Source organism: Aotus nancymaae, unplaced genomic scaffold (genome assembly GCF_030222135.1).
Source record: "Aotus nancymaae isolate 86718 unplaced genomic scaffold, 86718_ANA_hifiasm-v0.15.2.pri h1tg000011l, whole genome shotgun sequence".
Taxonomy (NCBI): domain Eukaryota; kingdom Metazoa; phylum Chordata; class Mammalia; order Primates; family Aotidae; genus Aotus; species Aotus nancymaae.
Genome location: NW_026988422.1, coordinates 10,219,200 through 10,358,647, shown reverse-complemented (window position 1 = coordinate 10,358,647; position 139,448 = coordinate 10,219,200). Strand labels below are relative to the sequence as shown.

General features: G+C 44.4%; 1 protein-coding gene, 2 long non-coding RNA genes and 2 pseudogenes across 4 annotated transcripts; 2 read left to right on the top strand and 3 right to left on the bottom strand.

The window, feature by feature from the left end:
- Nucleotides 1-74,919: 74,919 nt before the first annotated feature.
- Nucleotides 74,920-75,016, bottom strand: LOC135274498 (small nucleolar RNA U13; annotated as a pseudogene).
- Nucleotides 75,017-76,908: 1,892 nt separating this feature from the next.
- Nucleotides 76,909-92,903, bottom strand: LOC135274158 (uncharacterized). The gene is made up of 3 exons (XR_010341940.1): nt 92,620-92,903; nt 77,507-77,620; nt 76,909-77,384 (listed from the first exon to the last, which is right to left on the bottom strand). It is a non-coding gene; the product is annotated as an uncharacterized LOC135274158 (long non-coding RNA).
- Nucleotides 92,904-93,925: 1,022 nt separating this feature from the next.
- LOC105706860 (HUWE1-associated protein modifying stress responses 1-like) lies at nt 93,926-96,949 on the top strand. Its single transcript, XM_064374439.1, has one exon. It carries the CDS (start codon nt 93,926-93,928, stop codon nt 94,520-94,522), a length of 597 nt encoding a protein of 198 aa, XP_064230509.1. The 3' UTR covers nt 94,523-96,949.
- Nucleotides 96,950-100,422: 3,473 nt separating this feature from the next.
- Nucleotides 100,423-117,505, bottom strand: LOC105723048 (uncharacterized). Of its 2 annotated transcripts, XR_010341939.1 has the most exons (6): nt 117,370-117,505; nt 111,926-112,041; nt 110,049-110,169; nt 105,894-105,988; nt 101,169-101,258; nt 100,423-100,532 (listed from the first exon to the last, which is right to left on the bottom strand). It is a non-coding gene; the product is annotated as an uncharacterized LOC105723048 (long non-coding RNA). The 2 variants fall into 2 exon arrangements; XR_010341938.1 differs by lacking the exon at nt 117,370-117,505 and having other exon boundaries at nt 111,926-112,261.
- Nucleotides 117,506-139,026: 21,521 nt separating this feature from the next.
- Nucleotides 139,027-139,123, top strand: LOC135274497 (small nucleolar RNA U13; annotated as a pseudogene).
- The last annotated feature ends 325 nt before the right edge of the window (nt 139,124-139,448 follow it).

Genomic DNA, 139,448 nt, shown 5'->3' with positions numbered 1-139,448 from the left:
TGCATATATGTTTGTCAGAGATACTGGCTTGTAGTTTTCTCTTTTTGTGTGTCTTTGTTTGGTCTTGTATCAGGATAATGTTTGCCACATAGAATAAATTTGGAAGTAATCCTTCTCTTCAGTTTTTGGAATATTTTGAGTGGAATTGGTATTAGTTCTTTTTCAACTGGTTGGTGGAACTTAACACTGAAGCTGTCGGTGTCTGGGCTTTTCTTTGATGGAAGACTTTTGAGTGCTGTTTCAATCATGTTACTTGTTATTGGTTTGATATGTTTTGAATCCTTGTCCCCTCCCAAAACTCATGTCGAATTGTAATCTCTGATGTTGGAGGTAGGGCCTGGTGGGAGGTGATTGGATCATGGAGGCAGTTTCTCATGAATGACTTAGCCCTATCCAGTGTCTGGGTTCTGTCATTTCACCTCAGCACTTGTGGGCCTAAGGAAATTCTCTGTGAATAGTGTTATGTTGGCTGGGGAAGAAGGTGACAGTGTGAAATGACCATTTCTCTTACCAGTCATTGGGTCTTTTGATTTTGTGGGCTCAAGGGGTTCCTCCACTTCCCTCCTGAGTACTCAGGATAATGCATACTCAGGGTAATATTGTTGTCTTTGAAGTTTCTAGGTAAAGTTTTATGGGGAAAGTGATGCTGGGAGATTTTCTATTTTGCCGTCTTGCTGACATCACTCTGACTAAGAGATTTCAAAAGATAACAAGATTTTATTCTGAGGTTTTCCCCCAGCCTACTATCCACTCATCCAAAATTACTGCCTCAAGGACTAAGCAAGAATGCTGCTATTAACCCCTGGACTAAAACAGTCAACACTGGTCTTACAAGGTCCATTGGAAACTACTCTGTATAACAGCTAAGCATGTTTAGATAGATGTATAAAGCTAAGCATGTTTAGATAGAGTTGACTGAAGTATTCCACAAGGAGGGATAAAGTAGCGGTGGTTTTTCTAGTGATTGTGACTCTGGTCAGCTATGGAGGGAGGAGCATTTTGGGATAGAAGTGTTTTGGAGCGTGGTGATATTGGCCTTGGATGTAGCTCTGTAATGGAAGGCATTAGACAATACAATCACTGGGTATTTTGTGGAGTTAGACAACATACCATCGGAGAGCTAAGGATAGGGCTTCATAAATAGCAAAGGCATGATTGTGTGTTAGTCTGTTTTGTGTTACTATAAAGAAATACCTGAGGCTGGGTAATTTTTAAAGAAAAGAGATTTATTTTGGCCTCATGGTTCTGCAGGCTGTACAGGAAGAATAGCACTGCCACCTGCTGTGGGTGAGGGCCCCAGGAAGCTTCCAATCATGGCAAAAGGTGAAGGGAGAGAAGGCATCTCATGGCGAGAAAGGGAGCAAGAGAGAGAGGAGGAGGTGCGAGGCTCTTTTAAACAATGAGCTCTCACAGTAACTCATTACTATTGCGGGGGAGGGGTGCCAAGCCATCCATAAGTTATCTGCCTTTATGACCCAAATACCTCCCACCAGACTTCACCTCCAACAGTGGGTATTACATTTTAACATGAAATTTGGAGGGGACAAACATTCAAATTATATCAATTTTCCTTTTGGGGGGATGAGGGAGGGGGACAAAATCTCCCTCTGTCACCCAGGCTGAAGTGCACGATCTCAGCTCACTGCAATCTCTGCCTCCCAGGTTCAAGCGATTCTTCTGCCTCAGCCTCCCTAGTAGCTGGGACTATAAGTGTGTGCCACCATGCCCAGCTAATTTTTATATTTTAGTAGAGACGGGGTTTCGCCATGTTGGCCAGGCTGGTCTTAAACTCCTGACCTCAGGTGATCTGCCAACCTCAGCCTCCCAAAATGCTGCTGGGATTACAGGTGTGAGCAACTATGCCTGGCATCAATTTTCTTATTTTGTATGTAAGACAAATTTTTTCCCACTAAAACCCATTTAATCAATTCTCTTAACTTTGGGGCCATGGGTTGCAGGGTCTTAGCTATTTCTCTTTATAGCACTCAAACTGCCCAGTTCAGAAGATGTCGCATGGTGTTGTCTTAAATATTTGTTGAGTTGAATAACAGGTACAACTTGAGAGAAGGTATTTTCCTGATGATTTTATCTATAGTGAATGCGACAAAAGTGTTTGTATGATTCTACTAGACTAATCAGGTGTTTCATGGTGCTAAACGCACAGCAGGCTAATAGAATCAGTTTTTGAAAGTTTTTATTCACTGTATATATAGATCAATTTAGAATGGTAGTGTTTAGAGATGGACCTAAATGCTGTTGATATTACAAGATAAAGCTGCTTAATAATTGCCATCTTATTTCGCAATGGCTAATGGTAAGTTTCTGGATATTTTGCAAGCTGCAATCTCATTAACCTGCCGTTGAAGTGACACTATAAGCTGAAAAATGGATTTCCTGGGGGGACCCACCACTCTATTTCTAACCCTCTTTCTCCTACCACTGTGGCTTAACTGGCATAATTTCCAAGGAAGCTTTGCAGAGTGAGCAAGTTTCGAAGCATTTATATTTCTAGGAAAGAAAAGCAGAAAAAGGAAGGAACATATAAGTGTTACGTATACAGTTGGTATTTATGTAGATCTTCCTGAAGTGTTTTGCATGTATTGGCTCCAGTGCTTTCTATTTAAATCTATTTTCACTATGGAGAGAATTAATTTTTTAAAAGGATCTTTTGCCTGTCTTCACTTTCACACTTGAGAGTCTTTCTTGCTAAATTAACCTAGTAAGTATTTATACATACTGCTTCTATTTGCCATTGTCTGTCTTCTATCAGTGAAGACTCTGTGTTAGAAACATTGAAACAAATTGTTAGCAATCAATGATTATACAAAAAGCTCAGTATTGCTCTGCTGTTAATAGAAGCAAAACTGGGTGGAAGACTTCACAGCATAGGGATATCATTTTGCCCGGCAATCCAGGTTCTCATTTGATACCAAAAAGCTGTCACAATGAGACATTTAATACATTGCAAGCAAAAGAAAAGGCTAATAAATCACTTTGAGAATTGTGGCTAAGGATAAATATTGGAATTTCACAGCTCTTTCAGGCACTGCTATGTATTTGAACATCGAATTAGTTATGTCCAAAAGAAAAATGTGAAACTAGTTTTAGTCAAGTAAGAAAATGCAGATACATTTTTTAAATTAAAAAAAAAATAGTTCTATTTGCTCAGTTGACACTGAGCTGTCATGCATGTGAGAAATCAACAGTTTCTCCCTTATAAGTGAAATACACAAATTCACAGTAAACCCCACAAGGCAAAGATACAACTTATTTACTGACTCAATTAGAATAATAAATATCTGGATGTGTAAGAAAGTGTAAATGTCATAGAAATTGTATTTAAAAGCCTTTGAACTGTATTATGTAAGCTTCTTAGAACAGATAATTTCTTTTCTTTTTTTTTTCTTAAGACGGAGTTTCCCTCTTGTTGTCCAGGCTGGAGTGCAACGGTGTGATCTCAGCTCACTGCAACCTCCACCTCCCGGGTTCAAGTGATCCTCCTGTCTCAGCCTCCCTAGTGAGTGGGATTACAGCCGTCTGCCACCACACCTGACTAATTTTTTTTTTTTTTTTTTTTTTTGTATTTTTCATAGAGATAGGGTTTCACTATGTTGACCAGGCTGGTCTCAAACTCCTGACCTCAGATGATCCGCCCGCCTCAGCCTCCCAGAGTGCTGGGATTACAGGTGTGAGCCGCCGTGCCTGGCCCTGGACAAGTTCTTATGCGTTTTTATGATTCTGCATAATGTCGGAAAGAGTTCTGTGATTGTCAGAGGTGCTCAATGTTTATTTAGTAACAGAATGGAGTTAGTGTTAAGTGAAATTGGTAAACCAGACTGTCCTATATTATACCATTACTTATCCACATTTTACCCTTAAATATTGTGAAAGACTTCATTTTGTCGTATACTTTAAACATTTTCTCTCTCAACTTATTTCCACCAGTTTCCTACGGAGCTTTTTTCTATTCCACGTTCGCCTCCAGGATACCACATTGCATTTAGTAATCATATCTCTTTGGGCTTCTGTGTTTTGATAGTTTCTCAGGTTTTCTTTGTTTCTGATTACCCTAGAGGTTTTGAAGAATACTTGTCCAACATTTTGAAAAATCTGCCTCAGTTAGAATTTTTCTGATGTTTTGCTCATAACTACACTGGGGTAGTGTGTTTTGGTGATGACCACAGTCACAAAGAGTCATTCTGTTAACATCACATCAAAGGTTCATACCATCCATATAACTTATCAGTGTGGATACTATTTTGGATCACCTGGCTTGGGGTAAGTGTTTCTCAGTTTTCTGTATAAAAAAGTTACCCTTTTTATTTCTCTTTTTCCACACTGTACTATTTGGAAGAAAGTTATTATGCACAGTCCATCCTTAAGCAGCAGAGAATTAAGATATGTATTTTTTTTTTTTTTGAGATGGAGTCTTGCTCTGTCGCCAGGCTGCAGTGCAGTGGCACGATCTTGGCTCACTGCAGCCTCCACCTCCTGAGTTCAAGTGATTCCCCTGTCTCAGCCTCCGGAGTAGCTGGGACTACAGACGCACACCACCATGCCAGCTAATTTTTTGTATTTTAGTAGGGATGGGGTTTCACCATGTTGTTCAGGATGGTCTTGATCTTCTGACCTCATGATCTGCCCGCCTTGGCCTCCCAAAGTGCTGGGATTACAGGCGTGAGCCACCGCTCCCAGTCATGATCTGTATTCTTAAGGGCAGAGTATTTATGTAAGTTATTTGAAAATCTTCTTCACGAGATATTTTTCTATTCTCTCCCATGTATTTACTTAATCATTTATGTCAGTATGGACTAATATATATTTATTTTTATGCTTTGGATTTTAACAGAATACTACCATATTTTGTAACTAAAATTGTTTCAGCTTTGGCCATTTAAATCTCTTTCAGCTGGCTCGTGTCTTTTTGGCATACCACCATCTTTGCATGTATGGTGTTTGCTTATTGATTTGCTTTGAGAACTTTCTTATTTTCTGGTACTACAAGATGCTCCCAGTTCATTTTGTATATTTTCTGCTCCAGTCCTAAAATTAGTTATGTTTTCTAGTAACCCTGTTTTTTTTTAATTGGAGAATGGTATTAGAAATCGAGATCTGGTGCCAAGTGTGCCCATTGCCACTGGGCTGTTTTTGCTTCCAGGCTCTGACAACTGACAGAGCAAGGAAATATGTGTGTATACTAATCCACGCAGATACTCACATCTCTAAATATATCTGTATGTGTCCTTCTGTGTCCTATAGTAAGTTAAACATTCGTTCATACTCGCTTCCCCAACTCTCTTCCGTTATTGTATGGGTGGTTCTAGCTTCCTCCTCCACTGTTTATCTATAAACTCCCACTTCCGCATTGAGAAACCTGCCTTCTACCTTTTACCATCTATTACTTGATTTTGAATTCCAGCATAGTTACAAAGTAGTTTCAGAATTGTTAATCCATGCCCTTGAGTGAAACAACATTATCAGAGTATAGATCTTATGTAGTGTTTTTTTTACACTTGACTTATTTCCAAAGCTACTTCAGTCAGCATCTTATTCTTCCATCCTGTTCAGTAAAATTGTTTTATACATTTGTAATACATTTAAATTCTTCGGTCACATTCTGTACTCTATATTGAGGTACTCATAGTTCATAAATAATTTTAAAAATTTGCATACATAAGGTTTATTCTTTGTGCTGTGAAATTCCATGAGTTTTGACATATTTAATATCTTGTATTCACCATATACTATCATACAGAAGAGTTATAGTATGCTTTAAAAAAATCCTCTGCTTCAACCCCTCCCCAGCCTCTACTTCCAAACTCCCCAAAGCCATTGATATGTTTATCATCTCTATAGTTTTACTTTTCTGGATTGTCATATACTTAAAATCACACAGTATGAAACTTTTCCAGACCAGCTTCTTTCATTTAGCAATATGCATTTAGGACACGTCCATGCTGCTGTACGTGGTGGTGCATGCCTGTATTCCCAGTACTTTGGGATGCCGAAGCAGGAGGATTGCTTGAGGCCAGGAGTTTGAGACCAGCCTGAGCAACAGTGAGACTCCTGTCTCTACAAAAAAATAAATAAGTAACAAATAGCCAGAAACAGTGGTGTACACCTGTCATCCCAGCTACTTGGGCAGTTGAGATGAGAAGATCGCTTAAGCCTGGGAGTCCAAGGCTGCAGTTAGCTATGATCACACCAGTGCGCTCCAGCCTGGCAGACAGAGTGAGACTGTCTCTAAATAAACTTTTTTGAAAAGACTTATTTGTGAATTTTGTGGCTCGATAGGTCATTTCTTTTCATTACTAAATAATATCCTATTGTATGGATGTTCCACAGTTTGTTTAGCCATTTATCCACTGAAGGATATCTTGATTGCTTCCAGTTTTTGCCAATTATGAATAAAGCTACCATAAACACTCATGTGCAAGTTTTATGCTCAGTATTTTCTAGTCAAATAGGTAAATACCTAGGAATACGATTGTTAGATCTTGTAATAAGAATGTATTAGCTTTCTAAGAAACTGCTAAGTCGTTTTCCAAAGGATCTATACCATTTTACACTCCCGCTAGAAATAAATGGGAGTTCTTTCTGCTTTGCACCCTTAGCAGCAAATGGTAATGTCAATATTTCAGATTTTAGCTATTCTAAAAAGCATGTCTAATAAGTGTGTAACGGTATCTAATTGTTTTAATTTATAATTCCCTAACGATAATGTTGTACACTTTTACATATGCTAATTTTTTGTCCATATATATTCTTTGATAAGATTTTTGTTCAGATCTTTTAGCCATTTTTAAAAACTGGGGTTGTTTGGCTCCTTACTATTGAGTTTAAGTAATTTTTTGAATATTTTGGATATAATGTCTTTATCAGACATCTGTTTTGCAAATGGTTTTTCCTAGTCTTTCTTAACATTGACTTTCACAGAACAGAAATTTTTAATTTTAATAAACCCCAGCTTATACATTTTCTCTCTCATGGCTTATGCTTTTGGTGTTGTATTTAAAACCTCACCACCAAACACAAGATTATGTAGATTTTTCTCACGTGTTTTCTTCCAGAATTTTTATAGTTTTACATTGAAGTCTATGATCCATTTTGAATGAAATTTTGTGAAATGTATAAGGTTTATGTCTAAGTTCAATTTTTCCTACAGACATTTAGTTGTTCTAGCAGCATTTGCTGAAAATAGTATCCTTTTTCCATTGAATTTCCTTTGTTCTTTGTCAAATATCAGTTGACCGTATACGTATGAATCTATTTTTGACCTCTGTATTCTGTTTCATTGATCTATGTGTGTATTCTTTCATCAATACCACTTGAAATTGGGTAATTTAAGCCTTCTAATTTCCTTCTTCTTCAGTATCTTGTTGGATATTCCAAGTCTTTTGCCCTTCCATATAAACTTTGCAATCAGTTTGTCAACATCTACAACATAGCTTACTGGCATTTTCATTGGAATTGCATTGAACCTGTAGATCAATTTGGAAAGGATCAGTATCTTAATAATATTAACTCTTGCCATCTATGAACATAGACTTCGCTCTACATTTATTTAGTTTTTTAATTTTTTTCTGGCACTTTTGCAGTTTTTCTTATATAGATCCCATACATATTTGGTAGATTTACACTTAAATATTTTATTTTGGGGAATGCTATTTTTATTTTTATTTTTGGCCTTTTGTTTATTTTTATTTTTTATTGATACATAATAGATGTACATATTTTCATGGTATATGTGATAATTTGATACACTCATAAAATCAAATTAGGGTAATTGAGGTATCCATTGCCTTAAATATTTATCTTTTCTTTACACTAGGAGCATCTGGATTATTCTCTTTGAGCTATTTTCAATTTTAGAATTCATTAAAGTCAACTATAGTCACCCCACTGATCTATTGAACACCTGGTCAAGATGCCTTTTTTTTTTTTCTTTTTTTGAGATGGAGTTTCAGTCTTGCTGACCAGGCTGGAGTGCAGTGGCGAGATCTCGGCTCACTGCAACCTCTGCCTCCTGGGTTCAAGCAATTCTCCTGCCTCAGCCTCCTGAGTAGCTGGAATTACAGGTGCATGCCACCACGCCTGGCTAATTTTTGTGTTTTTAGTAGAGATGGGGTTTTTCCATGCTGGCCAGGCTGGTCTCGAACTCCTGACCTCAGGTGATCCACCCACCTCGGCCTCCCAAAGTGCTGGGATTACAGGCATGAGCCACCATGCCCAGCCTCCAGGATGACATTTTTAATAATATTACTGTTTTAAATTCCAATTTTTCATTGCTCATATGTGTGTTTATAGGTGCATATAGGTATGTAATATACAAAAGCAATTGACTTTGGTTACTGATATTAGATCTTTCTTTTTTTCTAATATAGATGCTCCTCAATTTGTGATGAGATTACATCCTCATAAATCCATCATAAGTTGAAAATATCACAAGTTTCACTTAATATATCTAACCTACCAAACATCATAGCTTAGCCTAGTCTATCTTAAACATGCTCAGAATACTTACATTAGCCTACAGTTGGGCAAAGTCATCTAACACAGTTAATTTTATAATAAAGTGTTGAATATATTGTGTAATTTATTACACAATGTTTTCATTTAAAATATTTTCTTCTGTAGATAAAATAACTTCAAGAATCTCGAATGTGTTCATTTTTTGTCTCCCATCTTCACTTTGGGCTTCCCTAGGTAATCCTCCTTAGAAAAAAATCTGTGTCTCTTGGGTCTTTCAGCTGTAATCTACTGCTATTTTACTGGAACCCTGATGGTATGAAGGTAGGGTGTATTGTTGTGTGGAGTGAGCATTCTCTAATTTTCCAATTAAATCTCAGCCTTTCAGGGAGCCTGTGTCTGACCTGTGACTTTCACAAATGATTCTTCTTATATAGTTTTTCCTCTTCCTTTTAGATGAGGCAAAAACAAAACAAAACAAAACAAAAACAAAAACAAAAAAAACCTAGATGGGACCAGAGTGAGAGAAATGCATTTCTACCACAGCTCTGGAACAAGGTTCTGAAAAAGTCTTTCCCCTTGAGAAGTAGACCTTTGTTACAGGGAAGGCTCTAGGCAGGCCCTTTTCACAATACTTGCTCTTCCCTTCCCTCTGTCAGAGCCATAAGGAAAATCTTTCTCAGATCTTCTCCATGAGAACTTGTTGGGTTTCCTGGAGGGAAGATCTGTAAAAGTGTGTGTGGAGTGTTCCCTAAAACTAAGGCCTCCAGGATATATTTTCACAAGTCCACAGGCAGACTTCAGAAATCCATCAAAATTGCTTTAAGTATTTCTATCTGTTTAAGGCTTCAGTAGCTTCTGTTCCAGGAAAGCAAATTTTGCTGAGGTTCTTTAGAATTGCCTGCCTCTCCAGGTTTCAGGGTGGAGAGGGTGGCGCTTTGCCCCCCAAATCAGTTTTCTGATGGGTCCAAGAAAAGGTGTTGATTTTCATTTTGTCCAACTTTTTATTGTAAGGATGGGAGTAATGACCTCCAGCTCTTTAAATGTCAGAGCTGAAACCCACATTTAACTTTCATTGGTTGTCTTTTGCAGATGAGTTTTACACTTAAATCTCAAAAATATGTGCTTTTCTCCTTGACAATAATATATCAACTACCACTAATTTAAATTTTTATCATTAGCAATAAAAAGGTCACAAAACCATTTTATATATCACATTGCATGTTTTAAATCTATGCTGCTTTATTTTGCTGAAAATGTCTGGTTTTATATCCATCAGCCACAAATCTGAAATGTACAAATAAACATAAATTACACCAAATAGTTCTTTTAAATTTATGTATGGTTTCCTTATGTAGCATATTTTAACCATTTTATTCTGAAACATATATTCAAAAGAATATACAAAACATACATGTACAATTTAGGATATAATTATAAAATCGTGACCATGTAACCACTCACATTAAGAATACGACATTGCCAGTTAGAGGCTTCCAATACACTGCTAAAAAGTAGTAAGAATAGTTGTTATTCTTGCTTTATTGAGAAAGTTTACTCATTAAATAAAGTGGCTATTTTAAGTGCCAGAGGACATGCTTTTTATCATGTAAGGAAGTAATCTCAATTCCTACTTTATTGAGTTTTTTCATCAGAAATTGATGTTAAGGTTTTTCTCGAAGATCTTTCTGCATGTGTGGAGATACTAAAATAATTTTTCCATTAGCCTATTAATATGATGAATTAAATTCATAAATATCTTTATATTTAACGATCCTTGTATTCTGGAAATAAGTTCCCCTTAGTCATGATATGCCACTTATTAACGTGCTGATAAATTCAGCTTGCTAATATTATTCCAGTTTTTGCATCAATATTTAAAATGTGTTGGCATATAGCTTTCATTTATGTATGTGAACTTTGTGAATTTGTACTATTCCTTTTTTTTTTTTTTTTTTTTTGAGACAGGGTCTCACAGTGTTGCCTAGGCTTGAGTGCAGAAGTGTGATCATAACTCACTGTGGTCTTGACCACCCGACTCAAGCGATCCTCCCACCTCAGCTTCCTGAGTAGCTGGGCCTACAGACACACACCATCATGCCCAGGGTAGAGACAGGGTCTTACTATGGTGTCCAGGCTGGTCTCAAACTCCTGGGCTTAAGTGATCCTCCTGCCTTGACCTCCCAAAATGCTGGGATTATAGACATGAACCATTGCACTCAGCATAGTATTCTGCATAAATTGCAAAATATAGATATCAAAATTACATTTGCTTTATAAAAAGAACTGGAGAAGTTTTTCACCTTTATTCTATGCCTGGGAAGAATTTGAACAGGATTGAGATTATCTGGTCTTTGAAAAGTTGGCACACTTTCCTCTGTGAAACTACCTGGTCCTGATGCATATTTGTAGGTTAGGGTTTTTTTTGTTTTTTTTTGTTTTTATAATTTCCCTGGTATTTTGTCTGAGAAAATTGTTTTGTTCAAGATTTCTCCTTATAGAAATCAATTCTGGAGACTTGTATTATCCTAGGAGTGTATCTGTCACATGTACATTTTCAAATGTGTTTATGTAGAATTCTTCAAAGCAGTATTTTTTACTTTTTAATATTTACTCTGTTTCAATGGTAAATTGCCCACATCATTTCTTTTATTTTATTTTGAAAATGAATTGGAGGGTATAAGTGTTGTTTTGTCATATGGATATATTGCATAATGGTGAAGTTTGGGCTTTAGCGTAGCCATCACCTGCATAGTGTACATTGTACCTATTAAGTGATTTCTCATCCCTCTCCTTCCCACCCATCTGAGTTTCCAACATCTATTATTTTACTCTCTATGTCAATGTGTGCACACAAGTTACCTCCCACTTATAAGTAGAAGCATGTGGTATTTGACTTTCTTAGTTATTTCACTTAAGACAGTGGCCACTAGTTCTATCCATATTGCAACAAAACACATTATTTCATTCTTAGTTGTAGCTGTGTAGTATTTCATGTGATATATATATATACACACACACACACACACACATACATATATGTACATATATCACATAGTCTTTATCCCATCATTCATTGCTGGGCACGTAGATTGATTCTGTGTCTTTACTATTATGTATAGTGCTGAGATAAACATATATGTGCAGTTATCTTTTTAGTGTAATAATTTCTTTTCCTTTGGGTATATACCCAGAAGAGGAATTGCTGGATTGAATGGTAGATCTGTTTTTAGTCCTTTGATAAATCTTCATCCTGTTTTCCATAAAGGTTTTACTAATTTACATTCCCACCAACAGTGTATAAGTACTCCCTTTTCTCTACATTCTCTCCAATATCAGTTGTTTCTTGACTTTTTTTTTTTTTTATTGCATTTTAGGTTTTGGGATACATGTGAAAAACATGCAAGGTTGTTGCATAGGTGCATACGTGGCAGTATGATTTGCTGCCTCCCTCCCCTTCACCTATATCTGGCATCTCTCCCCATGCTATCCCCCCCCCCAACTCCCCACCCCCCCCGCTGTCCCCCCCTCCCCCCCAACAGACCCCCGTGTATAGTGCTCCCCTCCCTGTGTCCATGGGTTCTCCTTGTTCAACACACACCTATGAGTGAGAACATGTGGTGTTTGATTTTGTGTTCTTGTGTCAGTTTGCTGAGAATGATGTTTTCCAGGTTCATCCATGTCCCTACGAAGGATGTGAACTCCTCCTTTTTAATGGCTGCATAATATTCCATGGTGTATATGTGCCACATTTTTCCTGTCCAGTCTATCATCGATGGGCATTTGGGCTGGTTCCAGGTCTTTGCTATTGTAAACTGTGCTGCAATGAACATTCATGTGCATGTGTCCTTATAGTAGAATGATTTATAATCCTTTGGATATATGCCCAGTAATGGGATTGCTGGGTCAAATGGAATTTCTATTTCTAGGTCCTGGAGGAATCACCACACTGTTTTCCATAGTGGTTGAACTAATTTACACTCCCACCAACAGTGTAAAATTGTTCCTATTTCTCCACATCCTCTCCAGCATCTGTTGTCTCCAGATTTTTTAATGATCGCCATTCTAACTGGCGTGAGATGGTATCTCAATGTAGTTTTGATTTGCATTTCTCTAATGACCAGTGATGATGAGCATTTTTTTATATGTTTGTTGGCCTCATGTATGTCTTCTTTTGTAAAGTATCTGTTCATATCCTTCGCCCATTTTTGAATGGGCTTGTTTGTTTTTTTCTTGTAAATCTTTTTTAGCTCATTGTAAATTCTGGATATCAGTCCTTTGTCAGACGGGTAGGCTGCAAAAATTTTTTCCCATTCTGTTGGTTGCCGATTCACTCTATTGACTGTTTCTTTTGCCGTGCAGAAGCTGTGGAGTTTGATTAGGTCCCATTTGTCTATTTTGGCTTTTGTTGCCAATGCTTTTGGTGTTTTGGTCATAAAGTCCTTGCCTACGCCTATGTCCTGAATGGTTTTGCCTAGGTTTCCTTCTAGTGTTTTTATGGTGTTACGTCTTATGTTTAAGTATTTAATCCATCTGGAGTCAATTTTAGTGTAAGGTGTCAGGAAGGGGTCGAGTTTCTGCTTTCTGCATATGGCTAGCCCGTTTTCCCAACACCACTTATTGAACAGGGAATCCTTTCCCCATTGCTTGTTTTTTTCAGGTTTGTCAAAGATCGGGTGGTTGTAGATATGTTGTGTCGCCTCCGACGCCTCTGTTCTGTTCCATTGGCCTATATCTCTGTTTTGGTACCAGTACCATGCTGTTTTGATCACTGTAGCCTTGTAGTAGAGTTTGATGTCCGGTAGTGTGATGCCTCCCGCTTTGTTCTTTTTGCTTAGAATTGACTTGGCTATGCGGGCTCTGTTTTGGTTCCATATGAAGTTTAAGGTGGTTTTTTCCAGATCTGTGAGGAAGGTCATTGGTAGCTTCATGGGGATAGCATTGAATATGTAAATTACTTTGGGCAGTATGGCCATTTTCATGATATTAATTCCTCCTAACCATGAACATGGAATGTTTCTCCATCTGTTTGTGTCCTCTCTTATTTCGTTGAGCAGTGATTTGTAGTTCTCCTTGAAGAGGTCCTTTACATTCCTTGTTAGTTGTATTCCTAGGTATTTTATTCTCTTTGTAGCAATTGTGAATGGCAGTTCGTTCTTGATTTGGCTCTCTTTAAGTCTGTTATTGGTGTACAGGAATGCTTGTGATTTTTGCACATTGATTTTGTATCCTGAGACTTTGCTGAAGTTTCTTATCAGTTTCAGGAGATTTTAGGCTGAGATGATAGGGTCTTCTAGATATACAATCATGTCATCTGCAAATAGAGACAATTTGACTTCCTCCTTTCCTAATCGAATACCCTTTATTTCTTTTTCTTGCCTGATTGCTCTGGCTAGAACTTCCAGTACTATATTGAATAGGGGTGGTGAGAGAGGGCATCCTTGTCTAGTGCCAGATTTCAAAGGGAATGCTTCCAGTTTTTGCCCATTCAGTATGATATTGGCTGTCGGTTTGTCATAAATAGCTTTTATTATTTTGAGATATGTTCCGTCGATACCTAGTTTATTGAGAGTTTTTAGCATAAAGGGCTGTTGAATTTTGTCGAAGGCCTTCTCTGCATCAATTGAGATAATCATGTGGTTTTTGTTTTTGGTTCTGTTTATGTGGTGAATTACATTTATAGACTTGCGTATATTTAACCAGCCTTGCATCCCCGGGATGAATCCTACTTGATCATGGTGGATAAGCTTTTTGATGTGCTGTTGTAATCGGCTTTCCAGTATTTTATTGAAGATTTTTGCATCTATGTTCATCATGGATATTGGCCTATAGTTTTCTTTTCTTGTTGAGTCTCTGCCGGGTTTTGGTATTAGAATGATGTTGGTCTCATAAAATGATTTGGGAAGGATTCCCTCTTTTTGGATTATTTGGAATAGTTTCAGTAGGAATGGTACCAGTTCCTCTTTGTATGTCTGGTAGAATTCGGCTGTGAAACCATCTGGACCTGGGCTTTTTTTGGGTGGTAGGCTCTTAATTGCTGCCTCGACTTCAGACCTTGTTATTGGTCTATTCAGGGTTTTGACTTCTTCCTGGTTTAGGCATGGGAAGAGGCTACTGTCCAGGAATTTATCCATTTCTTCCAGGTTTTCTAATTTATGTGCATAGAGTTGTTTGTAATAATCTCTGATGATGGTTTGAATTTCAGTGGCATCTGTGGTGATATCCCTTTATCATTTTTTATTGCATCTATTTGGTTATTCTCTCTTTTCTTTTTTATTAGTCTGGCTAGTGGTCTGTCTATTTTGTTGATCTTTTCAAAAAACCAGCTCCTGGATTTATTGATTTTTTGTAGGGTTTTTCGTGTCTCTATCTCCTTCAATTCTGCTTTGATCTTAGTTATTTCTTGTCTTCTGCTAGGTTTTGAGTTTTTTTGATCTTGCTCCTCTAGCTCTTTCAATTTTGATGATAGGGTGTCAATTTTAGTTCTCTCCTTTCTTCTCATGTGGGCACTTATTGCTATATATTTTCCTCTAGAGACTGCTTTAAATGTGTCCCAGAGATTCTGGTATGTGGTGTCTTTGTTCTCGTTGGTTTCGAAGAACATCTTTATTTCTGCCTTCATTTAAGTGTTTATCCAGTCAACATTCAGGAGAAAGTTGTTCAATTTCCATGAGGCTGTGCGGTTTTGGGTTGGTTTCTGAATTCTGAGTTCTAACTTGATTGCACTGTGGTCTGAGAGACTGTTTGTTATAGTTTCCGTTCTTTTGCATTTGCTGAAGAGTGATTTACTTCCAATTATGTGGTCAATGTTAGAGTAGGTGTGATGTGGTGCTGAGAAGAATGTATATTCTGTGGATTTGGGGTGGAGAGTTCTGTCAATGTCTATTAGGTTTGCTTGTTCCAGGTCTGAGTTCAAGTCCTGGATATCCTTATTAATTTTCTGTCTCGTTGATCTGTCTAATATTGACAATGGTGTGTTGAAGTCTTCCACTATTAATGTGTGGGAGTCTAAGTCTCTTTGTAAGTCATTAAGAACTTGCCTTATGTATCTGGGTGCTCCTGTATTAGGTGCATATATATTTAGGATCGTTAGCTCTTCTTGTTGCATTGATCCTTTTACCATTATGTAATGTCCTTCTTTGTCTCGTTTGATCTTTGTTGCTTTAAAGTCTATTTTATCAGAGATGAGAATTGCAACTCCTGCTTTTTTTTGCTCTCCATTTGCTTGGTAAATCTTCCTCCATCCCTTTATTTTGAGTCTTTATGTATCCTTGCATGTGAGGTGGGTTTCCTGGATACAGCACACTGATGGGTTTTGGCTTTTTATCCAATTTGCCAGTCTGTGTCTTTTGATTGGGGCATTTAGTCCATTTACATTTAGGGTTAATATTGTTATGTGTGAATTTGATCCTGTCATTTTGATGCTAGCTGGTTGTTTTGCCCATTGGTTGATGCAGATTCTTCATTGTGTTGCTGCTCTTTACCATTTCATGCATTTTTGGAGTGGCTGGTGCTGGTTGTTTTTTTCTATGTGTAGTGTCTCCTTCAGGGGCTCTTGTAAAGCTGGTCTGGTGGTGATGAAATCTGTGAGTACTTGCTTGTTCACAAAGGATTTTATTTTTCCTTCATTTATGAAGCTTAGTTTGGCTGGATATGAAATTCTGGGTTGAAAGTTCTTTTCTTTAAGGATGTTGAATATCGGCCCCCACTGTCTTCTGGCCTGTATGGTTTCTGCTGAGAGATCTACTGTGAGTCTGATGGGTTTCCCTTTGTGGGTAACCCGACCTTTCTCTCTGGCTGCCCTTAGTATTTTCTCCTTCATTTCATCCCTGGTGAATCTGATGATTATGTGCCTTGGGGTTGCTCTTCTTGAGGAATATCTTTGTGGTATTCTCTGTATTTCCTGGACTTGAATATTGGCCTGCCTTGCTAGGTTGGGGAAGTTTTCCTGGATAATATCCTGAAGAGTATTTTCCAGCTTGGATGCATTCTCTTTGTCACATTCAGGTACACCTATCAAACGTAGATTAGGTCTTTTCACGTAGTCCCATATTTCTTGTTGACTCTGTTCATTCCTTTTTACCTTGTTTTCTCTAATCTTCCCTTCTCGTTTTATTTCATTGAGTTGATCTTCGACTTCTGATATCCTTTCTTCTGCTTGGTCAATTCGGCTGTTGAAACTTGTGCATGCTTCGTGAAGTTCTCGTGTTGTGTTTTTCAGCTCCATCAATTCACTCATATTCCTCTCTAAGTTGTCCATTCTCGTTAGCATTTTATCAAGTCTTTTTTCAAGGTTCTTAGTTTCTTTGCATTCGGTTAGAACATGTTCTTTTAGCTCACAGAAGTTTCTTATTATCCATTTTCTGAAAGCTGATTCTGTCATTTCATCACACTCATTCTCCGTCCAGTCTTGTTCCCATGCTGTTGAGGAGTTATGCTGCCTTGTAGGAGGAGAGGTGCTCTGGTTTTGGGTGTTTTCATCCTTTTTGCCCTGGTTTCTTCCCATCTTTGTGGATTTATCCGCCTATTGTCTTTGTAGTTGCTCTCTTTCTGGTTTTGGTAATTTTAAGTCTGCAGCAGCTGAACTCATAAACCCCCTTTTCTTCCCCCCAGATGTTCTGGCCCAGGGGGTTAGGGCTTTATGCTTTTCAGCTGTGTTGCTACCGTTTTCCCTTCCCACAAGGTGGCAGTCTAGTCACACTCAGCCTGCAGAGGCTTTGCTGAGCTGCTGTGGGCTCCGCCCAGCTTCCGTGTGAGCTTTCCTGCAGTCCCTCTGCGCCTTCTCTCGGAGCTGCAATCCCGACTTCCTCCTAAGCGGCCATCTTGGATCTTCCCCCGATTAAATGCAATTCTAATAAAAATTCCACAGGCTTTTTTTGTGCCTGGGTGTGGAGGTGTGTGACTGTAATCCCAGCTGCTGGGGAGGCTGAGACAGGAGAATCGCTTGAACCTGGGAGATGGAGGTTTCAGTGAGCCAAGACTACATCATTGCATTCCAGTTGGGAGACAGAGCAAGACTCCCTCAAAATCTCTGGGACGCAGCCAAAGCAGTGTTAAGAAAGTTGACTGTGCTGAAAACTTTCATCAAGAAGTTAGAACGATCTCAAATTAATTATCTAGAACTGCAACAGAGAATCTAGATAAAGAACAAATCGACCTCAAAGCCAGCTGAAGAAAATAAGTCACTAAAATCTGAAAATAAAATGGAACAAAATTGAGACAAAAAAAGTCCATACAAAAGAGCCGTTTCTTGACTTTTTAATAGCCGTTCTGGCTACTGTAAGATAGTATATCATTGCAGTTTTAATTTGCATTTCTCTGGTGATTAGTGGTATTAAGCATTTTTAAATATACTTATTGGTCATTTGTATGTCTTGTTTTGCAAAATGTTCATATTCTTTGCACACTTTTAATATGTGTGTGTATTTAAAATTGCTTGAGATCCTTGTGAATTCTGCATATTAGTCCTTTGTTGGATGCATTGTTTGCAAATATTTTTCCTAATCTGCATGTTGTCTGTTCAGTCTGTTGATTCTTTTGCTGAACAGAAGCTATTTAGTTTAATTAAGTCTACTTGCCTATTTTTGTTTTTGTTGCATTTGCTTTTGGGATCTTAGTCATGAAATTTTGCCTAAGCCGATGAGAAGAGTTTTTCTTGGGTTTTCTTCCAGCATTTTTATAGCTTCAGGTCTTAAATTTAAGTCTTTAATTCATCTTGAGTCAATTTTTGTATATGGTGAGAGATAGGGATCCAGTTTCAGTCTTCTGCACATGGCAATCCAATTTTCCCAGTACCATTTATTGATCAGGGAATCCTTTCCCCAGTGTATGATTTGTTGACTTTGTTAAAGATAAGTTAGTTGTAGGAATATGGCTTTTTTTCTTAGTTCTGTATTTTGTTCCATTGTTCTATGTGTCTATTTTTATACCAGTACCATGCCGTTTTGGTTACTATAACCTTGTAGTATAATTAGAAGTCAGATATTATGATGCATCCAGCTTTGTTCTTCTTGCTTAGGACTGCTTTGGCTATTTTAGCTCTTTTTTAGTTCTATGTGAATTTTAGGATTCTTGTTTTTAAAATGACATTGGTATTTTGATAGGAATCACATTAAATCTATAGATTGCTTTGCTCAGTATAATCATATTTTAATAATATTTATTCTTAATTATAATATTATAATAATATTTGTCCTTCTAATCTATGAGCATGAAGTGATTTTCCATCTGTTTGTGTCATCTACAATTTATTTCATCAGTATTTTGTAGTTTTCCTTGTAGAGATCTTTCACCTTCTTGTTTAAATATATTTAAAGTATATTTTTCTCTAGCTATTTTAAATGGAATTGACTTCTTGATTTGGGGCTCAGATTGATCATTATTGGTATATTGAAACACTACTAATTTTTATATGCTGATTTTGTATTCCAAGACTTTACTAAATTTATTTATCAAATCTAGGAGTCTTTTGGAGGAGTCATTAGGGTTTTCTAGATATAAGATCATATCAGAAGCAGAGATAATTTGACTTTCTCTTTTCCAATTTGATGACTTTTATTTCTGTCTCTTGCCTGATTGCTTGGGATAGGATTTCCAGTACCATGTTGAATGAGATTAATGAAAGTGGCCATCCTTGTCTTGTTTGAGATCTTAGCGAGAATGCTTTCGGCTTTTCCCCATTCAGTATGATGTTGGCTGTGGGTTTGTTGTATGTGGCTTTTGCTGTTTTGAGGTATGTTTCTTTTATGCCTACTATATGTTGACAGTTTTTATCATGAAGGGATGCTGAATTGTATCAGATTTTTCTGCATCTATTGAGATGATAATATGGTTTTTGTTTTTGATTCTGTTTATATAGTAAATCACATTTATTGATTTGTATATGGGGAACCACCCTTACTTCCTGGAATAAATTCTATTTGATTGTGCTCTGTTATTGTTTGATATGCTGTTGGATTCAGTTTGTAGTATTTTGTTAGGGACTTTTATATCTATCTTCATTAGGGATATCGGTCTGTAGTTTTCTTTCTGTTTTGTGTCCTCATTTGGCTTTTGTATGAGGATGAAGCAGTCTTATAAGACAGTTTGAAAGTATCACCTCTACTTCTATTTTTTGGGAGGAATTTAAGTATAATTATCACCAATTATTATTTGAATATTTGACAGAATCCAGCCATGAATCTACCTGGCCCTGAGCTTTCCTTTGTTGGAAGGTTTTTTATTGCTATTTCAACTTTCTTATTTATTCTTGTTCTGTTCAGTCTTTTCATTTCTTCTTGATTCTGTCTTGATAGGTTACATGGCTCTAGGAATGCATCAATTTCTTCTAGGTTATCTAATTTGTTTGCATATAATTTTTCATAATAGTCCCTTATGATCTTATTTCTGATAAATCAATTGTGATATCCCCTCTTTTATTTCTCATTTTGAGTAATCCATATTTTTTCTTCATCTAGCTAAGTTTGTTGATTTTGTGTATTTTTTTCCCAAAAAAGCAATTCTTAGTTCTGTTGATTTTTAAATAGTTTTTTCTTCTCTATTTTATTTATTTCTGCCCTAATACGTATTTTTTCCTTCTATAAACTTTCAGTTTAGTTTGTTCTTGTTTTTCTAATTTGTTGAGTGTAAAATTAGGTTAAGAATAAAAAATAAAAACCACATGATCATCTCAATAGATGCAGAAAAATCACTTGAAACAGTTTAGCATGTATTTATAATAATAAAAAAATACCCTTTCAACTGAATAGGTGCAGAAAATTCTGCCTACACAAGGAAGTCCATTTATAAAAAGGCCATAGCTAATATCATTGTCCATGAGGAAAAACTGAAAACTTTTCTTCTGAGACTGAGTAGAAGGCAAGGATTTCTAGTGAGTACAAGGCAAGAAGTACTATCATCATTTCTATTCTACATAGTTCTGAAAGTACTACCAAGAGCAATCAAACAAGAAAAAGAAATACAAGGCATACAAATCAGGAAAAAGTAAAATTTGGAAAAAGAAAAGTAGGAAAAAGTAAAAAGTAAAAATAATCCCTGTTAGCAGATGACATGATCTTAAATACAGAAAACTCTAAAGACTCCCCACACAAGGCCAGGCTTGGTGGCTCATGCCTGTAATCCCAGCACTTTGGGAGGCTGAGATGGGTGGATCACGAGGTCAAGAGTTTGAAACCAACCTGGACAACATGTAAAACTCTGTATCTACTAAAAATACAAAAAATTAGCTGGGCATGGTGGCACACACCTGCAGTCCCAGATACTCAGGAGGCTGAGGCAGGAGAATCGCTTGAACCTGGGAAGCGGAGGTTGCAGTGAGCTAAGATTGCACCACTGCACTCCAGCCTGGGTGACAGAGCGAGACTCTGTCTAAAAAACAAACGAAGAACTCCACACACAAAACAAGTGTTAGAACTAATTAGCAAATTCAGTGAAGTTGGAGGATATAAGTCAACATACAAAAATTAGTTTCATTTTTTACACCAACATAGCTGAAAAGCAAATCAAGGAAAGAATCACATTTATAATAGCATCAGAAAAACATAAACTATTTAGTAATACATTTAAATGAGGTGAAAGATCTTTACACTAAAAACTTGAAACTAAAATAAAACATTAAATGAAATAAATGGAAGAAGGCACAAATCCATAAGAGAAATCCTGTGTTCATGCTTCTAGTTTTTCCTCATTCAGTGTGATGCTGACTGTGGGTTTGTAGCAGATGGATTTTAATATTTTGAGGCATTTTCCTTCTGTGCCTAGTTTCTTGAGGGTTTTTAAGGTGAAGGGATGTTGAATTTTATTAAAAGCTTTTTCTGGGTCTATTGAGATGATCACATGGTTTTTGTTTTTAATTGTGGTTATGTGGTGAATCACATTTATTGATGTGCATATGTTGAACCAACCTTGCAGCCCAGGAATGAAATCTACTTGATCATGGTGAATTAACTTTTTGATGTGCAGCTGGATTTGGTTTGCTGTTGGTGTCATCCTTTCGTTGGGTGCCAGATGTTGGAGTCTGTGAGAACGGCACGTCTGCCAGGGTCTCTTGACCTGCAAGAGGGTCCCAATACCTGGAAGAGAGAGTGCGCAGAAGAAAAGAATGATAGAAAGATGGGGTCTGGAGGACTGATGAGGCAATACCCCAGTCAGCAGTTTATTTCGTGCACAGGGTCTCATTATATACTTTTCAGCCCGCAATGGCTGATGTCAAATCATTACAACAAAGGGGAACAGAACATTGCAAGCCTGGGGATCAAGATAAAACTAGTACATAAAGATTGATCCAAAAAATCATAAAACAAACAGATGACCTTTTCCATTTATAGGAATAAGATAACATTTTACAACTGTCAAAGCAAGCGATAACTCTTGAGGACAACAATTTCAAATGGCATGCGAATAGTCTCAAGCTTCAGTGAATACTTGGTAAACAAAGTGATAAAACTAGCCCAGTGCAAAAACTTCAAGAAACACAATGTCTAATAAAACCACACAGCCTTCACCCAGCCATAATATTAGGTCAGTGAACCAGAGATAAACTTGTGCAAAACAAATCTCCTTCAGCTCCTTCTTTCCCTTAGCTCGACTGCTTCCAGGGGGGAGAAATGTGTTTGGGCTCAAACTCCATTATGGCGGAGACACTTAGGGGTCTCAATGCTGTAGTGATCCCCACAGTTTGCTAGTATTTCTTCGGTGATTTTTGTGTCTCTGTTCATCAGAAATATTGGCCTGTAGTTTTCTTTCTTCATGTATCTTTGCCAGGCTTTGGTATAAGGGTAATATTGGTTTCATAGAATAAGTTAGGGAAAGGTCTTTCCTCAATTTTTTTTGGAATAGTTTCAGTATAATTGGTATCAGCTCTTTGTGCATCTCGTAGAATTTGGCTTTTAATGCATCTAGTCTGGGGCTTTTTTTGGTTGGGAGGCCTTTTTTTTCCCTATTGATTCCATTTTAAAATTCAGTGTTGGTCTGTTTCATGTTTCAGTGTCTTCCCGATTTAATCCTGGGAGGTTGTGAGTTTCCAGGAATTTATCCATGTTCTCTAGATTTTCTAGTTTGTGTGCATAGAGGTATTCGTAATAGCCTCTGAAGATCTTTTGTATTTCTATGAGATCAGTTGTAATATCATCTTTGTCATTTCTGTTTGTGCTTGTTTGGATCTTTCTCTTTTTCTTTGTTAATCTAGCTAGCAGTCTTTTGAATGTATTTATCCTTTCAAAGAACCAACTTTTGGTTTCACTGATTCTTTGTATGGATTTTTCGGTGTCAGTTTTGTTCAGTTCTGCTCTGATTTTAGCTATTTTTCTTCTGCTAACTTTGGGGTTAGTGTATTTTTCTAGGTGTGATGTTACATCATTATTTGGTATGTTTCTAACATTTGAGGTAGGTGTTTAGTGCTTTCCTATGTACAATGTTTTGCCGTACCAGAGGTTTTGGTATGTTGTGTCTCTGTTTTTTTTTATTTCAAATAATTTTTTTATTTTTGCCTTAATTTCATTATTTACCCAAAAGTCATTCAGAAGCAAATTGTTGAATTTCCATGTAATTGTATGGTTTGGAAGGTCTTGGTATTGATTTCTATTTCAATTCCACTGTAGTCTGAGAGTATGGTTGATATAATTGCAATCTTTTAAAATTTGTTGAGACTTACTTTATGGTCAAATATGTGGTTGATCTTGGAATATGTTCCATGTGCAGATAAGAAGAAGGTAGTCTATGGTTGATGGGTGGAGTGTTCTGTAGATGTCTATTAGGCTTTATTGTTCAAGTACTGAATTTAAGCTCAGAATTTGTCAATTATCTGCCTTGATGTTCTATCTAACACTGTCAGTGGGGTAATGAAGTCCCCCATTATTACTGTGGGGCTATAGTGTGTGTGTGTTTTTAGATGGAATCTCACTCTGTTGCCAGGTTGGAGTGCAGTGGCATGATCTGGGTTCACTGCAACCTCCAACTCCCTGGTTCAAGTGATTCTTTTGCCTCAGCCTCCTGAGTAGCTGGGATTAAAGGCCTGTGCCACCACGTCCAGCTAATTTTTATATTTTTAGTAGAGACAGAGTTTCACCATGTTGGGCAGGATTGTCTTGATCTCTTGACCTCATGATCTGCCTGCCTTGGCCTCCCAAAGTGCTAGGATAATAGGTATGAGCCACCACTCCTGGCCCTGTGCAGCTATTTCAAAGTTATAGCAATTAAAACAGTATGTTACTGGAATAAAAACAGACATATAGACCAAATAGAACAGAATATAGAGCCCGCAAATATACCCATGCATAAATCTAATCTTTGACAAGAGTGTGAAGAATACACAATGGGGAAAGGACAGTCATTTCAACAAATAGTATTGCAAAAACTAGATATCCACATGCAAAAGAATGAAATTGAACCCTTATCTTACACTGTACATAAAAATCAACTCAAAATAGTTTTAAACATAGAACCTGGAACTGTAAAACTCCTAGAAGAACTCATAGGTCAAAATCTTCATGACCTTGGGCTTGGCAATGATTTCTTGAATATGACACCAAAAGTACAAGCAACCAAATCAAAATTAGATAAATGAAACTACATCAAGTTAAAAAACTTCTGCACAGCAAAGGGAACAACCAACAGAATGAAGGGCAACTGACAAAATTGAAGAAAATACTTAAAAACCATATATCTGATAATTGACCGATATCCAAAATATTGTCAGAAACTCTTACAAATCAATAGCAAAAAAAAAAAAAAAAACAAAACCCATAATAACCTAATTAAAAATGGGCAAAGGACCTGAATAAAGTTAAATTATTTCTTCAAAGGGGGCATACTAATGGCCAATAGGTATATGAAAAGGTAGACGACATCACTAATCCTCAGGGAAATGTAAATCAAAACCACAATGATATCTCATTGTGGTTTCTCATACCTATTAGAATAGCTACTATCCAAAAAGCAAAAAATAAAAAGTGTTGGTAAGAATGTAAAATAGGGGGACACTTGTACACTGTTGGTGGTATAACAAAGAAAACAGTGTGTAGCCACAAAGGAATACACTAAGGAAAATGGTTCCCCAAAAAATGAAAAATATCACCGCCACAGGATTCAACTATCTTACTTCTGAGTATATATCTCACTTCTGAGTATACATCCAAAGGAAATAAAAACAAGATTTCAAAGAGATATCTCCACTGTCACATTCATTGCATCATTATTCACAATAGCCAACATGTGAAAATAATCTAAACGTCCATCAATAATGAATGGATACACAAATGGTGGAATATGTGATAAAATCTTATTCAGCCTTCACAAAGAAGGCAATCCTGCCGTAGGTGACAAGATGTATGAATCTGGAGGATGTTATGTTATGTGAAATATCTTAGCCACAGAAGACCAAATACTGCATGAGTTCACTTTCCTGAGGTATCTAAAATACTCAAACTCATAGAAACAGAAGGTAGAATGGTGATTGCCGGGAGCTGGGGAAGGGAAAAACAAGGAGTTGCTTTTCAACAACTATAGAGTTTCAGTTATACAAGATACATGAATTCTAGAAATCTACTGTCCAATATTGTACCTAAAGTTAAAAATAATACTGTATTGTGCTTAATAAAATTCATTAAGAAGGCAGATCTCATGTTAAGTGTTCCTACCATAATAAAAAGTAAAGACATAAAAAAGAATAGACTTCCTCTTAGATGGTCCATTGGGTGACAAATTTAATTATTAAATATGATATAGTAAGCATATTATTTTAAAATGTATTGAAGGTAATTAAAAAATTACCCTTTTGCTTTCAGCATCAGACTATGTGCTCCAAGATCAAAATGGTTTATACATGACTGATTTTTAAATGTCACTTCAGGAGTGATTGGTTCATGCAATGATTGCTCAGGGCTTTCTCACACAAGAATCACATTTCATTGCATTTCCCGGGAAGTAAATCCACGTTTTAAGAGAAGAATATAAATCTCTTTTCTGCCTTTAAGATGGACTGCTTCTGCTTCACTGTTTGGGTTTGAGGGTAGACCTATCGTTTACTTCATGGTCGGATTCACTGGAGGCAACCTCACAGACTGCCTTGTCTGTCACAACCCTTAGTGATTTCAGATTGTTCTGAATTTCTTTCATTATGTTTATTTTCATTGGCTTCGAACTTATGTTTCAAACTTCTTTTAACCACCAACCTGTGTCTAGGTTGAAAATAGAATGTGGCAGGAAGATGAATGCATATTTAAAGGCAATGCTTTTAACTGTGACCAAAACTAATAAACAGACATTGATTTGCAAGGTGAAAAATCTTACTTATAGAATAAATCATTGCTCATAAGAGTTTTTAAACTATGTTTTTAAAAATAAAGGCATAGAATCACTAAGAAATCAATATACTAGCTTGCTCATTTTTTTTCTTGGGCAATTTCTAGCCAAACAAACTAGCACTGTTTGCATAATTTGTACTCAAAGCCATGGTAAACTTTTTGTATTAAATTACTCTATTACATATTCCCCTCCACACCAATAACACAAGAGTAACCATTTTTTTAAATTACTACTGTATATCATCTAGATTTTTTTTTTCTTTTGAGACAGGGCCTTGCTCTGTCACCCAGGTGGGGGTGCAATAGTGCGATCATGGCTCACAGCAGCCTCTACCTACTGGTCTCAAGTGATTCTCTCAACATAGCCTCCTGAGTATCTGGGACTACAGACATGCACCACCATGTCCAGCTAATTATTGTATTTTGTGTAGAAATAAGGTTTTGCCAGGTGGCCCAGGCTGGTCTCGAGCTTCTGAGTTCTACTTACTTGGGCCTCCCAAAATGCTGGGACTACAAGCGTGAGTCACCATGCCCGGCCTAATCTGAATTTTTCTAAGAAAGATTGGTTAACATGGAGAACATCCTGGTCTGATTATTTTTCTTGTGCATGTATGTGATCCAACTGTTAAAGATCCCCTGAATACTCAAATGTACCTGAGAATTCTACAGGGAAGTTTAAAGGGAGTTCCTTTAAACTTCTGCTGGAGTGATTGATCTTTGATTTCTGACATCCGATTGCATATAACATTTTGTGCTCCCTGTGGGAGTCTATATTTCAGTTAAAGAAGAATAGAAAATGATAAAGTCAAACTCATCCCACAAATGGGATATGTTATTTGGTTGGGACCTCATTCTTCAATCCCCTTCCCTCACCAGCTTCTTTCATTTTGACCAAATTCCTTACCATTTCATGAAGCACACCATGCTTTTTCATGCCTTTTTGTAGACGCTGTACTCTCTTCCTGGAAAACCTGGTATGTGACCCCCTTCCTCCTTTCATTGGTGATCATCTATGACCCACCTCTGATGTTACCTTTCTGAAAAGTTTTCACAGAAAATCCTAAGAAGAGTTCATCACAAGTAGGCTTTCCAAGAATATCTCTTAAATGAACCAATGAATTAAAATACATACTCAGTTGCTTCTTGCTATCATGCTTCCCTGCTTGTTTTTATTTTATTTTGTATCTGTCTCTTGGTAAAGTTCTTCATAAAAATTCCCATCTGTCACCAGTATGATAAAATAAGGAGATCGAGTTAACAGAGAGTGCCTGTATCAGGAGGCAGAATTAGACATGGACCAACTTAAGCAGATAAATCTTCCTTCCTAGTCACATTGACAAGCTGCCTCTCGGAAACCCTTCCAAAACCAGGGTGCTAAATGAGATTAGCAAATCTTCAGAGCACCACTCCCCACCCACATTTTGGCTTCAGGTTGCTCTGGTGAAAGGGCAGGATATAAGCCCAACATATGCACCGCCAGGCCTCTCTGCTCCATTTCCTCGGGTGCACCAGTGCAGCTGAGCTCAGCTAGTTCTCAGTTGCCACAACACAGCTCCTGGGAAGTGGGTGTGGGTGGGCACACCTCAAACCACATTGGCATGTGAGGCAGAGGCTGGTTGCATAGCTTGCCTGGATGCTATGTTTTAGTCAGGAAGGGGAGAACACTTTGCTTCGTTGTTGGGCCTATATTTATCTTTTTCTTGACAACTCCAATCTTTAAATATCTTGAACCCATTACTTTCTACCTTTGATTGCTTTTGATTTTTCTCTCTAATGCCATTTCCTTCTATGGGAAATAATAGAGCCCTTCAGGTAATTTGGCTTTTTAAGAAGGAATGAAATCATCTTAATATAGGTGGTCCTGCTATTGGCTCAATGGTCTAGCTACTGAGTATATTACAGTTTTTCCAAGATAGGCCTCACCTCCAGTGATGAGAGAGTGAGGCCCACAGCCACCATGCAATGTACTGAATATGGGGGCTGCAAAGATGGGAATATGACTGTTGACCTCATGATCTCTGGGAAACCAGACCAGAGACACTAGAAAGCACAATAAAATACATCCAGGGCACAGGGATATGTAAGATGCTTGCCTAATCCTACTGTGACTGAATTGTGGATAATGGGCTCAGGTTGCTCCCCGATAAGATATGTTCTTCCAGGCCCTTGGTCCCTCACGCACCCAAACGTGGGGGAGAGGACCCCACTGGGCATGGTGAGCTTGTTCAAGTAAATATTGGACCCCAAAGAGTTTTGCAAAAAGTGATTTATTTAGGCAGAGAGAGAGAAAAAAGAATAGAGAGATACAGAGAGCTCCCATGCTGTGGAGAGAGAGGATCCACAGATGGAGTCCGCACAGATGAGCGAGAAGGGGACTTTTAACCTGGGAGTTATTCCTGACCCATTTAAGTTTTTTGTCCTATGAAAGGAGTTCCTTTAAACTTCTGCTGGAGTGATTGATCTTTGATTTCTGACATCCGATTTGTTGTTTGGCCTACAGTCCTCCCATAGCTTCTTGTGGGCTTTTCTAAACAAAAGAAGCTCACCTGGGCAGTCTATCTTCCCGTGAGTGCAATAAACAAAGACCTCTAAGCTCCTGGATGGAGATGTGAAAGAAGGCAAGTTGAGCATGTCACCGGGAAGTTCTTGCCTTTGAAATCATGCCCCTTGTGGGCCCGGGAAGAGAAGTTAATTACGTTCCCTCACTACCGGGGAGAAGGCATCTTTAAGAAACCAGCATTTGAAGAAGGACTTAAAAATAAGTAGATGGAGAAGTTAGAAAAGGGCTTTCTAGACCAAGGGAACAGCATTACTTCAAGCAGAAACATCAAAGAGCAAGGCATCCAAATTCTATTTTTATGACTGTTAAATCAATTGAACTAACTGTTTTCAAAATGTCTTCCAAGGTTATTATTATTTTACTACTTGAAACGTCAACCTCTGACAGAAGTGTTTCCTGCCCTGTGGGGATTTTTTTCCAATTTTTTTTACTTCAATTTATTTCTTAATTTTATGTATTTTATGCTGTTAATCAGTATTTAAATGTTCATCACTGTTTTATCTTCTTGATAGATTGCATACTTTCTTAACATAAATTAGTTGTCTTTATCTGGCTTAGTGTTTTTGGCTTAAAATTCCACTTTGTCTGATTTATTAAATTACTTTTATTAAATAAAGTAGTTGAGTCTATAATAATTGGACCTCAGTCAGCTGCCTGGACCTGGAGAAGAAATAAGACAATTTGGAATGAGCCCAGTCTCATTATAATAATGCAGTGTTGAGGGTAGAGATTAATGAAGACTTACTTCTGGTATCCAGGAACTAACAAAACAGGGGAAGAGTGGAAATGAGCAAAAGTTCACGTGCCAGAGCCAATAGGGCTAACATGACATTTATTTCTTCTTGGACAACACTTTGAAACCCTTCTTCTATAATTTATTCTTTTGCCTCTTCGATAGTTAGGAAATGTGAGGTCCTGTATGGTTGAGCCACTTCCTGGATGCCCAGTAAGCTACATGCTCCCCCAAGGGGAAAAAATGTTCCTACAGTGAAAACCATTCCATTTAGGACCAGAGGTGGGAAAATGGGAAGGAAAATAGCTGGTTACCCTTTCCCTTTGTTCATAAATAAATAAGTCTCTTTTATCATTTTGACTAAATCATGTGGGTGAACTAGGAAGAGACAAAATAAACTGTTATTTATTAAACTAAGCCAGAAACCACATATTATTTTTACTTGGAAATCCTGGCTAAGAGGGCAGTGTGATACTGAAGGAGTGAGTCAGTGAAGGGTGGACCTCCCTGAAGCAAGAACTGCTGTCAGAGGGACTTCACAAAAGTGCCCACAGAAAAAGAGACAGGATCAAACATCTACCAGGGCCAGGAAGTACAAAACATTCTCAGGGCAGTACTAGAGGTAAACATTCTGGCCCCTTCACCTTTCTCCCTATCCATTGTGCCACCCTCAGAGAGGTTGGTGGGGCAAGCATGGCAGAAGAGGAGATAAAGAACTGTCCCCAAGGAGTTGTCCTTGGAGAACCACACCCAGACCCAAGAATCCTTAATCTCTTGGGACTTGATCTCATGACAAGATCTGGATTTAGAGCTGATAAGACTTTGGAAGTAATTGTAGTTTGCATGTAAGAGGGATGTGAAATGTGTGTCCAGACTGTAACAAATTGTAGTTTGCAAAGATGGATGTAATAAGATCAGCCTTCCAACATGCTCTTCTGCAATGTGTTCTTGCCATTCCCCATCAGTTTCCCTGCATGATCTGACCTTAATGACTTACTTCACTAACAAAAGGTGGTGGAAGTGATATGATGAATTTGCAGGGCTAAATGATAGGAACCTTTGCAGCATCCACTCAGGTCTCTTACTTGCTCTTGTGAAACTATTTTTGTAAATGCAGCCAGCATGCTGAGTGAAGCCCAAGCTCATGAAGAAGGACATGTAGCGCTCCAATTAATAGCCCCACCTAAGCTCCCAGCCAACTGCCAGCGGTGTCAGGGATCCCTCTGGAACACCCAGCCCAGTTGAGCTTTCAGATGCCAACACTTGACTACAACTGCATGAGAAAGCCCCAGTAAGAACTTTCTAGCTGAACCTCCCATACTGAACCATGAGAGGTCATCGTAAATGAAGCTAGCATTCTTGCATAACCGTAATACTGAGTTTATGGCCCTACAGATGAGGAAACTGTCACAAACTTAGTCTGCTTTTCCTCTTCCTTTTCTGACATTATAGGTGCCAAAAATAAAAACGTTTGTTCTTTTTCCATCTCCTCTCTTCCCACCTTCCTGTCTTAGAATCTTGAATTCTGCCATTCAGAGACTGTTTTTGCTATCTGTGGCTTCTATTCAACTTTAGATTCTTACATACTATCTCTGTGTTTCTAAGAACCTGTTGAAGAAGAATCTCTTTTGATCAATTCTTTCATCATATAAATTTGCAAAACTCAAGAATGGAGTCCCACAAACTCACTTCTCAGCAGTACAAGTAGAAAAGGAAAGCAGCTCAGTGGAACCAAAGTTCTTTTGTCCTCAAATATCATGTCCTGAATATGAGGAATTGATACAAGTACTACTTGAGAGAAAACAAATTCTTTTATACATAGTTACTATTGAATCTCAGCATTATTTTTACAAAAAAAAGAAAAGAAAGATGGAAGGGAGAATGGAGGATGGAGATTGAAATTTTCATTAGGCAAATGTTTCAAAGGGTATTTTCCATTCTGCATTAGACTTCTGGTCAATTCACAATCAAAGATGTTTGATAAGTATTCAGTTCATTCACGTAATTTTTGGTGACATATTACGATAGACAGCACACATGCCAAGCTTGATGAGAAAAGATGCTTTCCTGAAAAATGTCTCGATAAATTGAATATTTCCTTTACTTCTTAAAAAAAAATCATCTTGACAAAATAGTCTCATTTAGTAAGTTATGTAATAGATGGGTTTATGGTTTCTCTAAATGTAGGAGGAGATTTAGACAACAGATGGAAAAATTGTAAAAGCCATCTGATTTAGAAACTATGACCAGAACTGAAGATGTAATGTCACTGGAAGTATTCTCATGAAGAAATATAGAAAAACTTGGTATCCTCAACTTTCCAGGAAGTAGTCTATGAATAGAAATTGTCTAAGTTGAACAACTGCTTTCTAACCAAGTTAATAATATCTATTATTTTTGGTAGAATAATGACAAACATAAAATTTAATAAACTCTAAGTAAGATACCTTTACATATACAATGAACTAACAAATCATTTGTTAATATAGAATACTATTGTAGTTGCCTCACTGTTTTTATTTTACTTCAAAATCTCTTCCATATTTTTACAACAACAAGCAGAAGATGAGCAATTTTGAAAAGGTTTTTTAAAGAAATGTACATTGGTATTTTGGGATAGCAGTAGAAGTCACATGGTTTTTGCCGCTGAAGTTACCTGATTGAGTAGATTTCAGGGGTGGACTTGGATAAATCACAGATGCTTTTGAGACTAAGTTTCTTGATTTGCAAAATGAGGATGAGTCCACATTTGCTGTGAATAATTAATTGAAGTACGTAGCATGTTCCAAATCTTTAACCCTGGATCCTTCTCCCCCAGCTGGGTTGGGTGTCTCTCTGGATTTTTCCTCAGGACCCTGTAACCACCAATGTATAACTTACAGACATTCTCTGTATGCTATTGTCTGCACATGTTCCTCTCATCTCACAAGTTCCTTGAAGGTAGGGGCTGTATCTTATTCACCATTGTATTCCCAGGGCCTAGCCACATTGCCTAAGCCAAGTCAGGCTCTTGGCAAATGTTTGATGAATGAATGAATGAGTCAGATATTCAAGGTTGGCTCATTTCTCTGAATTTGTATATTATGTATGGATAGTACAGATTTTATAGAACGTATTCATCATCTCAGAAAGTTGTGCTGGACAGCGCTGCCCTAGATGCAATGTTAAACAGTAATCAAACATAGTTTCAAACAAAGAAAATATTTTTACAGAAGCATTGTAAGAATGCCATGCCCTATTTGTTTAAATGATAATTATCTTCTGGGAATGCTGCACACCCATCTAAATACATTATACAGTATGCAAATCCTACCTGTTTTCCATAAGAAACGATAACTCTTCATTTTATGGTGAGGAGTAGAGGGACTTCTTAAGTTTATAAAGGGCAATATGACCGAGATGATCTAGAACAAGTTGAATTGTAGTGCAAATCTTCTGGTAAATGTGTGTTGAAAGAGTTCCAGCTAATTTTCTGAAAATTGTACTTGTATATAATTTTAAATCAAGGAGAGGATTGGCCTAAATCTTTAGGGTACTTTTTTCTTTTAGGTTTTATAATGTTTTAATAACAATCTGCAGGAGAACTGTATGGTATTCAGCTACGTGAGAGATGCAAAGATGACAGCACACCAGTCAAAAAGAGATACCAAAACATTTTTCTGGAAGAGGCAGAGATTAAACTTCATATTCAGATGTCTTGTTAGTGTTGATTCCTTTTAGGCAATCAGAAGAAGGCTGCCCCACAGCCGAAAGGACTTGAGGAGATTTGAAACTAATCTGGACTCTTCTTTATTTTCTTAGGACACCGGTTACAGAACAGGGCTCCCTTACCATCACTTCATCAGTATCTACATTTCTCTACAAGTTCTTCCCCTGTTGAAATTTAGACAATATTATCTATTCAGCACAAACAGTTCATTATTTTTTAAGCATTGAAATAGCAGAGAAAAGATGTTCATGCCAGCAAATAAAACATTCATTGAGTTTATTTTTCCATCCCAGGCATTGTTACGCTCCTTTTAATATCCAAATTGTCTGCTGGTTTTGCTGTCCTGGTGTATTTAAAACAAACCTTTATGCATTTTTATCAAAGTGTCTCATTACATTTTTGTCACAATTCATTGTGAAAAAAGGTTCTCCATTCAAATCCGCACTTTGAGTGACTTGCCTGATTGCCCTGTCTGATAGAGAGCAAGTATTAATTTTTAACAGAACCCCCTTTTCTCCAGATTTTCTCCAAAATTATGTTATGGGCTGAATTGTGCCTTCCAATTTTCATCTGTAAAAGCCTTAACTCCCAGTACCTCAGCATGTGACTGTCTCTGGAGAAAGGGCCTTTTAAAAGTGGGGTTATTAGGGTAGCCTTAACACAATATGACTTGTGTACTGACAAGAAGATGAGGCTAGGGCACACCACACAGAAGGAAAATTATGAGAAGGCAGAGGGAGAAGACAGCCATCCACAAGCCAAAAAGAGGGCTCTTAAAAGACATCAACCCTGCAGCACCTTGATCTGTTGCCTTCAAAACTGTGAGATTAATTTCTGTTCTTTGAGTCACCCAGTGTGTGATACTTTGCCATGGCAGCCCTGGGAAACTAGTGGGTAGAATAAATGTGTCAAATAAATAGAAGCCTATGTCATTTCTGACTCAGAGTCAAGACTCAGAATGGAACTGAACCTGTGAGCCCAAATACAAGGTGCAAATTCAAAACATGGGAGCAGTTGATGATTGTAAATAACTTTATCCACCTTTTCCCGTCTCCTGGAGATGTTTGCTGTCCTGTCCTTGTGACAATGAGAAATCTCTAAGTGTAGAAGAAACTTGCCTGAGAGAAGTAGAGGTTCATAAAACTACATAAGAGAAGCCTGGTTTTATCAGGGAGGTCCTGAGAAATAAGATAAAAAGCTAATTTGTATGGTAGGACTAGTGCAGTACCTGAAAAACGGATGTAGTTATCAGCTTAATGGTTGTGATTTCCAACACTGAATAGGAAGTTTGTTTTTCACAAAACTGAAATAAATAATATGACCTGGCATGGTGGCTCACGCCTGTAATCCCAGCACTTTGGGAGGCTGAGGCGGGTGGATCACCTGAGGTCAGGAGTTCAAGACCAGCCTGACCAATATGGTGAAACCCCTTCTCTGCTAAGAATACAAAAATTAGCCAAGCAAGGTGGTGGGTGCCTGTAATTCCAGCTACTCAAGAGGCTGAGGCATGGGAATCACTTGAACCCAGGAGGCAGAGGTTGAAGTGAGCTAAGGTTATGCTGCTGCACTCCAGTCTGGGCAACAGAGTGAGACTGCATCTCCAAAATAAGTAAATAAATAATAAAAATAAAATAAATAATATGCCAGCATAAAAGAAAGAACTGAGAGTTAAATATCTGACTAGACTCTCTGGCTATTCATACCACATGAACGAAAAGACCAGGAACATTGCATTTTAGCAATAATTTTTGAAAAGAAAATATGTGTACCAGATTATTATTATTTTTTAATTTTTTAATTTTATTTTTTTTTTGTTATTGCATTTTAGGTTTTGGGGTACATATGAAAAACATGCAAGATTGTTGCATAGGTGCATACGTGGCAGTGTGATTTGCTGCCTTCCTCCCCTTCACCTATATGTGGCATTTCTCCCCATGCTATCTCTCCCCAACTCCCCACCCCACTCTGTCCCTCCCCTATTTCCCCCTCAACAGACCCCAGTGTATAGTGCTCCCCTCCCTGTGTCCATGTGTTCCCATTGTTCAACACCTGTCTATGAGTGAGAACATGCGGTGTTTGATTTTGTGTTCTTGTGTCAGTTTGCTGAGAATGATGGTTTCCAGGTTCATCCATGTCCCTACAAAGGACACGAACTCATCGTTTTTGATGGCTGCATAATATTCCATGGTGTATATGTGCCACATTTTTCCTGTCCAGTCTATCATCGATGGGCATTTGGGTTGGTTCCAGGTCTTTTCTATTGTAAACTGTGCTGCAATGAACATTCATGTGCATGTGTCCTTATAGTAGAACGATTTATAATCCTTTGGATATATACTCAGTAATGGGATTGCTGGGTCAAATGGAATTTCTATTTCTAGGTCCTTGAGAAATCGCCACACTGTCTTCCACAATGGTTGAACTCATTTACACTCCCACCAACAGTGTAAAACTGTTCCTATTTCTCCACATCCTCTCCAGCATCTGTTGTCTCCAGATTTTTTAAAGATTGCCGTTCTAACTGGCGTGAGATGGTATCTCAATGTAGTTTTGATTTGCATTTCTCTAATGACCAGTGATGATGAGCATTTTTTCATATGCTTGTTGGCCTCATGTATGTTTTCTTTTGTAAAGTATCTGTTCATATCCTTCACCCATTTTTGAATGGGCTTGTTTGTTTCTTTCTTGTAAATCTGTTTTAGTTCGTTGTAAATTCTGGATATCAGCCCTTTGTCAGATGGGTAGGCTGCAAAAATTTTTTCCCATTCTGTTGGTTGCCGATTCACTCTATTGACTGTTTCTTTCACCGTGCAGAAGCTGTGGAGTTTGATTAGGTCCCATTTGTCTATTTTAGCTTTTGTTGCCAATGCTTTTGGTGTTTTGGTCATGAAGTCCTTGCCTACGCCTATGTCCTGAATGGTTTTGCCTAGGTTTTATTCTAGGGTTTTTATGATGTTAGGTCTTACGTTTAAGTGTTTAATCCATCTGGAGTTAATTTTAGTGTAAGGCATTAGGAAGGGGTCCAGTTTCTGCTTTCTGCATATGGCTATCCAGTTTTCCCAACACCACTTATTAAACAGGGAATCTTTTCCCCATTGCTTGTTTTTATCAGGTTTGTCAAAGATCGGATTGTTATAGATATGTTGTGTTGCCTCCGACGCCTCTGTTCTGTTCCATTGGTCTATACCTCTGTTTTAGTACCAGTACCATGCTGTTTTGATTACTGTAGCCTTGTGGTATAGTTTGACGTCTGGTAGTGTGATGCCTCCCACTTTGTTCTTTTTGCTTAGAATTGACTTGGCTATGCGGGCTCTCTTTTGGTTCCATATGAAGTTTAAGGTGGTTTTTTCCAGTTCTGTGAAGAAGGTCATTGGTAGCTTGATGGGGATAGCGTTGAATCTGTAAATTACTTTGGGCAGTATGGCCATTTTCACAATATTGATTCTTCCTAACCATGAACATGGAATTTTTCTCCATCTGTTTGTGTCCTCTCTTATTTCGTTGAGCAGTGATTTGTAGTTCTCCTTGAAGAGGTCCTTTACGTTCCTTATTAGTTGTATTCCTAGGTATTTTATTCTCTTTGTAGCAATTGTGAATGGGAGTTCGTTCTTGATTTGGCTCTCTTTAAGTCTGTTATTGGTGTATAGGAATGCTTGTGATTTTTGCACATTGATTTTGTATGCTGAGACTTTGCTGAAGTTGCTTATCAGTTTCAGGAGATTTTGGGCTGAGACGATGGGGTCTTCTAGATATACAATCATGTCATCTGCAAATAGAGACAATTTGACTTCCCCCTTTCCTAATTGAATATCCTTTATTTCTTTTTCTTGCCTGATTGCTCTGGCTAGAACTTCCAGTACTATATTGAATAGGAGTGGTGAGAGAGGGCATCCTTGTCTAGTGCAAGATTTCAAAGGGGATGCTTCTAGTTTTTGCCCATTCGGTATGATATTGGCTGTCGGTTTGTCGTAAATAGCTTTTATTGTTTTGAGATATGTTCCATCAATACCTAGTTTATTGAGGGTTTTTAGCATAAAGGGCTGTTGAATTTTGTCAAAGGCCTTCTCTGCATCAATTGAGATAATCCTGTGGTTTTTGTCTTTGGTTCTGTTTATGTGGTGAATTACATTTATAGACTTGTGTATATTAACCAGCCTTCCATCCCCAGGATGAATCCTACTTGATCATGGTGGATAAGCTTTTTGATGTGCGGTTGCAATCAGTTTGCCAGTATTTTATTGAAGAGTTTTGCATCTATGTTCATCATGGATATTGGCCTGTAGTTTTCTTTTCTTGTTGAGTCTCTGCCAGGTTTTGGTATCAGGATGATGTTGGTCTCATAAAATGATTTGGGAAGGATTCCCTCTTTTTGGATTATTTGGAATAGTTTCAGAAGGGATGGTACCAGTTCCTCTTTGTATGTCTGGTAGAATTCGGCTGTGAACCCATCTGGACCTGAGCTTTTTTTGGGTGGTAGGCTATTAATTGCTGCCTCGCCTTCAGACCTTGTTATTGGTCTATTCAGGGTTTCGGCTTCTTCCTGCTTTAGGCTTGGGAGGAGGCAACTGTCCAGGAATGTATCCATTTCTTCCAGGTTTTCTAGTTTATGTGCATAGAGTTGTTTGTAATAATTTCTGATGATGGTTTGAATTTCTGTGGCATCTGTGGTGATATCCCTTTATCATTTTTTATTGCATCTATTTGGTTATTCTCTTTTCTTTTTTATTAGTCTGGCTAGTGGTCTGTCTATTTTGTTGATCTTTTCAAAAAACCAGCTCCTGGATTTATTGATTTTTTGAAGGGTTTTTTCGTGTCTCTATCTCCTTCAATTCTGCTTTGATCTTAGTTATTTCTTGTCTTCTGCTAGGTTTTGAGTTTTTTTGATCTTGCTCCTCTAGCTCTTTCAATTTTGACAATAGGGTGTCAATTTTAGATCTCTCCTTTCTTCTCATGTGGGCACTTATTGCTATATATTTTCCTCTAGGGACTGCTTTAAATGTGTCCCAGAGATTCTGGTATGTGGTGTTTTCTTCTCGTTGGTTTCAAAGAACATCTTTATTTCTGCCTTCATTTAAGTGTTTATCCAGTCAACATTCAAGAGAAAGTTGTTCAGTTTCCATGAAGCTGTGCAGTTCTGGGTTGGTTTCTGAATTCTGAGTTCTAACTTGATTGCACTGTGGTCTGAGAGACTGTTTGTTATGGTTTCCATTCTTTTGCATTTGCTGAGGAGTGATTTACTTCCAATTATGTGGTCAATGTTAGAGTAGGTGTGATGTGGTGCTGAGAAGAATGTATATTCTGTGGATTTGGGGTGGAGAGTTCTGTCAATGTCTATTAGGTTTGCTTGTTCCAGGTCTGAGTTCAAGTCGTGGATATCCTTGTTAATTTTCTGTCTCGTTGATCTGTCTAATATTGACAATGGTGTGTTGTAGTCTCCCACTATTATTGTGTGGGAGTCTAAGTCTCTTTGTAAGTCATTAAGAACTTGCCTTATGTATCTGGGTGCTCCTGTATTAGGTACATATATATTTAGGATCGTTAGCTCTTCTTGTTGTATTGATCCTTTTACCATTATGTAATGTCCTTCTTTGTCTCGTTTGATCTTTGTTGCTTTAAAGTCTATTTTATCAGAGATTAGAATTGCAACTCCTGCTTTTTTTTGCTCTCCATTTGCTTGGTAAATCTTCCTCCATCCCTTTATTTTTAGCCCTTGTGTATCCTTGCATGTGAGATGGGTTTCCTGGATACAGCACACTGATGGGTTTTGGCTTTTTATACAATTTGCCAGTCTGTGTCTTTTGATTGGGGCATTTAGTCCATTTACGTTTAGGGTTAATATTGTTATGTGTGAATTTGATCCTGCCATTTTGATGCTAGCTGGCTGTTTTGCCCATTGGTTGATGTAGATTCTTCATTGTGTTGATGCTCTTTACCATTTCGTGTGTTTTTGGAGTGGCTGGTACTGGTTGTTCTTTTCTATGTGTAGTGCCTCTTTCAGGAGCTCTTGTAAAGCTGGTCTGGTGATGATGAAATCTCTGAGTACTTGCTTGTTCACAAAGGATTTTATTTGTCCACTTATGAAGCTTAGTTTGGCTGGAAATGAAATTCTGGGTTGAAAGTTCTTTTCTTTAAGGATGTTGAATATCGGCCCCCACTCTCTCCTGGCTTGTAGGGTTTCTGCTGAGAGATCTGCTGTGAGTCTGATGGGCTTCCCTTTGTGGGTAACCCGACCTTTCTCTCTGGTTGCCCTTAGCATTTTCTCCTTCGTTTCAACCCTGGTGAATCTGATGATTATGTGCCTTGGGGTTGCTCTTCTTGAGGAATATCTTTGTGGTATTCTCTGTATTTCCTGGACTTGAATATTGGCCTGCCTTGCTAGGTTGGGGAAGTTTTCCTGGATAATATCCTGAAGAGTATTTTCCAGGTTGGATGCATTCTCTTCGTCACATTCAGGTACACCTATCAAACGTAGATTATGTCTTTTCACATAGTCCCATATTTCTTGTTGACTTTGTTCATTCCTTTTTACCCTGTTTTCTCTAATCTTGCCTTGTCATTTTGTTTCATTAAGTTGATTTTCAACCTCTGATATCTTTTCTTCTGCTTGGTCAATTCAGCTGTTGAAACTTGTGCATGCTTTGCGAAGTTCTCGTGTTGTGTTTTTCAGCTCCATCTATTCACTCATATTCCTCTCTAAGTTGTCCATTCTCATTAGCATTTCATCAAATCTTTTTTCAAGTTTCTTAGTTTCTTTGCATTGGGTTAGAACATGTTCTTTTAGCTCATGGAAGTATCTAATTACCCACTTTCTGAAGGCTGATTCTGTCATTTCATCACACTCATTCTCCATCCAGTCTTGTTCCCTTGCTGGTGAGGAGTTGTGATCCCTTGTAGGAGGAGAGGTGTTCTGGTTTCGGGTGTTTTCATCCTTTTTGCGCTGGTTTCTTCCCATCTTTGTGTGGCTTTGTAGTTGTTGACTTTCTGATTGAGTCTCTGAGTGGACGTTCTGTTTGTTGTTGATGAAGTTATTTCTGTTTCTTAGTTTTCCTTTTAACTGTCTGGCCTCTCTGCTGTAGGACTGCTGAGTCCCACTTCAGGCCCTGCTTGCCTGGGGATCACTTGCAGCAGCTGCTGAACAGTAAAGGTTGCTACCAGTTTCTTCTTCTGCTTTGTCCCAGAAGGATACCTGCCAAATGTCAGTCTGAGCTCTCCTTAATGAGGTGACTCTTTGGATATATGGAGGTCAGGAGCTGCTTGAGGAAACAGTCCTTTATATTTGCTCAGGTGCTGAGCTGTGAGCCCCATTGTTCATTCAGAGCTGTTGGGCTGGTAAATTTAAGTCTGCAGCAGCAGAACTCATAAACCCCCCCTTTTTTTTCCCCAGGTGTTCTTTCCCAGGGAGTTAGGGCTTTATGAGTTTCCGCTGTGCTGCTGCCTTTTTTTTTTCCTTCAGGGCTGCCCTGCCTACAAGGAGGCAGCCTGGTCACTCTCAGCCTGCAAAGCCTTCACTGAGCTGCTGTGGGCTCCGCCCAGCTGCCATGTGAACTTCCCTGCAGTCCTGTTTATATGGGTGTAGTTAGAGCTGCTTCTGCAATGTTGGCCCACCTCTGTAACCACGGACTTTCTCTGTAATGGCAGGTTGCCTCGGCAATGGCGGGTTTCTGCAGCAATGGCAGGCTGCCTCAGTTATGGCAGACGCCACTCCCCCACAGAGCTGGACCATCCCGGGTTCAGCTGTGCTTGCTGTGAAACTGTCAACCCAGAGTGTTTCCAATTGCTGTTTTTTTGTTTTTGTTTTTGTTTTTGTGGGGGTGGGACCAGCCAAGCCTGATCTCCTGGCTCCCTGCCTCAGAGCCTTTTATTTTTTCATTGAATGGTCGGCCCTCTCTCAGGTGTCCTGGTCGCCTGTTGAATAGGCACCGGGATCTGTGTGATTTCCCATGTGGCAACCCACTGTGCTGCTGAAACCGTGGCTCTGAGATTCATGGCACTTTTTTTGCCCTGGAATCTCCTGGCCTGGCTCCCTATTTCAGCTCCCCTTGCTGGCTAAGTGGGAACAAAGTCCCATTTACTCTGCACCAGGAGCCGCTGCACCGGGGCACAGGCAAAACAGCCGTGCCAGCCAAAACAGCCATGCTGGTGACCCGTGGGGCTCCTCCACCTGTGAATCTCCTGGTCTGTGGGCAATAAAAATCTGTCTGGAAATGTGGCATCCACTCAGCCTCTGCACTTTCACTCGGAGCTGCAATCCTGAGCTGGATCTAACCAGCCATCTTGGAACTCCTCCATGAGTAATATTTTTATTTTATAAATGTAAGGTGTACAACATGTTTTCGTGCACATCTGCATGGTGAAGTGCTTATTAACAGTCAAATACATTAATAAATTACTACATTATCTTCCATAGTTACCTTTCCTTTTTGCATGTATGTGTGTGTAAGAGTGTCTAAAATTTATTGTTTTAACAAATTTCCAGTATATACAATGCAATATCAACTCTGGTGCTTATGCTGTATGCTAGTTCTCTACACATATTCATCCTGTGTAAATAAAAAATTCATACCCTTTGGCCTACATCTCCCATTTCTTCTGTACCTTTCCCAACTACCATTCTACTCTGCTGCTTTGTGTTCATTATTATGTTTTTAAGATTCCACATATAAGTGAGTTCATGTAGTATTTGTCTTCCCATATCTGGCTTATTTTACTGAACATAATATCATCTAGGGTCATCCATGTTGCTGAAAATGGCAGGATCTCCTTTTTTAAGGCCAGATAGTATTCTGTTGTATATATATATACCATGGTTTCTTTATCCATTCCTCTATCAGTAGACACTTAGGTTGTTTCCCTACCTTAGCTATTGAGAATAATTCTACAAAAAGCATGGACAGGCAGGTATCCTTATAAGGTGGTGATTTCATTTCCTTTGGGTATATATCCAGAAGAGGGATTACTATGGCAATTCTACATGAGTTACTATATGGTAGTTCTACATTGAATTTCTTTTAGGAAGCTCTGTGAAATTTTCCAAAGTGGCCACATAAATCTGCATTCCTGCCAACAGTTTACAAGTGTTTCCTTTTCTCTACACCCTCATCATGACTTATCTCTTGTCTTTTTCATAATAAGCATTCCAACAGATGTTAGGGGATAAATCATTGTGGTTTTGATTTGTATTTCCCTGATGACTAGTGATGTTGAGCACCTTTTCATATACTTGTTGGCCATTTTTATGTCTTTTCTGGAGATAAGTCCGTTCAGGTCCTTTACCTATTTTTTAATCAGGTTATTACATTGTTTTGCAATTGGGTTGTTTGAATTCCTTACATATTTTAGTTATTAACCTTTTAAGAGAGACTATGGTTGGTAAATCTATTCTCCCAGTATTTATGTTGTCTCTTTAGCCTCTTTACTATTGTTTCATGATAAAAACAGTGTTGAGACAGCGATAAATCCAACTTGGTCATTATGTGTAATTTCTTTGATGTGTTGAGTTCATTTTGATGGTGTTCTCTTAATGATTTTTCCATCTATGTTCATCTTAGATAGTGGCCTTTAGTTTTCTTATTGTATCTGACTTTGACATGGGAATGATGCTGGCCCCAAAATTGGGTTTGAAAGTATTCCCTCTAGTTCTAAACTTTAGAAAAGTTTAAGAAGAATTTGAGATATGTTCCATGAATATCTAGATTATTGCACATTTTTAACATAAAGGGATGTTAAATTTTATCAAAGGCTTTTTCTGCATGTATTGAGATAATCATGTGGTTTTTCTCCTTGGTTCCGTTTATGTGGTATGTTTATTGATTTGTGTATGTTGAACCAGCCTTACATCCCAGGGATGAATACAACTTGATCATAGTGGATAAACTTTTTGATGTGCTGCTGGTTTCAGTTTGCCAATATCTTATTGAGGATTTTCACATTGATGTTCATCAGGGATATTGGCCTAAAGTTTTGTATTTTTTTTGTCTGTCTGCCACGTATTTGTATCAGGATGATGTTGGCCTCATAGAATGAGTTAGAAAGAAGTCTCTTCTTTCCAGTTGTTTAGAATAGTTTCAGAAGAAATGGTACAGTCACCTCTTCATACCTCTGGTAGAATTGGTCTGTGAATCTGTCTGGTCCTGGGTTTCTTTTTTGGTTGGTAGGCTATTAATTACTGCTTCAATTTCAGAACTTGTTATTGGTCTATTCAGGGATTTGACTTTTTTCCAGTTTTTTCTTGGGAGGGTGTATGTATCCAGGAATTTATCCATTTCTTCTAAATTTTCTAGTTTATTGGCATAGAGGTAATGTAGTATTCGCTGAGTTTGTATTTCTGTGGTGTCAGTGGTGATATCTCCTTTAATAACTTTTTACTCTGTCTGTTTGTTTCTTCTCTCTTTTCTTCTTTATTAGTCTAGCTAGGGTTTATCTACTTTGTTAATTTTTTCAGAAAACCAGCTCCTGGATTCATTGATTTTTTTTGGAGGGTTTTTCATGTCTCTATCTCCTTCAATTCTTGCCTGATCTTAGTTATTTCTTGCCTCCTGCTAGCTTTTGGATTAGTTTGCTCTTGCCTCTCTAGTTCTTTTAGTTGTGATGTTAGGTTGTCGATTTGAGATCTTTCTAACTTTCTTATGTGGGCATTTAGTGCTATAAATTTCCCTCTTAACACTACTTGAGCTGCATCCCAGAGATTCTGGTATGTTGTCTCTTTGTTCTTGTTGGTTTCAAAGAACTTTTACAAGGTAATAATTGGTTATACTGTATTAGCAGAATAACAATTTATAACAATATTACTTGCCAATAAACATCATATTTTCTTTTCCTATTCAGTGAAACAATTGTTTGGCTTTATGGCTACACAGTTTTTCTTTCATAGCTAAGTTTATTTTAGTCATAAGGCAATCAAGTGGCAGAAAAGTATTAAAAACTACAGGAAACCAGGATCTAGCAAATAAATTTGAAGATCATTTTCACCCCAAATAAACAAGTGCCTTTAAAAAAATTCTTCCAAACTTTTAACTTCAAACACAGAAAAGTTGAAAAAGAAGTACCCTAAAGACACATGTGCCCTTTATTTAGATTCGCAAATTATTAACATTTTCTGTGACTGGTTTTGTGTGTCTCTATGTCTCTTTTCCTCTTCACATACACACTCATTTTCTGTCTTTTAAACACACGTACATATACCTGCACACACTCACACTTTGGGGAGCTCTGAACTGCTTGAAGTCAAACTGCAGACATCAAGATTTTACAAAAATACTTAAGGTATTTTTCCCAAAATTAGCACATTCTTTTATATTACCACTATAACAATCACAAGACATTTGCTACTGATAATTAATATTATGTAGTGTGCAGTCTAAATTTAAATGTATCCACTTGCTCTCAAATATTCTTCATATTAGGGATCATATATTGGATTTTTTTGTCATGTTTATTTTCATCAGTCTAGAATATTGCTTCCCCTCCACCCTTTTCCCTCATCTTTTACTACCTTGATATTTCTGAAGGATCCAGACTAATTTTCTCATAGAATGTTCCACAAACTGGATTCATCTAACTGTTCTTCTGGATTAGATCAAATGTTTAGGCAAATATTATGTTTCCCATTGCATTACATCAGGAAGTTTATAATGTCACTGTATCTCAATATTTGTGAAGCTAGGTTTCATCTCTTCATTTTAAATTCCATACTTAAACATTTGATGGGTAATAGAGATATATGAATGTCCTTTTCCTAACAATATGTTAGTGTATAGTGTTAGGAGTAATTTCATGCCAGAATCTCATATTACCTTGGTGGTATTTGCAAAACGGTGATTTTAAATTTCAGGGCCAGTAGATTTTTCCAGTAAAGAGCCACATTCTAAGTATTTAGCCACATTCTAAGTATTTTAGGTCTCTGTTACATATTCTGTTTTTTCTTTAGCTGTGTAAAAATTATTAGCTCATAGACTGCAGGAAAATAGTCTGCAGCATGATTACTACCATGAGTAGTAATTTGTCAAAGTCCTGTTCTGTGTTATAAAGAAGAGCTTTCCTTTTCCTTGTAACACGTGTGTGTGTGTGTGTGTGTGTGTGTGTGTGTGCCAGAGAGAGAGAGAGAATGATATTCTTTAATAACTTTATTTCTTTTGTAGAGTTGGTCTGTTTAAGCTTTTTAAAAAAATAAATACTCTTTTGGATTTAACTTTGGTAAATAGCACTGTCTTAAGAGAATTTCCATTTCATATTCTGTGCTTTCTGATACAATACCACTAGCTGCATGAGACTATTCAAATTTGAACTAATTATAATGCAATTATAATTAGAAATTAAGTAAATTAATAATCAGAAAAATTCAATTTCTCAGTCACATGAGCCACATTTAAGTGTACAAGTATTCACTCAACACACGTAGCTAGTGGCTAGATATTGAACAGTGCAGATGTAGGCCATTTTTATGATTTAGAAGTTGTATTGGATAGTAATCAATGCAGATTTCAAATGTACTTGCACAGAGTTGTGTAAAATAGTCCGTTATAATTAGAGTTAACTTAGAATGTTTTTTGTCTTTTTTTGCTTTTATGCTTATTTCCCTTCTTACTAATTTGTCTATTTCCTTTTTTTCGAGGCATCAAACTGTTTATTATATCTACTATTTTTCTGTTTTTATCTCACAATTTCTTTTCCTTATGCTTTCTTTTGATTTAGTTTATCAGTTTTTTATTTTATTTTAGGTTCAGAGGTACATGTGCAGGTTTATTACATAGGTGTCACTGGGGATTTGTGTACAGATTATTTAGTCACCTATGTGGTAGGCACTGTACCTGATAGGTAGTTTTTCAGTCCTGACCCTCCTCTTCCCTTCATCCTCAAATAAGCCCCAGTGTCTGTTGTGTCCATGTGTACTCAATGTTGAGCTTCTACTTGTGAGAACATGTAGTATGTGGTTTTCTGTTCCTCTGTTAGTTCACGTAAGATAGTGGTTTTTACCTTCATCGATGTTGCTGCAAAGGACAGGACCTCATTCTGTTTTATGGCTCCATCATATTCCATGGTGTATATGTACCACATTTTCTTTATCAGTCTACCATCAATGGGCATTTAAGTTGGTTTCATGTCTTTGCTATTGGTAATCATGCTGCAATGAGCATATGTGAGCATGTATCTTTTTCTTTTCTCTCTTGTCTTCTTTCCCTCCCTCCTTCCCTCCCTCTCTCCCTCCTTCCTTCTTCTTTTCTTTCTCTCTTCCTTTCTTTTTCTCTTTCCTTCTCTTTCTCTCTTCCTTTCTCTCTTGTTTCTTTTTTCTTTCTCTTATCTTCCTTCCTTTCTTTCTGTTTCTCTCTCTTTTACTTTCTTTCTCTCTTTTACTTTCTCTCTCTTTCTCTTTCTTTTTTCTTTCTTTCTCCTTTCCTCCATCCCTCTCTCCCTCCCTTTCTCCCTCCTTCCTTCCCTTCCTTCTTTCTGCTTCTGTCACCCAGGCTGGAGTGCAGTGACACCATCTTGCCTCATTGCAAGCTCCACCTTCCAGGTTCAAATGATTCTCCTTCCTTAGCTTCCCAAGTAGCTGGGACCACAAGCACCCGCCACCAGATCCAGCTAAGTTTTGTATTTTTTATTAGAGGCTGGGTTTCTCCATGTTGCTCAGGTTATCAGGCTGGTCTCAAACTCCTGACCTAAGGTTATCTGTCCACCTTGACTTCCCAAAGTGCTGGGATTACAGGTGTGAGCCATCACACCTGACCTCCACCACTCCCTTTTGTATCCCCCAACTCACACCTTGCCCATGCCACTCATGCACACCCCCTGCCTTGCCCCATGGTCATTTGTGAGTCCTGCCCTAAATGACCTTCAGTCCAGAGACCAGACATCAGACAGCAATCTGGACCTCTTCCTTGACGGGAGGTGAGACCTCCAGAAGAGGAAAACACCTGCTTTGGAGCCTGCAGGCTGAACACAGTGACTCTCCATGCAAACAGCTAGAAAAGCACTGAGTAAAATCTCCAGCCAGAAAGAAAACTTTCAAGTCAACTCTTCCCTAACCCCATTTTACAGATGGAAACACTAAGTCTCAGGGGAGAGGAGACAGAGCAGGCATTGGAACCATAGTCTCCTGGCTCCAAAGCCAAGTTCTATCCACCCAGCCAGGCTCTATCCTTCCTTCTGTAAATGTTTATAAGAGTATGTGCTGGGTACTCTTGTTAGGCCCTTTTACACATATCACTCAGTTTGCTTTTCCCATTCATTTGACAAGTATTTATTGAGCCCCTACTGTGTGCATGATCTGGACTCGATACTAGGGACATCTTGGTAAAAAACTCAGGCAAAGTCTACCCACCTGGGGTTCTAACAAGACAGAGGTTTGGTGCCATGGGCAAGGCTGTGAAGGCAATGAATGAAGTGGTGGGGTCAGACAGGAAGAGTGGTCAGGGATGCTCTCTGCATGGAAAGGGCATCTTCTTGGCTTTGAGACCCAAATGCCAAAATACCTGTGAGCAGTAGGCCATGCCCACTCAGTAACAGAGCTGAGCCACAAACCTCCATAGATGCAAACCAAACACCAGATCAGGCCAGCAATGAGGGACAAAGACCTTGGCCTGGAAGGGTCTTGTCACCTGAGCTCACAAGGGGATTTTTGTTATGCTTCTTTTATTATTATTATTATTGTTATTATTGTGGGGTTGGGGGTCCTTAGTGCACAAGAAACACTCTAGGACCCATAAGTCAAGATCTAGGCTCCAATCCCTGCTCTGCCCTTGCTGTGTGACCTCGGGCTGCTATCACCACCTCTCAGAGCCTCAGCTTCCTTCCCCTTCTGTAAAATGGAGAGTCTAGTAATACCCACCTGGCAAGGGGATCCAGAGAAGTCAGTGAGCTCCTTCATGTAAATAGCTGATGTCTGCACGTGGCCCAGGGTCAGAGATTTGTAATGGGGATCGAAATGACTGATAAGTGGCCAGGCATGTTGGCTCACACCCATAATGCCAGCACATTGGGAGGCCGAGGCAAGTGAACCACCTGAGGTCAGCAGTTTAAGACTTGCCTGGCCAATGTGATGAAACCCCATCACTACTAAAAATACAAATTAGTCGGTCATGAGGGTGTGTCCCAGCTACTCGGGAGGCTGAGGCAGGAGAATTGCTGGAACCTGGGAGATGGAGGTTGCAGTGAACTGAGATCATGCCACTGCACTCCAGCCTGGGCAACAAGAGTGAAACTTTGTCTCAAAAGAGCAAGCAAGCAAGCAAGCAATTACTGATAACCTTACAGATTGTCAGAGGCACACAAGGGACTCAGAGGGGGGACCACACCATCCTCTCACACACACAGAGGGGAGCAGTCTACCTACCCTAGGCCACACAGCAACTGGCTGTCAGCAACTGCATAGCCCCAGCCTCTCCATTATGGCCCAGGACTTCTGACCTTCCCTGGAGGGAGCCTTGGGTCTTCCCTTACCACCTCCCTTCCCTTCCTCACTTTAGCTCTTTTCTATGCCCCTGCTTATAGCCAAAGGCTGAGGATCTTATGAGTTTGAGGCAGCCTGAGCCTCTGTCTGTGCTTTCACCAAGAGCCAGAGCACCAGGCCCCATGCACATCAGCTCTGATTGTCCACCGGTTCAAGACCACCTAAGGGCTGGCTGGTTGTGCATGTGGAAGGGGGGTGCTGTTCTCCCTCCAGGTTGACAACATGATAGATTGAAAAACACATGGGAGGCTGGGTGCAGTGGCTCAGGCCCGTAATTTCAGCACTTTGGGAGGCTGAGGCTTGTGAATCAGCTGAGGTAGGAGTTCAAAACTAGCCTGGCCAACATGGTGAAACCCCATCTCCTAAACATACAAAAATTAGCTGGGTGTGGTGGCATTTGCCTGTAATCCCAGCTACTCAGGAGGCTGAGGTGGGAGAATCACTTGAATCCAGGAAGCAGAGGTTGCAGTAAGCTGAGATCTCACCACTGCACTGCAGTCTGGGTGACAGAGTGAGACTTCATTTCAAAAAAAAAAAAAAGAAAAGAAAAGTGCATGGGCCCTGGAGGCAGAGAGATGGAGTTGAATCCGAGCTTTTACTTCTCAGCTGTGTGCCCTTGGACAAGTTCGCTTCTCTGAGCTTCAGCTTTCTCATCTGTGAAATGTGAACAACATTTGGCTTGACAGGGGTCTTAGGATGACTGGGGAGTGTCTGGCATGTAGTAGGTTCTCAACATGTGTGCTTTCCCATGGCCATCCAAGAGACCTCAGGGCTGCCCTCCTGCCCTTCCCCCACAACTCCTGTGACTGCCTCTTAAATGGGTACTCAGGGTGATAAGGAGGCACAGGTGAGGGAGCCAGGCTGGATCCACACCCACCCATGCCCATTGTTAGGAAAACAAGCTTTTAATGCCTGGCCCTGCTGCTGGTGGCTGAGAGTATAAAATGGAACCCAGAGCCGGCCTCTTCCTTCCACTGAGGCACACCAAGGCAATAGTGTTTAAAAGGAAGGAGGCAGTGGCATGGAGGCTCCAGAGACTGAACCATTCCCATGGCCAAAAGGGAGGCAGTGGGGCCGACTGCTGAGGGCCATCTGGCAGGTGTTCCATTCTACCTTCCTCATGGGACCCACAGCCTCTTCATCAGTGATGTCTTCAGGTTCACTGTCCCCAAGCTGCTTAGATGAGTCCAGACTTCAGGAGCTCTGCTAAGGCTGGTGGTCTCTTAATGGCATCCCTCCAGGGTCAGGGGGTTTCGGCTCTCATGCCTCTGCCTATAGATCTGGTGCTTGGGACACTGGAGGGTGGGTGGGAAGGATACTGAAAAAGGGAAATGATTAATGAGAAAGTGACTGTCCCCCACAAGGGCAAATCAGCAAGCTCTTACCTGACTGTATAAATTAGCTTTTGTTGTAAAATGCCCCAAAAGTGAGTGGCTTAAAATTATAAGCATTCATTTATTTAGTTCATGGTAATGTGCGTCAGTAACGTGGACTGGGCTCAGCTGGGTGGTGGTTCTTTTCTTGGCTGGGTTTTCTCATGTGCCTGCAGTTGTGTGTCTGAAACTGGGATGGCTTTCTCTTCCACATGGGTTCCCATCCTCCAAAAAGCTAGCTCAGACTTGTTCATGTGGCTGCTTGGGAGGGTTCTAAGCAAGAGACCAAAAGCCACATTTTCTCCTGAGGCTCACATCTGGCCTAGCTTTACCTCCACTCTACTCTGTTGGTCAAAGGTGGTTTTGTGGCCAGCCCAGATTCAAGTGGTGTCTGCTCAGCTGCCATAACAGAGCATCACAGACTGAGTAGCTTCAACAGCAGAAATGTATTTTCCTCATGATTCTGGTGGCTGAAAGTTCCAGATCAGGTATCTGCAAGTTGGTTCCATCTGAGGCCTCTGCCTTTGGTTGGCCACCTCCTCCCTGTGTCCTCATATGGTCTTTCCTCTGTGTCCACCCTGGTGTCTCCCTGTGTGTCTACCTTTTGTCCTCTTATCAGGACTCCAGACTGGATGAGGGCCCTAATGACCTCATTTTAACTGTATTGCCCCTTTAAAGGCCCTATTTCCAAATACAGTCACATTCAGAGGTACCGGGGGTTGGGGCTTCAACATACAAATTTTGTGAGGACACAATTTAGCCCATAACAATGGGGGAGAAAGACACCATCTCTTGATCTTGGGGAGCTGCAGTAAGATTGAAAAAAAGCATGGACAGTGGGGGAAATAACCGAGACCATGATTGTGAAAAAGTCAACCATGCCAACTGATCCTCCACACCTGGCCTGGCTTGGGCAAAGGCAACACACATGGGCACCTCGTCTCACCAGCTGTACCTTCTCCCTCCTTCCCCTGCAAGGCTTTTCCTGGAGTTTATTGGTGATCCCAAGTCTCCGGCCTGGAAGGGCTACCTCCTCGCGGTGCTGATGTTCCTCTCGGCCTGCCTGCAAACTCTGTTTAAGCAGCAGAACATGCACTGGCTCAAGGTGCTGCAGATAAGGCTGCAGTCGGCCATCACTGGCCTGGTGTACAGAAAGGTGAGCCCCGGGGGACAAGTGCAGATCTTCCCAGCCGGGAAAAGGAACATAACTGAACTGGTTGGTAGTAATGCTATCAGCAGCTGAGAACACTTCCAGTCCTTACTTATTAGAGTCACTCACGATATCTTCTCACTTCCTTTGTTATTTCTCTTTATTTGTATGTATTTATTTTTTTTTCAAGACAGAGTCTCCACCCACCGTGACCTCCTAGAGTGCTAGGATTACAAGCATGAGCCACCTTGCCCGGCCTCCCTTCCTTCTTACGTCTGAGTCATATTCTGCTGTGCAGATGGATCACACTGTGTTTCTCTTTTCATCTGATGGTGGACCCGTCGGTTGATTTTGCCTTTTGGCTGTTGTGAATCAGGCTGCTGAGTACAGGTGTGCAAATACCTCCATGAATTCCTGCTTTCTATTCTTTTGGGATGGATGGCAGTGGCTTTGTTAGAGCAAATGGTAATGCTGTGTGCAAGTGTTTTTAGGGACCACCGTTTGCAAAGTGTTTTGTTGTTGTTGTTGTTGTTGAGATGGAGTCTCACTGTGTCACCCAGGCTGGAGTGCAGTGGCATGATCTGGCCTCACTGCCACCTCCTCCTCCCAGGTTCAAGCCATTCTGATGCCTCAGCCTTCTGAGTAACTGAGATTACAGGCACCTGCCACCACACCTGGCTTATTTTTGTATTTTTAGTAGAGACAGGGTTTCACAATGTTGGCTAGGCTGGTCTCAAACTCCTGGCCTCAGGTGATCTGCCCACCTCGGCCTCCCAGAGTGCTGGGATTACAGGTGTGAGCCACCTCACTTGGCTCTTGTAAAGTGTTTTAATCATCCTGTTTCACTGTTCTTCAGCTAAGGTTATGATCACAGCCCTGTTTTTCTCTGCTCCTGCTAAGGGACTCCCCGTAGGCAGCCCAGTTCCCACCTCTGTCCAGGAGACAGCATACCTGGAAGTGAAGTTGGGTTTCTCCTGCCTCAGTGCTGCTTCTGTTTTAGGTAGATATCCTGTGGGGTCAGGATAGAAAATCCCAAGTGCCCCTGTGGAACACCATGGGCATCCCCCAACTCAGGACTTTGGGAGAGATGGAGTGTTGGAGGAGAGGTAAACCTGGAAGCCGCTTAGCCCCACTCTGTCCCCTGCCCTGACTTTTTTTTTTTTTGAGATGGAGTCTTGCTCTGTCACCCAGGCCTCGAGTGCAGTGATGCAATCTTGGCTCACTGCAACCTCCGCCTCCCAGGTTGAAGAGATTCTCTTGCTTCATCTGCCTGAGTAGCTGGGACTGCAGGTGAGTGCTACCACACCTGGCTTATTTTTGCATTTTTAGTAGAGCTGGGGTTTCACCATGTTGGCCAGGCTGATCTCCAACTCCTGACCCTAGGCGATCCACCCACCTCAGCCTCCCAAAGTGCTGGGATTCCAGGCATGAGCCACCACACTCAGCCCAGCCCTGCTCCTTTCTAATCCCACAGCCTGTGAAAGGCTTCTGGGAGCTCACAGAAACAATGGCCCCAGTATGACAGCTCCCACTCCCTTGCTCCCAGAGTTCTGGGGACCCACAGTGAGGAGTGATTGTTTTCCTCACTCATCTAGATGTGATGAGCCTGGTGAAAGAAGTTTGCTGTTGCTGACTTGCAGCTGGTCAGGCCCCTGCTCTGTGGAAATTGCCCCCACTAAATCCTTATACCTCACTTTACTCAGCTAACTCAGATCTCCAGCCCTGCCCCAGGCTGGGTTAGGCTCCTCCCTGTCATGCCATGTGGGAATCTCCCATGTGATACTTTATTTATTTATTTATTGAGATGGGATCTTACTCTATCACCCAGGCTGGAGTGCAGTGGTAGAATCTCAGCTCACTGCAACCTCTGCCTGCCGGGTCCAAGTGATTCTCCTACCTCAGCCTGCTGAGTAGCTGGGATTATAGGCACATGCCACCACGGCCTGCCAATTTTTGTATTTTTAGTAGAGAAGGGGTTTCTCCATGTTGGTCAGGTGGGTCTCAAACTCTTGACCTTGTGATCCACCCGCCTCAGCCTCCCAAAGTGCTGGGATTACCAGCTTACACCTCACCTGACCTGTGTGACACTTCAGTGGTCAGGTGTGCAGGTGATGGCTGCCTGATCATCTTCCCACCATGGGGCAGGGCTAGGGGCTGTGTTGTCTGGAAATTCCTCAGCTCTTTATGCTGGTAAGGGAAGAAGGAAGAGGAGGCCCTCAGGGGCATGCGGTGAGGTTTGGTGGGGACATAGCTCACCAGACTGTACTTGGTGTTCCCATGTAACTTGTAACCACTCTCATAGAAGGCGGCCTAGAACCCCAGGGAGTGGGGGTTGCTCTCTATCACCTAGAGGTGGGGGGAAGAGAAGCTGAGGCTGTACAGAGCCAGCAGGCAGGACAGGGCAACCAGGGCCAGGTGCGGTGGCTAACACCTGTAATTCCAGCAGTTTGGGAGGCTGAGGCAGGTGGACCATTTGAGGTCCATGGTGAGACCATTTGAGGCCAACATGGTGAAACCCCGTCTCTACTAAAAATACAAAATTAGCCAGACATGCCTGTAATCCCGGCTACTCAGGATGGTAATACAGGAGAATCGCTTGAATATGGGACCCTGAGGTTGCGGTGAGCCGAGATCATGCCATTGCACTCCAGCCTGGGCAACAAGAGCGAAACTCCATCTCAAAAAAAAAAGGAGAAAGAAAACCTTGCTCTGCAAATGTGGCTGCAGGTGCAAACCCTGATGTGTCCCCCCTGCCCTGTTCCTGCTCCAACATCACCCACAACCCCCAGCTGTGGATTCAAAGTCCTGCAGTGCAGACAGCATGGATTTGCAGAGCTGTGAGCTTGGGGTCTGTCCTGCAGCAGGAGACACAGAGGGAGCCCTAGGTATGAGCCAGAGGCAGCCTGTGGGGTCCCCCTGCAGGCTTTGGTCCCCTTGTGTTTTCTGACACTCCCCCATATCCTCACACAAGCCACCCCCATTTTCAGCATGATTACAGATGCTCCTTGACTCATGATGGGGCCATGTCCCCATAAATCTATCATAAATTGGTAATAGCAGCCAAGTGCAGTAGCCCACATCTGTAATCCCAGCACTTTGGGAGGTCAATGTGGGAAGATTGCTTGATCCCAGGAGTTCAAGACCAGCCTGGGCAACACAGAGAGATCCTGTCTCTATGAAAAAAAAAAAAAAAAAAGTGAAAATATACCAAGGTGAAAATGCATTCATTTATTTTTTGAGACAGTCTCACACTGTCATTCAGGCTGGAGTGCAGTGGTGCAATCTTGGCTCACTGCAACCTCTGCCTATCAGGTTCCAGTGATTCTCTTCCCTTAGCCACCAGAGTGGCTGGCTTTACAGGCATGAGCACTGGGTAAATTTTGTATTTTTAGTAGAGATTCGGTTTCACTATGTTGGCCAGGCTGGTTGCGAACTTTTGACCTCAGGTAATCTGCCTGTATCAGTCTCCTAAAGTGCTGGGTTTACAGGGGAGAGCCACTGTACCTGACTTATTTTTTTATTTTTGGAGGTGGAGTCTGGCTCTGTTGCCTGGGCTGCAGTGCAGTGATACCATCTTGGCTCACTGCCTGCAACCTCTGCCTCCCGGGTTCAAGCGATTCTCCTGCCTCAGCCTACTGGGTAGCTGGGACTACAAGCACGCTACCAAACCTAGCTAATTTTTGTATTTTTAGTAGAGACAGGGTTTTACCATGTTGCCTAGGCTGGTCTTGAACTCCTGACCATAGGCAATCTGCCCACCTCAGCCTCCCAAAGTGCAGGGATTACTTGTGTGAGCCACCATACCCGGCCCGCAAATGCATGTAATACACCTACCCTACCAAGCATTGGAGGTTAGCCCAGCCGACTTTAGGTTGAGAACAAACCAAGCAGTACTGAAAGGAGAACAAAACCCACTCACCCTTCCCCACCTTGGATCATGACTTTGACATTTCAGGGGTCCAGCCTTCGTGAATGTTTGTAGAAATAGATCATAAACTTGGATAAATGTACCCACGCTTAAGTGTACAATTCAATGGCATTTGGTAGATTCACAATATTGTGGAACCAGCGCCACCACCTGTTTCTAAACTTTCTCATCATCCCAAACAGAAATGCTGTCCTCATGAAGCAATAGTTTACCTACTTTTAAATTTTTATTTACTTTATTTATTTTGAGACTGGGTCTTGTTCTGTCTCCCAGGCTAGAGTACAATGGCGCAATCTCGGCTCACTGCTTCTTCCGCCTCCCAGGTTCTAAGCAATTCTCCTGCCTCAGCCTCTAGAGTTAGGATTACAGGCCCATGCCACCACATCCAGCCAATTTTTGTATTTTTAGTAGATATGTGCTTTCGCCCTGTTGGTCATGCTGGTCTTGAACTCCTGACCTCATTGTGATCCACCCACCTCAGCCTCCCAAAGTGCTGGGATTACAGGTGTAAGCCACCATACCTGGCCTAAATTTTTTATTTTTTAAGAGATGAGGTCCTGCTCTGTTACCCAGGCTGGAGTGCAGTGGCATGATTATAGCTCACTGCAGCCTCAATCTCCTGGGCTCAAGTGATCCCTCCTGCCTCAGCCTCCCAAGTAGATGGGACTACAGGTGCAAAGAATTGCACATGGCTGATGTTTATCTTTTTAATAGAGACAGGGTGTCACTATGTTCCCAGGCTGGTCTCAATCTCCTGTGTTCCAGTGATCCTCCCACCTCAGCCTCCTGAAGTACTGGGATTAAGGGCATGAGCCACTGCACTTGGCCCTCATGCAATTTATTGAATACTAACGGTGAAAAAAAGAAAGGTTGTATTGGTCCTGGAAGCACAGTTTCTACTGAATGTGATCATTTTTGTGCTACTGTAAAGTCAAAAAATTGTGTGACCATCTGCACTTGCAACTACTGGTAGGCTTAGACACTTGGATTTTAGATCCAGAAACATCCAAACACTTCCTGCAGGGTGGGAGAAGGCCATAGGGGTCAGAGCTCTTAGCTGCTAGCAAGAGAAGCCCACTCAGGCTGAGTTTAGAAACTGAGGCTGGGCACTGTGGCTTATGCCTGTAATCCCAGCACTTTGGGAGGTTGAGGTGGGTGGATCACCTGAGGTCAGGAGTTTGAGACCAGCCTGACCAACATGATGAAACCCTATCTTACTAAAAATGCAAAAATTAGCCAAGCATGGTGGCACATGTCTGTAGTCCCAGCTACTTGGGCAGCTGAGGCAGGAAAATTTTTTGAACATGGGAGGCAGAGGTTGCAATAAGCCGAGATCATGCCACTGCACTCCAGCCTGGGTGACAGAGCAAAACTCCATGTCAAGAAAAAAAACAAAAGAAAGAAAAGAAAATGAATTAATGGGCAGCTGAGAAGGATCGAGGGGACACAGAGACTAAAGATGACAGGCAGCCAGCTGGACAGCCACAGCCTCATCCAGCCCAAACATGCAGAGGCTGGCCTAAGGGGGTGACAGAAATGGCCAGGCATGGTGGCTCATGCCTGTAATTCCAGCATTTTAGGAGCCTAGGTGAACGGATCACTTGAGACCAGGAGTTCAAGACCAGCCTGACCAATATGGTGCAACACTGTCTCCACTAAAAATACAAAATTAGCCAGGCATTGTTGCAGGTGCCTGTAACTCCAGCAACTTGGGAGGCTGAGGCAGGAGAACTGCTTGAGCCTGGGAGGCAGAGGTTGCAGTGAGCTGAGATCACACCATTGGACTACAGTCTGATCAACAGAGTGACTCTGTCTCAAAAAAAAAAAAAAAAAGTACACATAGAGACAATTTCTATGCAGAATTGTGAGTGAGTGTCTCTCCTTTTAGGGGCAATGTCAGGGGATTTCCAGAATCTGGGAGTGGGCACCGAGCATGTGGCTGAGAATCCTGGACAGCAGCAACATCCAGATGTACTTAGCAGAGGAATCAGGGATGTGCCTGAGTATCAACAAAGCCATCAATTCCGGCCGGCTGTTCATGTTGATGCTATACATCCTGTATATGAATTCTCCTGTCAGAAACTCTATCTAGTCAGAAAGGCAAAGAAGAAAGAAAATCATGCTCCCGTTCCCCAAAGGAAAGGGCAAGGAGGCGGGAAGGTGGAAGGGAACTTCCTGGTGCTGCAGCCTGAATCTCCACTTGTGCTGCTGTTTTCCCCACTAGACTCTGTACTTCCAGAAGGGGCTGGAGATGGGCACAGTGCCAGCCCCTCCCTTCTCTCCAGAAGTATTCCCCAATGCTGACATTCACAGTAATTGCTTCTTTCTATTCCTCTCTTTTTTTTGAGGCAGGTTCTTGCTCGGTCACCCAGGCTGGAGTGCAGTGGTGTGATCATGGCTCACTGCAGCCTTGACCTCTTGGGCTCATGTGATCATCTCCCCTCAGCCTCCTGAGTAGCCAGGACTATAGGCATGCACTACCATTCCCAGCTAATTAAAAAAAACTTTTTTTTTTTTTTTTTCTGTAGAGACAGGGTCTTACTATGTTGCCAGGCTGGTCCCAAACTTCTGGGCACAAGCGATCCTCCCTTCTCGGCCTCCCAAAGTGTTTGGTATTACCAGTGTGAGCCACCACACCTGGCCTCTTTCTGTTTCTTTAGAACTGCCCTAGTATGCATCTCTAGCCCATAACTGTTCCCCAGCATTGTTATGTCTTTTAAGCCTCTTTCAGTCTCCAAGTTTGTTGGCTCGGTGAGTGCTCACACCTGTGAGAGGATCATTTAAGTTCAGAGGTTTGAGACCAACCTGGACAACACAGGAGACTCTTGTCTCTACAAAACCTAATTTTCTTTTCTTTACTCCACCCAGGCTGCAGTGCAGTGGTGTGATCTCAGCTCACTGCTACCTTCGCCTCCTGGGTTCAAGCCACTCTTCTGTGTCATCCTCCCAAGTAGCTGAGATTACAGGCACATGGGACCATGTCCAGCTAATTTTTGTACATTTAATAGAGCCGGGGTTTCACCATGTTGGCCTGGCTGTCCTTAAACTCCTGACCTCAGGTGATCTGCCCACCTCAGTCTCTCAAAGTGCAAAGATTGGGATCACAGGTGTGAATGACCGTGCCCGGCCAAAAACTAAAATTGAAAAAAAGACACAATCTACAAGTTTCTCCTCTATCCCTTTTCCATTTTTTTTTTTTTTTTTTTTTTTTGAGACAGAGTCTTGCTCTGTCACCCAGGCTGGAATACAGTGGCGTGATCTCAGCTCATTGCAAACTCGGCCTCCCAGGTTAATGCAATTATCCTGCCTCAGCACTCTGAGTAGGTGGAATTGTAGGCACCCGCCACCACACCCAGCTAATTTTCATATTTTTTTAGAGATGGGCTTTCACCATGTTGGTCAGGCTGGTCTGGAACTCCTGACCTCAAGTCATCTGCCTGCCACAGCCTCCCCAAGTGCTGGGATTACAGATGTGTGCCACCACACCGCACCCGGCCAATGCCCAGCATTTACTTTTTTCAGACTGAGTGTCGTTTTGTCACCCAGGCTGGAGTGCAATGGTGCAATCTCAGCTCGCTGCAATCTCCGCCTCCTGGGTTCAAGGGATTCTGTTGCCTCAGCCTCCTGAGTAGTTGGAATTACAGGCACCCGCCACCACGCCCAGCTAATTTTTGTATTTTTAGTAGAGATGGGGTTTTGCCATATTGTCCAGGCTGGTCTTGAACTTCTGACCTCAGGTGATCCACCCACCTCAGCCTCCCAAAGTGCTGGGATTCCAGGCATGAGCCACCATGCCTGGTACCTAATTCCTATTCACTGGTCATGGATGGGAGCTATGGAACCTTTCCCCAGAATACATCCTGGCCCCATCAGAACATCAGGGTTCAGTCTCCTAAGAGATGTTCCTCTGTGCTACACACCCAAATAATCCATCTCAGTCCACTGTTAGGCAATTTCCAGGAATTACAGTGGCTGGTCTAGCTGGGCAAACACTGAAGTAGGACTCAGCAGACCATGGGACTCTTGACTCAGCCACTAACAACTTAATGTGGCCTTGAGAAAAAAAAAAACTGGAGCGACCACGCCTGTCATCCCAGCATTTTGGGAGGTCGATGTGGGAGGATTGCTTGAGCCCAGGAGTTTGAGAGCAGCCTGCACAACATAGCAAGACCCCATCTCTCCAAAATATTTCAAAAAAATTTTCCAGGTGTGGCAGTGTCCCCCTGTAGTCCCAGCTACTTGGGAGGCTAGATTGGGAGGATCATATGAGTCCCGGAGGTCAAGACTGCAGTGAGCCAAGATCATGCTACTGCACTCAAGCTTGGGCTTCAAAGTGAAACGCTGTCTCAGAAAAAAAAAAGCTGGAGCTTTTGTTTACGCATTTGTAAAAGGTAAATGATATTATCTCCTTCATGGAGTTACTGTGAGGATAGAAATATAGTTATTTCTTTTCCGTCTCCTTTTAGAAATACAATGAGATAGTCATAGTGGCCAGGTGAGGTGGCTCATGCCTGTAATCCCCACACTTTCCAGAACTTTGGGAGGCTGAGGTGGGTGGATCACCTGAGGTCAGAAGTTCAAGACCAGCCTGGCCAACATGGTGAAACCCTGACTCCACCAAACTGCAAAAATTAGCCCAGGCTGCTTGCACGTGCCTACAACCTCAGCTACTTGGGAAGCTGAGACAGGAGAACTGCTTGAACCTGAGAGGTGGAGGTTGTAGTAAGCCGAGAACATCCCACTGCCCTCCAGCCTGGGAGACAGAGCAAGACTCTATCTCAAAAAACAAAACAAAACAAAACGCAGTGTGGTGGCTCATGCCTGTAATCTCAGCACTTTGGGAGGCTGAGGTGAATGGATCACCTGAGGTCAGGAGTTCAAGACCAGCCTGACCAACATGCAGAAACCCCATCTCTACTAAAAATACAAAATTAGCCAAGCATGGTGGCACGTGCCTGTAATCCCAGCTACTTGGGAGGCTGAGGCAGGAGAATTGCTTCAACCTGGGAAGTGGAGGTTGCAGTGAGCCAAGGTTGCACTCCAGCATGGACAATGAGAAGGAAACTCAGTCTCAAAAATAAAAATGATAATTAGATAGGCGTAGTGCACAAGACAATGTCAGGTGACACCTGCGTCACAACTTAATACCACTTTGAGTCTGGACAGACGACGTAGGTCTCTGTGCCTCAGTTTTTCCACCTGTCAGATAGGAATCATATGAGGATGTACTCCTAGGATGATGCTCAAGGCTAAATAATGTTACCCACACACGTGCCTAGACCAGCACCTCCTGCATTTTAAATGCTCTTCCCTTTCGGCTGTTGTTGTTACTGTTATTTTACTGACTGGAGTGATTTCTAGCCTGCAAACAAAGGATCCGAAGTTTGTGAACAAGACCATTATTCCTTACCAACTGATTAATAACCCCAATTTTTCTTTTTCTTTTTTCTTTCTTTTTTTTGTTTGTTTTGGAGAAAGAGGTGGAAAGGGAACTTTCCATATATATATGTGTATATATATATATATATATAAAATATATTATTGCATTTTAGGTTCTGGGGTATATGTTGAAGAACATGCAAGATTGTTGCATAGGTACACACATGGCAGTGTGATTTGCTGCCTTCCTCCCCATCACCTATATCTGGCATTTCTCCCCATGCTATCCCTCCCCAACTCCCCACCCCCTGCTGTCTCTCCCCTAGTTCCCCCCAACAGACACCAGAGTGTGATGCTCCCCTCCCTGTGCCCATGTGTTCTCATTGTTCAACACCTGCCTATGAGTGAGAACATTTGGTGTTTGATTTCCTGTTCTTGTGTCAGTTTGCTGAGAATGATGGTTTCCAGGTTCATCCATGTCCCTAAAAAGGACCTGAACTCATCGTTTTTGATGGCTGTGTAATATTCCATGGTGTATATGTGCCACATTTTCCCTGTCCAGTCTACCATCAATGGGCATTTGGGTTGGTTTCAAGTCTTTGCTATTGTAAACAGTGCCAAAATGGCCATTTGTGCACATGTGTCCTTATAATAGAAGGATTTATAATCTTTTGGATATATACCCAGTAATGGGATTGCTGGGTCAAATGGAATTTCTATTTCTAGGTCCTGGAGGAATCGCCACACTGTCTTCCACAATGGTTGAACTAATTTACACTCCCACCAACAGTGTAAAAGTGTTCCTAATTCTCCACATCCTCTCCAGCATCTGTTGTCTCCAGATTTTTTAATGCTCGCCATTCTAACTGGCGTGAGATGGTATCTCAATGTAGTTTTGATTTGCATTTCTCTAATGACCAGTGATGATGAGGATTATTCATGTTTGTTGGCCTCATGTATGTCTTCTTTTGTAAAGTGTCTGTTCATATCCTTTGCTCACTTTTGAATGGGCTTGTTTGTTTTTTCTTGTAAATCTGTTTTAGTTCTTTGTAGATTCTGGTTATCAGCCCTTTGTCAGATGGGCAGATTGCAAAAATTTTTTCCCATTCTGTTGGTTGCCAGTTCACTCTAATGATTGTTTCTTTTGCTGTGCAGAAGCTGTGGAGTTTGATTAGGTCCCATTTGTCTATTTTGGCTTTTGTTGCCAATGCTTTTGGTGTTTTAGTCATGAAGTCCTTGCCTATGCCTATGTCCTGAATGGTTTTGCCTAGGTTTTCTTCTAGGGATTTTGTGGTGTTAGGTCTTATGTTTAAGTCTTTAATCCATCTGGAGTTAACTTCAGTGTAAGGTGTCAGCAAGGGGTCTAGTTCCTGCTTTTTGCACAGAACTAGCCAGTTTTCTCAGCACCATTCATTAAACAGGAAATCATTTTCCCATTGCTTGTTTTTGTGAGGTTTGTCAAAGATCAGATGGTTGTAGATGTGTGGCATTGTCTCTGGGGCCTCTGTTCTGTTCCTTTGGTCTATATCTCTGTTTTGGTACCAGTACCATGCTGTTTTGATTACTATAGCTTTGTAGTATAGTTTGAAGTCAGGTAGTATGATGCCTCCAGCTTTGTTCTTTTTGCCTAAATTTTACTTGGCTATGTGGGCTCTCTTTTGGTTCCTTATGAAGTTTAAGGTGTTTTTTCCAGTTTTGTGAAGAAGGCCTTTGGGGTAGCTTGATGTGGATATCGTTGAATCTATAGATTACTTTGGGCAGTATGGCCATTTTCACAATATTAATTCTTCCTAATAATGAGCATGGAATGTTTCTCCATCTGCTTGTGTCCTCTCTTATTTTGTTGAGCAGTGGTTTGTAGTTCCCCTTGAAGAGGTCCTTTACATTCCTTGTTACTTGTATTCCTAGGTATTTTATTCTCTTGGTAGCAATTGTGAATGGCAGTTCATTCTTGATTTGGCTCTCTTTAAGTCTGTTATTGCTGTATAGGAATGCTTGTGATTTTTGCACATTGATTTTGTATCCTGAGACTTTGCTGAAGTTGCTTATCAGTTTCAGGAGATTTGGGGCTGAGACGATGGGGTCTTCTAGATATACAATCATTTCGTCTGCAAATAGAGACAATTTGACTTCCCCCTTTCCTAATTGAATATCCTTTATTTCTTTTTCTTGCCTGATTGCTCTGGCTAGAACTGCCAGTACTATATTGAATACGAGTGGCATCCTTGTCTAGCACCAGAGTTTGAAGGGAATGCTTCCAGTTTTTGTCCATTCATTATGACGCTGGCTGTGTGTTTGTCATAAATAGCTTTTATTATTTTGAGATACATTCCATCAATACCTAGTTTATTGAGGGTTTTGCCTTCTCTGCATCTATGGAGATAATCATGTGGTTTTTGTGTTTGGTTCTGTTCATGTGGTGAATTACATTTGTAGACTTGTGTATGTTGAACCAACCTTGCATCCCAGGATGAATTTTTTTTTTTTTTTTGAGACAGAGTCTCACTCCCCCTCCCAGGCTCAAGTGATTATCCTTCTCAGTCTCAAGAGTAACTGGGATTACAGGCACCCACTGCTAGGCCTGGCTAATTTTTATATTTTAGTAGAGACTAGGTTTCATCATGTTGGCCAGGCTGGTCTCAAACTCCTAACCTCAGGTGATCCACCCACCTCGGCCTCCCAAAGTGCTGGGATTACAGGCATGACCTTATCTGGAGACCAGGTTATTACAGAGGTCATCAAGTTAAAATGGGTCATGGAGGTGGGGCCCTGATCCCATATAACTAGTGTCCTTACTAAAAGGGAAATTTGTTGCCAGTAAAAGAAAAAGAAAGAATAAAATATTTTTTTCTTGAGACAGTCTTGTTCTGTTACCCAGGCTGGAGTGTAGTGGTGTGATCACAGCTCAATGCAGCCTCAGACTCCTGGGTTCAAGTGATCCTCCCACCTCAGCTTCCTGAGTAGCTGGGACTACAGGTGTGTTCCACCATGCCCAGTGAATTTTCTATATTTTATGTAGAGATGGTGTCTCACTATGTTTCCAGGCTGATCTTGAAATTCTGGGCTCAAGCAATCCTGCCTCGGCCCCCCAAAGTGCTGGGATTATAGGTGTGAGCCACTGTGCCTGCTCAGAGGTAAATTTGCACACAGAGAGAGACATGCATAGAAGGACAATGGCCACTATAAGTCAGGGGATGCCTGAGCCAGGAGAGAGGCTGGGACAGATTTTTCCCCAGAGCCTCCAGAGAGAGCCCAGCCTGCAGACACCTGACTTTACACTTCCGGCCTCCCAACTGGGAGAAAACAACTTTTTATTTTCTTTATTGATTTATTGAGACAGGGTCTCTCCCTGTTGCCCAGGCTGGAGTGCAGTGGCATGATCTCAGCTCACTGCAGCCTCATTCTCCCTGGCTCAAGCAATCCTCCCACCTCTGCCTCCTGAGTAGCTTGGGAACACAGGCACATGCAATCATGCCCGGCTAATTTTTCTTTTTTTCTGAGATGGATTCTTGCTCTGTCCCCCAGTCTGGAGTAAAGTGGTGTGATCTCAGCTTACTGCAACCTCCACCATCTGGGTTCAAGCAGTTCTCCAGCATCAGCCTCCTGAGTAGCTAGGATTACAGATGCACGCCATCACACCCAGCTAATTTTTGTATTTTTAGTAGAGACAGGGTTTCACCATGTTGGCAACGCTGGTCTCGAGCTCCTGACCTCATGATTTGCCTACCTCAGCCTCCCAAAGTGCTAGGATTACAGGTGTGAGCCACCACTCCCAGCCTTGTATTTTTTCAGTAGAGATGGGGTTTCATCCTATTGGCCTGGCTGGTCTCAAACTCCTGACCTCAAGAGATCCTCTCATGTTCCCAAAGTACAGGGATTACAGACATGAGCCATGGCATCTGGCCTGAGACAACAAATTTGTCTTGTTCTAAGCCACTTAGTTTGTGGCACTTTGTTACAGCATCCCCAGCAAAGTTATGCCCAAGAAATAATCCATTTCATTGTTAAAGGACACAGAAGCTCGTGCCCTTGGTCATTGATGAATGTGTAATTAGGTTTCAGCCAGAAACAGAGGCTCATGCCTGTAATCCCAGCACTTTGGAAGGCTGAGATGGGAGGATCACTTGAAGCCCAGAGTTTGAGGCCAGCCTGGCCAAATGGTGAGATCCCATCTCCACACACACACAAATATTAGTTGGGCATGGTGGCATGCACCTGTAATCCCAGCTACTCAGCAGGCTGAGGTGGGAGGACTGCTTGAGCCTGGGAGTAGGAGGCTGAAGTGAGCTATGAATGTACCACTGCACTGTAGCCTGGACAACACAGGAATTCCCTATCTATCTCTTAAAAAAAAAAAAAAAAAGGGCAGGGGTTTGATTTTGTGTTTTTGTTGTTGTTACTGTTGTTTTTTGAGATGGAGTCTCATCCTCTGCCCAGGCTGGAGTGTAGTGGTTCAATCTCAGCTCACTGCAACCTCCACCTCCTGTGTTGAAGTGATTTTCCCACCTCAGCCTCCTGAGTAGCTGGGATTACGGTGTGCACCACCACACCCGGCTCATTTTTATATTTTTAGTAGAGATGGGGTTTCACCATGTTGGTCAGGCTGGTCTCAAACTCCTGACCTCAGGAGATCCACCTGCCTTGGCCTCCCAAAGTGCTGGGATTACAGATGTGGGTCACTGCACCCGGTCAATTTCATGTTTTGGCTGGGTTGGGTCTGGCAGGTGTATGGTTAATAACCAGGTCTAAATATTTCTAGACTACCAGTAGCTCAGGCACGCACTGACAGCAATGTTGTGGGTTGTGATACTGGCTTTGAACATGGATGAAAACAAGATCTGGTCTCCTTTTTTCACCCAGATGGTGTCGACGAGCTGATCTAGGAGATAAAAGGAGAGGTACATGAGGCCATGTGTACATCCTGGGAAAGGGGATGCCAACTGCTGGGACCCCAGGCCCCCTGCCACCACCCAGCTCACCGGGCCAGTGGCTCTTCCATATTCGTTACAGCTTTTGAGAGTCTCACTATTCAAAGGAGGATGAATCAAGGAAAGTACAGGGCTGGGGCACAATTCTGTTAAACATGACAAGGAATATGCTTTGGTTCAGGAAAACCCATGGCCAGGCATGGTGGCTCATGCCTATAATCCCAGCACTTCAGGAGGCTGAGGTGGGAGGATCACCGGAGGTCAGGAGTTCGAGGCCATCATGGCCAACATAGTGAAACCCCATCTCTACTAAAAATACAAAAATTAGCCAGGTGTGGTGGCACATGTCTATAGTCCCAGCTACTCGAGAGGCTGAGGCCAGAGAATCCCGGGAGGTGGAGGTTGCAGTGAGCCGAGACCACACCGTTGTACTCCAGCCTGGGTGACAGAGTGAGACTCCTTCTAAAAAAAAAAATGAGAAAACCTGCTCCTTCTGCCAGGTATTGGGGTGCATGCCTGTAATCCCAGCACTTTGGGAGGCTGAGGTGGACAGATCACTTGGGGTCAGGAGTTCAAGATCAGCCTGGCTAACATGGTGAAACCTTGTCTCTGCTAAAAATACAAAAATGAACTGGGCATGGTTCCATGTGCCTGTAATCCCAGCTTCTAAAAAGGCTGAGGCAGGAGAATCGCTTGAACCTGGGAGGCATAAACTGCAGTTAGATGAGATTACACCACTGCACTCCAGCCTGAGGGACAGAGCAAGACTCTTCCCTCAAAAAAAAAAAAAAAAAAAAAAAAAATTCAGAGAAGACCAAGATATCCGCAGATAATGCACCGTGTCACTTTCCCTGTGCACTTTTCCTGCCTCTTGGTAGACAGCTGCTAACATCACCATGAGATCCTGGTGAAGGAAGGGTGGGTACTGAGGTTGCTACAGTTTAATGAACCATTTTCCCCCAGAGAGAGATGCTCATCTTCTGTCAGATTCCTTTGAGTGTTTTTCCAACCCCTGCTGTGGGCAGTTTACCCTCAGGGCATTTCTCCATGAAGCCACCAGGTGACGCCATTGCTGCATAAATGAAACAAGCTGACCCTACATTAGAAAATAGCGTTCTACTTTCTTTGAGCCGGGTGGGGTGGGTCAAACCTGTAATCCCAGCACTTAGGGAGGCTGAGGTGAGTAGATCACTTGAGGCCAGGAGTTTGAGACCAGCCTGGCAACATGGTGAAACCCTGTCTGTACTAAAAATGCACAAATTAGCCAGGCATAGTGATGCACACCTGTCATCCTAGCTACTCGGGAGGCTGAGACAGGAGAATTGGTTGGGAAGCAGAGGTTGCAGTGAGCCAAGATCATGACTCTACACTCCAGCCTGGGTAACAGAGCTAGACTCCATCTCAAAAAAAAAAAAAAAAGTATTCCTAAGGACTGAGAGGGGAAACTGAGGCATGCAGACTGGAGTTGGGGTGGGGCTTGGTGAGAGAATGAGTTCAAGTAACCTGTGAAGGACTCTCAGAAAGTCGCAGCAACTTAAAAATGGTTTATTCTACCTCCCACTTCCACGTTTTCCAGATATAGAAACCAAAGCTGAGAGTGGGGAGATAACTATCCCAAAAGCGCCACGTTGGTGGGGAGCAGGGTTGCCAGAGAAAACACAGGACATCCAGTGAAGTGTGAGTTTCAGACTCTCAGTGTATGTCTCAAATAATGCACGAGGCTTAGACTAAAACCTTATACACTCTTTGTCTTCAAAGGTAACTGGGCATCTGTATGATGATTTGCTAAGTCTGACAACCCTCATGAGGGTGAAATGAGGATTAGAAAAATACTTAAATGTAATAAGCAAACATGCAAAATGAGGACAACTCTGTTCCCATTTTGCACACAAGGGAATTGCACGTTAGGGAGGTGACTTGACCCAAGGCCACACTCACAGGTGTCAGAGTCAGGATTTGAACCCAGTCCTGATTCCAGAGGTTTCAACTTCACTGCTGTGGCCAGGAACACCCCGGAGTCCTACTCCTGTGTGTGCATGTTCTGTCTTGAATATAACCCTCTCCCCATTGTGTAAGTGGGCCATTCCCCTCCCTGACGTTGAAGGACCCCATCTTCAGCAGGCGCCTCCTGACCCAGCAGACCCCCTTGAGCCCAGATCCCTGGGACCTGGTGGCTACCCTTATCGCATTCCCTGACTCTGCATCTTAGGACCCAAGTCTGACCCCCTTCAGGATCTGCAGCTGTGTTACAGGAAAGGGGACCCGATCCAGACCCCAAGGGAGGGCTCTTGGATCTCGTGCAAGAAACAATTCAGGATGAGTCCGTAAAGTGAAAGCACATTTGTTTGTTGTTTGTTTGTTTGTTTTTGAGATGGAGTCTCACTCTGTTGCCCAGGCTAGGTACAAGACAGCAGTGTGATCTTGGCTCACTACAAACTACTCCTCCTGAGTTCAAGTGATTTTCCTGCTTCAGCCTCCTGAGTAGCTGGGATCACAGGTGCATGTCACCACACCTGGCTAATTTTTATATTTCTAGTAGAGACAGGGTTTCACCATGTGGGCCAGGCTGATCTTGAACTCTTGACTTCAGCTGATCCACCTGCCTCAGCCTCCCAAAGTGCTGGGATTACAGGTGTGAGCCACGGCACAAGTTTATTCTTTCCTAAAAAGCAAGTTTTTTAGAAAAGTAAAGATAGAATGGCTACTCCATAGAGCAGCCCAGAGGGCGCTGGTGCCCATCTTTAGGGTTATTTCTTCATGACATGCTGAACGAGGGTAGATTATTCATGACTCCCCTTTTTAGATCATACAGGGCAACTTTCTGATGTTGCCATGGCATTTGTAAACTGTCATGGCGCTGGTGGCAATGTAGCAGTCAGGACGGCCAGAGGTCACTCTGGTCACCATCTTGGTTTTGGTGGGTTATGGACTGGCTTCTTTACTGCAGCCTGTTTTACTGGCAAGGTCTCCGTGACCTGTATCCTGTGCTGCCCTCCTGTCTCACCCTGTGACTTAGAATGCCTTCACCACCTGGAAATGCAGCCCAGTAGGTCTCAGCCTCCTTTTACCAAACTCCTATTCAAGATGGAGCTGCTGTGGCTCACACGCCTCTGGCAACTGTGCTCCCTGGGATCTCCTGATATTCTGTCCCCCTCTGTCCCCAGCTCCTGGGTCCCTCGACCATCGCTGTCTTCCTGAGCTGACTCCCTCTGAATTTCTTCATCACCAAGAAGAGGAATCACTGTCAGGTTCAGCTTTTGGGAAAGGGACGGACCAGGCAGGAATTAGGGAGGAAGACACAGGCCCTGATGTGGGCAATGGGGAGGGGAGAGATGAGTGGGAGCTGGTGGGTCTGGCTTTGTTCTTATCTCTGTGAGCTGCCCATTGTGCAGACCTGCCCCGCTCCTCCCCTATCACAGTGGATGGCAGCTTCTCCCTCCAGTGTTCAGGCCCCAGGCCCTGGGTAAGATCAATGCCATTTTCTCCTGCACCCCATCAGTCAGCAGATTTGCTTGGCGTCATCTTTAAAATGTATACAGCAGCAAGGCCCTGGCTCACTCCCTACTTCTGCCCCAGCCTCTCTCCACTTCTAGCCACAGGAGACCTGTGTGAGCTGAACCCATGGCATCCTCTTCCGCTCAGACCCACAGCGGCCCCATTATCCTTAGTCTGAGCCAAAGGCCCCACAGTGGCCCACCAGGCCCGCCCTGAGCTGCCTCATTGCCTCCAGCCTCACCTTCCATCCATCTCCCTCCCTTCCCAACTACCCCATTCCCCATCCTCACACCTGGCTGATGTTCACACATCTCTCCAGGCATCTGCTTTAGCTGTTCCCTCTGCCTGGACCACCCTCACTCCAGAAGACCCCTGTCCCCTCCAGCAGCCCCTGCAGTCAGGCCCACCTCCCTCACCACCATCCAGCAAGGACACGGCCCGTCCATCCCTCTCCTCCCAGCAGCTCCCTTTCTTGGCCTGTCCTGGGTTCATTTTTTGCTTTTCCCCAGCACTTTCCACTTCCTAAAGGGCCCTGCAGGAAGTGCCTGGCAGGGGCCGATGGCCTCGCTCTCCTTAGACTGGAAGCTCATCAGCAGCGCGGGCCACTCCCTGTGGCAGACTCAGTATCTAGTTAGTGCTTGGCATGCAGAAGGTGCTGGATCAGTGCTTGAGAACTATGGAAGAAAGGAGGGAGGGGAGAAGGGTAGGAGAGAGGAAGGGAAGAAGGGAGGGAGGGGAGAAAGGAGGGAGTGGAGGGGTGAAAAGGAGGGAGGGAAGGAAAGATAGGAAAGGGGAGGACAGATGGAGGGAAGGAAAGAGTTGAAAGAGGAAGAGAAGGAATGAGGGAGGGAAGGAAGAAAGGGAGGAGGGAGGGGAAAAAAGGAGAGAGGGCAGAAAGAAAGGGCAGGAGAGTAGAAGAAAGGAGTGGGGAAGAAAAGAAAGGTGGGAGAGAGGGAGGGAGGGAAGGGGGATGGAGGGAAGGACCTTATTTCCTCTCTAGGCCCAGCTGTCCCAATGTCCACCTGTCACTTGGACTGTTTCTCCAGCCTCCTGCGTGGCCTCCTCCGGGCACAGTGACTCACGCCTGTAATCTCAGCACTTTGGGAGATCAAGGCAGGTGGATCATCTGAGTCCAGGAGTTCCAAACCAGACTGGTCAAAATGGCAAAATGCCATCCCTACTAAAAAAATAAGAAGATTACCTGAGCATTGTGGCAGGCACCTATAGTCCCAGCTACTCTAGAATCTCAGGCAGGAGAATCACTTGAACATAGGAGGCAGAGGTTACAGTGAGCTGAGATCGTGCCACTGCACTCCAGCCTGGTAACAGAGCAAGATGCCATCTCAAAAAATAACAGAAAACCTTCTCCAGGCAGCTGCCTTCTGATGATGCCCCTTCCCCTGGTGAAGCACAGGAGACCCTGAACTCCTGTCTGACCCTAAAGTGCCAAGTGACCCTGCCCAGCCACTCCTCTGGCCACACTGAGTGTCCTCTGAGTCATGCTGCTCCCTGTCTCAAAGCCTCCCCTCCCTCTTCCTCGCTCCATCCCCTCATCCTCTGCCTGCCCAGCACCCACCTCCTGGTCATTTAAGGTGTAGCTCAGGCTGTAATCCCAGCAGTTTAGGAGGCCGGGGCAGAGGGTCACTTGAGCCCAAAAGCTTGAGGCCAACATGGGCAACATAGTGAGACCCCCCCTAACTCCACCAAAAATGTGAAAGAAAGAAAAAAGATGTAGCTCAGGCATTACACCACCTCCAGGCAGCCTTCCTGATGGTGCCACACCCAGGCGGGCTCAGGGGCAGGCTCTGTTCTCTGGGCATCAGAAGCTGCCTCCACGGGGCTGTGGTCCCGGGTCAGCTCCTGCAGGAGTCCAGCCACAGGATGATGGGGGATGGATCAGGACTGAGGGTCAGAGATGCAGAGAGGCAGACAACTTTGGGATGCAGTTTGTGAGATCAGTGGGATTTGCTGCAGGGTGGTTGTCAGGGTGCAGGGGAGAATTCTGGACCAGCCGTGTCTTCATCTCTCTCTTCCCTCCAATCCCAGGAGAGCAAATGAGGCAGAAGGACTTGCGGGCCCAGCTCACCACCTCTATCCTCAGGAACTCGAGGACCATCAAGTTCCATGGCTGGGAGGGAGCCTTTCTGGACAGAGTCCTCTGCATCCAAAGCCAGGAGCTTGGCGCCTTGTGGACCTCTGGCCTCCTCTTCTCCGTGTCACTGGTGTCCTTCCAAGCGTCTACATTTCTGGTGATGTCACTCTAGTCTCTATGCTGAGCAGGACTGGGGAAGGAGTGTGGGGGTTGGGGGGGAGGTAAGTGGAGCCTCCCAGATCCTACCACCCTGTCCATCAAAAGCCACACATTCTGGATCCTGTTCTCTCAGGGTTCCTGCTGTCTTCTGCATGAACGAATTAATCACATCATTCTGGTGAAGGTGGCATTGGCTGGTGAGGTCTGCTGTTTTGAGAGTTCCAGGCTTCTACTGATGTGGGGAGGAGGGTTCAGGTGCAGGTGGGCTGTAGAGGTAGAATCCAGGGTCTGAGTGGCTTCCTGCTGCTGGCCAGCAGATGTCCACAGCCACCCTGTCACTGAGGTGATCGTTGTCCTGCCATTCTGTCACTTATTTCCGATGGCTGTCAGATCACTCTTCCTAAAGCACAGCTTTCAGAAGAATTTAAACATGTTGATGCATAGGCCAGGCACAGTGACTCAGACCTGCCATCTCAGCCCTTTGGGAGGCTGAGGTGGCTTGAACCCGGGTGGTGGAGATTGCAGTGAGCCGAGATTGTGCCACTTCACTCCAGCCTGGGTGATGGAACAAGACTTGCCTCAAAAACAAAACAAAACTAAACAAAAGGACCACAAGTGGGACCAAGACCTAGAGCCCTCCCGTGCTGCTCTCCCCAGGAGTCCCCAGGCTCAGCCCTCATGTCTATCACCTTGACAGAGAGGCCTTCCTGACCACCTTCACCACCATCACAGCACCCCTGTTCATGCTAATGCACTCTACACCTGCACCTGATTTCTCTTTATTTTTGAAGACAGAGTCCTGCTGTGTTCCCCTGGCTGGAGTGCAGTGGTGCACTGTCGGCTCACTGCAACCTCCACCTCCCAAGTTCAAACAATCCTCCCACCTCACCCTCCTGAGTAGCTAGGATTACAGGCAGGTGCCACCACGCCTGGGTCATTTTTTTTTTTTTTTGTACTTTTAGTAGAGATGGCATTTCACCATGTTGGCCAGGCTGGTCTTGAACTCCTAACCTCAAGGGATCCATTCACCTCAGCCTCCCAAAGTGCTGGCATTACAGGTGTGAGCCACCGCACCTGGCCGTACCTGCTTTAGTATTTATTCTTCATAGCACTCTCCACCTGATGTGCTGTCTGTGTTAATGGTTTCTATATGGATCGCCTGTCTCTTTCCCCCTCATTAGAATGATGGATCCATTAAGAGTGCAGCAACTTTGTTTTGCTCATTGCTGTTTCCCCAGAGCCTGGAACCATGCTGGGTGTATGATAACCAGGCAGTAGTTATTCATAGAATGAATGAATGGAAGAATGAATAAATGACCTGGTGCTGTGGCTCATGCCTGTAATCCCAGCACTTTGGGAGGTCTGGGTGGGCAGATTGCTTGAGGTCAGGAGTTCGAGACCTGCCTAGGAATGGTGATGCACACCTGTAATCCCAGCTACTCGGGAGGCTGAGGCAGGAGAATTTCCTGCACCCAGGAGGTGGATGTTGCAGTGAGTCGAGATCATGTCACTGCACTGTAGCCTGGCAGAAAGAGAGAGACTGTCTCAGAAATAAATAAAAATAATTTAAAAAAAAGAATGAATGAAAGACAGGAAGGCCTAGATAGAAGGAATAAGTTACAGTAATCAATAGTGCACAAGGGAAATTACAGTAATCAGAATTTATTTGAATATTTCAAGATAGGTAGAAGAGAAGGATTTTCTTGTTCCCAAAACAAAAGATAAATATTTGAGGTGATGACTGTCTCAGTTACCCCGATTTGATCATTACATTTTGTCTACAGCGGGAGTCCCCAACCCTCCTGGCCATGGATCAGTTCCAGTCTGTAGCCTGTTTCTGTTTTTCTTTTTTCTTTCTTTTTTTTTTTTTTGAAACAGAGTCAGTCTCACTCTGTGCAGCAGTGCAATCTCAGGTAAATGTAACCTCCACCTCCAAGGTTCAAGCAATTCTCCTGCCTCAGCCTCCTGAGTAGCTGGGATTACAGGCATGTACCACCACACCTGGCTAATTTTTGTATTTTTAGTAGAGACAGGGTTTCACCATGTTGGCCAGGCTGGTCCCAAACTCCTTACTTCTGGTGATTTGCCCTTCTCATTCTCCCAAAGTGCTGGGATTACAAGTGTGAGCCATTGCACCCGGCCTTTTTTTTTTTTTTTTTTTTGACATGGAGTTTTTCTCTTGTTGCCCAGGCTGGAATGCAATGGCGTGATCTTGGCTCTCTGCAACCTCTGTCTCCCAGATTCAAGCGACTTTCCTGCCTCAGACTCCTAAGTAGCTGGGATTACAGGTATGAGCCACCATGCCAGGATAATTTTTGTATTTCTAGTAGAGACAGGGTGTCTCTATGTTGGTCAGGTTGGTCTCGAACTCCCGACCTCAGGTGATCCAGCTGCTTCAGTCTACCAAAGTGCTGGGATTACAGGCCTGAGCCACCGTGCCCAGCTCACCTGTTAGGAACTGGACAGGCAGCACAGCAGTGAGCAGCAGGCGGGCGAGGGAGGCTTCATCTGTTTTCACAGCCCCTCCTTATTGCTGGTATCACCCCCTGACCTCGACTTCCTGTCAGATCAGTGGCGGTGTTAGAGTCTCATAGGAGCGCAAACCCTACTGTAAACAGTACATGTGAAGGAGCTGGACTGCGTACTCCTTATGAGAATCCAATGCCTGTTGATATGTCACTGTCTCCTGTCACCCCTAGAAGGGACCATCTAGTTTCAGGAAAACAAGCTCAGGGCTCCCACTGATTCTACGTTACGGTGAGTTGTGTAAGTATTTCATTATATATTACAATGCAATAATAATAGAAGTAGGCCAGGCATAGTGGCTCATGCCTGTTATCCTAGCACTTTGGGAGGGTGAGGCAGGCAGATCACCTGAGGTCGGGAGTTCAAGACCAGCCTGGCCAACATGGTGAAACACCATCTCTACTAAAGGTACAAAAACTAGCCGGATATGGTGGCAGGAACCTGTAATCCCAGCTACTTGGGAGGCTGAGGCAGGAGAATTGCTTGAACCCTAGAGCAGAGGTTGCAGTGAGCCACGATTGTAGCATTTTGGGAGGCTGAAATGGGTGGATCACCTGAAGTCAGCAGTTTGAGACCAGCCTGGCCCACTGGTGAAACCCTGCCTGTAACAAAAATACAAAAATTAGCTGGGTGTGGTGGTAGGAGCCTATAAGCCAAGCTACTTGGGAGGTGAAGGCAAAAGAATTACTTGAACCCAGGAGGTGGAGGTTGCAGTGAGATGATATCATGACCCTGCACTCCAGCCTGGGCAATAGAGCAAGATTCTGTCTTAAAAAAAAAAAAAAAAAAAAAGGCAAGCCAGTTACAATTTCTTATACCTATAATTCCAGAACTTTGGGAGGCCAAGGTAGAAAGATCACTTGAGGCTAGGAGTTCCAGGTAAACCTGAACAACATAGCAAGACCCCATCTCTACAAAACATTTTTTAAAAATTAAGCACAGTGTTATGTGCCTATAGTCTCAGCTACTCAGGAGACTGAGGCAAGAGGATTGCTGGAGCCCAGGAGGTGGAGGCTGCAGCGAGCCATGCTTGTGCCACTGCACTCCAGCCTGGGTGACAGACTGAGGCCCTGTCTCTCGAAAAAAAGAATTCAGAGTAGAGAAAGGTATGAACTCTAAGTTCCAGCATGCCACATCCCAAATTTCCTTCAGAAGTGTTGATGCACGCCCCAAGAAATCTGCATTCATTCCCCAGCACTGCCTTAACAAACTACCCTAAACTGTGTGGCTTCAACCACAGAGATTTATTCTCACAGTCCTGGGGGCCAGGAGTCTGAAATCAAGGGATTTTTTATTGTTTGTTTGTTTTTCCTGTGACGGCTGTGAGGGAGGCTCTGTCCCAGGTCTCGCTCCTGGATTCTCATAGCCTCCAGAGTTCCTTGGCTCGTAGGTGGTCTCCTGTCTCTGTCTTGACATTGTCTTCCCTTTGCAGGTGTCTTTGTCCACACATCCCCTTTTTATAAGGATGGCAGGCACACGGGATTAGGATTCACCCACATTACCTCAGCTTAGCTGGATCACATGTGAAGAGCCTATTTCCAAATAAGGTCGCATCCACAGACCCTGCGGTGTAGGGCTTCAGCGTCCTTCGGGGAGGCACAGGACAATGCATAATGCCATAGATTTGCAAATATTTTTAGTTTGAGTTTCTGGGTTTTATTTTTTCTTTTTCACGTCAGATAGGTGATGTGATGATACCGTCACAAGTTTTGAGGAAGGCACATATCATAAAATAGCATGAAAACCCAATCTCATGCTTAGGTTTTGGTTTTTTAATTTTAATTTTAATTTTTCTTGAGGCAGGGTTTGCTGCATTACTCAGGCTGGAGGGCAGTGGTGCAAACATGGCTCACTGCAGCCTCGACCTCCTGGGCTCCAGCGATCTTCCCACCTCAGCCTCCCAAAGTGCTAGGATTATAGGAATGAGCCACTACCCCCAGCTGTTTCCTATTTTTGGTTTGTATGTTGTTCTTTTTACTCAAAAATATACCTTTGCAGCTGGGCATGCTGGCTCATGCCTGTAATCCTCAGCACTTTGGGAGGCCAAGGCAGGTGGATCACTTGAGGTCAGGAGTTCAAGACCAGCCTGGCCAACATGGTGTAATGCTTTCTCTACTAAAAATACAAAAATGAGCTGGACGTGGTGGTGCGTGCCTGTAATCCCAGTGACTCAGGAAGCTTAGGTAGGAGAACCACTTGAACCCTGGAGGCAGAGGTTGCGGTGAGCCAAGTTCATACTACTGCACTCCAGACTGGGTGGCAGAGTGAGACTCTGACTCAAAAAATTATATATATACATACATATATATACATACACACACACTTAATTCACATACACTCACATACACATGCACACACACACACACACACACACACACACACACCCCTTGGCAATCTTTTTTTTTTTTTTTTTTGAGGCAGAATTTTGCTGTTGTTACCCAGACTGGAGTACAATGGTGAGATCTTGGCTCACCGCAACCTCCGCCTCCTGGGTTCAAGAAAATCTCCTGCCTCAACCTCCCGAGTAGCTGGGATTACAGGTGCGCACCATCATGCCCAGCTAATTTTTGTATTTTTTAGTAGAGACGGGGTTTCACCTTATTGACCAGGATGGTCTCGATCTCTTGACCTCATGATCCACCCGCCTCAGCCTCACAAAGTGCTGGGATTATAGGCGCGAGCCACCACACCCAGCCGGCAATTTTTTTATATATCAGCATTAACTGGTACAATTTAAATTCTATGGTAGATTTCATTTAGATTAATACAATCTAAATATTATTCTATTAAGTTCTACAACTAAAAAAGGCAATGCATTTAAATGATTCAAAGTTAAAAAACTTGGAAAGAGTATAGAACTGAGTCTCCCATATGGCAGCCAGTGGCATATGTGTTTATTAAAATCTAAGGGGGACAGAGGCCATGGTGAGCCAAGATCACACAACTTCACTCCAGCCTAGGCAATGGAGTGAGACTCCATCTCAAAAAAGAAAAAAAATATCTAAATGAATTAACATTAAAGAAAATGAAGGATTTGGTTCTTTGGCTGCGTGGGCCACATTTCAGGTGTTCCACAGCTGCAGATGGCCCTGAATCATGGTCCTCATTGCAAAAAGTTCTATTGGTTGGTGCTGGTGCAGCCTTAAAGCTGCTCTCCCACCCCTCCTCAAAGCCAACCGCTGTTAGGGTTTTGTTTGGTGATTCCTTTCCGAGATGATCTATGCACACAATCAGCACGTGGAGTTAATACATCCACCTAAAAAATTCAGTGTCTCCCGTGTAGTGCGAATGACCATGGAATAGTCCATGGAATGGAATGTATCCAGCTAGTTTCATAATGAAGTGCTCTTGAGTTTTTCCCGGGTTTCCTCTCTTACAATTATTCTGTGGTGAACACCATCCTCTCTGCAGAGTAAATTCTTAACAGTGGAATTCCCTGGCCACAAGATTTACATGTTTTTCTCTTTTCTTTTCTTTTTTCTTCCTTTCTTTTTTCTTTTCTTTCCCTTCTCTCCCTCCCTCTATTCCCTCTTTTTTCTTCTTCCTACCTCTTTTCTTCCCTTCCCCCCCCTCTTCCCCCACCTTTTCTCTCCCACCCACTTTCCTCTTTCTTTTACAAGGTCTTCTATGCAATCACATGATCCTAAATCACTGCAGCCTTGAACCCCTGGGCCCAAGCGATCCTCTTGCCTCAGCCTCCCAAGTAGCTGGGGATAAGGCCTGTGCCACCATGCCTCTCTATTTTTAATTTTCTTTTTTGTGGAGATGGGTCTTACTATGTTGTCCAGGCTCATTTTTATCTTAGTAGGTACTTTTCAAGGGATCTTACCCAAGGGTACCTGGATGGAACTTAGTGAGTCACTTGAAGGCCTTGTTGAAGTTTCATATCTGTCTCCTTCATCCTGGGGAGAATATTTAAAACTTCTATCCCCTTTTCATGCAGATTGCTGACTTCAAAAATTATACAAATGTTGGGAGGCTGAGGCAGGAGGATCACATGAAGTCAGGAATTTGGGACCAGGCTGGCCAAGAAGGTGAAACCCTGTCTCTACCAAAAATACAAAACTTACCTGGGTGTGGTGGTGCAGGCCCACAGGTCCAGCTTCTCAGGAGGCTGAGGCAGGTGAATTGCTTGAATCTGGAAGGTGGAGGTTGCAGTGAGTCAAGATCGCACCACTGCACTTCAGCCAGGGTACAAATAGCAGCTTTAGACTTGATCCTGCTAGGCATGACCACTGGGCACATTCAGCAGTGGATCACCTGATTCTGTCTTAGTTTCCAGTGTCTTCTCAGAGGCCTGGATTGGAGCATCTGAAGCTGGGCTGGATGTCTTGCTGCATAAATACTGTCTCCACTTCCACCTGTGCCATCAGCCTGGGTGGGGAGAAGACCCATGTCAGAGGAGAGCCGTCTTCCTCCTAAAGTCCCAACTGTCTGATGGCTGAGATTTTTGCCTCATTTCCAGAACTCCCAGGGGCCCTTGAATGTCTTGTTATTTGCTAAATGTGCAAGCACAGATTGCCTGTACCTCCCCTTGGACCTTCCCGCCACTCTCTATAGAGCTGTCTGAAGTCTGGAAATGTTTATTTGCCATTGGAGAAATTCTAGTTCCATCTGCCCCAGACTCATCAACATTACAGTAACAGCAGGCACTCTGTAACTTTCTGGAGCCTGTTCCAGCAGGCAGGAGGTCCCGTCTTCAAGTCCTGTTTGTAACCCCATACAAGATGAGGAAACTGAGACGGATGAGCTCATGAATACAAAGTGCCAGAGCTTGGGTTCAACCTCGAATCCCTGGGCCCCGGGGTTCGAGGCTTGGGTTCAACCTTAACATTTGTGGGATTTAAGGTTGGTGTGGGAAGTGTTCTGTTTGGCACCTCCTCCCCGTGTGGGTGGAGGGTGGGTCCTAGGTTGCCTGGAGAGCCCCAGTTTACACCCGCTGACCTGATGCATTTGTGACTAGTGTTCTCTTTAACTGCAAAGTGTTGTTGTTTGGGAGAGAAATTCTGTGCTCACCCTGTTCACGTGCACCCTGAGGAAGCTCTGACACCACCGCACAGCCTCTGATACACACTGGAGAAAGCCAGCGCTAGGATGTGCCTGTCAGCAGGAAGAGCTGCGAGCATCTACATCCACATGTAAACATATTTGTACACATACATTCATATACACACACCCATATATATACACATCTTTACACACATCCGCACAGACATGTCCATATGCCCACACATTCATACACATGTCTATATATAGACACATCCATGTACACATCACTGTACACACACATCCATATCCACACATTCATACACACATATCTGTGTATTTCCATATATCTGTATACATACACATCTACACACATCCACGTACAGATACATTTGTTCACAGATGCACACACATTTGTACACACACGTCTGCACACACGTCGGTGGGGATCAGGGAAACACAGCATTAAGTAGTGACGGTCTGGTAATAGTATTGTTTTGACATCTTTTGGGTAAACTGACTAGTGGCTATCAGAGGGGTGTGTGGGGTTTTTTCACAGTTTGGTGGGGCCATCAAAGATATTTGTAGTTGCTCATGGCTATTCTAGAGGATCTCTCATGTGGGGCCTTGGAGTGTAGTGAGCTGTCCCCGTGGCCCACCTGCCAGTGTCTGCACCAGTGACCAACAAATTTCTGGCTTCACGGGCCTTAAGGAATTTGGATTGTACTGTTAGAAACGCTCGTGTTCCATCATTGAAAGTGTCTGGTCACCACCTGGAGACCATTGCCAGTGGCGGGATGGGAGCCAGGAGAGCCAGGAGGATGTTGCAGTGAGACAGGTGCAATGACCAGGGCTGGAGCTGGTGTGCAGCAGAGGTGAGAGATGGGGTTTGTTCTAGTCACATAGCGATGGTCGACTGAGTTCCTGATGGATCCAATGAGAGGGTTGTCAGGGAGAGAAGAGGAGTCCTTTATATTTATGTCTGAGTTTGTAACACAAGTTTCTAATTTTGAGAAATCTGGAGTTTAAAAAATTGAGGAAGGACTGGGCACAGTGGCTCACATCTGTAATCCCAGCACTTTGGGAGGCCAAGGCAGGTGGATCACTTGGGCTCAGGAGTTTGAGACTAGACTGGCCAATATGGCAAAACCCTGTCTTTACTAAAAATAGAAAAATTAGCTGGGCACTGTGGTGTGTGCCTGTCATCCCAGCTACTTGGGAGGCTGAGGCAGGAGAATCACTTCAACCCAGAAGAAAAATGTTGCATTGAACCAGGATCCCACCACTGCTCTCCAGCCTGGGTAACAGAGTGAGACTCCGTCTCAAGAAAAATCAAAAACTAGGGAACGATCGGCATACAAAGCCATTAGCTGGGCTGTCTCCTGCCCTCTCTCTGGTCCCAGCTTGTGTGATCATGGCTGGGCTTGTTGGCCAAGCCTGTCATTCCAGGTGACACCAAGGCCTTTTCAGGGCTAGAGTGACCTGCAGCCACCCATGGTCGGCAAGGCCGAGTGGTTCCAGGCACAGCTGGAGATGAAACTGGTGACAGGGGCAGCCCTGTCATCTTTACAGGGAGCCTCATGCACAGGTGGGCAGAAAGATGGCCTCTCTGCATTGCTGAGGCATCTGCTGAGTGACCAAGCCCACCTGACAGGTAGGCGATGAGACCCCTTGTGCCCCATCATCTCCGTGGCCAGGCTAGGGTGTGGGCCAAATGCCTCCTGATGGTCCTCATCACCACAGCCTCTCAATATTAACATCCCATCTAAGGACAGATGCAGGCTCAGCGTGAGCCCCCAGAACCTCCCCCAACCTCCAATCGCCCCCAGAAACCTTAAAATAGCAGCTTTAGGGCAGTTTTTATTCTCACCCACGATAAGAAAAACATGTAACATTTTGACCTAAAATACATGGGGCATTTAAAACACACACACAGGCTGAGCAGATGCTGGCCCTGTGCCAGAGCTGGGGTGATGGCACCTGGGTGTGCCGCTTATGTGTTCTGAAAGATTCCAAGGTAAGAGCAGGAGCCGGGGCTGGGGGCACTTGGAGCGGTGGCTGTTGACCACCTCATGTGCGTGTTTGGGAGTGATAACAGCTGGCCCATTTCCACCTGTGTGTTCTGGATGACCTTCAGTGTTGCAGAAGCAGAAGCTTCAGAAGGTGAAATTTACCCAACAACCCATGATGTGTGGTTAATTCTTTTGTCATCTGTCCTATTTGATTTTGTTTCATTCTACTTTTTTTTTTTTTTTTTTAAGACAGTCTCACAGTGTTGTTGGGACTGAATGCAATAGTGCAATCTTGGCTCACTGCAGCCTCTGCCTCCTGGGTTCAAGTGATTCTCCTGCCTCAGCCTCCCAAGAAACTGGGATTACAGGTGCCCACTACCATACTTGGTTAATTTTTTTTTTTCTAGTACAGATGCTGTTTCACTATGTTGACCAGGCTGGTCTTGAACTCCTGACCTCAGGAAATCTGCCTGCCTTGGCCTCCCAAAGTGCTGGGATTACAGGCATGAGCCACTGCACCTGGCCTCATTCTACTTCATCCTTGGACCAAGCACAGTATCCCATGCCTATAATCCCAGCACTTTGGGAATCCAAGGCAGGAGGATTGCTTGAGCCCAGGAGTTTAAGACCAGCCTGGGAAACATAGTAAGACCCCTGTTTCTACAAAACCTATGTGGATATGTGTATATATACAAAAATTAGCCAATGTGGTGGCACATGTCTGTAGTTCCAGCTACTTAGGAGGCTGAGGTGAGAGGATTGATTGAGCCTGGGAGGTCAAGGCTGCAGTGAGCCATGATCCGGCCTGTCTGTGGGCTGCTGTGCAGGGCACAGGTGTTGATTCTTCAAGGAGATCACAACCCCAAGGCCCCTGGGGTATTCCTGAGTCCCCTTCTTGCCTGGGGCTGGGGGTTTTGTTCCCTAGGGGCTGACCATTTCAACTGCATGCTCTCTGTCCCTGCAGCACTGCTGGAAAGGAAGGAGGAGGATGGATGGTGGGTGGCCGCCCTGGGTGCTGAACTCTTCATGCCAGGGCTGGCGGGGCTGTGTGCCCTTGGCCTGCTGCAGCAGTGGGGCAGCTCTGGGCCAACTCCCTGAGGATCCAGTACAGCCTCCCGGGTAAGGCACTGCATGCCTGGCTGCGGGGCAGTTGGAGGTGGCAGGGCCTGCTCTCTTTCCTGCAGCTTTGGCTCTGTGAGCTAAGATATGCTGTCACCACAGGATTTTCCATTAGTCATTCTGTGGGCTCTGAGTAGGACTTAGTACCTGCTCATTAAAAAAAAGGAGTGTCTGTTGAGAGGAATTCATCCATCTCTTAAGACTTCCCCATTGACAGGTTCTAATGGAGTGACAGCTGAAGTAGACCACAGGGCCGGGGGACATGGCTGAGGCGAGGCTGGGCTGGGCCCTCCTCTTCTTGGAGCCCTGGTGGAGGGCTGCCTGGCAGAGGAGGGCAGGGTCCCTTGATCAATCCTCACAGCTCAAGCAAAGCAGCCAGCACACCAGTGCAGCACCGGCCAGAGGCTGCAGACAGAGAGCAGCTTCGATGGCCCCTACATGCTGGAGCTGGGCCACGAGCTCCACTGCACACAGATCCAGGCCTTCAGCCACAAGGTGGGTGCCCAGGCCAGGTGGGATGTCCAGAGAGAGCACCAGAGTCTGGCAAGTGGTGATCTGAGTACCCTGAGCTCATCCCCAAAGAGATGAACTTGCTCCCAATAGCATAGTCATATAGGAATGGATCCAGGGCTGGCACTTCAGCCTCAGTCTTATGTCTGTTCATCCAGGGTTGCTTCAGCCCAGGAGGCAGAGGTTACAATGAGCCAAGATAGTGCCACTGTACTCCAGCCTGGGCAACAGAGTGAGATCTTATCTCTAAAATAAACAATAAGTTAAAAAAAAAAAAAAAAGAAACAAGGCCAGGTGCAGTGGCTCACACTTTTAATTCCAGCACTTTGGGAGGCTAAGGTGGGCGGATCATGAGGTCAGGATTTCAAGACCAGCTTGGCCAACATGGTGAAACCTATCTCTACTAAAAATACAAAAATTAGGCAGGCGTAGTGGTGAGTGTCTGTAATCCCAGCTTCTCCAAAGGCTGAGGCTGGAGAATCACTTGAATTGGAGGCGAGCTATGGGAAGCACTGGGACCAGAGCAGCAAGAGGCATCTCAGTGTCAGCCAGACCTTCAAGAATGACTCGGGGCCCACACTGAGCAATCACTTCCTGGAGGTAAGCCTGGCCATGCAGCAGTCATGCCCTGCGAGTCCAGCATAGACGGTGGGAGCTAGGGAACCCCTCATGGCCCTCTGGCCCTGGCTGCAAGGATGCAGGCAGCTGAAACTCAGCCTTGGTGACTTTCTCTTTTGCATCTCCAGCCCCACGTCCCCAGGGGTAAGAAACGCTTGTCACAGTGCCAACGACTGGAAGGAGGGCTTGGGAAATACAGATTTCCAACTGTAAAAATGCATTTTGGAAACAGCAGTTCACTTTTAGTTTTTCCCAGAGTGGGAGTTCTTTTGCTGAGTTAATGATGGTGTGCTCAGCAGCTGAACAGGTGGTGGTTCTTCTACAGCATGCATTTAACCTTGTACTTTTTTTTTTTCCTTTTCACATCCAGTCCTGCAAATGGTGGTTGTTTATTATTTTTGAGATGGAGACTTGCTGTGTCACCAGGCTGGAGTGCAGTGGCACGATCTCGGCTGACTGCAACCTCTGCCTCCCATATTCAAGCAATTCTCCTGCCTCAGCCTCCTAAGTAGCTGGGACTACAGGCATGCACCACAATGCCTGGCTGATTTTTGTATTTTTAGTAGAGATAGGGTCTCACCATTTTGGCCAGGATGGTCTTGATCTCTTGACCTCGTGATCTACCAGTCTCAGCTTCCGAAAGTGCTGGGATTATAAGTGTGAGCCACTGTGCCTGACCCAACTTTTTTTCATGGGCTTCTGTCTTATTCTTACCAGGTCTCCAAGCTAATATCCCTTATGCCTGCTGCCTCAGTTTCTTCAGTCTTCTGCCTGCTTTCTTCTGAGTGTACAGCCTTGTTTCTGTGAAGCTCACTGCCACAGTGACTCTTTCTGGTTCCACGATGAGATCTTTGTCACAGTGTGGTCATTAAATGCTCACAGCGGCTGCCCTGACTGCCCTCCTGGCAGGACTAGGAACTTCTGGCCTCTCCACCATCTGGGGCTAAGACCTTGCCCAATGCCAGTGTGGCTGTCCCTCTGACTGGCTATTGAATGTCACCTCCATATCCTTTCTGCTGTGCCAGAGTCCCATGGCCACCCACAGGGCAGTGAATTTGGAAGAGTGCTCCAGGACTCGGCACACTGTGCTGGTCACAGCTGTAATTGACTACAGTGAGAGGAGACAGGAGTGTTGGCACAGGGAAGGGGGCCAGGGCAGAGTCCAGGGAGAACCAGGGCCAGCACCCAGTGTCCTCTCCCAGTCCCTGTGCCTTCACACGGGACACACTTGGCTGTCCCAGCACTGTCACCCAGGGTGTTTAGTGGGGCTGCCTAATTGGCAAGTGCTGCTTGGCTCAGAGCAAGACTCCTAGGAGGCAATAGGGGTCCGGCATAAACCACGTTTGTACAGACAGTTCAGGTGCAGAGAGACTTGTATCACTTCTAGGATTGGTGGGAACCCTCCCCAATCCAAGTTCCCAGACAACTTATGAGCAGGCCATGCAGAGGCTGCTCGGGTCTGCTGTAACAACTCACTTGCAATCTTCAGTGCCTTCTGCTCTATTCCGTTACTCCCACTCCCCTCACCATCTTAATCCCAGGAATAGGCCCTATATCCTTGAGGCCTGGGCTGGGCCTCTGAGCTGCCCAGAGACCTCATGGTGGGTGGTGGCTGCCTGTCGCAGGGCCCCTGGCCACACTGAAGAATGCCTACCTGGAGGTGATGCTGTGGCCCCTGGAGGAGGTGTGGTGGGAGTGTGCAGAGAAGGCCATGTGGTGGCTACAGGCCTCAGTGCCCAGGATGCCAGGCAACCGGGGTCCCAGGCCCATCAGGACGGCCCTAGGGGCCATGAAAGGCACCCTGGAGCCGGTGAGTGAGACCAAGGATAGGGCGTGGCTGGCAGTTGAGGAAGACGGAGACAGCTCTCACTGTGCTCTCCCTCTCCAGGTGGCCCACCAGATGCTGTCCTGGGCTGAGGCCATGTTCTCATGGGCACTGAGGAGGCTCTGCAAACCCCTGCTGGACCTGTATGACCTCATAACCAGGTAACGCAGGGTTGGGATTGGCACATTGGCATTCCTGCCACATATCAGGTGCAATGCTGAATGCTTCGCCACTCTCTGACTCACTGACTCCTCTGACCGCCCCGCACAGAGGCTTCTTCACTCCCCATTTCACAGGAAAGGAAGCTGGGGTTTCTTCCTCACTCCACAGAAACCTCGTGAGCATAGTCCCAGTGCAGGCAGGATTTTAGGAGCTGCTGCAGAGGACCACAATGGGTTAGGCTGACCCCTGCCTTCAGGAAGCTCAGTTTTACTCAGAGACAGACAGGAAACACAAGAAATCTCCAGCAGGGTGTGCACCGCTCCCTGCAGAGAGCCTCAGAGTCCTCTCTTAAGCAGGCCATTCTGCTCTGTCACATTTCCTTGCTTTTGCTTTGTAATCATCTTTTTTTTTGAGATGGAGTCTCGCTCTGTCTCAGTGATATGATCTCAGCTCATTGCAACATCTGCCTCCTATGTTCACGTGATTCTCCTGCCTCAGCCCTCCTAGTTGCTGGGACTACAGGTGTGTGCACTACTGCACCTGGCTAATTTTTTGCATTTTTAATAGAGACAGCGTTTTGCCACTCCAGGCTGGTCTCAAACTCCTGACCTTCAGTGATGCAACCCCTTTGGCCTTCCAAAGTGTTGGGATTACAGGCATCAGCCCCCACTCCTGGCCTGTTTTGTAATCTTGTAAACACATAAAAGCCCTTCTTTCTTGCAGGCCATGCAGAAGCCGACCACAGGCTGGGTGTGGCCCACTGTCCATCATTTACCACCACTGAGCCATACATTAGGTGGTGGGCTGGGGATCCTATGGTGTGGCCATGGTCGGCTTTGAGGAGAAGGTACAGTTTGAGCAAGAGCCATGGGGCCAGTGTGGGAACAGAGCTCCCGGTGGGGGCACCACTGCACAGAGGCCTGGGAGAGGGATGTGCCTGGCCTGTTTTTGAGATGGAGTCTCATGCTCTGTCACCCAGGCTGGAGTGCTGTGGTGTAATCTCAGCTCACTGCAACCTCTGCCTCTTAAATTCAAGTGATTCTCCTGCCTCAGCTTCCCAAGTAGCTGGGATTACAAGCATTCACCACCATACCCAGCTAATTTTTGTACGTTTAGTAGAGACAGGGTTTCACTATATTAGCCAGGCTGGTCCGAGAATCCTGGACTCCAGAGACTCAGTGCTGGGATTATGGGCATGAGCCACCTTGCCTGGCCTGTTTGAATAGCAAGGTGGTGGGGATGATGCAACTGGGAGGGACTGGGAGTGACTGGGAGGTTCCAAGGCTGGGGGATGAGGGGAGGACTCTGGCTTCTGCTCTGACCTAGGAAGGATGTGATCACCCTTTCACTTCAAAAGGCCCCTTTGGTCCCTGTGTTGAGAACACAGGGTTTGTGGATAGAGGTGGAGAACCCAGTCTAGAGCCAGGGGCCTGGGGACCAAATATCCTTTTCCCTCACAGCCATGAGGCCCACCAGGTACTGGGCTCCAGGCAAGGGGGCCACCCCTTCTTCCATGTTGGTGGCCTTGCAGAGCATCTGGACTCCAGCTCTGCCTCTTACTGGGATTCCTCTGTATCGGCTCCATGTGCCTCAGTTTACCCAGCTGTAGAATAAGGACTAAACCTGCATCATGGGGAAAAGGCTCCATGTAACACAAGTTCCTGGTCCTGCTGCTTTGTGGTCAGAACGTAGGCTGAGGAAGGGAAGAGCTCCCAGGGCAGGGCTTTGGCTTGGTTGAAGAATCACCTGTCTGGTTATTTGCCTACCTGGTGAGTGGGATCTGGTGGGGGTGCCAAAAAAATGGACTCACTGGCAGTGAGGGTGTTGAAACTGCTTCCTGCCCCCAGGTGCAGGGCCTCTGGGCTCCCTAAAAGGTAAGTGAGGCTACCTGCCCCTCCCCGTCACCGGCCCATCAACAACAGAGTGTGCAATGTTCCTCTTCCCACTCCACCCACATGTGAGCCAAGATCTCCCTGATCATTCAGATCTCACAGGCTTGACCCTACTCTACATATTGAGAAAGTCCCAGTCCTCCCCTCAACTGTAGAAATTTCCTAGACCTGTTGGTCAGGCACACTGGCTCATGCCTGTAATCGCAGCACTTTGGGCAGATCACTTGAGGTCAGGAGTTCGAGACCAGTCTGGCCAACATGGGGAAATCCTGACTCTACTAAAAATTCAAATATTAGTCAGGAAAGGCAGTGAATGCATGTAGTTCCAGCTACTGGAGGCTGAGACAGGAGAATCACTTAAACCCAGGAAGCAGAGGTTGCAGGGAGTCGAGATGGTACCACTATACCTGAGCTTGGGAAACAGAATGAGATTCTGTCTCCAAAAAACAAAACAATTTCCTACACCTTCCAGCTCCTGTCCTTGGCATCCACACACACAGGCCCATGCTGCCCAAGACCCAGGGGGCAGATCAGACATGACTTCAGATATCTGTGTCCTCAAAATAGGGCAGCTTCTGTCCTGGCCTCACCTCCCACGTCTGCTGTCATGCTGGCCTCTGTCCTCCTCCACCTCATGATGGGATTTCCTAGAACAAGGACAGCCCCTCCCTGAGAGGCACCCCAATGCTCTCCATGGCAGAGCTCTTCCTGCAGACCTGTGAGGTCCCCCTCTGCAGCAAAAAGAAGCAAGGCTTGGCTAGGCATAGCGACTTGTCCTGTGTGTTCCCTCTAGGAAATACTCAGTGGTGGTGATATTGCCACTGCTGCCTTGGAGAGATGAGCCCCTGGACATGGCCCGGGTGACCAGCTACCTGGTGGAGTAGAACCTGCTGTGGCCTCCAAGAGCCATCCAGGGCCAACGTGCTGGCCAAGTTCTATCAGCTCAGATGCCGCCTGCTGCAGAGTCTCTGGGAGTGTGAGTCCTGCCCTCGGCTGTGCCACCCACCCTCCTCCCTGGGAGCTCCCTGCCCCGTGGGCACAGGAGCAGGGCCATGCAGGGGCAGGTACTGTGGGGGCACAGGGAAGCCTGCAGAGGCTTGTGGCATCACAGTGCCAGGCCCAGAGCTTATTGGACATCCCAGGGTCCTATGGGACTAGGGCTGAGGCTGCACATCCTGCTTTTCTCCAGATTATAAGGCCTGGCCCAGCAGTGCAGCCAACGGCAGTGTTGGAATCACCAGTTCTGGGCTCCTGGGGAGCTTGCATGTAGCTCAGGTGAGTCTGCTAACGTCTGTGGACTCAGCTTCCTCTACTGTGAAATGCAGGTAACCACGTGGCTCACTCACATTCATAAGGGGCATGAAAGGTTCTTAATGCATGAGGGAGCCCCTCATGTCCATGGGGAAGCCACGTACCCAGGCTTGGCAAGGAGCGGTTTATCTGTGTGGGACTCACATGGACGCATACGGCTCCCTAGAAGTGTGGGTGTAGTCAGGTCTTAGCATGCTGATCTTGTAGAAAACAGCCTGGTCTTCAAGTTCTGTGTGTGTGACCATGGGCTTCTCTGTGCCCCTCAGTTCTGACAGCTGACCATGGGGCTGGTAGTGCCTCCCTTGGGATGCTGGCCCTGGCCATCAGGTGTCTGGCTGTGCACGATGGATGGTGCTTTCCTGCCATGGGCACGAGCACCCCCAAGGCACAGCTCAGGGGCAGTGCTGGCTGGACTGGTCAGAGCTGCTCCTTCACAGGCCATCTCTTCCCTACCCTGAACAGGGCAGGTCTGCAGGACACTGCTGTCCTGTTTAAGGGAGCCGTTGGTCATCCACTTAAACAGTCAATGTCCCCCCCCCCAGTAGCTTCCTTGAGATTAAATGGATGACTTGTATGATTGTTTTTTTTGAGACTAGATCTCACTCTGTTGTCATGGTTGGAGTGCAGTGGTGCAATCTCGCCTCCCTGCACCCTTGACCTCCTGGGTTCAAGTGATCCTGCTGCCTCAGCCCTGCAAAGTGCTGGGATGGCTTAGCACCACCATACCTGGCCGATGTGTGAATTTTAAGTGCATGGTTCAGTGTCTTCTAGTTTATTCAGAGTTGTGCATGCCTCACCACAATCAATTTTAAAACATTTTTATCATTCTAAAATGAAACCCTGCAGCTACCAGTCTGCCTGCTGGGTCCATGGCTGTGCCTGCTCTGGACATCTGATGTAAACAAACAGAAGTATGACTATGTGGCCTCCGAGCCAGGCTTTGTTACTTAGCACAGCAGTTTTGTAGCGGGTCTGAGGACTCCATTCCTTGTTAGGACTGAATTGGGCCATACCCCTTCAGCTCATGTCATCCTGAAGCAGGTGGGGATCGCTGCACCAGGGGAGGGGGACTCCTGGCCTCAGGGTAGGCTAAGCCAGGGCTCTAGGCATTGGTGCCCAGCAGGCACTGGGCTCCCCCTGTGGTGGGTGGAGCTTGCTCCACTCACCCTGCCTTTGGGGCTGCTTCTCCCCAGACCATGCCCTCATGACCCGGGCCCAGCATGTGGTGACTTTTGACAGCCAGGTATGGGACCTCAGCACCCAGTGTGGCAGCATCTTGCTGGCCCAAGACTTTGCTCACAACACATGCTGAGTTGGACAGGCTTGGGACTCATGGCCCTGATTGTGGAGCTGAACCACCTGACCTTCATCTTCTACCCCCAGCCTGCAGGTGAGGAGGAGAAGCCCGAGCTTTCCCCAGAGACCTGTGCCTGTGGTAGATTGCCTGGGGAGATGGCCCTTTCAAGCTTGTTCCCTGGCTGTGGGTCAGCCCTCCTACCCACCCCCTCTGGTCCACAGGCCTACAGGCTGTACAACTCCTCCCTGCCAGGGGAGAGATGTCCAGACCTCCAGCTGCCTCTTGCCATGAAAAGGAGGGACATTCCCAGAATTGAGCTGGCCAGTGAGGATGAAGTCTCCATCTCCTGTGACATGCCCACTGGCCTCTGCAGCCTGACTCTGCGCCTCTGGCACCACAGTGAGTCTGGGCCCCAGCAGGGTTGACCCTATCACCAAGAGCCTATTCGGGATGCACCATTCTCAGCTTCCAGTGTGACAGGTCCCCGGGCTGTAGGCGGCCACTGTGGTTGAGATGATGGCACCGAGGCCCAGGGCTTTCTGTCCACATCCCTGGGATATGTGACTCCAAGGTGGAGTTGGCCTTTCTGTTGTCCCTCGGCCAAGGAGCACAAAGCGCAGGCCTGGATTCCAGCCACTTGAGCTGAGACATGGAGAGGGGATGGGGGGACACACACTGTCCTCAGTCCCTGTGCTTTCTGTCCCTCTTCTGATGAGGCTTTGCAGCCAGAGCCCTGGGCTCCTGGAGTCTGGGGTGGAGGGATTCTACCAATCCTCCATGTGCCTCAGGCTTGTCTCTCATACAGATCCCCTGGGGGAGGATCACAGGCTCTCAGGACCACCTCAGCTTCCCTCCTCCCCACAGGTGTATCTGCTGGCCTTCTGGGCACCAACGACAATGAAGCAGGCAATGATCTGATGTTGCTGGATGGCTCTGTGGCCCGCAGCCTGGAGGAGCTCAGCCTGGCCTGGCAGGTGAGCAAGTGCACCTGCCCTTCCTCCCTCTGGCTGAGGCTCTTCAGGGCTGTTTGCTGAGTGTCCCAGGAGAGGCAGGTGGCCTGCTGGCTCTGCAGAGGTCTTTGAAGGCCCAGGGTTGGGGGGAGTCTCCTGCAGAGGCCAGTGTATATGGGGGAGCTACATGGTCCAGCAGGAGGCCTGAGTCTTGTGTCTGTCCTGCCAGGTGGATGGTGACTGCAGGGCCACTGAGAAGACTCAGCAGGCCTGCCCAGGACAGAGCTCCATCTGCCTGGCCTTCTTCCAGGGTCCCCACTCCAGCTTGGCGAACTGCTTCCAGGTGGTGAATGTGTGCCTGGGCCCTGGGGCACAGAAAGCCCTTTCCCCAGTCTACCCTGGGGAGTGGCAGGGAGGAGAGGTCTAGGATAGAGCCAGTGACTGGGTGGCCCTGATTTCAGGTGGAGCCTGCACCACTCCTTAGCCTGTGTGTGCAGGACCCCTGTGCCACCCAGGAGCTCCAGCCTGCCCCCTGGTGGCCACCTGTGTGCCTGCAGCTTCGTGTCCCTGGCCCCTCCTCCACAGTGCGGTAAGCCACCCCAGACAGCGGGCACTCTGCCCCCTGTCTGGCATCTGCCTTCCAGCCAGAGGGAAAACCCATCTCTTTCTGTTGTCAGGGAGGACAAATAATTGTCATTTAAGGACCTAAGAGTCAAAACAAAACATTTAGAGCTTGACACAGCTTGGATATGTGTCCCCTCCAAATATCACAGTTGTTAGAGGGGGTACATCCCTCATGGATGGCTTAGCACTCTCCGTTTGGTGAAGTGTGATTTCTTGCTGTATTAGTTCACATGAGAGCAGTTTGTTTATAAAGAGCCTGGCACCTCCTCTCTCTTTGCACCCCCTCCTGTTTCTGCCGTGATTGTAAGCTTCCCAGGGCCTCACCAGAAGCCAAGCAGATGCTGGAGCTGTGCTTGTACAGCCTGTAGAACTGTGAGTCAATTACATCTCTTATTTATGAACTGTCCAGGCTGGAGTGTAGTAGCACAATTTTACCTCATTTCAAATTCCACTGCCCAGGTTCAAGCAACACTCCTGCCTCAGCCTCCCAAAAATACAGTCAGGTATTTTTGTAGAGATGGTGTTTTGCCATGTTGGCCAGGCTGGTCATTAATTCCTGACCTATGGTGATCCACCTGCCTCGGCCTCCCAAAGTGCTGGGATGACAGGCTTGAGCCACCATGACCAGCCTCACTAGGGATTTGAGTGTCCACTCCTGTTTAGAGAAAATGCTCAGCCCCTGTTTTCCCTCTGCTCTCATACCGCAAAAATCATCATCAACACAGAAGATGACTTCTGTGAGCAAATGTGTGGGGTTTGTCCCCACTATCGGGCTGAACCTCTAATTCAGTTCTAACACTAGCTACCTGGAGATTCTTCAGCCAGTGCTGCCAGCCAAAGCCCCACTAAAAGGGCATAGAGGTCAGTATCAACATGAGGAGTGGACTTCCAGGAGCTACAGATGCCAGAATTAGTGGCTGCCATTCATAGACATTTGAAACTTAATCAATTGGAAAATATGACAAAGGGAGGATGAAATGAGAGGATCCAACCTGTCTCAAAGAAATTCCAGGCCACGTGTGGTGCCTCATCCCTGTAATCCCAGCACTTGGGAGGCCAAGATGAGTGGATCACTTAAGGTCAGGAGTTTGAGACCAACCTGGCCAACATAGTGAAAACCCATTTCTACTAAAAATACAAAAATTAGCCAGGAGTAGTGGTGTGTGCCTTTAATACCAGCTACTCGGGAGGCTGAGGCAGGAGAAATGCTTGAACCCAGAAGGTGGAGGTGGCAGTGAGCCAAGATCTTGCCACTGCACTCCAGCCTTGTGACAGAAAGAATGAGAGTCTGTCTCAAGAAAAATTCTAGAATGAAAACAGAGAAAGGACCCTTTAGAGTCAGGAGGCACAATCCCCAATACAATAAATCCATCCATACCTAGACCCATCAAAACAAAATTGCAGAAAGACAAAGAACGGGTCCTAAAAGCTACTAAGGAGGGTGGAAAGAAGGAAGAACATGTTGACAATTGCTTTCCCCCCAGCAGCAACAGAAGACAGTGGAGTAAGAGAAAGTAAGCATGAGGTTAGAGTTTAGATCCAGCTCAGCTATTGCTTAATGAAATAACCTCTCAGCACTGATCTGTCTAGAGATCTCTCTACCACAAATGGACACTTACTCAAGGGACACATCCACGTGTTCATTTACGTACTGTCTGTGTCTGCTTTCCTGCTACAGGGGCAGAGTATGTGCAAGGAAGACCACATTTTTGCTCTCTGAAAGACTCATTTAGGAGGATGGAAAGATAAGCTACAGATTGGGAAAAACATTTACAAACCACCTATCAGACAAAGGACTCATCTCCAGAGACTCATCTCTAAAGAACTCAAAGCTCGAAAGTAGGCCAGGTGCGGTGGCTCACGCTTGTATTCCTAGCACTTTGGGAGGCTGAGGTGAGATGGCTTGAACCCGGGACCTCAAGGCTGCAGTGAGCCATGACTACACTCCTGGCTGCATGACAGAGTGAGATCTTGTCTCACAAAACAAAACCTTCAAAGTAAAAAATGGGAAACACATGAACAATGTTTTCACTCCCAGCCATAGAGAAACAAGACAGTGCTACACACCTGAGCTCCATGAGTTCTGGCATGGGTTGGTGAGTTGCAGGGACTCCGCAGCATAAAGCTTTAGTTGAACATCCAAATGGCCAGGTTGTGATTTCAAAATCTACTGATGAGTGCACTATAAAAAGCACTGTTCTAGTGCCAAGAAGGTGGTGGCTGATGAGAAAAAAGTGAGGCTTAGAGGCAGGAATCAAGGTCACGGCCTACCAACCAGATCCTCTCGGGAAGCAGCACTGGACTCATGAAGTGCCAAGACAGGAGGTGGTGTGGCTCCACGGGAAGCTTGGAGAATCTGGAATCAAGCAGAAGCACTCATTGTTCTGACCATGTAAATACAAAACTGTCAGCGACTACTGCCATCAACAGAACATCTGGGAGGACAGGCAACTCAGAAGATTTATAGCCACAGGGTAACAATGGAGTATTATCTGCAGTTAAGGTCCTCTGTCTTCCTCTCAGGGTTTATTTATTTATTTATTTTTTTGAGACGGAGTCTTGCTCTGTTGCCCAGGCTGAAGTGCAGTGGAGAAATCTCAGCTCACTGTAACCTTCTCCCAGGTTCCAGCAATTCTCCCGCATCAGCCTCCTGAGGAGGTGGGATTACATACATGTGCCACCACGCCCCGCTACTTTTTTGTGTGTTTTTAGTGGAGACCGGGTTGCATCATGTTGGCCAGGATGGTCTCAAATGTCGGACCTCATGATCAGTCTGCCTCAGCCTCCCAAATTACTGGGATTACAGCTGTGAGCCACCGTGTTTGGCCAGGTTTATTTATTTTAAATTGAGGGCTAAATTCTTCCCCACTCTTGGACACCAGTGAAGTATTTAAGAAAAGCAGTCGCCAATTACAGTTAACATTTGAAGGGCAAATTTAAAGCTGGTTGTAAGTTACAAAATAAAGTCATCTTGGCTCAGTCTTTGGGGTGGGCTCGGCGGCGCAGGCTGGGCTGCACGGAGGGCTTGGCGGTCAGCGGCGGCGGCAGTGGGAAGGCCGCTGCGCCATGGGGAGGCGTTAAATCGGCTCCGGAGGGCGAGGCAAGGGGCGGCAGCGGTCATCTGGTCCGGGGCGACCTTCGGTCGGGCCCGGGGGTGGGAAGGCTTGGGGCGGGGGTCGTCCCTGGTTGTGCGGGGCGGCGGGGCAGGGCTCGCCGGACGTCGGGGTACAGGAGGCCTGGGTCGCTGCAAGGAGAAGGCGCCGTCGGCCGCCAGGCCCTGTCGCCGGGCCGTTCGACGACGACGCTCCCTCGGGGGCCCCGCCTGAGGAGGACGCGGCGGCGGCGGCGGAGAGGCCGCGGGAGGCCGCGGAGGATGGAGGAGCGGAAGGAGGAGGGCGAGGCCGAGATCCAGGAGCACGGGCCCGAGCACTGGTTCTCCAAGTGGGAGCGGCAGTGCCTGGCCGAGGCCGAGCAGGACGAGCAGCTGCCTCCCGAGCTGCAGGAGGAGGCAGCGGCCGCCGCGCAGCCCGAGCACAAGCAGCAGAAGCTGTGGCACCTCTTCCAGAACTCGGCCACCGCCGTCGCTCAGCTCTACAAAGACCGTGTATGTCAGCAGCCAGGACTTTCTCTCTGGGTCCCCTTCCAAAACGCAGCCACCGCCGTCACCAATCTCTACAAAGAAAGCGTGGATACCCATCAACGAAGTTTTGATATTGGAATTCAGATTGGCTATCAGCGACGCAATAAGGATGTGTTGGCTTGGGTTAAAAAACGCAGAAGAACTATTCGTAGAGAAGATTTGATCAGCTTCCTGTGTGGAAAGGTTCCTCGACCACGAAACTCTAGAGCTCCCCCAAGACTGACTGTAGTGTCCCCTAACCGAGCTACTTCAACGGAAACTAGCTCATCTGTAGAGACTGATTTGCAACCCTTCCGGGAAGCCATAGCTCTGCATGGTAAAGCCGTTTAAACATATTTCTTTGGAAAATGGTTAAGAGGGTGCCTGTGGACCCATTTTTCACATTTAGGTTTAGGTCCGGATATATTGACTTTTTTTGTCTTTTACAGTAACAGCTTTCTCTAGAAATGTTTAATAGAATGTAAGCTAAGAACTTACATGGGTGAACTTACTCTGTCAGCTAACCCATCCTAGAAAATGTTTTCAGAAAGTTAGTTTGAGCTTATTGGTGTTTAAAATGACAGATTTTTCTGCAGCGTTAGAGTATATCACTTTACACTTACATATTGTATATGTTTTTTTTCCTCTTCTGAGGTCAAAGAGGAAGTTCTTGTGTCTTAAGAATTCTGCTACATTTCTAGGCTGGGTGTGGTGGCTCACGCCTGTAATCCCAGCCCTTTGGGAGGCCGAGGCCTCGGATGGTCAAGAGATCAAGACCATCCTGGCCAACGTGGTAAAACCCCGTCTCTACTAAAAATACAAAAATTAGCTGGGCATGGTGGCACATGCCTGTAATCCCAGCTACTCGGGAGGCTGAGGCAGGAGAATTGCTTGAACCAGGGAGTCAGAGGTTGCAGTGAGCTGAGATTGTGCCACTGCCTTCCAGCCTGGTGACAGAGCAAGACTCCATCTCAAAAAAAAAATTCTATTACATTTCTAGTTGCTTGCTCCATGACAGGCAAGTAAGGTGGGAAATTGTTGGGTTAGTTCTCATGGGACCTGGCACCTCCCTTGACACCTTTCTTACCTAGTATGCTGTAGATTGTGAGAGAGGACAGATGTAAGACTCAGTTTTCCTTCTGCCTGTTGTCCCTCAGGTCCCTTGCACTTTAATAGGCGGGACCAGTAGAGATGCAGCCAGTGGACAGGTACATCACCATCTTGCCAGTCCAGACCTGTTGTAAGAAGGCACTCTTGGCTTAGGGATTTTAGTATTGCTGGAGAAGCCTGGGGAGTGTAGTCAGTGATAAGTCTGTTGTTGCCTGTTGCTCTCTAATACAGACTTCCAAATAGAACTGGGAGAGTTAACCTGTGTGACAGCATTTAATACTGCTATAGAAAAAAAGCAACAGAATAAGACTTGCTTGAAACCAAGATGAAAGCATGTATCATGCAGATCGCTAAGCAAGTAGAAGTAATTAGTTAGGTGTCATGAGTCTTGTTGAAAGTTAACATTTTTGGACCATAGTACAGGTCATCTAAAATGAAGTAACCTGGTAAGGTACTAAGAACTAGTGGGATATAAAGAAACTTTATTGAAATTGAATCATTGAAACTTTATACCTGTAGAGATCTTGTTCTCTCTGGCAAACCATGATTCTTTCCTAAACCCCAATGTTTTTTTTTTTCAGCTAGATAGTGTTTAGGACAATTAAAAACAAAAACATTAATTGCAGGAAAGTTCAGGTTGTATGGATGCAGTACTTAAGACTGCGCATTATTCCTGATACAGTGGAGTAGTTAGGCTGTCAGAACTTTGGAAACTCAGACAAAAATGTGACTGATCTGTTTCTGCTGAATTAGAGAGTTTCACATCTTTCCCCCTAAAGTTTGGGAAAACAATTAACTAGAGGTGTACATAGTTTGTTAGATTAATTGTAGTGCATGGTAATATTTGATGCAGTTGTCTCTCCTTAAGTATTGTGATTTTCTTCCTTTATTAAGAGGGTTATGGCTCATTCCATGCTTCTCTTAGGGTATCTTTTTATTGTATTGTGCTATTAAACTTTAGAAGATAGTTTTAAGAAACATAAAAACCATGCTTGTTAACTTAACGGAGTAGTGTACATAATAATAACAACGGCAGGCCAGCCCCCTCTGCCCTGAAAAACTCCAACTCCCATTACATTTTCTCATATTTGATCTGTTCAACCTGTTACTTATTGTTTTCCTGAACTTTGGGAGTTTTAAGTAATGATACAGTTGAAGGGACTATTTATAATTTTCACATGTTTAAGTTGTGAGGATTTTCAAAAGTTTGAATATAAGACTTTGTGTAGGAAAAAAATGATCTTTCCCTTCAATAAATTGTTAATGTAGAACTAATCCAGTATAGATCGGAGACTGAATGTATTCTTACTCTTAGGGTTCATACCTCTAATTCATACGGTTAAAACAGTGCTGTGATGAAGTAATAGGGCCCTTTGAAAGCATCTACAGAAACATAAATTATACTGAGTTGTGCTCTACTGGTTTGTGAGAACATCAGTGTATTGGGGAGAGTAGTAGTTTAATTTGAATAGTTAAAGAAAGTAATTTGAATGGTTCCAGTAATAGGGCCATTGTTAACTAGTAATGTAAATTAGTGACTTTAACTGGGTGTCCTTATTATCTGATTTGTTGAATTGTCTGAAGTAAAAACTGTTAAGATGCTCTTTTAAAAATGTATTTGGAAACACCATAGTCAAAGTAAATACAATGTCTGAATTCAGTCTTGCATATTATGTGCTTAGCCAAATTTATGAAGTTAAGTTAGGTCAAATTGAAATTTTTGGAGGTTTACATTTGGGGTGAATCTAAATCAAGTAGGATTCATCCCGGGGATGCAAGGCTGGTTCAATATACGCAAGTCTATAAATGTAATTCACCACATAAACAGAACCAAAGACAAAAACCACATGATTATCTCAATCGATGCAGAGAAGGCCTTCGACAAAATTCAACAGCCCTTTATGCTAAAAACCCTCAATAAACTAGGTATCGATGGAACGTATCTCAAAATAATAAAAGCTATTTACAACAAACCGACAGCCAGTATCATACTGAACGGGCAAAAACTGGAAGCATTCCCTTTGAAATCTGGCACTAGACAAGGATGCCCTCTCTCACCACTCCTATTCAATATAGTACTGGAAGTTCTAGCCAGAGCAATCAGGCAAGAAAAAGAAATAAAGGGTATTCAATTAGGAAAGGAGGAAGTCAAATTGTCTCTATTTGCAGACGACATGATTGTATATCTAGAAGACCCCATCATCTCAGCCCAAAAGCTCCTGAAACTGATAAGCAACTTCAGCAAAGTCTCAGGATACAGAATCAATGTGCAAAAATCACAAGCATTCCTATACACCAATAACAGACTTAAAGAGAGCCAAATCAAGAACGAACTGCCATTCACAATTGCTACAAAGAGAATAAAATACCTAGGAATACAACTAACAAGGAATGTAAAGGACATCTTCAAGGAGAACTACAAATCACTGCTCAATGAAATAAGAGAGGACACAAACAGATGGAGAAACATTCCATGTTCATGGTTAGGAAGAATTAATATCGTGAAAATGGCCATACTGCCCAAAGTAATATACAGATTCAATGCTATCCCCATCAAGCTACCAATGACCTTCTTCACAGACCTGGAAAAAACCACCTTAAACTTCATATGGAACCAAAAGAGAGCCCGCATAGCCAAGTCAATTCTAAGCAAAAAGAACAAAGCAGGAGGCATCACGCTACCAGACATCAAACTCTACTACAAGGCTACAGTAATCAAAACAGCATGGTACTGGTACCAAAACAGAGATATAGACCAATGGAACAGAACAGAGGCGTCGGAGGCGACACAACATATCTACAACCACCCGATCGTTGACAAACCTGATAAAAACAAGCAATGGGGAAAGGATTCCCTGTTCAATAAGTGGTGTTGGGAAAACTGGCTAGCCATATGCAGAAAGCAGAAACTGGACCCCTTCCTGACACCTTACACTAAAATTGACTCCAGATGGATTAAAGACTTAAACATAAGACCTAACACCATAAAATCACTAGAAGGAAACCTAGGCAAAACCATTCAGGACATAGGCGTAGGCAAGGACTTCATGACCAAAACACCAAAAGCATTGGCAACAAAAGCCAAAATAGACAAATGGGACCTAATCAAACTCCACAGCTTCTGCACAGCAAAAGAAACAGTCAATAGAGTGAATCGGCAACCAACAGAATGGGAAAAAATTTTTGCAGCCTACCCATCTGACAAAGGGCTGATATCCAGAATTTACAACGAGCTAAAAAAGATTTACAAGAAAAAAACAAACAAGCCCATTCAAAAGTGGGCGAAGGATATGAACAGATACTTTACAAAAGAAGACATACATGAGGCCAACAAGCATATGAAAAAATGCTCATCATCACTGGCCATTAGAGAAATGCAAATCAAAACTACATTGAGATATCATCTCACACCAGTTAGAATGGCAATCATTAAAAAATCTGGAGACAACAGATGCTGGAGAGGATGTGGAGAAATAGGAACACTTTTACACTGTTGGTGGGAGTGTAAATTAGTTCAACCATTGTGGAAAACAGTGTGGCGATTCCTCAAGGACCTAGAAATAGAAATTCCATTTGACCCAGCAACCCCATTACTGGGCATATATCCAAAGGATTATAAATCGTTCTACTATAAGGACACATGCACACGAATGTTCATTGCAGCACAGTTTACAATAGCAAAGACCTGGAACCAACCCAAATGCCCATCGATGATAGACTGGACAGGAAAAATGTGGCACATATACACCATGGAATATTATGCAGCCATTAAAAACGAGGAGTTCGCGTCCTTTGTAGGGACATGGATGAACCTGGAAACCATCATTCTCAGCAAACTGACACAAGAACACAAAATCAAACACCACATGTTCTCACTCATAGGCGGGTGTTGAACAAGGAGAACATATGGACACAGGGAGGGGAGCACTATACATGGGGGTCTGTTGTGGGGGAGTGGGGGGGACAGCGGGGGGGTGGGGAATTGGGGAGGGATAGCATGGGGAGAAATGCCAGATATGGGTGAAGGGGAGTAAGGCAGCAAATCACACTGCCACGTATGCACCTATGCAACAACCTTGCATGTTTTTCACATGTACCCCAAAACCTAAAATGCAATAAATAAATAAATAAATAAATAAATAAATAAATAAATAAAATAAAAAAAAAAAATAAAAACCTAAAAAAAAAAAATAAAAATAAAGTCATCTTATGAACTCTCATCAGAAAAAAAATTAAGACACTTATGTTTTTGAGATAGGGTCTTGCTCTGTCCTCCAGGCTGGAGTACAGTGGTGCAGCCTCCCACATCGTTGGGATTACAGGGGTCCACCACCATGTTTTTGTATTTTTAGTAGAGATGGGGTTTCACCATGTTGGCCAGGCTGGTCTTGAACTCTTGACCTCATGTGATCCTTCCACCTAGCACCTGACCAGAGAAATTAAGACATTCTCAGATAAACAAAAGCTGAGACAGTTCATTACGTTGGGACCTGTCCTGCAAGAAATACTAAAGGGAGTCCTTCAAGTCAAAATGAAAAGACGCTAGGTGGACATTTGAAGCCACATATAAAGACCTGTATTATTGGAATTTTGATTCACATCTCTGATTTTAATTATTTTATTGGATTTAAAAGATGTGTAACCATAAGCCTATGTTAAATATGTAATTTATTTAAAAAAATGGGTCATGGTGCTGTGCACCTGTAGTCTCAGCTATGGAGGATCACTTCAGTCCAGGGGCTTCAGGTTACAGTGAGCTATGACAGTGACACTGCACTCCAGCCTGAGTGACAGAGTGAGACTCTCTCTCTAAAATATAGATATACTTTGTAACATCAACATCATAGGACATGGCAGAGCTGTCAAGGAGTAGAGTATTTGTATGTGATTGAACTTACTAGTTTAAAATCAATTGCTGCAACTTCAGGATGTTTTATATAATCCTCATGGTAATTACAAAGAAAATACAGAATGTACACAAAAGGAAGTGAGAAGGCATTCTAAGTGTGTCACACAAAAAAATCAAACACAAAGGAAGGCAGAAGAAAGGAAATGAGAGAAAACAAACCATAAGCCATGCAGAAAACAATCCACAGAGTGGCACGGGGAGGTCCGTAAATGGCATGCTGGAGTCCTCCCAGAACAACAGCTCACCTTCGTCCCTGGCTGTGGGCCTCATGGCACAGTCACCCACCAGGCTATTGAGTTTCATCAGATGATAATCTTTAAAAATGCAAATTATTTCCACAACCTAAAGACAGTAAGAGACTTACACATAGGATGAAAAAAGATGATACTCCATGGAAATGGTAATTGAAAAAGAAAGAGGAGCTAGATTAATCTCAGATTAAATAGACTTAAGGTCAAAAGCTGTTGTAAGAGATAATAACAGTCCATTCACCAAAAAGATGCAACAGTTATAAAGGTACATGCAACATTCCTCAGAGCTCCTAAATATATGATGCAAACACTGACAGAATAAAAGGAGAAACAGACAGTTCTATGAAAATTTTAGGAAATTTCAACACCTCACTTTTTCTTTTTCTTCCAGACAGAATCTTTGTTTCCTAGGCTGGAGCACAGCTGCAACCTCCTGAATTCAAGTGACTCCTGTGTCTCAGCCTCAGAGTAGCTGGGATTACAGGCGTATGCCACCATGCCCAGCTATTTTTAGTAGAGACAGGGATTCACCACATTGGCCAGGCTGATCTCGAACTCCTGACCTCAAGTGATCCACCCACCTTTGCGTCCCAAAATGCTGGGATTACAGGCATGAGCCTCTGTGCCTGGCCCAATAACTGACTTCCAATAATGGATACAACACCCAGACAGAAGATCAAGAAGGAAACAGAGAGCTTGAATGATACTGTAGATGAATTGGACCTACCAGACATACACAGATGAGTTCACCCAGCAGCAGAATACACATTCTTCAAAGTAATGTGGAATGTTCTCTGGGAATGATCATATATTAGGCCTGAAAGCAAGATTTAATACATTTTAAAGGATTGAAATCATAATAGCAGAAGGAAAACTGGAATATTCACAAATCTCTGGGAACTCAACAATGTACTACAAAACTATGGATCAAAGAAAAATAATAAGGAAAATTATAAAGTATTTTGAGACAAAACAACCTATCAAATCTTATGTGATGCAGCAAAAGCAGTTCTATGAGGGAAATTTATAGCTGTACACACTTACATTAAAAAAAAAAAAATGGCTGGAGATGGTGGCTCCCATCTGTAATCTCAGCACTTTGGGAGGCTGAGATAGGCAGATAACCTGATGTCAGGAGTTTAAGACCAGCCTGGATAACATGGGGAAACCCCATCTCTACTAAAAACATAAAATTAGCCAGGAATGGTGGCAAACACCTGTAATCTCACCTACTTGGGAGGCTGAGGCAGGAGAATCATTTGAACCCATGAGGAGGAGGTTGCAGTGAGCCAAGATTGTACCACTACACTCCAGCCTGGGAGACACAGTTAGACTCCATTTCCCCCCATCCCCACCACACACACAAAAAACAGTAGCAGCCAGGCATTGTGACACTATTCTATAATCCCACCTACTTGGAAGGCTGAGGCCAGGAGATTGCTTGAACCCAGGAGTTTGAGACTACCTCAGCAAATGGCAAGACCCTCTCTCAAATAAAAGAAAAAGGAAAAGCTCTCAAACCGAAATCCTAACTTTGTACCTTAAATTATTAGAAAGAGAAGAACAGCCTAAACCCAAAGCTAGGAGAAGGAAGGAAATACTAAAGGTTAGAACAGAAATAAATGAAATAGAAGATGAATCAGTGACCAAAAACTTGACAAGAAAGTACAAGAACAGATGGCTTCATGGGTGACTTGTACCAAACATTTACAGAATCAATACCAATCCTGCTCATCTTCCAAAATACTGAGGAAAGAATACCTCCAAACTCATTCTATGAGGCCAGCATTACTAATACCAAAGGCAGACAAAGCAGCAGAAGAAAACACACCACTATCCCTGATCAATACACATGCAAACGTGCTCAAGAAAATACTAATGAGAATTCAACAGCATCATAGAAGGATTATTTACATGATCAAGTAAGATTTATTCCTGGAATGGAAATGTGGTTACCATATAAACATTAGGGTAAGATACCACATTAACAGAATGAAGGAAAGAAAACACATGAGAATTTGTTTCAATTAGTACAGAAAAAGCATTTAATGAAGTTTAATATCCTTTCATGATTAAAAACATACTGATGAGAAATCGAAACAACCTCAGTGTAGTAAAGGTCATATGAACAACCTCCAGCTGGTATCATTCTCAATGATAAGAGACAAAGTTTTCCAAGATGAGTAATAAATAAGTATGCCTGCTTTCATAATACTGGAAATCCTAGCCAGAGCTATTAAGAAAGAAAGGAAAAAGAAAAGGCATCGAAATTGGAAAGGAAGAAGGACAATTTTCTCTGTTAACAAATGACATGATCTTCTTTGTAGAAAATCCTGAAGACTGCACAAAATAGTTTCAGGATTATGAAATCAACATACAGAAGTCAGTCGCATTTCTACACACTAACATCAACAATCCAAGAAGAAATTAAGAAAACAGTTCCTGCTGGCTTGGTTGTGGATGCCTATAATCCCAGCTACTTGGGAGGCTGAGGCAAGAGAATCACTCGAGCCTGGGAGGTCAATGCTGTCAGTTTTTATAATGATTATGCCTATGAATAGCCACTGTACCCTAGACTTGGCAACATAGTGAGACACTATCTTAAAAAAAAAAGAAAAGAAAAAAGTCAGTTTACAATAGCATCAAAAAGAATAAAACAGAAATAAACTCAATGGGGAGGCAAAGACTTTGGCAGGATTTTGAGTTCCAGAGACCAGTTGTGTAACAAATGTAAAGGCATCTCATACTTATGTATTAAAAGGCTTAGTTTTGTTAAGATGTCAATACGACTCAAAGTGATCTACAGGTTTAGTTTAATTGCTCTTAAAATCTCAGTGACATTTTTTCTTCAATTATAGAAAAATCCATCCTTATAAATTGTGTAAAGTTTATACACAATTTCAAGAGATCCCAAATGATCAATCTTGAAAAAGTAACAAAGTTGGAAGTCTTTTACTCCTAAATTTCAAAATGTATTATTAAAAGCTACAGTGGGCTGGGCATGGTGGCTCAAGCCTGTAATTCCAGCACTTTGGGAGGCCAAGGTGGGCAGATCACAAGGTCAAGAGATCAAGACCATCCTGGCCAACAAGATGAAACCTCATCTCTACTAAAAATACAAAAATTAGCCAGGTGCGGTGGCATATGCCAATGGTCCCAGCTACTAGGGAGGCTGAGGCAGAAGAATCCCTTGAACCCAGGAGGCAGAGGTTGCAGTGAGCTGAGATTGCACCACTGCACTCCAGCCTGGTGACAGAGCAAGGCTCTGTCTCAAAAACAAAAAACAAAAAATGCTACAGTGGTCAAAAGTATGGCATGGCAGTAAAGACATACAGAGAGACCAGTGGAATGGAATACGGAGTGCAGAAGGAAACTCTTACACATACGGTCAAATGAGTTCAATAAGGATGCTAAGATTTTTCAATCAGAAAAGGGACAGTCTTTCAACAAATGGTGTGGGAAAACTAGATATCCACAGGCAAAAGAATGAAGTTAAAGCCTTACCTTATATCATGTTAAAAAAAAACCTCAATAATGAATCAAAGACCCAAGTGTAAGATCGGAAGCTATACAAATCTTGTTTTTTGAGACACAGTCTCACTCTGACAGCGAGGCTGGAGTGCAGTGGCATGATTTTGGTTCACTGCAACCTCTGGCTCCTGGGTTCAAGCAATTATCTGCCTCAGCCTGCCAAGTAGCTGGGATTACAGGCACCCATCACCATGCCTAGCTAATTTTTGTATTTTTAGTAGAGACAGGGCATCTTGGTCAGGCTGGTCTTGAACTCCTGACCTCGCGATTCATCCCCTTCGGCCTCCCAATGTGCTGGGATTATAGGTGGGAGCCACTGTTCCCAGCTGATAACTCTTAAAACATAGAAGGAGAGCTTCCTTTGGCAATGATTTCTTGGATATGACACCAAAAGCCCAAACAACAAAAGGAAAAGTAGACAGATTGGATAGCATCGAAGGATACTATCAACAGACTGAAAAGGCAACTTATGGAATGACAGATGTGCAAATTACATGTCAAAGAGTTCTCATCTAGAATAGATAAAGCACTCTCACAATGCAACAACAAAACCCAACTAAGGCAATTCAAAAATGCGCAAAGGACGTGAATAGACAGTCCACCAAATAAGAGATGCAAATGGCCAATCAGCACATAAAAGGATGCTCACCATCACTATTAGGGAAACAAACCAAAACCACGTGGAGAGACTGGGCGTGGTGGCTCATGCCTGTAATCCCAGCACTCTGAAAGGCCGAGGTCGGCGGATCACTTGAGGTCAGGAGTTTGAGACCAGCCTGGCAGACATAGTAACACCACGTCTCTACTAAAAATAGAAAAATTAGCTGGGTGTGGTGCCATGTGCCTGAAGTCCCAGATGTTCAGGAGGCTGAGGAAGGAAAATTGCTTGAACCTGGGAGGTGGAGGTTGCAGTGAGCCAAGATTGCACCACTGCACTGGAGAGGCCACCTCAGACTCATTAAGATGGCTGTAATCCATACAGAAAATAAAGTGTTAGCGAGGATGCTGAGCGATTGGAAGCCTTGTGTACCCTTACTGGGAGTTTAAAATGGAGCGGTAGCTATGGAAAACAGTGTTTAAACTTTTCATGGAAAAGTTAAAAACAGGCCAGGTGTGGTGGCACACACTTGTAATCCCAGCACTTTTCGAGGCTGGGGTAGGTGACTCACTTGAGGCCAGGAGTTCAAGACCAGTCTGGCCAATGTGGTGAAACCCATCTCTACTAAAAACACAAAAACTAGCCAGGTGTGGCAGTATAGGCCTGTAATCCCAGCTACTCAGGAGGCTGAGGGTTAAGAATCGCTTGAACCCAGAAGGCAGAGGTTACAGGGAGCCGAGATTACACCACTGCATTCCACCCTGGGTGACAGAGCGAGACTCTGTCTCAAAACAAAGGATTACCATATAATTCAGCATTTCCACTTCTGGGTATGTACCCCCTACAATTCAAAGGGCATCACACATTGATACACTGATGTTCATAGCGGCATCGTTGAGAGCAAATTCTGACATGTGTGAGCAATCATATTGTTTGCTGAGAAATCTCATTAAGAGCGGCGGCAAGGGAAACCTAGTCGGCCCCCCAAAGTGGATAACTGCCCCCAATGCAGCAAACTGCTCAAAGCATTATAAACAGCATCCAATATAATCATGTCTCAAGCCAGATCAATTAGTTCTTCGAACACGGGATGTGCGACCCTTTCCTTTGTTCCTCGTAAAGAGTGCTTTTAGTTCATCTTTAACCTACAGTAAACACACACTAGCTGCCTGGTTAGTTTACCTTTAACCAATGAAAGAACACAGAGCATCCGCTTGTAAAACTTGTCACTGGAAAGTCCAGAATAAATACATAGGTCAGGGTCTGCTCTGGACTCTCAGCTGGAAATGCTGTGAGACCCCTGGTGCTCCACTCTGAACTCACCTTTTGCTATCTCTGTGTCTCTTAATTCCTTCAGTGCCTCATGAGTTGGGGTCTCCAAGGCTGAACTGGTCTCAGCACAGCGTTATTCATAGGAGCTGAAAAATAGCAGGAACCCAAGTGCCCACCGACAGATAAATGTGGTCTCTCCATACAGTCAAATATTATTCAGCCTTAAAAAGGAAGGAAATCCCGACACATGCTAGCACACAGATGAACTTTGAAGACGTTATGCAAAGTGAAATAAGGCAGTCACAAAAAGAAATACTTTATGATTCCACTTATGGGAAGGACCCAGAGTATCAGATTCACAGAGGCAGAAATTAGAGTGGTGGCGGCCAGGAGCTGGGAGGGAGCAGTAATGGCTTATTTAATGGTGACAGAGCTTCAGTTTGGCAGGATTTAGTGAGTTCCAGAGTTTGGATGCACAAAAATGTGAATGTACTCACACGGAAATGTGTACTTTAAATGGTTGTGGTAAATTTTTTGTGTTTTACCACATTTAAAATTTTTGACATTGAAATGTATATTTATTGAGCATCTCCATGCTGGGCATGATGATATGATTATGAACACCGTAGTTATAAAAAACACTCTTAGGGAGGTAAAATTCTAAGTGTAAAAACCAGCACAGACAGACAGTAATAGACATAGACCCACAAGATCAGATAGTAGGCTTATTAGACAGATATCATAGATTTCAGCAGGGAACCAGAAATTATTAAAATTACTAATCACTAAATTTATAGTTTAGTAATTTAGCCAATCAGCTAGTTTACTAATTACTGAAAGTTACATACTGAAAAAGAACCAGAATGTAGTAGAAAGAGATGGCAGAAAGGCCACCTAAAGCCCATCTTTTAGACATTGCTCTTAGCAGATGAGGGACAGAAGGGCACTTCCTGGCCAGGCATGGTGGCTCATGCCTGTAGTCCCAGCTCCTCAGGAGGCTGAGGCAGGGGAGTCACTTGAACCCACCAGGCAGAGATTGCAGTGAGCTGATACTGTTCCACTGCACTCCAGCCTGGGCAACAGAGCAAAACTCCATCTCAAAAAAATAAATGGCAGGGTGTGGTGGCTCATGCCTGTAATCTCAGCACTTTGGGAGGCCAAGCGGGTGGATCACTTGAGTTCAAGAGTTGGAGACCAGCCTGACCATACCCCATCTCTAAAAAAAATAGAAAAATTAGCTGGGTGTGGTGGCAGGCATCTGTAATCTCAGCTGCTCAGGAGGCTGAGGCAGAATTGCTTGATCCTGGGAGGCAGAGGTTGCAGTGAGCCACTGTACTCCAGTCTGGGTGACAGAGCTAGACTCCATCTCAAAGAAGTTAAATAAAGCCCATCTTTTAAACAGTTCTCCTAGCAGATGAGGGATAGAAGAGCGCTTCCTTACCCTGGTAGCTCTGAGTGTCCAGTCTGTGCCCTTGACCACCACACTTGCTGGGGAAACAGTAGAGCAGCCTCCACTGCAAGCTGTACTGAACATCCCACCCACACAGTGAGAGTTCCCTTTAGCCTGCACTTTGGGTTGGATGCATCCCGAGCTCTCAATGCATCATGTGCTAAGGTTCCACCCTCTCCTTGGCTGGGAAGTATGTCTTGGTCTTCTGTCTCCAGGGTGCTGGTGGCAGAGGCTGACATGGAGTGAGTGCTCCATAGATGCTTGTTCAGTTTCCTAGGAACTCATCAGGCTGGGCCTAACACCACTGCCTGCAAAGGCCTGGCAGGTGTAGGGACTCATCGACCCATGCCTGCTGCTCTTACAGAAAGAGGAGAGGAAGATGGGTGGGAGTGGATGGAGAGTTGTCCTTTTAATAAGGAGGGCCAGGAGCTGTAATAGGAGCCCCAACATAATTTATCCAAGGAAACAGCAGGGGCCCCTCTCCTCTGGGGTCAATAGCCTGGCCTGCCTTCTCTTCTTTTCAGTTTGAGATTTCATCTAAGCCAGCACTAGGCTGCCAAAGACTTCAAACTCCTTCACCTTCTACTCTAATTCCAGCTCCTTGACAAGGGCAAGATTCTTGGCTGGGACAGAATAACTAGCATGGAATGCTGGGAAACTCAGAACCACACGTGCTTCAAATGCAGGGAAGAAGAGCTGTTTGCCATTGCATTCAAAATACTTCCGAGGACATGAAACTCTCCCACGGTCTGAGTAATTCTCCCTCTTCCTCCACACCTCCACTGTAAACCAAGAGACAGCGTGGCCAGCGAGTCCCAGCCCTGCAGAGAGAGCTCTACCAGCTCCTGTTCATGCCCAAGGTATTTATTAACTTATGTAACAGCCACGTGGGAAGCCACTGCTTCAGAACGCTGACTGTGCACAGGGGGACACGAAGTCAGGTTCTCAGCTGCCCGGTCCTGGCTTTCCCTGCCTGACCCAGGGGTCTCCTGAGGCAGGAGCGTCTTTGAGGGGAACTGATAGCTCCTCAGAAGCCCAATGGAGAGCTGCTCTCTGGGGTAAACACATGGGGACTGAAGGCTTTCGAGAGCCTCTGTTTTGGTAGGGGCACCTGTGAACTCAGGCTCCCAGGCTAGAGCATTCAAAGTTTTTTTACATTCTTTTGGAACATAACCTTTTCTTTTGAGTTTTCAACTGAAGAATAAACCTAGCAGAATCCAAGAATGTGTCTATGGATTGCTAGGGCTGATCATCAACTCAAGAGATGGGGAGACGTGGGCAGTTATGCAATCTTCTCACCGATAGGGGGAGCCCTCTTTGGGCTGAGCATTTGGTAGTAGATTGTAGGGTCCAGATTCCAGAGCAAAGCACCAGGTGTCAGCCATTGGGACTGAGACAAGCAGAAGGCCAGATGCCAGACTTGGCTGTCCCTGGCCTCCCCACCCATGAATCCCTGGTGCACAGCAGGTGCTAGATGAAGTTCAGAAGAAAAAACTCCAGGGTAAATGGGAATGAGCAGGTTGGTCCTCCACATTCCCATGCTGGAGGGAAGAGAAGGGTGGGTGGCTGGGATCTGAGTGTTTGCTATGGTTACAGCCTAAAGATCCCGGAGCCCAGGCAGTGCTCCAAGTGCTATGAAAGATGTTTGATCTTAAGCCTTACAATAGTCCAATGAGGAATGGATGATCTCCTTAATGAGGGAAGAAACCAAGGCTCAGAGAGTTGAGGGGATTGCCCCAAGGTCATATAACCTACAAATGGCCAGGACAGTTCTGATGCAGGCCTGTCTGCCTCCCAATGCTGCCCAAGCTCAATTACCCCCCAACCACTTCTGCTTTTGTAGTAATAGCCTTATGCCACATATTCTACCAGTTACTTTATGAAAGAAAGTCAAGTAAACTTTAGCCATATCCCAAGCCATAATAGGTAGGTGCTGTTCAAAATACCCTGTAAATCAGCTCATGCAAGATCAGAAATGCACCCACAACTGTTACAGGTGCTGTGCTAGCCACTGTTTTGGGGAACTCAGCCCAGGAATATGAGTGAAGAGATAACTCACAAAGCAAAGCAAATCACTGGCATGCAGGGGGCCCTGAGCAATTCAGAGTCAGATGCAACTAGAGTGTGCAGCCACCTGACCTGCTGGTTTCCCAATATGCTTAATGGATCCATGATGTTGGGTCCACAAAGGAAATGCAGAAGCCTTCCCTTCCTGCCTCCCACACTCTGTGGGTCAAGTATATACCAAAAACATAGCAGTGGACTGGACACCAGCAGACATACAAAGAGGGAAAAACAGTTCTCCCTTCACAAGGCAGGTTGGACAACATCAATATTTTGCAGTTAGGAGGTGCGGGTGGAGTGTTTGTTCATGCCCAGAATTTAAAGACAAACAGATGGGAGAGGGAATTGTTCCAGCAGAAAAACCAGTAAATGTTCACATCTACAGTGTACACTGAACTGATGCCTAGACACCATAGCAAGGCTCTGTCCCTACAAAAAATTTAAAAATTAGCCAGACATGGTGGCACATGCCTGTAGTGTCAGCTACCCAGGAGGCTGAGGCAGAAGGATCACTTTAGCCCAGGAGTTTAAAATTAAAGTGTGATCACATCACTGCACTCCAGCCTGGGCATCAGAGCAAGGCCATATCTCTAAAACAAAACAAGATAAGACATTTACATAAAAATCAATGTATGAAAATCCAAAATAATATGTTAGCAAATAAACACCACTGGGGCTTAAAAAGAACTTACCTAAACCAAGTGACGCCTGTACAGTGTGAAGAGGATGGCTTGAAATTAGAACATCTTTTCATTTCCTTTATATTAGTATGTTGAAAATCATGATCACCATAGATGTTCAAAATGCATTTGACTACAAAATTTATAAAAGAAAGTTATCAAATTAGAAAGAGTGATACTTCTTTAAATTATGCACAATAAATGAAATTACACCCAGACACACACCCATCAAGGCAAAGCCCAGCATCACTTGTAAGGGATGGAAGCAATAGAAGCTTCCATCAACCTTCGGGACAAAAGAATGCCTTCTGTTACCACTATTATTTTGGAGGCCCTAGCTGATGAAACTAGGCAAGGAGCAAAGTAAGACATTAAAGAAAAAAGCAAAAGGTGAAATAGTTATATTTACTCTGAAAAATGAGGCAGACAGATTTTGCTAAGGAGTTAGGTACAAAAGGAACATACTAAACAGCCTTCCTTTTTCTTAGTTGTTAAATTATAGAGATGGGGCTGGGCACAGCTCATGCCTGTAATCCCAGCACTTTGGGAGACCAAGGCAGGCAGATTGCTTGAGGCCAGGAGTTCCATACCAGCCTGGCCAACATGGCAAAACGCTGACTCTACTAATAATACAAAAATTAGCTGGGTGTGGTGAAGCACTCCTGTCATACCAGGTACTCAGGAGGCTGAGGCATGAGAATTTCTTGAACCTAGGAGGTGGAGGTTGAAGTGAGCCGGAACTGCACTACTGCACTCCAGCCTGGGCTACAGAGAAAGACCCTGTGTCAAAAAAAAAAAAAAAAAAAAAAAATAGTGATGGGGCCTTACTGTGCTGCCCAGGCTGGTCTCAAACTCCTTAGCTCAAGCAATCCTTCTGCCTCAGTCTCCCAAAGTGCTAGATTTACAGGCCTCAGCCACCAAGCCTGGCCTCAGACAGTCTCCTATGTACAAACAAGCAGTTAGAAAAAAGAAGAAAACATCCCATTTGCAACAGCACACCCCCAAAAAACAAAACTCTCAGAAATAAACATGTGAAAATATGCACACACAATCCATATGAAGAAATCGGTCAATGAAACACTTAGAATGCAAAGAAAGCCACGCTATACATGTTATCAAGAAAGGTTCAACATTAAAAAGATGTCACAGCCAGATGTGGTGGCTCACACCTGTAATCCCAGTACTTTGGAAGGCCAAGGTGGGTGGATCACAAGGTCAGGAGTTTGAGACCAGCCTGAGTATCATAGTGAAACCCTGTCTCTACTAAAAACACAAAAAAATTAGCCGGGCATGGTGACCTACATCTGGAGTTCCAGCTACTCAAGAGGCTGAGGCAGGAGAATTGTTTGATCCTGCAGGCAGAGACTGCAGTGAGCTGAGACTGTGTGATTGCACTCCAGCCTGGGTGACAGAGTTAGGCTCTATCTCAAAAAGCAAACAAAAAGATGTCACTACCAATATCAAGTGCGGGTGTGTGGAAGTGGAGCCTTCACACATGCTGGGGGAACATAAGACAGCATGGCCACTCCAAAAGACAGTTTGGCAGTTTCTTAAAAGGTAAATATAAATTTACCTTATGGAGTTGGATGCAGTGGCTCAGGCCTGTAATCCCAGCATTTTGGTAGGCCAAGCTGGGTAGATCATCTGAAGTCAGGAGTTCGAGACCAAACTTGGCCAACATGGTCTCTTCTAAAAATACAGAAAAGTAGCCCAATGTGGTGTCGAGCACCTTTAATCCCAGCTACATGGGAGGCTGAGGCAGGAGAATCTCTTGAAACTGGAAGGCAGAGGTTGCAGTGAGCTGAGATCATGTCACTGCACTCCAGCCTCAATGACATAGCCCTACTCTGTCTCAAAAAACAAAAAAAGTTAGGTGCAGTGGCACATACCTGTAATCCCAGCTACTCAGGTGGCTGAGGCAGAAGAATCACTTGAACTTGGGAGGTGTAGGTTGCAGTGAGTCAAGATCATGCCACTGGACTCCAGCTTGGGCAACTCAGTGAGACTGTCTCCAAACACATAAATAAATAAAAATAAAGTGTCAACATCAGTGGCTCTTTGTATACTCACAGAATGGTGCATCCATCACCACCATCGATTTTAGAACATTTTCATTTCAACAAGGAACGCTGTTATCCTTCATCATCACCCCTTCCAATTCTTCCTTCCACCCCCAGCACTAGGTAACCAGTAATCTGCTCCCTGTCTCTCTGGATTTTCCCATCTGGACATTTCATATAAATGGGATGATACAGTATGTGGCCCTTGGTGACTGGCTGCTTGGACTTGGCATAGTGTCAGGCTCACCCACATGTGGCCCATATCTGTGCTTCATTCCTTTTCACTGTCTTATTGCCGAAGTGATGTCATAAGCTCTGCAGGTGGACTGTGAAAAGTCAGGGTGTGTGTTGTAATCCCTAGAACAATTGCTAAAGAAAGCATCTATAGCAAAAACAGAGCAAAAAGACAGCCAAAAAGCCACTAGAGATGAAAGGATACATGAAGAATCACTCCATTCATCCAAAAGAAGACAGGAAAGGAGGAACAAAACACAAAAGAATAGGCCAGGCACGCTGGTTCACTACTAAAAATACAAAAAAATTAAAAAAATTAGTGAGGCACAGTGGCACACACCTGTAATCCCAGCTACTCAGGAGGCTGAGGCAGGAGAATCAATTGAATCTGGGAGGCGGAGATTGCAGTGAGCCGAAATCATATCACTGCGCTCCAGCCTGGGTGACAGAGTGAGACTGTCTCAAAAAAAAAAAAAAAAAAAAAAAAAAAAAACACAAATGGCATAGGTTAGAAATTCCATTGAACTGTAAGTGAACTAAACACTCCAAATGAAACTGAGATAGTGAGACTGAATTTTAAGAAACATAAACAAAAACATGACCCACCTATATAATGTGTAGAAGAGGCACCCTTTAATTACAAAAACACAGGTAAGATGAAAACAACAGCATGAAAAAAGATATCTATGTAAACATTAGTTATAAGAAAGCTCTATTAACATTAGATAAATAGATAAGTAATACATGGGCTTCCTACTTCTTTGATGGACCAATTAATAACTGAGAATATGAGGTTGGTGCAGTGGCTCAGGCCTGCAATCCCAGCACATTGGGAGGCCAAGGTGGGCAGATCACCTGAGGTCAGGAGTTCAAGACCAGCCTGGTCAACATGGTGAAACCTTGTCTCTACTAAAAATACAAAAATTAGCCAGGCACGATGGAGGGTGCCTTTAACCCCAGCTACTTGAGAGCCTGACATGGGAGAATGGCTTGAATCTGGGAGGTGCAGGTTGCAGTGAACAGAGATTAAGCCATATACTTCAGCCTGGGCGATAGAGCAAGACGTCGTCTCTAAAACAAACAAATACTGGAGAATGGTACACTTTAAATTGCTGCATTTTGTGGTATGTGAATTACATGTCAATTTCTTAAACGACTGGTAGGAAAAGGAAGGCACTGCAAATGATATTTTGGTTTTGTAATTAAGCGATTTCTTCCTCTCTCTCCAAAAAGAAGTCCTCTTTCAGTTTCTGCAAACTTCCTCCTTCCCCCCACTATCCATCCTCCCAGAGGAACTTTTATCTGTTCCCACCCAGATTAGAAAACTTTGTCTTTTAATTTGAAGCCTGGTAGGTAAATTAGAGGTCCCAAGTCAGAGAGACAGGCATCCCAGGGCCCTGTTCCATCTGAGCCTCCCACGCCCCATGACTCACTTTACCCCATAATGCTCTTCCCTTCCGGTTTACCATCTGGAAAAAAGAATAAACTTATTTTTCTTATTCACCAATAATTTACATAAACCAAAGTTTACAAACAAGGGTGTCCTTAGCAACTTGATCTCATTCTCTTTGAATACCCAATTGCTCTCCAGTAAAGGGATTGTCTTTCCAGACAACATAAATTCACTTGGAAATCTCACTTAAAACAGAAAAGTTAAGGTCTTCAAATGTTTGCTGTGGATCTTCAAACCATTTGCAGGAATTCATGGGGCTGAAGGTCAAAGGCAAAGAAAACAAGGCATAAATTATTTTGCCCTCATTTCATTTGTCCTTGTACGCCCATGGTTAGTGATTAGTAAGGTCACCTGGCAATGACAAAAATCTGCTTTTGAAGATGTGTCTTTTGTTTTTCTTTTTTCTTTTTTCTTTTTGTTTGCTTTTTTTGAGACAGAGTCTTGTTATGTGGCCCAGGCAGGAGTGATGCAGTGGCACAATCTCAGCTCACTGCAATCTCCATCTCATGGGTACAAAAGATTCTCCTGCCTCAGACTCCTGAGTAGCTGAGATTACAGTCACCCATCACCATGCCTGGCTAGTTTTTGTGTTTTTAGTACAGGCGGGGTTTCACCATGTTGTCCAAACTGGTCTCAAATTCTCACAGTAGAAACGCCATGTGGTCTGCCCACCTCAACCTTCCAAAGTGCTGGGATTACAGGGGTAAGCCACCTCAGCTGGCCAGGTCAATTTTCTCCAATGGAAGTAACAAAACAGGTATCATCAAAAAATCACAGACATGTCAAAAATTTTCAAACAGTGTTGGAGGCCAGGGGCAGTGGCTCATGAGTGTAATCCCAACACCTTGGGAGGCTAAGGCAGGAGGATCACTTGAGACCAAGAGTTCAAGACCATCCTGGCCAACACAGTGAGACCTCTTATCTACAAAACATTTTTTAATGATACTGGAAAATGCTAACTTGGATAGTGACAGTTTCAATGCATCATTGCCTGGCCTTCTAGGTTTTGCTCTGAACCTCGTGACAGATGATTAAGTCATGTGTCCAAGCTCAGGGACTTCCTGTTGTACAGAGATGATGCTCCCTGGAGCACCCCACTCCAATCCCCCTCCCTTCAACTTGTCCCAGTGTATCATATTCAGCCCAGACCTGGGCAAGCCCCACTCATGTCATCAGCCCTGCCCTGACCAACAGCCTAGAAAAGGGCCCCATACACCCCCACAAAGGGCAGGGTGACTCAGTTCACCCACATGGTTCAGGCCAGCTGCCTGCCTTGCACTCTCTCCAGACCTGGGCCAGTGTACAAACTCCACAGCCAGGGCCCCGTACTCAGAAGAGTCCCTAATGTTTTCTTGAATGCCGTGCTGCTTGAATCTTTATTTTTTTGAGACATAGTCTCTCATTGTCACCCAGGCTGGAGTGCAATGGCATGATCTTGCCTCAGTGCAACCTCCTCCTCCCGGGTTCAAGTGATTCTCCTGACTCAGCATCCTGAGTAGCTGGGATTACAGGTGCCCACTACCATGCCCAGCTAAGCTTTTTATTTGTAGTGGAGACAGGGTTTCACCATGTTGTCCAGGCTGGTCTCAAACTCCTGACCTCATGATCCACCTGCCTCGGCCTCCCAAAGTGCTGGGATTACAAGTGTGAGCCACTGCACCCTGCCTACTTTAATCTTAATTTCTGAAAATTATTGATTTTTGTTTTGTGTGAATCCATGCAAATTAAGTAGCAATTCCTACTTCAGAGCAACTTAATGAAGATTCTTGGATGGCTGGAGTAGGCCAGGATTTAAAGTAAGGGGCTGGCTAAGCACAGAGTCCTTCCAACAGGGAGACCTCTCCCTTGCTCTAAAGTAACCCTCTCAGAGCCATTTCCTAATGGAGCCTGAAACAGCCTGGTGACCTGCCCTCAACTGTTTTAATCACTGCCTGTCCCCCTCTTCAAGAGTGGGTGCATTTCACTTAAGTGCATAATTAATACTAACAAGAGGGGCTGTGCCCATGGGCTGGGGTCCTGTCATGGGCATTCTGTTTGGGGTCCCTGGGAGGCACAGGACCCAGATCTGTCCTTATAGTATGACAACAGATCACTCTGCAGTGGCCTGTCCTGAGCAGGACAAGACCCAGCAACCCTTTTGGTCAATGCTGGAATGTCTCCCAGGAATGAGCAATGGTGGCATTTGCAGGATGGTTGGCAGCACTGACAGCGGGCCAGCTGTTCCTCAGTGGCTCTGGTGGTTCAAACCCACAACCCAGCCAACTCACCCTGGGCTCCAACCAGCCTGGCTAACTGGGAACAGCCATTCCCAGCTGCACTCAGGCATCTGAAAGACCCTTCCTTTCCCATGAAGCCTCTTGCAGGGCTTCAGTAAGGAAGCAGAAACAGTAAGGGGAAACCACAAACCCATATAACTCTAATAGCATCACCTCCTGGTCCATGGGGGTTGAGGGAGGGCACTTTCCCTGTTCAATTTCATCCTGACACCACCCTGGTGGGGGTAGGAGCAATGCCATTTGCTCCATCTCACAAACAACATCGCATCAGCACCCCAAGAGACGAAGCCAGGGACTGAGACTGGCTAGCAAAACCAGGACTGGAACCGACTGGGCCTCTCTGACTTGGGAGCCTTAGGGCAGGCTGTTGGTGTCTGCAGATCCCAGCCTAGTGTAGCCTGTGTGATCAGCCGGGGCTGAGGTTCCCTCTGCTGACAGGGCTTTCCGTCTTAAGGACACTGGTGGGGCCATGGCCCCGTCAGATCATCTGTCCCTGGGAACACACTTTTCCGGAGAACTCCAATGAGGAAGAGAAAGTGGGTACACTGACTTCCATGTCTCTGAAAATACCCTTGTAAAAGTACATAAGGACCCGACAGTGCACTTATAATCAGAAAGTTCAGGACCCTCTGCTCTGAGAGCATCAACATTGGCCATCTCCTTTTCCTGTTTGGGTCTCAAACTCTGCCTCTGGAACCTTGTTTCCAAGGCTAAGTTTCCAGCCGGAACAAGTGTCCACGCTCTGTTCTCCCAACCCATGCCCCTGCCATAGCCAGGAAGGCTGAGGACAGACAGGGTCTTTGCTCTCCTAGACAGAGCTGGCCATGACTGAAGGACCCTCAGATGCAGGCAGAGCCCTTTGTCCTTTTTTGTCACTGTGCTGACCACCTTGGGAGTTGATTATGTTCCTTAAACCTTCTGGGAACACTTAAGGCTCCCAGCACTGCAAAAAGGATTAAGTCAACTGAGATGAGACACTTTTTCCAATTAGTTATAAACCACCCATGTTGGAGTTTTTGCAAAACTTGCCGGTTGCTTTCCCATTATCCAAGATTCCTCATTCTTTCTTTCTGCATAAATAATTTCACAAGATATTCAAGTAAATTTGGTACTAAAGGCCCATGACCATGGATTAAGCAGGACAGTCACAGTGAAATTCTAAAGCCAAAATCTTCTCTTCCATGTACCATATGCTGTGAGAAAGGAGATGGTGAGTAACTTCCACCTACCAAACCTCCCTACCTCAGGCTTAAGACACACATCAACAGCTACAACGACGTTTGTGTTGGGATATGCATTTTACTACATACGTGTATCTTTAAGAAGACTTTTCCTGGCTGGGTGCAGTGGCTCACACCTGTGATCCCAGCACTTTGGGAGGCCAAGGCAGGTGCATCCTTTGAGATCAAGAGTTTCAGATCAGCTTGGCCAACATGGCAAAACCTCTTCTTTACTAAAAATAGAAAAATTAGCTGGGCATGGTGGTGCATACCTGTAATCTCAGCTACTTGGGAGGCTGAGGCAGGAGAATTGCTTGAAATGGGGAGGTGGAGACTGCAGTGAACCCAAGCTTGCACCACTGCATTGCAGCCTACAGGATAAGGAAGGGGAGTGACTCTGTCTCATAAATAAATAAGTAAGTAAATAAAATAAAATAGGCTGGGCACCGTGGCCTCATACTTGTAATTCCAGCACTTTGGGAGGCAGAGGTGGGTGGATCAGGAGCTCAGGAGTTCAAGATGAGCCTGGCCAAGATGGTGAAACCCCCTCATCTACTAAAAATACAAAAAATTAGCCAGGCGTGGTGGTGGGCACCTGTAATCCCAGCTACTCAGGAGGCTGAGGGAGAGAATTACTTGAACCCAGGAGACAGAGGTTGCAATTAGCTAGATGGACAGGGTGGTAAGATCTGGGAGGCTCCACCTACATGACCTCCTGACCCCAACACTCATTCCCCAGTCCCGCTCAGCATAGAGACTAGAGTGACATCACCAGAAATGTAGACGCTTGGAAGGACACCAGTGACACGGAGTAGAGGAGGCTAGAGGTCCAAAAGGCGCCAAGCTCCTGGCTTCGGATGCCCAGGACTCTGTCCAGAAAGACTCCCTCCCAGCCATGGAACTTGATGGTCCTCAAGTTCCTGAGGATAGAGGTGGTGAGCTGGGCCCACAAGTCCTTCTGCCTCATTTGCTCTCCTGGGATTGGAGGGAAGAGAGAGATGAAGACACGGCTGGTCCAGAATTCTCCCCTGCACCCTGACAACCACCCTGCAGCAAATCCCACTGATCTCACAAACTGTGTCCCAAAGTTGTCTGCCTCTCTGCATCTCTGACTCTCAGACCTGATCCATCCCCCATCATCCTGTGGCTGGACTCCTGCAGGAGCTGACCCGGGACAACAGTCCCAGGGAGGCAGCTTCTGATGCCCAGAGAACAGAGCCTGCCCCTGAGCCCGCCTGGGTGTGTCATGATCCGGAAGGCTGCCTGGAGGTGGTGTAATGCCTGAGCTACATCTTTTTTTCTTTCTTTCACATTTTTGGTGGAGTTAACTATGTTGCCCATGTTGGCCTCAAGCTCTTGGGCTCAAGTGACCCTCTGCCCCTGGCCTCCTAAACTGCTGGGATTACAGCCTGAGCTATACCTTAAATGACCAGGAGGTGGGTGCTGGGCAGGCAGAGGATGAGGGGATGGAGCCAGGAAGAGGGAGGGGAGGCTTTGAGACAGGGAGCAGCATGACTCAGAGGACACTCAGTGTGGCCAGAAGAGTGCGTGGGCAGGGTCACTTGGCACTTTAGTGTCAGACAGGAGTTTGGGGTCTCCTGTGCTTCACCGGAGGAGGGGGCATCATCAGAAGGCAGCTGCCTGGAGAAGGTTTTCTGTTATTTTTTGAGATGGAGACTTGCTCTGTTACCAGGCTGGAATGCAGTGGCACGATCTCAGCTCACTGTAACCTCTGCCTCCCATGTTCAAGTGAGTCTCCTGCCTGAGATTCTAGAGTAGCTGGAACTATAGGTGCCTGCCATAATGCTCAGGTAATCTTATTTTTTTAGTAGAGATGGCATTTTGCCATTTTGACCAGTCTGGTTTGGAACTCCTGGACTCAGATGATCCACCTGCCTTGATCTCCCAAAGTGCTGAGATTACAGGAGTGAGTCACTGTGCCCGGAGGAGGCCACACAGGAGGCTGGAGTAACAGTCCAAGTGACAGGTGGACATTGGGAGAGCTGGGCCTAGAGAGGAAATAAGGTCCTTCCCTCCATCCCCCTTCCCTCCCTCCCTCTCTCCCACCTTTCTTTTCTTCCCCACTCCTTTCTTCTACTCTCCTGCCCGTTCTTTCTGCCCTGTCTCCTTTTTCCCCTCCCTCCTCCCTTTCTTCCTTCCCTCCCTCATTCCTTCTCTTCCTCTTTCAACTCTTTCCTTCCCTCCATCTGTCCTCCCCTTTCCTATCTTTCCTTCCCTCCCTCCTTTTCATCCCTCCCCTCCCTCCTTTCTCCCCTCCCTCCCTTCTTCCCTTCCTCTCTCCTACCCTTCTCCCCTCCCTCCTTCTGTAGTTCTCAAGCACTGATCCAGCACCTTCTGCATGCCAAGCACTAACTAGATACTGAGTCTGCCACAGGGAGTGGCCCACGCTGCTGATGAGCTTCCAGTCTAAGGAGAGCGAGGCCATCGGCCCCTGCCAGGTGCTTTCTGCAGGGCCCTTTAGGAAGTGGAAAGTGCTGGGGAAAAGCAAAAATGAACCCAGGACAGGCCAAGGAAGGGAGCTGCTGGGAGGAAGGGATGGGCGGGCCGTGTCCTTGCTGGACGGTGGTGAGGGAGGCGGGCCTGACTGCAGGGGGTGCTGAAGGGGACAAGGGTCTTCTGGAGTGAGTGTGGTCCAGGCAGAGGGAACAGCTACAGCAGATGCCTGGAGAGATGTGTGAACATCAGGCAGGTGTGAGGATGAGGAAGGGGGGTAGGTGGGAAAGAGGGGGAGATGGATGGAAGGTGAGGCTGGAGGCAATGAGGCAGCTCAGGGCAGACCTGGTGGGCCACTGTGGGGCCTTTGGCTCAGACCAAGGATAATGGGGCCGCTGTGGGTCTGAGCAGAGGAGGGTGCAATGGATTCAGCTCACAAAGGTCTCCTGTGGAAGTGGAGAGAGGCTGGGGCAGAAGAAGTAGGGAGTGAGCCAGGGCCTTGCTGCTGGATGCATTTTAAAGGTGATGAGAAGCAAATCTGCTGACTGATGGGGTGCAGGAGACAAAGGCATTGATTTGACCCAGGGCCTGGGGCCTGAACACTGGAGGGAGGAGCTGCTGTCCACTATGATGGGGAAGGAGCAGGGCAGGTCTGCACAATGGGCAGCTCGCAGAGGTAAGAACAAAGCCAGACCCACCGGCTCCCACTCAGCTCTCCCCTCCCCATTGCCCACACCAGGGCCTGTGTCTTCCTACCTGGTCTGTCCCTTTCCCAAAAGCCGAACCTGACAGTGATTCCTCTTCTTGGTGATGAAGAAATTCAGAGGGAGTCAGCTCAGGAAGACAGCGATGGTCGAGGGACACAGGAGCTGGGGACAGAGGGGGACAGAATGTCAGGAGATCCCAGGGAGCCCAGCTGCCAGAGGCATGTGAGCCACAGCAGCTCCATCTTGAATAGGAGTTTGGTAAAAGGAGGCTGAGACCTACTGGGCTGCATTTCCAGGTGGTGAAGGCATTCTAAGTCACAGGGTAAGACAGGAGGGCAGCACAGGATACAGGTCACAGAGACCTTGCCAGTAAAACAGGCTGCAGTAAAGAAGCCGGTCCAAAACCCACCAAAACCAAGATGGTGACCAGAGTGACCTCTGGTCATCCTGACTGCTACATTGCCACCAGTGCCATGACATTTTACAAATGCCATGGCAACATCAGAAAGTTGCCCTGTATGATCTAAAAAGGGAAGTCATGAATAATCTACCCCTCATTCAGCATGTCATGAAGAAATAACCCTAAAGATGGGCACCAGCGCCCTCTGGGCTGCTCTATGGAGTAGCCATTCTATCTTTACTTTTCTAAAAAACTTGCTTTTTAGGAAAGAATAAACTTGCGCTGTGGCTCACACCTGTAATCCCAGCACTTTAGGAGGCTGAGGCAGGTGGATCACCTGAAGTCAAGAGTTCGAGACCAACCTGGCCAACATGGTGAAACCCTGTCTCTACTAGAAATATAAAAATTAGCCAGGTGTGGTGACATGCACCTGTGATCCCAGCTACTCAGGAGGCTGAAGCAGGAAAATCACTTGAACCCTGGAGGTGTAGGTTATAGTGAGCCAAGATCACACCCCTACCCTCTACCTAGCCTGGGCAACAGAGTGAGAATCCATCTCAAAAAAAAACAAAAAAAGTGTGCTTTCGCTTTACGGACTCATCTTGAATTGTTTCTTTCACAAGATCCAAGAGCCCTCCCTTGGGGTCTGGATCGGGTCCCCTTTCCTGTTATGCAGCTGCAGATCCTGAAGAGGGTCAGACTTGGGTCCTAAGATGCGGAGTCAGGGAATGTGATAAGGGCAGCCACCAGGTCCCAGGGATCTGGGCTCAAGGGGGTCTGCTGGGTCAGGAGGCGCCTGCTGAAGATGGGGTCCTTCAACGTCAGGGAGGGGAATGGCCCACTGACACGATGGGGAGAGGGTTATATTCAAGACAGAATATGCACACACAGGAGTAGGACTGCGGGGTGTTCCTGGCCACAGCAGTGAAGTTGAAACCTCTGGAATCAGGCTGGATTCAAATCCTGAATCTGACACCTGTGAGTGTGGCCTTGGATCAAGTCACCGCCCTAACATGCAATTCCCTTGTCCACAAAATGGGAACAGAGTTGTCCTCATTTTGCATGTTTGCTTATTACATTTAAGTATTTTTCTAATCCTCATTTTACCCTCATGAGGGTTGTCAGACTTAGCAAATGATCATACAGATGCCCAGTTACCTTTGAAGACAAAGAGTGAATAAGGTTTTAGTCTAAGCCTCGTGCATTATTTGAGACATACACTGAGAGTCCGAAACTCACACTTCACTGGATGTCCTGTGTTTTCTCTGGCAACCCTGCTCCCCACCAACGTGGCGCTTTTGGGATAGTTATCTCCCCACTCTCAGCTTTGGTTTCTATATCTGGAAAACGTGGAAGTGGGAGGTAGAATAAATGATTTTTAAGTTGCTGTGACTTTCTGAGAGTCCTTCACAGGTTACTTGAACCCATTCTCTCACCAAGCCCCACCCCAACTCCAGTCTGCATGCCTCAGTTTCCTCTTAGTCCTTAGGAATACTTTTTTTTTTTTTTGAGATGGAGTCTCGCTGGAGTGCAGAGTTGCGATCTTGGCTCACTGCAGCCTCTGCTTCCCAACCAATTCTCCTGTCTCAGCCTCCCGAGTAGCTAGGATGACAGGTGTGCATCACTATGCCTGGCTAATTTGTGCATTTTTAGTACAGACAGGGTTTCACCATGTTGCCAGGCTGGTCTCGAACTCCTGGCCTCAAGTGATCTACTCACCTCAGCCTCCCTAAGTGCTGGGATTACAGGTTTGACCCACCTCACCCGGCTCAAGGAAAGTAGAACGCTATTTTCTAATGTAGGGTCAGTTTGTTTCATTTGTGCAGCAATGGCGTCACCTGGTGGCTTCATGGAGAAATGCCCTGAGGGTAAACCACCCACAGCAGGGGTTGGAAAAACACTCAAAGGAATCTGACAGAAGATGAGCATCTCTTTCTGGCGGAAAAATGGTTCATTAAACTGTAGCAACCTCAGTACCCACCCCTCCTTCACCAGGATCTCATGGTGATGTTAGCAGCTGTCTACCAAGAGGCAGGAAAAGTGCACAGGGAAAGTGACACGGTGCATTATCTGCGGATATCTTGGTCTTCTCTGAAAATTTTTTTTTTTTATTTGACGGGGAGTCTTGCTCTGTCCCTCAGGCTGGAATGCAGTGGTGTAATCTCGTCTAATTGCAATTTATGCCTCTCAGGTTCAAGCGATTCTCCTGCCTCAGCCTCCATAGTAACTGGGATTACAGGCACATGCAACCACGACCAGTTCATTTTTGTATTTTCAGCAGAGACAAGGTTTTGCCATGTTAGTCAGGCTGATGAACTCCTGACCTCAAGTGATCTGTCCACCTCAGCCTCCTAAAGTGCTGGGATTACAGGCATGCACCCCCATGCCTGGCAGAAGGATCAGGTTTTCTAATTTTATTTTTATTTTTTAGACAGAGTCTCACTCTGTCACCCAGGCTGGAGTACAACGGTGTGGTCTCGGCTCACTGCAACCTCCACCTCCTGGGATTCTCTGGCCTCAGCCTCTCGAGTAGCTGGGACTACAGGCATGTGCCACCACATCTGGCTAATTTTTGTATTTTTAGTAGAGATGGGGTTTCACTATGTTGGCCATGATGGCCTTGAACTCCTGACCTCCAGTGATCCTCCCACCTCGGCCTCCTGAAGTGCTGGGATTATTGGCATGAGCCACGATGCCTGGCCATGGGTTTTCTTGAACCAAAGTATATTCCTTGTCATGTTTAACAGAATTGTGCCCCAGCCCTGTACTTTCCTTGATTCATCCTACTTTGAATAGTAAACCTCTCAAAAGCTGTAAGGAACATGGTAGAGCCACTGGCCGGGTGGGCTGGGGTCAGAGCTATTGGCATCCCCTTTCCCAGGAAGTACACATGGCCTAATGTACCTCTCCTTTTATCTCCTAGATCAGCTCGTTGACACCGTCTGGGTGAAAAAAGGAGACCAGATCTTGTTTCCATCCATGTTCGAAGCCAATATCACCATCCACAACATTGCTGTCAGTGCGTGCCCGAGCCACCCGTAGCCTAGAAATACTTAGACCTGGTTTATTAAGCATACACTTGCCAGACCCAATTCAGCCAAAACATGAAATTGACTGGGCGCAGTGACCCACATCTGTAATCCCAGCACTTTGGGAGGCCCAGTGGGTGGATCACCTGAGGTCAGGAGTTTGAGACCAGCCTGGCCAACATGGTGAAACCCCATCTCTACTAAAAATATAAAAATGAGTCGGGTGTGGTGGTGCACACCTGTAATCACAGCTAGTCCAGAGGCTGAGGTGGGAGAATCACTTCAACACAGGAGGTGAAGGTTGCAGTGAGCCGACATTGAACCACTGCACTCCAGCCTGGGCAGAGGATGAGACTCCATCTCAAAAAACAACAGTAACAACAACAAAAACACAAAATCAACACCCGCCATTTTTGGGTTTTTTTTAGAGATAGATAGGGACTTCCTGTATTGTCCAGGCTACAGTGCAGTGGTACAATCATAGCTCACTTCAGCCTCCTACTCCCAGGCTCAAGCAGTCCTCCCACCTCAGCCTCCTGAGTAGCTGGGATTACAGGTGCATGCCACCATGCCCAACTATAATATTTGTGTGTGTGTGTGGAGATGGGATCTCACCATTTGGCCAGGCTGGCCTCAAACTCTGGGCTTCAAGTGATCCTCCCATTTCAGCTTTCCAAAGTGCTGGGCATGATTACAGGCATGAGCCTCTGTTCCTGGCCAAAACCTAATTGCATATTCATGAATGACCAAGGGTATGAGCCTCTGTATCCTTTAACAATGAGATGGATTATTCCTTGGGTATAACTTTGCTGGGATGCTGTAACAAAGTGCCACAAACTAAGTGGCTTAGAACAAGACAAATTTGTTGTCACAGTCCAGATGCCATGGCTCATGTCTGTAATCCCTGTACTTTGGGAGCATGAGAAGATCTCTTGAGGTCAGGAGTTTGAGACCAGCCAGGCCAATAAAATAAAATCTGTTCTCTACTGAAAAAATACAAAGCCGGGAGTGGTGGCTCACACCTGTAATCCTAGCACTTTGGGAGGCTGAGGTAGGCAAATCATGAGGTCAGGAGTTCGGGACCAGTGTGGCCAACATGGTGAAACTCTGTCTCTACTAAAAATACAAAAATTAGCTGGGTGTGATGGCATGCATCTGTAATCCTAGCTACTCAGGAGGCTGAGGCAGGAGAACTGCTTGAACCTAGAAGGTGGAGGCTGCAGTAAACTGAGATTGCAAAACTTTACTCCAGACTGGGGGGCAGAGCAAGAATCCATCTCAGAAAAAAAAAAAAAAAATAGCCAGGCATGATTGCATGTGCCTGTGTTCCCAAGCTACTCAGGAGGCTGAGGTGGGAGGATTGCTTGAAACAGGGAGAATGAGGCTGCAGTGAGCTGAGATCATGCCACTGCACTCCAGCCTGGGTGACAGAGTGAGACCCTGTCTCAGTAAGTCAGTAAATAAATTAAAAAATTGGGAGATCGATCCAAGATGGCCAATTAGGAGGAAGTCGAGATTGTAGCTCCGAGAGAAGGTGTAGAGGGTGAGTGGACGCCGCATTTCCAGACATATTTTTACTGCCCACAGACCAGGAGATTCACAGGAGGAGGAGCCCCACGGGTCGCCAGCGCCGCTGGTCTGACCGGCGTGGCCACTCGGCCTATGCCCTGGGGCGGGGGGCAGCGGCTCGTTGAGCAGAGTGAGAAAGACTGAGTCACCTCTGAGCCAGCAAGGGGAGCTGAAGCAGGAAGTCAAGCCAGGAGATTCCTGGGCAAGGGCGCGCCATGAATCTCAGAGCCGCTGCTTCGGCTGATGCAGTGGCTCACAGGGCAGCAGATTTTTACTGCCCATGGACCAGGAGATTCACAGACAGAGGAGCTCCACGGGTTCCCAGCGCCACTGGTTGGAACAGAGCGGCCGTTCTGCCAACACCTGGGGCAGGGGACACCGGCTGCTTGTGCAGAGTGAACAAGACTGGGTCCCCTTTGGGCCAGCAAGGGGAGCTGAGGCAGGGAGTCAAGCCAAGAGATTCCCGGGCAAAGAGGGTGCCACGGGAAGCACGGCTGAACCCGGGACGGTCCAGCTCAGTGGGGGAGGGGCGTCCCCCACCGGGAAACACCCTGCAGTTCCCAGGGCAATTTGCCATAACCAAGGTAACCCGCCACTACAGAGACTCTGTCACTACAGGGGCGAGCCAACATAGCGGAAGCAGTTCTAACTACATCCATATAAACAGGACTGCAGGGAAGTTCACACGGAAGCTGGGCAGAGCCCACAGCAGCTCATTGAAGCCTCTGCAGGCTGAGTGTGACTAGGCTGCCACCTTGTGGGCAGGGAAAATGATAGCAAGACAGCAGGAAATCATAAAGCCCTAACTCCCTGGGACAGAACACCCGAGGGGAAGAAAAGGGGTTTTATGAGTTCAGTTGCTGCAGACTTAAAATTACCAAAACCAGAAAGACAGCAACTACAAAGTCGATAGGTGGATAAATCCACAAAGATGGGAAGAAACCAGTGTAAAAAGGATGAAAACACCCAAAACGAGAACACCTCTCCTTCTACAAGGGAGGACAACTCCTCACCAGCAAGGGAACAAGACTGGATGGAGAATGAGTGTGATGAAATGACAGAATCAGCTTTCAGAAAATGGATAATAACAAACTTCTGTGAGCTAAAAGAACATGTTCAAACCCAATAAAAAGAAACCAAGAACCTTGAAAAAAGACTTGATGAAATGCTAACGAGAATGGACAACTTAGAGAGGAATATGAGTAAATTGATGGAGCTGAAAAACACAACAAGAGAACTTCACGAAGCATGCACAAGTTTCAACAGCCGAATTGACCAAGCAGAAGAAAGGATATCAGAGGTCAAAGATCAACTCAATGAAATAAAACGAGAAGGCAAGATTAGAGAAAACAGGGTAAAAAGGAATGAACAAAGCCAACAAGAATTATGGGACTATGTGAAAAGACCTAATCTACGTTTGATAGGTGTACCTGAATGTGACGAAGAGAATGCATCCAAGCTGGAAAATACTTTTCAGGATATTATCCAGGAAAACTTCCCCAACCTAGCAAGGCAGGCCAATATTCAAGTCCAGGAAATACAGAGAACACCACAAAGATATTCCTCTAGAAGAGCAACCCCAAGGCACATAATCATCAGATTCACCAGGGTTGAAATGAAGGAGAAAATACTAAGGGCAGCCCGAGAGAAAGGTCAGGTTACCCATAAAGGGAAGCCCATCAGACTCACAACAGATATCTCAGCAGAAACCCTACAGGCCAGAAGAGAGTGGGGGCCGATATTCAACATCCTTAAAGAAAAGAACTTTCAACCCAGAATTTCATATCCAGCCAAACTAAGCTTCATAAGTGAAGGAAAAATAAAATCCTTTGAGAACAAGCAAGTACTCAGAGATTTCATCACCACCAGTCCAGCTTTACAAGAGCTCCTGAAAGAGGCACTACAAATAGAAAAGAACAACCAGTACCAGCCACTCCAAAAACACACAAAATGGTAAAGAGCATCAACACAATGAAGAATCTGCATCAACCAATGGGCAAAACAGCCAGCTAGCATCAAAATGACAGGATTGAATTCACACTTAATTAAGATTAATATTTTAACCCTAAATGTCAATGGACTAAATGCCCCAATCAGAAGACACAGACTGGCAAATTGGATAAAAAGCCAAAACCCATCAGTGTTCTGTATCCAGGAAACCCACCTCACATGCAAGGATGCACAAAGGCTCAAAATAAAGGGATGGAGGAAGATTTACCAAGCAAATGGAGAGCAAAAAAAAGCAGGAGTTGCAATTCTCATCTCTGATAAAATAGACTTTAAAGCAACAAAGATCAAAAGAGACAAAGAAGGACATTACATAATGGTAAAAGGAGCAACGAAACAAGAAGAGCTAACGATCCTAAATATATATGCACCTAATACAGGAGCACCCAGATACATAAGGCAAGTTCTTAAAGACTTACAAAGAGATCTAGACTCCCACACAATAATAGTGGGAGACTTCAACACACCATTGTCAATATTAGACAGATCAACAAGACAGAAAATTAACAAGGATATCCAGGATTTGAACTCAGACCTGGAACAAGCAAGCCTAATAGACATATACAGAACTCTCCACCCCAAATCCACAGAATATACATTCTTCTCAGCACCACATCACACCTACTCTAAAATTGACCACATAATTGGAAGTAAATCACTCCTCAGCAAATGCAAAAGAACGGAAACCATAACAAACAGTCTCTCAGACCACAGTGCAATCAAGTTAGAACTCAGAATTCAGAAGCCAACCCAGAATCGCACCGCCTCATGGAAAATGAACAACTTTCTCCTGAATGTTGACTGGATAAACAATGAAATGAAGGCAGAAATAAAGATGTTCTTTGAAATCAACGAGAATGAAGACACCACATACCAGAATCTCTGGGACACATTTAAAGCAGTCTCTAGAGGAAAATATATAGCAATAGGTGCCCACATGAGAAGAAAGGAGAGATCTAAAATTGACACCCTATTATCAAAATTGAAAGAGCTAGAGGAGCAAGATCAAAAAAACTCAAAACCTAGCAGAAGACAAGAAATAACTAAGATCAAAGCAGAATTGAAGGAGATAGAGACAAGAAAAACCCTACAAAAAATCAATAAATCCAGGAGCTGGTTTTTTGAAAAGATCAACAAAATAGACAGACCACTATCCAGACTAATAAAAAAGAAAAGAGAGAATAACCAAATAGATGCAATAAAAAATGATAAAGGGGATATCACCACAGATTGCACAGAAATTCAAAGCATCATCAGAGATTATTACAAACAACTCTATGCACATAAACTAGAAAACCTGGAAGAAATGGATAAATTCCTGGACAGTTGTCTCCTCCCAAGCCTAAACCAGGAAGAAGTCGAAACCCTGAATAGACCAATAACAAGGTCTGAAGTCGAGGCAGCAATTAAGAGCCTACCACCCAAAAAAAGCCCAGGTCCAGATGGGTTCACAGCCGAATTCTACCAGACATACAAAGAGGAACTGGTACCATCCCTACTGAAACTATTCCAAATAATCCAAAAAGAGGGAATTCTACCCAAATCCTTTTATGAGACCAACATCATCCTAATACCAAAACCCGGCAGAGACTCAACAAGAAAAGAAAACTATAGGGCAATATCCATGATGAACATAGATGCAAAAATCTTCAATAAAATACTGGCAAGTCAATTGCAACAGTACATCAAAAAGCTTATCCACCATGATCAAGTAGGATTTATCCTGGGGAGGCAAGGCTGGTTCAATATACGCAAGTCTATAAATGTAATTCACCACATAAACAGAACCAAACACAAAAACCACATGATTATCTCAATTGATGCAGAGAAGGCCTTCGACAAAATTCAGCACCCCTTTATGCTAAAAACTCTCAATAAACTAGGTATAGACGGGACGTATCTCAAAATAATAAAAGCTATTTATGACAAACCGACAGCCAATATCATACTGAATGGGCAAAAACTGGAAGCATTCCCTTTGAAATCTGGCACTAGACAAGGATGCCCTCTCTCACCACTCCTATTCAATATAGTACTGGAAGTTCTAGCCAGAGCAATCAGGCAAGAAAAAGAAACAAAGGGTATTCAATTAGGAAAGGAGGAAGTCAAATTGTCTCTATTTGCAGACGACATGATTGTATATCTAGAAGACCCCATCATCTCAGCCCAAAATCTCCTGAAACTGATAAGCAACTTCAGCAAAGTCTCAGCATACAAAATCAATGTGCAAAAATCACAAGCAATCCTATACAGCAATAACAGACTTAAAGAGAACAAAATTAAGAACGAACTGCCATTCACAATTGCTACAAAGAGAATAAAATACCTAGGAATACAACTAACAAGGAATGTAAAGGACCTCTTCAAGGAGAACTACAAACCACTGCTCAATGAAATAAGAGAGGACACAAACAGATGGAGAAACATTCCATGTTCATGGTTAGGAAGAATCAATATCGTGAAAATGGCCATACTGCCCAAAGTAATTTACAGATTCAACGCTATCCCCATCAAGCTACCAATGACCTTCTTCACAGAACTTTAAAAAACCACCTTAAACTTCATATGGAACCAAAAGAGAGCCCGCATAGCCAAGTCAATTCTAAGCAAAAAGAACAAAGCGGGAGGCATCACACTACCAGACATCAAACTCTACTACAAGGCTACAGTAATCAAAACAGCATGGTACTGGTACCAAAGCAGAGATATAGACCAATGGAACAGAACAGAGGCATTGGAGGCGACACAACATATCTACAACCACCCGATCTTTGACAAACCTGACAAAAACAAGCAATGGGGAATGGATTCCCTGTTTAGTAAGTGGTGTTGGGAAAACTGGCTAGCCATATGCAGAAAACAGAAACTCGACCCCTTCCTGACACCTTACACTAAGATTGACTCCAGGTGGATTAAAGACTTAAACATAAGACCTAACACCATAAAAACACTAGAAGGAAACCTAGGGAAAACCATTCAGGACATAGGCATAGGCAAGGACTTCATGACCAAAACACCGAAAGCATTGGCAACAAAAGCCAAAATAGACAAATGGGACCTAATCAAACTCCACAGCTTCTGCACGGCAAAAGAAACAGTCAATAGAGTGAATCGGCAACCAACAGAATGGGAAAAAATCTTTGCAGCCTACCCGTCTGACAAAGGGCTGATATCCAGAATTTACAACGAGCTAAAACAGATTTACAAGAAAAAAACAAACAAGCCCATTCAAAAATGGGAGAAGGATATGAACAGATACTTTACAAAAGAAGACATACATGAGGCCAACAAGCATATGAAAAAATGCTCATCATCACTGGTCATTAGAGAAATGCAAATCAAAACTACATTGAGATACCATCTCACTCCATTTAGAATGTTGATCATTAAAAAAACTGGAGACAACAGATGCTGGAAAGGATGTGGAGAATTAGAAACACTGTTACACTGTTGGTGGGAGGGTAAATTAGTTCAACCATTGTGGAAGACAGTGTGAGGATTCCTCAAGGACCTAGAAATAGAAATTCCATTTGACCCAGCAATCCCATTCCTGTGTATATATCCAAAGGATTATAAATCCTTCTATTATAAGGGCACATGCACACGAATGTTAATTTTGGCACTGTTTACAACAGCAAAGACTTGGATGCAACCCAAATGCCCATTGATGGTGAAACCCCGTCTCTACTAAAAATACATGCTAGTGCATGCCTGTAATCCGGGCTACTCAGGATGGTGACACAGCAAGTCTCCATCTCAAAAAAAATAAACAACCACCATTTGCAGGACTGGATGTGAAAAGGAAAAAAAAAAAAAAGTACAAGGTTAAATGCATGCTGTAGAAGAACCACCACCTGTTCAGCTGCTGAGCACACCATCATTCCTAACTCAGCAAAAGAATCCCCGCTCCGGGAAAAACTAAAAGCGAACTGCTGTTTCCAAAATGCATTTTTACAGTTGGAAATCTTTATTTCCCAAGCCCTCCTTCCAGTCTTTGGCACTGTGACAAGCGTTTCTTACCCCTGAGGATGTGAGGCTGGAGATACAAAAAAGTCACCAAGGCTGAGTTTCAGCTGCCTGCATCCTTGCAGCCAGGGCCAGAGGGCCATGAGGGGTTCCCTAGCTGCCACCGTCTATGCTGGACTCACAGGGCATGACTGCTGCAGTGGCCGGGCTTACCTCCATGAAGTGATTGCTCAGTGTGGGCCCCGAGTCATTCTTGAAGGTCTGGCTGACACTGAGATGCCTCTTGCTGCTCTGGTCCCAGTGCTTCCCATAGCTCGCCTCCAATTCAAGTGATTCTCCAGCCTCAGCCTTTGGAGAAGCTGGGATTACAGACACTCACCACTACGCCTGCCTAATTTTTGTATTTTTAGTAGAGATAGGTTTCACCATGTTGGCCAAGCTGGTCTTGAAATCCTGACCTCATGATCCGCCCACCTTAGCCTCCCAAAGTGCTGGAATTAAAAGTGTGAGCCACTGCACCTGGCCTTGTTTCTTTTTTTTTTTTTTTTAACTTATTGTTTATTTTAGAGATAAGATCTCACTCTGTTGCCCAGGCTGGAGTACAGTGACAACATCTTGGCTCATTGTAACCTCTGCCTCCTGGACTGAAGCAACCCTGGATGAATAGACATAAGACTGAGGCTGAAGTGCCAGCCCTGGATCCATTCCTATATGACTATGCTCTTGGGAGCAAACTCATCTCTTTGGGGATGAGCTCAGGGTACTCAGATCACCACTTGCCAGACTCTGGTGCTCTCTCTGGACATCCCACCTGGCCTGGGCACCCACTTTGTGGCTGAAGGCTGGGATCTGTGTGCAGTGGAGCTCGTGGCCCAGCTCCAGCATGTAGGGGCCATCGAAGCTGCTCTCTGTCTGCAGCCTCTGGCTGGTGCTGCACTGGTGTGCTGGCTGCTTTGCCTGAGCTGTGAGGATTGATCAAGGGACCCCTGCCCTCCTCTGCCAGGCAACCCTTCACCAGGGCTCCAAGAAGAGGAGGGCCGAGCCCAGCCTCACCTCAACCATGTCCCCCGGCCCTGTGGTCTACTTCACATGTCACTCCATTAGAACCTGTCAATGGGGAATTCTTAAGAGATGGATGAATTCCCCTCAACAGACACTCCTTTTTTTTAATGAGCAAGTACTAAGTCCTGCTCAGAGCCCACAGAATGACTAATGGAAAATCCTGTGGTGACAGCATATCTTAGCTCACAGAGCCACAGCTGCAGGAAAGAGGGCAGGCCCTGCCACCTCCAACTGCCCCGCAGCCAGGCATGCAGTGCCTTACCAGGGAGGCTGTACTGGATCCTCAGGGAGTTGGCCCAGAGCTGCCCCACTGCTGCAGCAGGCCAAGGGCACATAGCCCAGCCAGCCCTGGCATGAAGAGTTCAGCACCCAGGGCAGCCACCCACCATCCATCCTCCTCCTTCCTTTCCAGCAGTGCTGCAGGGACAGAGAGCATGCAGGTGAAATGGTCAGCCCCTAGGGACCAAAACCCCCAGCCCCAGGCAAGAAGGGGACTCAGGAGTACTGCAGGGGTCTTGGGGTTGGGGTCTCCTTGAAGAGTCAACACCGGTGCCCTGCACAGCAGCCCACAGACAGGCCTGATCATGGCTCACTGCAGCCTTGACCTCCCAGGCTCAATCAATCCTCCCACCTCAGCCTCCTAAGTAGCTGGAACTACAGACATGTGCCACCACATTGGCTAATTTTTGTATATATACACATATACACATAGGTTTTGTAGAAACAGGGGTCTCACTATGTTTCCCAGGCTGGTCTTAAACTCCTGGGCTCAAGCAATCCTCCTGCCTTGGCTTCCCAAAGTGCTGGGATTATAGGCATGGGACACTGTGCTTGGTCCAAGGATGAAGTAGAATGAGGCCAGGTGCAGTGGCTCATGCCTGTAATCCCAGCACTTTGGGAGGCCAAGGCAGGCAGATTTCCTGAGGTCAGGAGTTCGAGATCAGCCTGGCCAACATAGTAAAACAGTATCTCTACTAGAAAAAAAAAAAATTAACCAAGAACGGTGGTGGGCACCTATAATCCCAGTTACTTGGGAGGCTGAGGCAGGAGAATTGTTTGAACCCAGGAGACAGAGGCTGCAGTGAGCCAAGATTGCACCATTGCATTCAGTCCCAACAACATTGTGAGACTCTGTCTCAAAAAAAAAAAGTAGAATGAAACAAAATCAAATAGAACAGATGACAAAAGAATTAACCACACATCATGGGTTGTTGGGTAAATTTCACCTGAAGCTTCTGCTTCTGCAACACTGAAGGTCATCCAGAAAACACAGGTGGAACTGGGCCAGCTGTTATGACTCCCAAACACGCACACGAGGTGGTCAACAGCCACCGCTCCAAGTGCCCCCAGCCCCGGCTCCTGCTCTTACCTTGGAATCTTTCAGAACACATAAGCGGCACACCCAGGTGCCACCACCCCAGCTCTGGCACAGGGCCAGCATCTGCTCAGCCTGTGTGTGTGTTTTACATGCCCCGTGTATTTTAGGTCAAAATGTTACATGTTTTTCTTATCGTGGGTGAGAATAAAAACTGCCCTAAAGCTGCTATTTTAAGGTTTCTGGGGGTGGTTGGAGGTTGGGGGAGGTTCTGGGGGCTCACGCTGAGCCTGCATCTGTCCTTAGATGGGATGTTAATTTTGAGAGGCTATGGTGATGAGGACCATCAGGAGGCATTTGGCCTGCACCCTAGCCTGGCCACAGAGATGATGGGGCACAAGGGGTCTCATTGCCTACCTGTCAGGTGGGCTTGGTAACTCAGCAGATGGCTCAGCGATGTGGAGAGGCCATCTTTCTGCCCACCTGCTGCATGAGGCTCCCTGTAAAGATGACAGGGCTGCCCCTGTCACCAGTTTCATCTCCAGCTGTGCCTGGAACCACTCGGCCTTGCCAACCATGGGTGGCTGCAGGTCACTCTAGCCCTGAAAAGGCCTTGGTGTCACCTGGAATGACAGGCTTGGCCAGCAAGCCCAGCCATGATCACACAAGCTGGGACCAGAGAGAGGGCAGGAGACAGCCCAGCTAATGGCTTTGTATGCCGATCGTTCCCTAGTTTTTGATTTTTCTTGAGATGGAGTCTCACTCTGTTACCCAGGCTGGAGAGCAGTGGTGGGATCCTGGTTCAATGCAACATTTTTCTCCCGGGTTGAAGTGATTCTCCTGCCTCAGCCTCCCAAGTAGCTGGGATGACAGGCACACACCACAGTGCCCAGCTAATTTTTCTATTTTTAGTAAAGACAGGGTTTTCCCATATTGGCCAGTCTGGTCTCAAACTCCTGAGCCCAAGTGATCTGCCCACCTTGGCCTCCCAAAGTGCTGGGATTACAGATGTGAGCCACTGTGCCCAGTCCTTCCTCAATTTTTTAAACTCCAGATTTCTCAAAATTAGAAACTTGTGTTACAAACTCAGACATAAATATAAAGGACTCCTCTTCTCTCCTTGACAACCCTCTCATTGGATCCATCAGGAACTCAGTCGACCATCGCTATGTGACTAGAACCAACCCCATCTCTCACCTCTGCTGCACACCAGCTCCAGCCCTGGTCATCGCACCTGTCTCACTGCAACATCCTTCTGGCTCTCCTGACTCCCATCCCGCCACTGGCAATGGATCTCCAGGTGGTGACCGGACACTTTCAATGATGGCACACTAGCACTTCTTACAGTACAATCCAAATTCCTTAAGGCCCGTGAAGCCAGAAATTTGTTGGTCACTGGTGCAGACACTGGCAGGTGGGCCACAGGTACAGCTCACTACACTCCAAGGTCCCACATGAGAGATCCTCTAGAATAGCCATGAGCAACTACAAATATCTTTGATGGCCCCGCCAACCTGTGAAAAAACCCCACACACCGCTCTGATAGCCACTAGTCAGTTTACCCAAAAGATGTCAAAACAATACTATTACCAGACCATCACTACTTAATGCTGTGTTTCCCTGATCCCCACCGACGTGTGTGCAGACGTGTGTGTACAAATGTGTGTGCATCTGTGAACAAATGTATCTGTATGTGGATGTGTGTAGATGTGTATGTATACAGATATATGGAAATACACAGATATGTGTGTATGAATGTGTGGATATGGATGTGTGTGTACAGTGATGTGTACATGGATGTGTCTATATATAGACATGTGTATGAATGTGTGGGCATATGGACATGTCTGTGCGGATGTGTGTAAAGATGTGTATATATATGGGTGTGTGTATATGAATGTATGTGTACAAATATGTCTACATGTGGATGTAGATGCTCGCAGCTCTTCCTGCTGACAGGCACATCCTAGCGCCGGCTTTCTCCAGTGTGTATCAGAGGCTGTGCGGTGGTGTCAGAGCTTCCTCAGGGTGCACGTGAACAGGGTGAGCACAGAATTTCTCTCCCAAACAACAACACTTTGCAGTTAAAGAGAACACTAGTCACAAATGCATCAGGTCAGCGGGTGTAAACTGGGGCTCTCCAGGCAACCTAGGACCCACCCTCCACCCACACGGGGAGGAGGTGCCAAACAGAACACTTCCCACACCAACCTTAAATCCCACAAACGTTAAGGTTGAACCCAAGCCTCGAACCCCGGGGCCCAGGGATTCGAGGTTGAACCCAAGCTCTGGCACTTTGTATTCATGAGCTCATCCGTCTCAGTTTCCTCATCTTGTATGGGGTTACAAACAGGATTTGAAGACGGGACCTCCTGCCTGCTGGAACAGGCTCCAGAAAGTTACAGAGTGCCTGCTGTTACTGTAATGTTGATGAGTCTGGGGCAGATGGAACTAGAATTTCTCCAATGGCAAATAAACATTTCCAGACTTCAGACAGCTCTATAGAGAGTGGCAGGAAGGTCCAAGGGGAGGTACAGGCAATCTGTGCTTGCACATTTAGCAAATAACAAGACATTCAAGGGCCCCTGGGAGTTCTGGAAATGAGGCAAAAATCTCAGCCATCAGACAGTTGGGACTTTAGGAGGAAGACGGCTCTCCTCTGACATGGGTCTTCTCCCCACCCAGGCTGATGGCACAGGTGGAAGTGGACACAGTATTTATGCAGCAAGACATCCAGCCCAGCTTCAGATGCTCCAATCCAGGCCTCTGAGAAGACACTGGAAACTAAGGCAGAATCAGGTGATCCACTGCTGAATGTGCCCAGTGGTCATGCCTAGCAGGATCAAGTCTAAAGCTGCTATTTGTACCCTGGCTGAAGTGCAGCGGTGCGATCTTGACTCACTGCAACCTCCACCTTCCAGATTCAAGCAATTCACCTGCCTCAGCTTCCTGAGAAGCTGGACCTGTGGACCTGCACCACCACACCCAGGTAAGTTTTGTATTTTTGGTAGAGACAGGGTTTCACCTTCTTGGCCAGCCTGGTCCCAAATTCCTGACTTCATGCGATCCTCCTGCCTCAGCCTCCCAGCATTTGTATAATTTTTGAAGTCAGCAATCTGCATGAAAAGGGGATAGAAGTTTTAAATATTCTCCCCAGGATGAAGGAGACAGACATGAAACTTCAACAAGGCCTTCAAGTGACTCACTAAGTTCCATCCAGGTACCCTTGGGTAAGATCCCTTGAAAAGTACCTACTAAGATAAAAATGAGCCTGGACAACATAGTAAGACCCATCTCCACAAAAAAGAAAATTAAAAATAGAGAGGCGTGGTGGCACAGGCCTTATCCCCAGCTACTTGGGAGGCTGAGGCAAGAGGATCGCTTGGGCCCAGGGGTTCAAGGCTGCAGTGATTTAGGATCATGTGATTGCATAGAAGACCTTGTAAAAGAAAGAGGAAAGTGGGTGGGAGAGAAAAGGTGGGGGAAGAGAGGGGGGAAAGGGAAGAAAAGAGGTAGGAAGAAGAAAAAAGAGGGAATAGAGGGAGGGAGAGAAGGGAAAGAAAAGAAAAAAGGAAGAAAAAAGAAAAGAAAAGAGAAAAACATATAAATCTTGTGGCCAGAGAGGATGGTGTTCACCACAGAATAATTGTAAGAGAGGAAACCCGGGAAAAACTCAAGAGCACTTCATTATGAAACTAGCTGGATACATTCCATTCCATGGACTATTCCATGGTCATTCGCACTACACGGGAGACACTGAATTTTTTAGGTGGATGTATTAACTCCACGTGCTGATTGTGTGCATAGATCATCTCGGAAAGGAATCACCAAACAAAACCCTAACAGCGGTTGGCTTTGAGGAGGGGTGGGAGAGCAGCTTTAAGGCTGCACCAGCACCAACCAATAGAACTTTTTGCAATGAGGACCATGATTCAGGGCCATCTGCAGCTGTGGAACACCTGAAATGTGGCCCACGCAGCCAAAGAACCAAATCCTTCATTTTCTTTAATGTTAATTCATTTAGATATTTTTTTTCTTTTTTGAGATGGAGTCTCACTCCATTGCCTAGGCTGGAGTGAAGTTGTGTGATCTTGGCTCACCATGGCCTCTGTCCCCCTTAGATTTTAATAAACACATATGCCACTGGCTGCCATATGGGAGACTCAGTTCTATACTCTTTCAAAGCTTTTTAACTTTGAATCATTTAAATGCATTGCCTTTTTTAGTTGTAGAACTTAATAGAATAATATTTAGATTGTATTAATCTAAATGAAATCTACCATAGAATTTAAATTGTACCAGTTAATGCTGATATATAAAAAAATTGCCGGCTGGGTGTGGTGGCTCGCGCCTATAATCCCAGCACTTTGTGAGGCTGAGGCGGGTGGATCATGAGGTCAAGAGATCGAGACCATCCTGGTCAATAAGGTGAAACCCGTCTCTACTAAAAATACAAAAATTAGCTGGGCATGGTGGTGCACACCTGTAATCCCAGCTACTCGGGAGGTTGAGGCAGGAGATTTTCTTGAACCCAGGAGGCGGAGGTTGCGATGAGCCAAGATCTCACCATTGTACTCCAGTCTGGGTAACAACAGCAAAACTCTGCCTCAAAAAAAAAAAAAAAAAGATTGCCAAGGGGTGTATATGTGTGTGTGTGTGTGTGTGTGTGCATGTGTATGTGAGTGTATGTGAATTAAGTGTGTGTGTATGTATATATATAATTTTTTGAGTCAGAGTCTCACTCTGCCACCCAGTCTGGAGTGCAGTAGTATGAACTTGGCTCACAGCAACCTCTGCCTCCAGGGTTCAAGTGGTTCTCCTACCTAAGCTTCCTGAGTCACTGGGATTACAGGCACGCACCACCACGTCCAGCTCATTTTTGTATTTTTAGTAGAGAAGGCATTACACCATGTTGGCCAGGCTGGTCTTGAACTCCTGACCTCAAGTGATCCACCTGCCTTGGCCTCCCAAAGTGCTGAGGATTACAGGCATGAGCCAGCATGCCCAGCTGCAAAGGTATATTTTTGAGTAAAAAGAACAACATACAAACAAAAAAAAAAGGGAACAGCTGGGGGTAGTGGCTCATTCCTATAATCCTAGCACTTTGGGAGGATGGGGTGGGAAGATCACTGGAGCCCAGGAGGTCAAGGCTGCAGTGAGCCATGTTTGCACCACTGCCCTCCAGCCTGAGTAATGCAGCAAACCCTGCCTCAAGAAAAATTAAAATTAAAATTAAAAAACCAAAACCTAAGCATGAGATTGGGTTTTCATGCTATTTTATGATATGTGCCTTCCTCAAAACTTGTGACGGTATCATCACATCACCTATCTGACGTGAAAAAGAAAAAATAAAACCCAGAAACTCAAACTAAAAATATTTGCAAATCTATGGCATTATGCATTGTCCTGTGCCTCCCCGAAGGACGCTGAAGCCCTACACCGCAGGGTCTGTGGATGCGACCTTATTTGGAAATAGGCTCTTCACATGTGATCCAGCTAAGCTGAGGTAATGTGGGTGAATCCTAATCCCGTGTGCCTGGTGTCCTTATAAAAAGGGGATGTGTGGACAAAGACACCTGCAAAGGGAAGACAATGTCAAGACAGAGACAGGAGACCACCTACGAGCCAAGGAACTCTGGAGGCTATGAGAATCCAGGAGC

Bases quoted from the DNA above. Each gene is read 5' to 3' on its own strand.
- LOC105706860 (XM_064374439.1), top strand. From the start codon at position 93,926: ATGGAGGAGCGGAAGGAGGAGGGCGAGGCCGAGATCCAGGAGCACGGG.